We start from the raw sequence: 144,179 nt of genomic DNA, 5'->3' as shown, positions 1-144,179 counted from the left end.
GTAGTCCTAGTGGTAACTTTCAGAGTTATACTGACTTGTAGGGTTAGTAAACATACATTTTGGAATTAGAATTCTTGAGCATTCTAATTAAAAATTCTTAAATTGTCGTTCTTAGCTTCTTTGTGGGGAAAATGGTTCTAAGTACTTCAAAGGAAACGTTGTAATACAAGGATTTATAGCAGTGAGTTCTAGTACTTCTCCACTGTAGTTAAGTTATAGAAAAAATATGCAAGCAATTCATTCAGTGCCTTGTGCCTTAATCTGAGACACGGATAGTGCTCCATGGAGTTTATCTGCCTCATTTCACCCACCTTTTAAAGTTGAGGTGGCTGTTCTTGGAACTGTTTGCTTATTTTAAATTGTATGTTTGCATTACAAGTCAGGGCTGATAATTTTTTTTTTTCTTTTTGTGGGCATCAAGTTCTTAAGCTGTTTTTTAATAGAGAAAACTTCTGTTCCTTAAGATAACTGTAAGAATACTTGTGCATTTGTTTCAAATTCTTATTAAATGCATTATACTCTCCTGCATTCATCTTTGCAGCTTTTAATTTCTCACAGGAACAGGACTAAAAAAGTTTTGGATGGGAGGAGTGAAAAAAAAGAGCTGCAAGATAGAGTTGACAGTGTAATTGGATTTGAAGCAGCTATAGGCTGGGACTGTTACAACAGCTGATTTGATCCTTCTGAGTTTCAAGAGCTATTTATGGTAGATTAGCTGTATCAAAGCTCTACTGTTCCAACCATAAAAGGTTGGTCCTATGTGAAGTTGCCACACTGCATTTGGCTTAGTCCTCCGAGGTTGGAGAGCCTATAGCTTTTTATGTGGAGAAATCCAGTGATGGATGGAAATATTAAAGGCAAATCGAGGAATAACACTGTTCAGGACTTCAGATGGCAGCGAACTCTTAAAAGGAGATTTTCATTAATAAATTTTTTGCTCTAATATTTAGAATCAGCACTTGGATATAGCTCTTGCATATTTACTGCATTTGGTGAATGCATGCTTTTAGGAAAGCGCTGTTCTAAATTTATCTGACTTATCCGAATCATCTTGACTGCACATGTACTTGCCAGCCTTGCATGTTGATATTTGGTAACTTTTGTGAAGTTGCTTTTCTGTTTTCTTAGTCACTAAGTGTTAGGTCCTTTGAAAAGGAATCTTAGCTGAAGTGAGAAACTTCTCTAAAACAAGAATTATGAAATACCTGGCTAAAGAGAGCTTCAGGCGTTATCAGTAACTATTTTGAGAAGACTTTGACCCCTTCTGCTGCATCTATACCTTCTTTCTTTCCTCCCTTGTGTAAAGGCAGACAAGTGGATTTTTTTACAGGACTCTGAAGTAAGTAGCACCTCATTCGGAGAGCTTGCACGCAGTCGCTTGAGCCAGTTATTTGAGAATATTTGCAGCTTTGTCAGGTTGAAATGTGAGTGGGTTTATTCCAGCCTGTGCATGTCAGTCATTCAGCTTTCCTTAAGGCATTTTGTGTTTTTATTCTCGTGGTTTTGCTTAGAGGATGAGTTCATTCTGCTGTGAATGGAAAGTCCTGTCGCTGGTTGATTTGTCTGTGAGGTGTCTCTCTTTTCTTTTTCAGTTTTAGTATATTAACCTTATCCACAGTATGACCAGCAGCTATAAGAACAATTCTGTAAAACAAAAAAATTTCGGTTGTAGTTTTCTCTTGCGTTTAAGAAGTCCCTTAAACACATGTGAATACTGTTGCATTGGATAACTCTGTTGTATTTTGAGACTTGGAGTGTTCTGAAGAAAGCTTCCTCCAACTTCCCATTCTCTTTTTTTAAATGTTACCAGGACACCACAGGTGAAAGTTACTGGTATTGCTTTACCTTCCTCTCCTGTAGCAGTATCAGCTGTTAAAGGTGGGGAGCGTAAGGGGCAGGGGAGTGGAAAGGAAGGTTCCTTGCTTCAAGGATGTTCCAGGTATTGTATTTTAATCTCTAGAAACACAAGTGAAGTGTCCTTGCCAAGGAGATAAATCTTCTGTTCACTTTCAGGAACTAACAATTTAAGGCCGTCTTCCATTTTCTTTGGATTACAAATCTGTATTTTGCTGTCAAATAGATCTAGAGTTTTTATTCTGAATTATATAAACCTGTGTTTTAGCCTAGAGTATACCAGAAATCAGAACATGTCTGGAAAGTTACTGTTTCAAAACTACTTTATCTGTTTAGGGATAGGAATATTTTATTGGAATAAAACCCCCTACATATTTAATCTTTCTCACACAGACCTTGTTAGATACACACTTTAAATACTCACTTCTATCTGCATATTTTGTAAGAGACTGAATCCTTCTACCTGCAGAGACAGTAAGTGTTAGGAAGAAAACTGCCTCATCAATTTCCTCCTTCAGATAGCCTGTTAATTTTTGTCTTGGATTAACAGATGTATACTTCAGTTTGATACCTGACTTTAATTTAGTTTTTACATTGCTTCCAGTAAAATTAGTATTGCTAATAGGCATCTTTTTTCTGTATGATCTGATTTTTTTCATTATTATTTACTACTTGCATTTTAAAAAGCAAGTTGACATAAATTGCTCCACCATTTTAGTATGCTTGTGTTGTGCTCCTGTAAACCTGTTAGAAGATGTCAATGCCTTAAAAGCCTTAAAACAGACCACAAATACATCAGATATGGAAGTTAGGTACCCTAGAGTCTGCACAAGAGCAGGAAGATACTGTTAGAGCTCTTAACTTGAGTTTCAGGCTCCAATGCACTAAGAGTGTAATGCAGGAAACATTTTGATTGATAAGAAGTACCAATATCAGCTCCTCTTTGTGCAACAGATGCTTAAACTTGTTGGAATAGGTAAACTTTCTTCCTTGCTGTGTCTGAGGGATTAGTTAGTCAATTTAAGTGTTAACTCTATGTCTTTCAATTATGTTTTGTCTTGATTGCATTGCTAAATTATTCTTGGCAGTAATTTCCAGTGGGAAGGAGGATTTCAGATTTCTAGGAGCTTTATTCAGAAGGACTATAGCTTTATACTTGGCATTTTTTGTGCTAAATTCTTTATATTTGATAGTTTGTATGGGATAAAGGTAGTGGGGATAGGTAAGCAATTTTAATCTAGCTATGCCATTTTTGCTTTTTATAGAGAGAAAAGAGATGTTATAGTATACCTGTACACAGAGCTCCCCCAAAACTATGTAGCTGAGGAAAAGTGAAATGGCAGTACACACTTCTTTGCAGCGAGTCAAGGTGATGGAGTTGAGCCATTCGTGACCAAGACATTTCCAGACAGGTCGGAGGAGTCTTTCGCCAGTTTTCTGTGTGGAAAGTGTATGTCCATTATCCTGTAGGCATAGTAACACATGATGAGCTGAGGTTTCTCTCTTGTTTAGATTTATGTTGATGGAGTGGTATGAAAACTCTTTATAGTCTCAGTACATTTGTTTATGTAAAACATTATTAAGAATGTGTAAAATTTGTGGTTTATGGGCTAGGGTTTTTTTAAAATGCAACATTGTAATTTTTGTTGCTTAGAACATGTTCACAGGACTGACTCCTGGCTATGAAGCCTTTCATATAATGAACATAGGTGAAAACTACACAAGCCTATTTAGTTTAAATTAACATTGTCAGAGTTTGTGTTTGTTCCCTATGTCTTGGCTGTTGTACACAGCACTTTCACTACCAATTTAGAGACAAAAGCTCTGGGATAGTTTGCAGTAACAGGTTGGCTGAGATTATCCACTTTGCAGAGGCATCGTGGTTCGCAGTGTGTTTTCTTGCTGAATGCATAGGCTTCTGTTTCTCTACAGAGAAGCCTCTGTTTGGCATAGTGGAGAGGAATATTGTGCTCTCGAAGTAGGGGGCAAAATGGTCTCCACTAATTAATCCACCAGTTTTGCTACTTTCCCATCCAGACAGTTTAGAGTTAACAGGCATATTGGAAGGTCGTGATTTTTAATGAGCAAAACATGTCCTAGTTGGAATCTGCCTTAAGCAGATAAGAATGCATTGGGTAACTGGTGATAAAAATGTTTCTGATGTCACTTACTCACATGGTGGTTTGTTGAAGGCAGTCTTTCCGTAGACAGGGTAGAGCAATTATGCATTAAGTCTTTGCTTATTTATTTGGATTTAGTTGATGGAATGGTCTCTCTTTGTTCTGTCTGTAAAATCAGACTTCGAAGACCCAGATTAAAATAATTTAGATTTCTGGGGTTGTCTCTCTTCAGGTATACAAAAAAGCATTCTAATGAACTTGGACATGAAGCATCATGTGTCATAATACCTAATGCCAGGTACATTTCTAAAACAAGGTTTCATCAGACCATTACACAGGAAGTGTGTAATTTCCCAACAGAACTGAGCCATTTGACACCAAAAGCTGCCATGGTGCTACTAGTGGTCTGTTACAAAGGAACTGGATTCAGGTGTTTAGTCAAGAGATTGCATGCCAAAGTACTGTGAGAAGTTAATAATGCTTCCATGGAGTTAATGACTGCCAAATGTGCTCTTCATGACTTATACCTGTAAAACTCTCAGCAGTCAGCAAAGATCTGCAGGATTTCACTCTTGTTCCATCATATCAGCTTTAGATTTAGACAAAATTACTGTCTATTCTCCAAAATAAAACAAAGTTAGCGCTGTTTCCTATTAGGAGAGAGGAGCATGGATTAATGTTTTAAAACAGTTGCACTGAATGATCTAGGGAATATGCAAGTCATATGTGCTTCACATATGACATTTCAATCTTACCCTTTCTGATAAGGAGCCCAGTTAAAGCTCAGAGACAGCTAGAATAACTCTTCAACTCTTAGAAAATAATTGCCCTAGCTGTTTATATTAGAGTGAAAAATGGACAGTATTTCAATGTCCTTTTCCATTAAATGCCAACTGGCCTCAAAACCAAGGTGAGATCCTACTGGAAGCAATGTTTCAGGCAACTGTTGGCACTCCAGCAGTGACTTAGGGGTTCATAATGCTAACCCTGTAGCTTTAAGTTAGGTCTGGGTGTTGAGAGACCTGGATTCACTTGGCTTTGGTGTCAGTCATCATACCACCTGCCTGCCTTCAGTTTCCAATGAAAAAAGCTTGCCTGATTTCTTAACACAGGCAATTGGAGCTGAACAACTGAGGCAGTTGTTGCTCCAGCAGCATTGGATTTCAGTTTTTCTTCCTCTTCATTGTGAAGACAAGTAGCTATTTTTTGCAGTGAGTAAAGCTAACCTTGAATGATATATTTCTTGCTATAGTTAAACCATCCAGAGCATATAACTCATTTGAAAGAAACAGACTCAAGGATTCAATGTTGGTAATTCTAAACAATATAACATGATAAACTCTTCAAGTTGAGAGAAATGAAGCTTACTGCATGCCTTAAAAACCCTGACTAGAGTTAGTTTGTTTATATGAAAACTACTTCAAACAAAAACATATGCCATCTCACAGAGTTGCACTCAGTGAAACTGATGTGAATAGTACAAGCTGACTTTGAAAACATAGCTCGACCACCATCCTTTCATTCTGAGCAGATAAGGGTCATCTTTGTAAGCAAGGAATCTTTAGGTTCATAGCTGGAGGTTGTGTTTCAGAATGGGAAACTCAATTTTATAACTGTAAAATGAACTCAAGTCTTCAAAAGCTGCATTACAGTTACAGGTTTAAATACTGAATTCTCAGACTGAGGTTTCTCATGTTTTCTCACTTCCATTTCTTATTAAATTATCAGTGGGAAACATCAGTAGAAAACCCCTATATCTTACAAAATAGCACAGAATACATTTTGGTCGTAGAGCTCTACATACTAAGATATTCTGATTATCAGTTCACAGATTTCTAAAGGTATGCTACAAATGTAATTGTGGCAGATGCAATTTCGATACTGTCAAAATGCATGTGTTGGTTTATATGCGCAAATATTGGAGTTATGGATGTTTTGATCATTGCTTTGTTAGTATTTGGGCTGAGGTCAGTCCTACCACTCAGCTGTTTAAAACTGAAATGAGCGATTAACACAAAAATGTTCCTGTACCTCTGCAAAAAATAAACTTTCAGTCAACCTTAACCAACTGTAGTGAGAATGAACAAAACCATTACAGTTTGTTTGTTTGTTTTTTTTGTGGTCAGTTCTGCTTATATAACAATCATCTAGAATCGTGCTTCAACTGGTTACAGTTATTTTGTACCTGAAACACAAGTGAATCGCAACACTTCTGGAAGAAATGTATTCTGTTTGCAAAAGTTGTTCATATTTGGTGTGTGGTCAACTTTGGTTTGGGTTTTTTTTTTTTTCCTTGTTGAAATTTCTAGAAAGGATAAGAGTCTTTTGGCTTATTCAGAGCAAGAAAGACTAACTGCACTAACCTTGGTATGTAGGAATCTGCAACAACTCTTCGTCTGGCTACTGATTGCCATGTGTATTTGAAGAGTGACCTCTCCAGCCAGAGATCTCTCAGAGATGGAAATGGGATATTTAAGGTGTAGAAAACTTGGTTAGGTTAGGTTCTTTGAAAGAGTAGCAAAGAATTGGTTGTCTTGAAGTATCTCGGAGCTCAAAATAAGAGACTTGATTATATGCTCACACGTAGCATATTGTGCCAGATAAGAGAGAGATGTGTTCAGCTCGGAGGAGCTCTGGTAACTTAAAGAAATTTGAAAAGCTCCCATACATGCAAATGGTTGGCATTTCTATTCTGACCAGAGGCTGGAAGCCTTGGCTGATCAGTCATTAGATGAAGTCACAACCCTTTATGTGTAAGGGTTTTGTTTAGATGGGCACAGGAAAAATGATCCGTCCTGGCACTTACTCAGAGCTATAAAGGCTTAGTTTTTCCAGGGTTAATCATATTTCTGGCTATTCAGATTATGTATATTTATCGACTATAAGATTTGTAGTGATTGAGTCAAAGGAGAAACATAGCATCAACACACTCCAGTCCAACATTTTGTTCTCTGAGCTAGTAATGTGTGTCAGACATATTGACTAGGAGGATTTATAGTAATTACTAATTGCAGAAAAACATAACATCACCAATAAGACTTCGTGTTCTTCATAGCTGCCCTGCTGTAAGCAAGAGAGGTCAAGAGGAGCCTTGCTGTTCACTTGCTTGTAGGCTGGTGTTTAGGGCTGTCTCGAAGTGGGTTCAGGTATGAGGCTGCTGAGTTTCAAATTCAGGTCTCCCCATTTCTTTTGGAAATACCTAGGCAATTCAGACACCATTTGATGAGGCAGTCACATTCTTTCCTACTACTGTCAGGAGTGATGGTTGTTGTCAACCTACGTTAGACACTCAAGCCCACCTACTGGATTGTGTTCCTGCAACTGTTTAAGGCTGGGGATACCAAGTTCTTCTGACTGCTTTAGGCAATTGATGGTTTGGATTGGCAGATGGGAATAGTGGAAGCGGCAGGCTCACTTTAAAATACCAGTTTAGGAATCTCTCTCCCTCCTGTTCCCAGTTTGGTCCTGAACCACTCTCTTCATGTGTGTCCATTGGCAACATGGCTGCACAGATTGAGGGACTGCTCTGAGAACTTTTTTCTCCTTCCTCTCTAGCCCCATGGATTCCCCAGGCCTGCTGACCATGGCTATGCCAGTGTGGGTGCTGACTCAGTGGGGTGGGAGGAGGCGGGGTTTGAAAAGAGCAGGTGAGTAGGGAACACTGTTCTGGCTCTGGTTGGATGGCAGGAGAAGGGATGAAAACTGTGGGCCCTATAAGCTGTGAGGCACCTTGATGCTTTGTGTTGCTTTCATCACATCAGGTGGAATGTCAGCATTTAAATGTTTGTGACTTGAGGTCTATCATACCGTGTTCATGATAGCCTCAGTTTGCTTGATTTAGAGGCGTGAACGAAACATGTTACATCAGGAAGGACAATGTGTTGTGCTGATATTCTTATGCCAAAAAGAACTGTGGAAGTAATTGTCAGGAGAAAAAGTGACTCCATACACATTCTTCTTGGCAAACGCTTAAGATAAATCAAGAACTACTAGGCTTAGTCGCCCTGGCTTGTCTTCCTGGTGTCGCAAGCAGCCTTCCACAGCAGGCGACTTGCTCCCTATTGCAAGACTTTGGAGGGACAGAGAGAGAGAGGAGTGAAAGCAGGAGTTGAGAGTGATCGAGGATTAGGGACCAGGCTTCGAGACTGAAACCTAGAGCTAGTTTCAAGGAGAACCAAGGGAAGTACTTAGAGAAGAGGAGCTCTCTCATTCTTTTGTTTTTACTGTCTTGATTGGATAAATGGGCTAGTTTAAACAGGATCTTCGGGTCACGTCTCTGCTGGGAGCAGACAGGGTTGATATGCTGGGATAATAGTCTAAGATTTAATCTGAGTATTGCATCATGGGATTACACCCTAGGAGGTGTAAATGACTAGTTCTCAACATGACTTCACTTACATGTCGTGTACTCTGACACTGTCTCGTTCGGTACCTTGGGATATTTTACTCCTTGTTCGTATCTTTGATTCAGTGGCTGTGAAAAGCAACCTGCTGCTCTACTGCAGAATGTAATAAATGGTTTGAGTTGATATCAACTCTGGATTGATTATCACCAATATATTGCTTCTCTCTTTCAGCTTGTGCCAACTAGTTCACTTACCAAGTAGTTTTCTGGTGTTTGTGTTGCTTCTACAAACCTGTATTTTTGTTCCCCTATCACCAGGGGAGCAAAACGTAAGAGTGGCTGTTGCATCTTCCAAGACAGGTGGGCTGAAACGTAACCATGAAAACCAATGCAGCTGAGAATCATCCTTCTGCCCACAAAGGGATGCTTTACGGCAGCTCCTGCTGGGCAGACGTGTGTGAATCTTCTTGACACGGAGGAGTTATTTTGTCAGTTCACTGAGCATTAAGTGTATTCAGTAGAGTACAGTAAATACCAATGTAGTTGGTGGTACTGTTCCCATGGCCATCAAGCTGTACTCCCTGTGGGTGGTCTAGCAAGGCAGACAAGCTCTAAACATTTGGAAATATTTACATAATTCAGGACTCTGACCCTGGCCAACATGGCTGTATATCCTACGAGATTATCAGGTGCCAAAAAAAATTGGGCATTCAGCTTTATCCAGCCTATCATATTTTTCCTTGTAGCTAAAAGTCCTTCCTGCAACCACCTGTCGAGTGTTGTAGCTGTTTAGCTTTAAGGGTTGACAGCTAACCAAACCTGGTTTTGTTGCAGGCTAGAGGTTTAGCTTGCAAGTCACTAAAAATAAATAAATAAATTGGAAGGGGTGGGTGAAGAGGAGAGAGTAGAGTTTTGCAGGGCAGACTTGAGATTGTTTGGGTTTTTTTTCCTTCTTTTGGAGCTCTTAAAGCAAAAAAAATCTAGCTTTGAACTCAGGGCTTCTTAAATTAAATTATTTTAACCTTGTGTTGTTGTTTAAAATAATAATAATAACAAAAAACACATCCTGCTTCTAAAGGAGATCTCTTAAAAGTGGAAGGTCCCCCTTTCCCCCCTACTACAAAGGATCTATCCCTGTTAGGGCAAACAGGCAGCTTGTGACTTTGACAATAGGTCTTTGTGTTCTGAAGACATAGCATAAATCATTCCCTCCCCAAAGAAAGCTAGGAAAGAAAAAAAACAAGGCCAAATAGCCTGGTTTCACCACAGAAGCAAACCAGAAATACTGTAATTTAACCACAGTGATGTTGTGCCTGCTGTACCTTGACCAGCAGCAAGGACTGCCTGTAGTATAAAAGCTTTTCACTAGGTTTTGGTAAGAATTTACAATTCTATTCCCAAACGCTCTCTGGCCAAAGCTGTGGCCTGGGCGCTAGAGGAAACATCAAATGAAAAATTGCAAGTGATGATATTCTGTAAAGCCATTTTATTTATGGTACTTCAGACTTTCCGGACTGGCCAACGGGCCATTGTATCAGTCACAATTTTAGCCTTTCTGTTTTTAGAACAGGATCATGATTACATCCTTCAGGACTTGTGACCTTTCTTCACTGAGTTACTGGTCTCTAATTTCCCCTCCCTTTCCCTTCAAGGATTATACCCTTTTTTATTACCTAAGTTATTCTTTATCTGTATTTCTCTCCCCCTTCTCTCCTGCAAATTTTGAGTAGTCTACAGTTTTTATTTGGAGGCACATTTAAGTGTAGCATTTGCCAAATGGTACTGTTGGAAATGACTCCCAAATTGAGAGGTTTTCATTACTTTGTAAATATTTGAAGCAGAATGGAAAGCAGAAATTTTGAATTCTCCTTTATGAAAGATTAAACCTTTTACCATGTTTGTTTTGAAGTGGTGGTGGTGAGGGAGAAATCACATAATTGCATAAATTGTCCTAAGACAGTTGACAATGCCTTCAGAAAGATCTATTTAAATTCGTTTGTTAGGAAATGAAAACAGTAGCTCTGGTCTTTCTTGAGCTGCCTCTCTGATGACCAAGGAGAAGCATAACCAAGGAATAGATGAGAGAAATAACAAGTACTATTTGGCTTTCTCCTTTTGGTTTCCAGTTTGCATGAATATTAGGAGGAAGCTTCTAAATAACTGACTAAAAATACACCTGCTTAATACATTTAATGTAGCCTTAAATTTCACATGCCCGACAAGCTGTGCTCTTAACTTTTGTTACATGATTCAAGTTCACAAGGGCTTTTGATTTACCTGCACTGTGAACTTTTAGAGAGCTCTCCGTTCAGAGCTGGAGATGCTCTACATCTGAGGATGATTGTGTCACGTCTGTGAAATACAGTAGTGTCTAAGCCAGTGGTTTAAAACTGCAGCACTCAGTTCTGAAAAAAATAAACAACTGTCAAACAAATTATACATTTCAGTACAGAAGAACTGTTTATGCCTCTTAGTAATGGAATATTGTGTCACAACCTTTATTTAGCTGTTGCAGGGTGCCAGTTTCATCTGACTTGTAGCCCTTGCTGAAGCAAGCTGGCTGCGTGAAATAGTTGTCTCTACACATCTCATAAACCCTTTGTGGTTTGGGCGAATGTTCTCTCACACAGGAGCAGCCTTTGAAGGGCTGTTTGTCGCGTGCTTGGCTTTTAATTCCAGTGGTGTGGAGGAGGACAGAAACAGACGGAGAGAAGGGAGAGACAGGTTTTATAGGCTTGAACCGATGAGGCCTGTGAAGAAGCATCATGTCCAGGGGAAGGATTAATAGGTATCCTTAACAGTAGTGCTTGGATGTCTGCTGTGTCTAGTAATCTCTATGAAATGACGTAGATGATTGGACCAACTGCAGGCTTGATGCACTTTCTAACAGCACAAAATTGGCTCGTAATAAATATACTAAGGAAGCAGCAGGAATAAATGGAACCTGTCTGGGAGCTGACATGCCATTGGGTTTTCATAAATCCCTGGAAGTGTAAGCTAGCAAATGAATATTCATAAACCAGGCTATTAAAATTTTAAGAGAACCTTGAGGGTGTGATGATGTCAGACTCCAGAGTTAATTATAGAGATGGTAAAATTCTTGGCTAAATAGGCTGAACATGCTCTCACAATAGTTTTTACACAATACAACAATCAGAGGGAGCCACAGCACTGGATCTAGGTTCTGAATCTCTTAATATATTCCCTGAACTGAAAGTCTCCTAGTATAGAGAAGAGGAAGTATTTACATCCAGCTACTGCGTAAATAAATCAGCTTCAAGTAGTTGGGTTGCTGATCATTTCTTTTGTGCTTATTTTTGTTACTGAATTGGTCACAATTTCTGGCTTGCTTGCTGTAAGGGCTCTGCTGGGCTGGGAAGCATACGGTGGCTCTCTTGAAAATTGCTAATTTTAAAATACAGTCTGTAGTGTTCACTAGAGTTACTACGGGGGATACTAGTACTACAGTAAATTTACTTACTCAAGGTAGCAATCAGTTTTAAGACTATTGCTTTGTTTTAGGAGACTCTATTCCTCTCAAAGAGTTATAAAAAAAAATCTGGTATCTGTTTTCTAGGATAGCAGCATTTTATAATGCTTTCAGAATTACTGAGGAGTTGGAGAGAGCTACAGAGGTCACAGTTCTCGTCCCACTCGGCAGAAATTAATTGAAAAATCTCTTAACTTTTGTTGGTGGTCATTGTACTGTTATTTTTCTTCTTGCTTTTTTTCCACAACACATATTAAAATTTTAGAAGAAATGCTAATGTAAATCCCTCCTATGTATCCTTGTAGTGGTACGATGGGCAAAAATGCTGAACAAGATTCTAGCTACTCTGGAGTCAGGGTAGTTAATGTCCTAAATTTTAGGAACTTACCAAAATCAATGTTACTGTTCCACTTCAAAATAATGCATACTTCCTGTCTTAAATAGAGTGAAAAGGAAGAACATGTTACTGTGTTTCTTGAATCAAGATCTGTAACACAGGACCCTTTTAACAGCACAGCCTGTAGGAGGAAAAGGAACAAAATAATACTTGGAATTGTTTTTACATGTGGTGTAAAGTTAAAATCTAAACCAAATAAAACTAGTAATTTGTTTTAGTCAAGGAACTGAAACAGCTGATTGCTCCCTTTCTTTTGCCAGAGCAAGGGAAAGGAAACACTATAAAGATAGATGAACCAGTTCTTAACTCCCAGCAAAAAGCCTGAAAACAACTGCAAATCTCAAAATGTGCTAAATAGGATTCTGAAGGTTTGAGAAGATTTAGAAAATCGATCCAACTTGTTTTGAAATGGAAATATTTCTTCTTAAGACACAACTCTCCAGCAGTCATAAATCTAATAGAGATGCTATATGGCCATAAAAATGCAAAAAGTCTTCAATTTTAAAATATACTTTATCAGAAATAATGCTCCCAAGAGCTCTTGCCAGCCAGGGGGGAGTGCAATGAGAAATCACTAATGTCTAGCAAGACATGCTGCAATTCTGAGAGAAGGAAAATCACTTCTTAACCTCAGCTTTCAGCAGCCCTTGTTGTAGGGTGACTAAAGAGGCAGTATCTGCTTTTGGGTGTAAAACACAGGCTTGCTTTTTGACAGAGACCTTCGGAGTCCTGTGAGAGGAAAGCATATTTATCACTTACCTAATCTTGCAGTTTTTGTGATTAAGTAAGCACGAATTCTTCCACACTTATTGCTCAGTCTGGAGTCCTTTTACTACAAAAGGAACATGTGCCACAGAAACTGACTGTCGCCCACCCACCTCTTTGCGCTTTAAGCTTATTAAAAATGGTTAACTGTGTGGCTTCTCTACATGAGATCAAGCAGGAAAAATGAAAATATACATTTGCAAGTTGTGTTTCATGATGGAAAACAAATTTCAAGACTATTCTGGATGAGAGCCTTTTGAATGTAACTTGCGGGCAGGCAAAGTTGTGTTGATTGCATCCGTGCAGGAGACAGCAAGGCCACTTGCCATGGAGGAAGAACTGAACAGGTGCCAAACCTTCATCACAAGCCTGTCCTCTGGGAAGAGAAACCTTGTTTATTTGAAGTCCAGGCTTTTCCTTAGCAAATTAAGTTTTTTAGTAGGTATTTCCCCTTCTTATTCCCATAAATGCCTCATTTTTATGTTGCTATTGTACTTGGTTTTCTTGTCTCAATTGTTCAGACTTTCTAGATGGAGAATCTGCATTTTCATGCAGATGCAGACCATGTCTGGTTCAAGAGATATTTTTTTTTTAAGTACCCTTCCAAGGTGAGCAGTATCCACAGGCCTAAGGACTGATATAGTCAAATCAACCATCCATCCACGGATGGATGCAAATGATTTCTGTCATTGCAGCCAGGTATTTCTGTGAACACTGTGGTCTAGAAAGGTTGGAAATGAGAGACTGGCTTGGTGGTGATGGTCCACCTAGCACCAGTGCTAGGTATTTACAGTGAAGTGGATGTTTTTTCCCTAGCTGAACAGCACTGAGCCAATGCTCCAGGATTATATTAGGGTATAATCCAAGCTAAAGTTTGTGCAGAATGTAAAGTATAACTTCTGGAACAGAAGTTCTTTTTCCAAGGAAGATGAAAGTACCTTTAAATAGTTACCTCTTCTTTCTGTTTTGCTTTAATGCATTTTCATATGGTGCCTGTATCTGACTTTGGCAACATCTGAGAGGAAGAAGATGGGAAAGAAAACCTGAATGGAATTTGATCGAGTCTTTTTTTCCCAAAGAAAAGAGTAAAAAGAAAAATTGCTGAAGATATGGTGGCTTTCCTAGCTGAGAACATTTCTTGGTGTGAGAGAAAGGAGGGTGGAGAAAGGAAATGCAAACAGATCCTGATGTCGCATTTGAGGCCAGGTTATAACTTAAAATTCCTGGTGTCTCCTCACTTGATCTCCTCTGCCACTAGTCTTCCTGAGACTCCTGGTAGATAGGAGTCTCAGGAAGATGGCTGGCCTCAGGTTTTAGTTCCATTTATTTTTGTCAAAGTGAGCTGGCCGGCAGCTGTGTAAAAATAGTCTCTGCTCCCTGTCTGTGGGAAGAAGGGGGGTGTGATCTCAAGGAGCCATCTTTCAGGCATTGCAGTGAACAGACAAGCGATAACGCCAGCGTGTGAGCTGCGTCTTATTCCTGCGTCTTGGTACGTTGAGGGTGCCCGATACGAAGCTTTATGTCCAGTCATTTGCCAGCACTTCACTTAGCTGCCTGACCCCCCTCCTTCACAACCAGCACTGCCTGCGTGTTGAGTATGACTGTGGCCCCCTTTCTGGAGCCAGTCCTTGCTCGCAAGAGCAAATACATTGCAGTCCTGAAGATAGCACTGTGATACAGGCAATAAGTGTCCTAGAGAGTACAGCTGTGTGAGCTTCAAGCTTTGCAGAGTTTACATGGAGCTCGGGTCTCTGCCTAAATGCAGATACTAGAATTCTCTTCTTTCCTTTAATGTTTAATAAGCAATTACAAAGGGATTTGTTTGTTTGTTTGCTTTTTCAAACTGTAAAGTCTGCGTTTGTTTTTGTATAGGGACAGTTAGAGGAGCATATGGCTGTATTGATTGTGTAGAGCTGCCACTCATTTTGCCAAGTTGTTGTTAGTTTGCATGTGGCCAGGCAGCATTTGTGAAAAAGCCCTGCCCTGCCTGCTCCTGCATTGTTTCCAAATAAAGGCACGTCTGAAAGGGAAGTTAAGCCTCCAACTGCTGGACCTTAAAAAAAGGGACCTTTTACCCATGTATTGAAAAGAGGTGATTTATCCGCAATAAATTGTTCCTTCTCCATCCCCCCCTTCCCTTTCTCAAATTAAGTGAAAGAGTTGCTTTTAAATTTAAATTATGCAAAGATGTTGTTTTACACTCATGCTCTGTGGCAGACAGTTTAGGAACCTAATCTAGTCAGCCCTGAAGTCACCTCAAACTTACTAAAATGTCCAATTAATATATATATATATTTTTTTACATTTAGAGCGGTTAAAACAGAAAACAGTCATGTCCCTGAAAGGTATTTAATAAGTGAGCCTTTCCTTGCATATAAACTCTCATCTATGAGATGAGTGGAGAAGTTGAACAGCTACCTCTATAATGCAAGGTAGTAGTTTGAGTGAGTTGGTTTTTTTTTTTTTTTATTATTTCTTAAGCCAGAAGTACTCTTTGTCAGGGTTTAATACAAGTTTGAAGTGACAAAGTAGTGTTTTGCTGTGTATGGTCTAAGGACATATAGCTAACATGAGGTTGTTAAGAAGAGGTAATTTATTAGACCAGCTGGTATGGGAGGAAAAAATGAGACAAGCTTGCAGGCACACCAGCACTTCATCAGGTCTGAAATAGAAGCAGTAGATTTCAAGGTTAAACAGACGTTAGAAAAACTGCTCAGTTTAGTCAGACAGACATGCGTTGAACTGTTGAAGAAGAGCTTGCTGGTATGATATTCCTTCAGTGGAGGAGGGAGGGTGAGAAAATTGTTTTATTGGAGAAGGAAATAAGGAGTTTACAGCCTATTAAACAGGGGGAGGCTATAAAAGCAGTACCTGGTGGGCCCATGGCTGTTCTCAGTATCTGGGGGAATTAGGAAATTTTAGTTCTTTGTCTTCTCTTTGGAAGGTTTTATTTTTGTAGATTCTTTTGAGAATCAAGCTTGGAAGATCAGTCATTTGTAGACAGAGTCGGGTTTACGTAAAGGAACTTTATCAAGCAAATCTAGTTTCAGGCATTCTTTGTCAACTGGTTTCCATCCTTAGCTTACGCTGCTAGCTTAAGAAGTTACCTAGTAGTCAATTTGTAGTTGTAAAGATAATGACAGAAAAAAAACAACCAACAACAACTTTTTTATTCTTTTTTTAAAAAGCCCTAAGTATTTACTTCCAAAATCAGATCAAAACTATTATCAAAAGCCTTGAATGCTATTTTTTTTAAAAAATCTATAATTTTCCTCAAGCAGAAACAAAATTCAGAATTGAAATATTAAAAAACAGTTCAAGGCTTTGCAGAGCAACAGACGCTTCACTTGTGCTGCTTGTAGAGATGGCAATGTGCTGTTTTTAAGCTTTGAATTAGGATGTTTTATCAAAGTGATTGTTTCAAAATACATCTGATCATGCACTGTCAATGTATGTTGGACTGCACACTGTGGAGAGCAGAGGAAAACCATTTGATGCTCTGTTTCTAAAGCTTTTCACTATTTTTCTGTAGTGCTGTATCCTGAAGTGATTAATATTATAGTTAAAGCGTGTCAGATTAAACATATTAAAGTAGAAGTCAGTATCTTCTAACTTGTTTGTCTGACTTCTTAGTTCTTTTTAATGGGCTGTCTGTACAAATGCCCTCTAAATTAACCTCTGTATATTTTAACAGTTGCTTTTAAAGTTACAATATCTGGCTTTATCATGCAAAACTGACTTTCAGTAGCAGTTACAATTCTCAAAACGATGAATGCTGTTTGAGTGGTGTCAGGAGTCCCGGGAACAAGCTTGTTGTTTTTTGAGTCCCACTGCTGTGTGTTAAAGAGGGTAGAGCTATTTACTCAGCTGTGTCCTGTTAGTACCACAGGGGCTGGATAGGTAACCTTTGCATTTAACCCAAGCTCTGGGTAGGTGGAAGAGGTCAGAAAAAGCTTAATCTAATTTCAATAAATTACTTGCCAGGAAAGGGGTGTAGCTGTGCTAGCATTTGTCTTTCTCTGTCAGAAGACAGCTTCCTCCAATCTGCTGAAACAACAATTTGAAAAAAGTTGTCATGGATTGGGAGCAGTTTAGCAGCAAGTAGGCTATATTGAGGGAGCAACTGCAGCATCTTCTGTGATCCTTGATGTTGTAGGATGTGGTATATCTGTGTCTCAGCTTCCTTGAAGGCAGTTTTACAGAAACTGTCAAAGATTAAGGTAAGTTAAAATATCCCTTTCACATGTTGCTTCAGTCACATAAGTCTTCGGTCACGTGGCTAGCTTTGGAACCAAGGTTTTTGTGTTTTGCCCTCAGATTTTTCAATAAATTACCTATAATTAGTTGTGAATGCCCTCCACCACTACCACTTTAGTAGTAGTACCTCTGCTTTAGTAACCTGTCTTATGGGTCTCAGGAGATTTCTTGAAAACCTAAGCTGGACACCACATCACCCTAAGGCTGGTCTTGAGGTATTGAGTATGGCCTCTGTGTAGCAAGTTCATAGGGAAGCTAATATTAGAAGCTAGAACTAATATACTGGTTTAATATTTGACCAAAAAGGAGTAGCAGCACTGGACATTCAAATAATTTTTGGTGTGGAACAAGTTACAGAAAAACTGTAATCTCACTTAATGGAGTGTGGTGGCTCAGTTCTAACAGGTATGCGCTTTGTTTGGGTATTGGCTCTGCATTGTATAAGTAGCTTTTATTATGGCTAAGGTAGCCAGCATGCTCTATAAAGTTGGAATAAGAGTGTTTGTAGGACTTCATAGTGATGCCTTAATACTACCAGTGCTTGGAAAACGAGAGAATAAACTGGCATAATGATAGGATTAAAAATGAGGAGGGGAAAAAAGTTATTTGTAGCAGTTCCAGTAGATGGAGATAGGTATAACTATGTATTATTCAGACAGAATGAGACCCAAAATCTGTTCTGAGTTCTTCTTATCATCTTATTTTCCAAACCCTTTATCTTGGTAAAAGTAACTGAAAGGATGTTAAAGTCCTGCTGCAGTCTCTAAGCTTGAAAACTGAAGTATCCTGTATGGAGCTCACACTTATTTTCTTCACAATCTGAGATATTAAGGGAAAAGAAAAAATATTTCTATGAACAGGAGAAGTTAAACCTTTAGGTAAGGAAATAGAACTAAAATATAAGTTTTATTTTTCTGGGGGAATAAATTTGTTACAATATTTAACAATGCATATTACTGTATGTTCCTGTTAAGATATTTACCACAAAGTAGTAAATGTGGAACACCTTTAAGTGAAGTGCTTCACCCATTAGAAAAAAAGCACCACAACTAACAGTTTATCACTAACAAAGAGAAACAACTGCTTGACTTTTTAAGAAAAACAAGGAAGTGGTCTACAATGATGTAGATTTCTGGCATTCCTGGTGCTGATTCACCTTGGCATCCCTTAGTCTTCCTTCTCTTCCTTGCCTTGGTAAAGATAGGATAGGTGAATAAGACTTTCAAGAGCTGTGTGTTTATTCTAATAGAAAATTTTCTTATAGTAAATATATGGAAAAAAAATCTTTAAAAAAAACCCTAGCCAACCAAACTTTTTTTTCCTGTGAACACTTTGTAAAATCCAGTTTCTATGCAGATGTTTTTTACACACCTTCAGACCCTTGAAATATCAGAAACTGGATGCTCTCACACTGTTCCTCATAATGACTTGCAAGAAATACGGATAATTCTTGGCAAACAGAAAAGCTCCTAAAAAAGCAACTAGTTGAGAACTTACATATGCCAAACTGTTTAATAGAATAGTTTCACACATGCATGTGCATACCCTTGAGGGAAGAAAGTGAGAATTTGACTATAAAAATGACATCGTTTCCAAGTGAAGTCCCTATATAGTGTCATCTCTAGGAGCAATCCTCTAGTTTTGTTCAGCCGTCATTAAAGAGAATATTCTAGTGCTCCTGATCTCCTTGCATAGGATTCTGTTATTTTACTGCATATTGTGAACTAATGCAACTCCTGGACTTACTCCAGTCTGTGCTGTCTTGACATCTAGACTTTGGGTATAAGCTGCTGATTATGGTTTCAAACTTCCCAGAAAATGAAAATAAAGAGCTGAAGAAAATGCTGCAGCTTTTCACAGTGATCTCATGCACAGCCACATGCTGTCAGGATGTTTAAGTTTCTTGTACTGAGTTTTAGTGCAGGCATACTTTCCATGGGAGTTTAAAATACTGCTGTAGTTTGACTTGGAGCCATTGGCAAGCAGTATGCTTACAAGATAGTCTAAATGTCTTGAATTGTAGTCTTGGCTGAGCTCTTTTCTGTTTACTTGACTATTTAAGAACTTGATTTTTGAAGTCGAAGCAAGATATGTGTATGCTGAAGTGCAATACAAATTGTTAAATCATTTCTTTAGAGAAGCTGCTGAATTACCTAGCTCTTCTACTGCTTTATTGTATTCCATTTTCTCACTTTTAAAAATCAGGCCAGGTGTAGAGATGCAGTGAGGAAAACAGGCATCTTTCTTGGACTTCAAAATCCTTTGTGTGGAGTGTTGATATATAACTTAATAGTAAATGTGCCAGTAGTGCTGGTGTGGTGAAATAAAGTTCCCAAATGGCTCGCGGAGGCTTCCTACTGTAGGAAGAACTATTTTCATGCCATAGGAATACTTTTCAGCAGACTCTGTGAGCAGGGCGCTGTGCTGACAATAAACTAGGGGCATTTCAGTGATTTTCTTGCGTACCTGTACGTGGTCTGCTAAGGTGCTGGAGCTCATGTACAACTGCCGTTTATGGCTTGGATCATGAACTGTGGGTCCAGCCTTAGCTGTGGCCTGTGAGGATGGTGGGGCGTTTTAACAGTGAAGCTTCTCAGGGTCCATGCACCCCAAAATTACCCAAGGCTGTGACATCTCATTACTCCTGAGAACTGCAAGGTCCTTGATTTGGAGAAAGCGTGGGTGGTGAAGAGAAGTCTTGGCGGCAAAACTTGCCTCGTTTCCCTGCTGGGTTTTGCAGCCTGTCCTGAGCTCTGTCTTCATGCAGCAGCTGAACATGTTGCTGCCTCGTCTGATGTAGCTGAACATTTAGCTCAGTGCTAGACTGCGTTCACACGTGACAGGGCCCTGGCCCTAGTGACTGAGGATTTTGGAGCGCCACCTGGCACAGGGCTGTGTCCCACTGCGTCCTGCTGGCTAAGCAGCATTGTACTGTGCTTGTCTGTGATTTTGATGGTAATGCACTATTCCTCAGCAATGGTTTTGCCTCACTGTTAGACAAGTATATGTATATATAGGCAAGTATATATAGACAAAATATACTATAGGTATATTTTGAAAACCTGGGTTGTAAGGCCTGCCTTGCAAGGACCTAGTCCAGCACCTTTCTGTAGCTGGTTGTTAGTGTATTGCTAGAACAACCAATGACTATCAAGACATCTAGGGAGTCTTTCGTTCTTTCCAACTCTTACTTATTCAAACTGCCTGTCTTTTCTCTCTTTAAGGATGTCTCTTTTTTCCTTTACACATGCACAGTGCCTTCCTTCAAACAGCACAACGTTCCTTTGGTGCTATTCATGGGACAAGTAAGTTGACTGATGAAGGGAATTTACCTGCAAAGGAGAAGTGTCCAAGACTATCAGCATCCTTATGCTGTCACCCTCTGGTTGTTGGCCTGCTCCATAGAGTGCTGCTGAAGTTAGACTTCTGTGCTCTGGGTTGATTCAGCCCTCATGAATGCACAGTCTGCACGTTAGCTTCCCATGTGCAGATCTCACCTACTAAAGGGAAGGATAAGTATCAAGTCTGCTAGATTGGACAGCCCTTTACTGAAACTTCCTCGAGAAGGAAGCCAAAACCCTTCTTAAGAAGATGGCCTGGTTTGGGGAGGGGATGGAGTGGCTGAAGAGAGCCATTAGAGTGAGACTGGATTGCTGATGGGAGAGTCTGCAGTGGGAGCTGGAGGAGAGTCAGGGGAGAAGTAGAACTACATTTGGAAACACTGAAGAAAAGTGCGGTGGGATTACTCATAGGATGGAGTGCAGGAGGAAGGTGGAGGTATGCAGAGAGCAGCAGGAACAAAATCAGAGGAGAATCATAGAATCGTTAGGGAAGGATTGGTAAGGATGAGAACTAGAAGACTAAAATGAGTAGGGCTGGGAATGGCAGTTCCAGTTTCAGGAAGATTCATGAACTTTGGGGTAAGTACAGCTGAGCTCCCCTCATGTGGCAGTAAAAGCTGTGGTGTGGCAGAGCACTGCTTCCCAGTCATCACACAGGCATTGAGGTTGCACCAGCCTTGGTGGCTGTCCTCTGTACGGTCCTGAGGTGGCTCAGGGAGGTTGGACTATAACAGACCTCTTGGCTCCCCAAGCACCTGCCCTTGTTCTTTCATTTGTAGGCTGTTTTATCTGCTCATTGCATTTCATTTGAACAAAGTCACAATGCTTTGCTTTTGAGCTTGAACTGACCATCTGTATGCCCAGGGAAGAACACCTCCCTGTTACCTCACTGAAACCCCATCTGTCTTCTCAGTGAATCTGTGCCTGCAGCATGTAGTTGTTGATTATGTGGTAGACGTGTTTCCTCTTGGGGACTGGGGTGGCAGTTGCGTCTTGTAAGGTCACTAGAGGAAGTGACCTGTTTGGGGGAGTTTGTGCAGAAAAAATTCTTCAGCCTTGATTTAAAGTAGAGGTCTTATGTGAGCCTTACTCTGTTCTTTCAGTATCATCTTTGATATGCATAGATTTTGTTGAAATTACTTTTCTACCCTATTCTTGAAGAATTCAATGAGAACTTCACTCTCTAGCTCTGCATCAGTCAAGTATAACCGAGTCCAGTAACTGTGCTTTGCCCTGAGCAATGAAAAAGCCATGCTTCTTCATGAGGATGACTTCTGTAGCACTGAGGTGTCCTTTTGCATTTAATATATTCAGAATACAGATTAAAAATGTTAATTCTTTTTTCATTTTTTTTTCCATCTTTAGTACAGCGGAGGAGATACTGCTGGATTTCTAAACTGTCTCAAAAATTATTTCCTGAAGCCTGTCTTTTGAGATTTTTAATGTCTGTGAGCAAAGATGGAAAATAGGGAGTCTTAGGTGTGATAGTAGTTTTTCTGGATGTGCCCAAGTTTATTGAGATTCTGATTTTTAGCCAGGAGGAGAGACAGCGTTCCCCCTGGTACTTTGAGTTTGTCAGTGTGTATTCTGAGAGACTAGAAATGAATGGGTGAACCCATTTCCTCTAGCAAGTAGTGCAAGCACAATAGGTTTCCTCTTGTCGCAGCCTGGATGTTTGTGAAGTGTGACTGACTTCCATAGTTCAGGGCTATCCTGACTTTTTCAAAAAAACCTCTGTTAACAGGTATAATGCACACACCCCAGTCCATCTCATTCCTAGGGCGTTATTCAGTTTCCTACAGCATTCATTGTTGATATTACATAGTCATAAGAGCATACTGTGCTGCTGATCTAAGCAAATTGGACACAAAGCGAGTTAGCTTATTTTAGGACTCCTTGCTTGTAGTCGTGTCTGACTGGCCCTGTTTCGAATGTGTGTGCCCCATTTCTTTGTATTAGTGAAGAATATATTGGTGAGAATAGACTTTTAGCAGAAAATCAGCAATTCTGAGCCAAGATCTGTGTGTACATCTGGGCACAGCGTCAGCCCAAAATGACGACGGCTAAGCTTACAAACTGTCAGCATGATTCCCAGCTGCATTTTTAACGTGCACTATTTAAAGACTGAGTGGCCATATACACTATTGCTTTTAACTACAGTAGCGTGAACCTTGGGTTCATTGCAGGAACAGGACATAACTGTGGTAGCTTGGTTTCTTTCAGTGGGGTGATAATCATGGTTTAGTTTTACTCCCTGTGTGTTAGAGATTTTTCTAGCTGTGAGAATAATTTGGTAAATGTATTGTTACATCTGGTAGTACTAAGCAGGTATTTAAGCCTAACAGGGTGGTGGTGTTTTTCTAGTACTAAGTAGCTGCGATACCAAGTTTACAAAATGCAAAACCGAAAAGTTTCCAGGGCAATGGGCAGAATCCTCGGTTTGCTCTCGAGTGCTCTGCTGTAGCCCTGTGCTCTCTGTGCCTGTCCCTGCTGACCGGGGATGGGCTCTGCCAGCCCTCTGGCACTTCACTTGCTGGGGCTGCTTCATTCAAGGCAGCAAAGTGCTTAGAAGATTGGATGCCAATTTTAGAAATATCAGGGTACAAATAACATCTGAACTGCTCTGGTATTTTACTGTTCAGTGCCAGACATGGTGGGTATGAAGGACAGATATGCCTATACTGACCTGTAGGGAAAAAGCTGCTCTGAACAGCCCCTTGGAGTGGGCTCACAGCAGTGCTGCGGGAGGAGGTGACCTGTCCTGCTCTTTGTCTGCCAGCTCTGATCACAGAGCATTCTCATGGCTTTCCTTGCAGACTCTGTGCTTGGAAGGGGGATAGGATGGTGTCCAAATCTAGCATCTTGAAATTACCTTGGGAGAGGTATACAGGAAAAACTAGTCTGAATCACAAGAGAGGCAGTGAGCAGCAGAAGCAGGGTTTTTATTTTGCCAGATAGCTATTTTGGGGAGAGTAAATCATTACTTTTGAAGCCATCTGTCTGAATTGCAGTGAATCTCACTATAACTGATCAAAAGCGTTAAATAATTGAATAGTAGTGCTCAAATGAGTATCTGTACCTTGCTTTCATCTAGTTCACTTGGTTATAGTGTTTGACAAGTACCTGTCTGGAGCGGTGAAGGTGGCTGTTTAAACCCACACTGCTGGCCTACTTTCAAGCAATTCATGCAGTGAGAAACCTGATTATTTCCTCAGTCTAGTGGTCCTAAAACGTGCTGCAGTGACGACTGTACCCGCACTTGCTGCAGTGTCGCACTGCCTGCAATAAAACTGAAGGACATCTCCGTCTGTTGCGAGCTGTTGGCTGAGCTTAACCTTTCACGTAGGAGCAGGGAGAGCTCCTGACCAGCGCTGATCTGTTGAGGCTCCCATGGTTCTGCAAGGGCAGGGATGGCAGAGCGGTGCCACGGCAGTTAGGGAGGGCTGGCCGAGTCTCCTCTGCCTGCCGAAGGGGTAGTAGCTCCAGCCACTGCTGGCTTGCAAGGTAAACACTGGGTGACCTATAAGCCAGCCAGCCAGCTCGCGTGTGGCCTTATTAGGCAAGCTGCAGCGGCCGTGTCTGGGGACAGAACATGCTGGATGGCGAGAGCGTGCAGCCCGGAACGGATCCGGCCCAGATCCCGGGAGACACGACCCAGTACTGCGGCACTGACAGCGTGCTGCCAGGGAGCTGCTGCTATCTGAACACAGCTGTCAGAGACTGGACTCTGCTTGGCAAATATCAAGCATTATGCTAGAGATGGCTTAAAAAAAGAATAAATCCTTCCATGTGAATGTTAATAACTGTAGTTCTCTTTTCTGATGTGTTTTTCATGTGCTTGGTTATAACCTTAAGACACCAGTTCACAGTCATTCCATATACTGGAATGCTTTGCAGTGGGCTTTGCTGAGTGTGTTTTCATTGCTTGAGCTGCCTGCTTCCGAGACACATCTGAACTAAGAGGAATGATTTTTTCGTGTGTGTGTGAGACTTCAGGACTTGTTTCTCCTCTCTTCTTGCGCAGTCATATGCCCTTTATTGGAAGACTGACTGTTACTGGCTAAATGAATGATCCTGCTCCCAGGAAAAGGGGAATATTGGCACGCACTGCCTGTATGCAAACCAGGACTTGACTAGATTGCTTTGTACTTACCTCATAAAAACTGTTTTTCACATTGAAGAAGGCTTATAAAAAAAAAATCTGCGTTTTTCCCTCAGTAAAATCCGTATAGATTTAGACAAGTACAGTACAGGCAGGTGCTGTGCAAGCTTTCCCGTGCAGCTCTGGGAAAGCTCTTCAGATCTGACTTGTGATTATATTGCTATTAGTGATTGGTACCCTCCTGAGCACCCAGCACATTTGTGATTTTTGCAGGGGATCGGAGAGTTTGAGGGCAATAAAGAGTAAAGGCCATGGCTGCTATGAATTTAAACCTGCTCTCTAGAGAACAGGCTCCAGAACTGCAGCATCACTGTGCTAACCAGACTTTCTTTTCTCATAAATTTTGCTTAGCCATGCTGGATGCAAATTAAGCCTGGTACATGTGCTTATTCATAGGGATGTTATTTTCAGTGACAGTACTTGTAGTTGAGCTGTCCTCCCGTGACCATTCAGCTCTTGAATAAAGCACATGCTTTTTGTTTCTTTTACTAAATATTTAATTTTCTGAGAAAGCATTGCAACATGCTATAAACAGGATGGGAGCTGGGGTCATGGATTTGTTGTCTGCCTGAAGCTTGAAAATGACAGTTATATTTCAAGGTAAGTATGCAGGCATATGATGTGGCCTGTGAAATATCACATCGCAATGGTAAACAAAATTGGTGTTTTCCTTAGATGACTATCGAGAAGAGCTAAGTAACTGTTATAAATTCTTCCTTGTGGTATGCATGCCTCTCTGCTCCCTTATTGGGCTTTTACATGCGTGCGGAGAGGTGTTCAAGAGCAGCCTGGAGAAAGCTCAGTAGGCTTTTTGTGTCGCTTAACTGCATGAGGCCGCTTGCCACTCCAGGCGAGGAGGCAGCCTTGTGCTGCTTGTTTGGTATGCCAGTGGAAAGTTTTCCGGAGACTGAAGAGACTACAAGTGTCAGAAGATGGGTAAACCTGTCCTAGAAACCCTGGCAACTTGTTTGGAGGACAGGAGTTTTGCAGACAGTCTCTCCCAACAGTGGCTTATGCCCTCAGTTGTTGCAGCTGCAAAACGCTCATTCACTGTGCGAGTAAAGAAGCAACTGCTGCTTGTGTCATGACTTCAACAAAGGATGTCCACAGAGCCATGGCTAACCCTGTGCCTTCACATGCTGAACTGCAACTGCTTTGCAGAGAGACGTGGTGTGAAATGCTCTCAGATGTTGTTTTGCTGGGTAAAAACCCATCTTTCCATGGGCTTTTTAACCATTTAAATTGTACGTGCTGCTGGGACAGAAGTTCCTGCTTTATCTCTTGTTTCCAGCCGTTTTCCGCAGTCCATGCCTAACCCTGGCCATGAGCACACCTAAATACTCTATTATTGTTTCAGGCCCACAGACAAATAGGTCTAACTCAATTCTGATAATATGCCTCACTGATATATCTGATTACCATGTGTTGAGAGGGTTGTGTGGCCTTTGAACTTCCTTTAAGGAGCTAGTCTAGACTGATCCTTCTCCTAAAGAGGAAAACCTTGAAGATCTTCAGTTATGTTACAGTCTTGCCATATGATTTTGTGAACAGTGGTACAAGATGTAGGCATGTCGGGGGACATTACCTTCATGTTCCGCATTCTGAGAATGTGTTGCAAGATTGAAAGGTACCAAAATTTTCTTTCAGGCGATTTTGAGTGTTGAAACTAATGACTTGAGTGAGATTTCTTCAAATCTGAAATAGTAATCCAGAAACCAAAAGGTTTTTTAGTGTATGCATGGAAAAATACCTGTTCTCCTCCCTTTTCCCAGAGCACATCAGTACCTATTCAATACAAAAAGACCATCCATATTCTTTTAACACATCTATCATTTTGTCCTAAAAAACTGTGACCCCTTTATGATGTTTACTAATCAGCTTTTTTTGTCTCTTTGCACATAACCTGTTTTAAAGTACATCACACAGGCAACACAGTGCTGAAGTTTATCTGAAGACTTGTCCAAAACATAATCACTAGCCAAACAGTGGAAATCTTGTCAGGATCCTTATGCACAGTAGAATTGGAGTGGGGGGGGGGGGGGCGGGGCGGGCAAGAAAAGCAAAGTGGAAAGGATTAAACTTGCTTCCCACTGGAGGGATGATACCATGTCAGGAAACTTTATTCTGGTCTCTGCAAATGGCATCCAGTTAGGAAATGAGGTTTGAATGGAAAAGAGAAAATTGACTGATGTTGCCAACCCAGAATACATATTGTGTTTGCAAGCTAGGATGCTTGAACCTGGCTTGATATGATAACTTTTCTGTTAAGGGATTGTGCTACTGAGGTAATCTTCCATTAGATTTTTGATCTGTCCTTTCGCTTTGGCTAAATGATTTCTTGAACACCTTGGCAGAATTTCCTGGAGAGTAGGGGAAAGAGGAAATAAGAAAAGGGAGGTTCTTGTAGTGCCTTACCACTTACATTTGGAAACGCATGCCTACGCACCAAAACCTGATGGAGTGGCTTGGGGTGGGCAAATGGCCTAGAGCCTGGGAAGGGAGGTCAGGTTTAGCTCTCTCTTCTGATCTTCATTCCTGAGATAATCCACAGCATCTCAGATCTTGGCACAGTGCACTTTGACTTGCTATTCCAAGGAGCTTGTCCAGGAGCAGTTCAATGGAATAAAATTCATGAGCTCCTTTAGACCTCTACCCATGAAGTGCAGATGAAAATATTTCATCTTGTTTGTACAGTTCATCTCAGTTTTCCTCACTGCTCAGACTGCTGTTTACCTAACTAGCATAGTTGCTGAAAGTTCCTTTGCAGTCACTGTGGGTTTTCTTTCCTCTACGTTCTTGATTTTTTATTTTATTTTTATTTTATTTATTTTTAGGCTTTCTTCAAACAGCTGTCATGAGCTGCTTTGATCTTTTTGTTTTTATGATAACTGCAAGTCACAACAAAGTATCTAGTTCTCCTTATCACAGAGGAACACTTCTAAATATAAATTTGTAAGTGATCAAAATTCAGAAAGAAAAAGACTTGGTCTCAGTGAGACCTGATTCATAACTCTTCAGTGCTTTGGGGTTGGCAGCCCTGTAAGTTCGGAACAGCTTTGCAAGCCATTTAAACTCCAGCTTTGATTACAGTGATTAGTTTTGCCAGACAAAAGGAAGATATTTTCCTTCTCTTCCTGTGGGAAGCTTCAGAACAACATTTAGCGCCAGCTGGTCTTTCACAAGTAGTCTCAGATTTGAAATGTATGCATGCTTAACCTCTAGCTCTTTGCCCAGATGACTGCAAACTTAACTTCCAACTGGGCTGCCCCCTTTCTGACATCTGAACTGTTGTTCTCTTTTTGGTTACTTATGTTGGAGGCTGCTAACACTGAAGAATTAATGATGGCAAAGGAGGACAAGAACATGACTACCAATTTGTAACACAGCCTTGATAATGTAGTTTGGCTGAGCGTACTTCTAGGTCCTGAAGACTGGATCACTTTGAAGGACAAAATACTCTTCCTCTTTCCCTCATTAAGTATTTGGAGATGGATTTCTTTTCTTCTGGGAATGACTTGCTCTTAAGCCTGCTGTTTCCAAACAAACAAGCAGCAAAAAGCTAATTCTAAGAATTCCTTTTTTTATACCATTGCTTGACCCTGCTGACTTCCTGTTTTTATCAAGGTATCTTCTCTACTGCCAAAGCTGGTTAAGGGACAGCACAGAGACCTGACTTGCAATAGAATATCCCTTTTGATGGAAAGGAAGGAGGGAAGTTGTCAGGTACATACAGTTATATCTTCCCAATGATGTGTGAAGTGCATAGCGTTGGTGTAATAGCCAAGGCTCCAGCATCTCTTGGCTTTAAGAGTTTTAATATTGGAAGCAGTGTTGGCACATACCCCTTGCCTTGGAGTGACGCTGAACGAACTCTGAGGTCATAGATTCTGCACAGTAGCATGGTTTCAGTATTAATGGCAGTGACATTAATGTGAATTCATAGATACCATGCTTAGAGCCATGACTGGTGATCACCTTCCAACCTAACATGGAGAGCTTGAAGCCAGACTCTAGACTATGGCTGGGTAGTTTTGTGAAGACCTTGATACAGATGTTCCTTTTATTGGGTATTTTACTTTCATCTATAATAATTCTCTTTGCTCCCATGAGATGACCCCTGTATTCTTGATCTGACAGCTGTAAATAGTAGGGAAAGGAGTCCTACTTGTACCAGAGCTTCTCACAAATATTCCTTCCAAGGTGCAGTAGTCAGAGGTGTTGGAGAAACTGGCCTCTTTCTGTGTCCTGTGAGTAGAATTTGAACAGCACAAGCAATAACTTGTTTAAAATATGCACATTAGTGAAAGGCACTCGAGGTGGGGTTTTTTTTTTTGTCTGTCTGCAGCTCTGCGTGCTTTACCTTCTGCAACTTGTTCACCAGAAGGATGCTGAGGACAAAATGTTGGAGATGACAGTAGAAGAATGTGGGAGCCTGTCCCCTCCCTCTACAAATATGAACACACCTCTCCTCTGTCATACGGGACATTGCCAGACATGAGGATGACAATCAAACGAAGGTCACCGCCTTTGTTAGCCAGAACGGTTGATCCCTTTGCTGATCGTAAGATCTTGTGCCTTTTTCTTTGTTCTAGCACCTCCTGGAAAGCACACCCAGCAAAAATAAAAGGGAATATTTACTACCAGTTTAGTCATCTGACTGGATCACTAGGGAAGCAGGACCTAGCGGAGGTGCTGGAGAGAGAAACGGGTAGGACTGTCTCGGCAGCTGTGGGCTATTGCATCAGCTCAGCTGTCAAGTCTAACTTCTCCTTCAACCTTGCTAAAGACTGCAGCCATGAGATTTATCAAATGAGTGTTGTTTATCTGCACTTTATGAGAAACAGCTCCCTTACCGTCTACCAGATGAGTGAGTTACAGGTGCTTAAAAATGCTCTAGGTAATAATACCTCGATTCACAAGATCCGATAAGCAGCCTTCACATAAGCAGAGTTCGGAAAGAAGGGATCTTTTCAGAACTGGGCGTCTCTCTTATTGATATACCCACACAGATACTGGTCAGAACGTCCCCATTAGCTGTTACTAGCCGCTTCTTTGTTATTTCTGCACTATCTCATTTTTGTATTTTAAGCACACCTGCACTTATGTCTAGGCCATAAAGCAGACTTTCAGGCTAATGGCAAGTTTGGACCAGTGTCAACAGATTCCATTTTTTGTTACTGCTTTTGTTTGTACTGGGCTTGAACACACGTAGACCGTCACAGCTGGTCAAGAGAGCACAGCAGTGTTCGGTTTGAGTTTTATGGGTAGTGCTGTGAAGTGGTTAGAATTAAATGCAAAAGCCAGTAAGGTTACAGGCAAGGAAGAATGTTGTACGTACTAGCAAATATTTCTGAACTGAGGATATTACTTGGTGAGTCAGAGACTTCAAAGCCATGTTCCATGTGTTGGTGACTCTCGTTCCAGGGAGCTCTGGACTGTTGAAAGATCAGCTGATAAAGGGTGTTTTGGCTAAGGTGACTCCAACGTTATTCATGTTTTAAAATAAATAAATGAATACAAATTGCAGAGGTGTTAGACGAGATAGAGTGTATGTTCTTCTATCCATTGCAAGAACTTGTTAGCATGAAAAGCAGTGTTTTGGTGACCTAGACAGGTTAAATACAACTTCCTGGTGAGCCAACAGAAATTAATAGGTTTTTGATAGGTTATATTTTTTTGCTTGTGATTAAGCAGTCTCTTTCACAGCACTGTTGCTTGTATTTTGCCTGTACATAGAGGTTCCCAGCATGGATCAGGGTCCTGTCATATCAGTTACCATAAAAACAGGTAAGAAAAGCCAAGAACTTCAGTCCTGTGTTTCTAGGCTACCTTTTCATGGTCCTGACAACCCTAGCCTTGTGGTGAGTTTTCTACAGATACTAGTTGAAATATTTTTGAAGGGAAGAAGTGTGTTGGAGGGAAGCTAGTAGGCAGTTACTGCCTTTGGGTGGATGGGGTTAAGTGCATGGACCTGTTTCAATCACATACTTAATGCTTGTGTGTGAGTTAAATGATCAGGTAGGTCAGTGTGGAAGAATGAGCCAGGGTTATTGCACCGTTTTGAACAAATACTTCCAGACTTTTAAAAAGTACTATAAAGGCTTCCAACTCTTCAATCTAAAATCTGTTTAATAAAAAACATGGTAGCTAGACAGTACTTTTTCACAATTTTACACCTTCTGTCTCATATTAAAATATTTGGAGCTGTGGTGTCTGTTTTTAAATCCCCACCCCCACTAGTAAATTTGTTCATATGTTATCCATAAATCTTGTCTGTTTTAAGCATTCCAACTAATAGCTAGGCAAAACGTTTAGCATAATGATATGATTAACTGAGTCCATTTTTTTTTGGCAGCCTGGATGCTGTTTTTCTTAAGCAAGCATTGCAGTTTGTCCTGATTAGAGGGATGAAGGAATTATTCCTCCTCTTGGAGGTTTCTCTCTCTCTCTCTCTTTATTTTTTATTTTTTTTTAAACTATGAGGATTTAGGGGTTCTGCATTCATTTTGCAGGAATATAATGTGTGATTTGGCTGGATCTTTGAAGTGGTAATATTATAAATCTCCCAATCACTATTGCCCAATCTGTTTTAGCATTCATGTGCCTAATTTCTGTTTGTAATCTGATTACTGGCTTGAGCTGCTCCAGCTTGCAGCCTATTGCTGTGCATTTACTGTACTCCCTGGGACGCGATAGCCTGACAGCTCCAGTCCTGTGCTATGAAAAATCTCTACACGATATTGCTAAGACAGGCCTAGGGCTGTGGCTGGTTGAGAATTAGCTGCTATTGTAGTTTCTCTTTGCCGAATCCTTTGTTTGTGCAACCATGTTCAGAAATCCTTGGATCTCCAGCTATTTGGGAAATGTTAAATACTCTGAGGAGCAAGGTAAGAGTTCCAAGTCGATAGAAGAAAATGCAGTTCGTTTGTGTGTGTTTACTCTCTCTCGTATATATGCATGCGTGTGTAAATATTATTTGACTGGCTCTTCTGCAGCTACATTAGCTACTTTAGCAATCAGTATGCAGTTAGTCACCTCGGCTATTTCATTATTTCCTAAAGGACACTTTTGAAAGATCCGATTAGATGGATCTTTTAATTAGCTTAGCTTGCCACCGACTTAGGGCCTTTAAATATACTAAGTAACACTGGAAGGCTGCATCTACTTTTTTCTTTTTTAAATGCAACATTTTTCGTTTCCTATATGTTAAACTATGGATAGTGGTTTTATCTGTTAGTTTGTGCCTAAGAGGGAGGGGGAGTAGACTGAACAAATGGTTAAACTTGTGAGCAAGTTTGATTTACACTTCATTAAATATACTCTTAATATTAAGTACAAATATTTACAATTGTTTTAATATGGCTATGAGCATGTTCAGAATTTTCAGTGAAAGAAGGAACAAAATACTGTTGCAAAGATTTTCCTTTTGTGTATCAGATCCTGTGAGGGTGTTTTTTTTCTTTAAATTAACCATTGAATTAAGACTATATTAAACTGATGTTTCTCTTGTGAGCATATTTATTTTCTTTGAAGCAGAGTCGTTTTACTTTTTCTTCTGTGTTTGTATTTAATTTTAAGACTTCCATATTGTAGTAAGTTTGTTTTATTGGGCTTTAATCCTTCCACATGGGGTTTAATTTGAACAGGAGGAAACACATGCAATATCAAAACTGTGAACCAGAATATAATTGTCTGGCTGGGTTTTTTATGTTTGGGAGGGAGGAGAAAGAAGAGCTTGCCCTGTGAAATACAGCAAGGTTTTAAGATGTTTTTGAGGCATTATAGATGGTGGTATGTATGAATGTTGCTGAATGTACTTAATGGGTAGCAAGAATCAGACCGGCTTATGTGCCCCCTCTTAGCCTCCCTTCTCCCAGGGAAGCAATGAAAGCTACTTTCTTCCCTTCTCATATCCCCTCTCCAGTTTTGGCTAGGATAGGGAGAATTTCTCTGTGGTCTACTTGTGGTTTCATGGTGGACAGCTGTTTTTAATGCCAAAAACTATAGGATGGGTTGTATCCTGTTAGAACGGCTATAAATTTAAGATATGGCCTGGTTCTGATTAACTAAGCTGATACTGAGCTGGGCTTTTTAAGTTATTGCATACTCCTCTCATAGTAATGTAAATCTGGCCTTTTTAGAGGATACTTATGGCATGGAGCATTCGTTTTAGTGTTGTAGTGTAAAATATAATGATTTATATACCATTCATACTGTTTTTCTTATAGTACTGTTTTAATCTAACAAGATGTTTCTGTGTAATCTCTGTGCTTTATTCTCCTTTTACTTGGAAGGAGAAAATGAATGTTAACAAAAACAGGAAAAAGTTGCCTTTTAAAGTGGAAGAGTGCTGTTAGCAAAGCTACTTGAAATCTGCAGTGACTTGTTGCAGATGCCTCAAAAATGCCTTATTGCACGTTTTAAGCCTCTTTATCAAGCTTTTCTTCGTCTTTTGTTTTTGTTTGGTTTGGTTTTTTAAAATTTGTTTACCTGGAGGGCTGGCAGACAGAAGTGGAAGAGTGCAGGAGGGTGAACAGTTTTGAGAAGCACAGACAAAAGATACATTCTCTAAATTGAGACTCATGTTGTCAGCTATAATAAGTTTCATTAAACCCTTTCTGCAAAAATAAAATTTTAAAATATTTTGTGTAAACAAAAAATATTTTTTTTTGCCAGTTAGCTGCTCTTTGAAATAGTTAAATCTCAGTTCTGAGGTTGAGTAAAAGGGAAGTTGCTGCTTTTGAATCATTCTGAGGTCCAGGTTGTGTAATATTCAGGTCTGTCTTCGAAAAATAAAACAAACACTGCGTCAGTGACCCATTGTTTATTAATTTAGGGTCTTGGGGTAGTTGACTTAATACAGATGAAGACGGAAGACAATTTTGCCATTGGGAGTAAATTATTAGTAGCTTGATGTGTTTTTCAACAGCTGTCACACTCCAGGTGCTTCTTTGCTTCCTGGCTAGCAGTTCTCTAAGGTCTCTTAAGAGCATCCCCGTTGCTGAGTGGAGGGAGCTGGTACTTGGAGCACTGATCCTCCTTGCCATTGGTCATTGTTTAGACCCTCTGATGGTGCTTTTGCCTGCAGAAATGAGAAAGTTAAACCTAGGAGGGGAGAGAGGGGAGATTGCCCATTATTTGTTATGGTTCACAAAGGTTTGGGAACTAGTGGCTTTGTAGTACATACTTTTTGAATATAAGACTGCATCTGCGCTCGGTGTGAACACGTGTTCCTCTCTGAAAGTGAGCATGTTCTAAGGCTGCTCAGAAAAAAATGAGAGCTTCCAAACAGTAGACAACCTTCAGAAGTGCTTCTGTCATGGATGGTAAATACTGTTGTTGCAGCAGATCCTCAGCTGGGCATCTCCGACTTGTGCAGTGAATATGCAGTTTTTATAATACTGCTAGGTTGCAGCCAAAAAGGCTCTTGCTGCTTGCTGCATTTCTCATTTGCAGAGTGCTTCATAAACACGTCCACCATATGTTTTATAAGTTGGAAAACTGAGTCAAGGAGTTTAAAGTCTAGCCCCAGGCTACAGTGCTACACCATGAATACTGGGATTAGAACATGGCAGTTCCATAAAATGTTGTGCTTTGGATATGTTTACTGTCTGTACTCGTTTTTGCAAGGATTTGGTTTATGACCATCTTGGACATGCCAGCTTATGCTCATTGACTATAGGGAAGGCCTTTGTCTGGTCTTTTCAAGTGGAAAAGGACTGTGATTGAAAACTATAATCTAATTTCCTAAAAATTCCCTATTATTAAAGCATCTTCACTATGATGTGTTATTTTTTTTTCATTTCGCAGATTTTGACAAAGAAAACTCAGTCAGATTTAAACCTTCGCGATTGCTCCAAAGGAAGAGAGCGTTAAGGTAAGGTCAAGTTCTTGCCCAGTGAAGATGACTGGTTGCACGATTGTAACTTGCAGTCAGTGCTTGAATCTACGTTTATTCTTTTGTCAGGGAAAATGACTACTGGTCCTCTCGCAGGACCAAGCTTTAGCATAAAGCAGATGCTCTGAACAGGTATTGAAAATACCAACTGCCTCTTAAGTAATGTGAAAATGTATAGCTGGCATTGCTAAGGGAAGAGTCCCACTCTGCACTGAGCCTCCTGCCACAGCAATGCCCGTTTTTCCTTGCATGGCACGGAGGCAGTACAGATGTTTAGTGAACTGGCTTGGAAAACTGATGTCTGAAAAAGCAGGTGGCTGAAGTGGGTGAATTAATTATACAGCCGTGCAGAAAGCTTTGTCAGCACATGGGAGGGGGACACTGCAGAGATGAATAGAGAGGTGACGTTGCTGCTTCCTTGCAGGGCCGTGCTGCCTTGTGCAGCAATCTTCGGGCACGGCTCCACAACACTGAGTTAAGGGGATACAGTTTACAGTTAAGCAAGGTGATAGGTCACATTCCCTCTCTTCTTATCCTCACTGCTTTTTGATGTCCACCTTTGTGCTTGCTGGACTCATTCATAATGGCACGTAGAGGAGGTCAGGGAGTTGGGAACTGACTCTTGCTTGAGCAACCAGCTGTTCTGTTGGCTCAGCTGCACAGGAATCCACCAGCCTCAGGCACTCAGGCTTACATTTGCAAGCATCTTTTCAGTCCAATGCACACTTTCTGGAGCGCATCTGATTCCCTGTCATGTTGTTTCTTAGGTACTGTAGAGTGATGGAGGCAACAGGTGTTAACACAATGCATAGGTGTAACAGTGCATTGTGTTATGGAAGGCAAGTAGGGAAAGTAGAAATGAGAGCAGTAGAGAAGAATATTAATGTACAATGGACCTTTTACATATGAGTCCAGGAAGGAAATTCTCTTAGAAGTAGAGAAAGAGAAGAAAAATGAACGCCAAGCACCTAGCTGGCAGCTATACAAGTGGATTTTCACTCGTGTTTCAATCAGAAAATCTCAGTATATCCTATAGCTTTAATCCGGATGGCAAGGCGGTGTTACCAGTGGCATTTGGATCAAACTTTTGCTAGCTTTCAGGAATGTAACTAGGTTAGTGGGACAGCTATTTAGAAATTGTATGCTGCTGCTGCAGCAGCAGATGAAATTTTCAGCCTGGAATCCCTGATGTATAGAAGCAGCCCACACTTACTTTGAAAGCTATAAGAACAGTATAACTACTGAGACTGTCAAATAATCTACAAATGCCACGTTATACATGGTTTTTAAAGAAAAACTATTGAGGTTGTCAAATATTGTTGTCTGTGTTTTAATAGGAATCATATGAATTCCTGAACATTGAAGATTATAATGATTTTCTTGGGAGCCTGAGGCCAAACCACACACAAATTCTGTGTGAAACAAACTCGTTGGGACCTCATGCTGTTGATTGCATTCCGTGAACCATAATCACAGGCTATATTTCAGGCAAGCAAAGGAAGAAGTTCTGCTTTCAGTATCCAGATTTAATAGGGACTTCAAGAAGAAAGAATTCTTGCAAACTTCCGAATTGTTTGGGTTTTTTTTTTCATATAGAGAAGCTGAAGTATGCCTTAAATTATTTTAATAATGAATGTGCATAGCCTAGCTGTGAATTGTAGATACTCCTAGTCCTGCTGCTCGGAATCTGCACCTAGATTTATAGCATAACTTGAGAAATTAAGCAAGGGTGAGTAGACGCGGTTGTGATACTTGTAGAACAGGGTCGTGGATGAGTTTGAAGGTCCAATACACTTGGCAATCCAAGTCTGACTGTGTGATTTTGCTTAAGCAACTAAATTGTTGCTGCAACTGCTGCTTTAGCAGGGAAACTAATAAAGCAGGGAGCCATTTGGATAGAACCCTTTGAGGAAAAAGGAAATTTTTGTTGAGGAATTACCTAGGAGCATATTTTTTTAAAAACCCTATGAGTAGTGTCCTGACTCTTTTTTATTTCTCTTTTTTTTTTTTTTTTTTTTTTACTATTTGGATTTGCTTTAACATTGTTCCAACTCAATTTAGATTCCTAATGAATGTTCTTGTTGAATACTGTGACATGTCCTAAATATGCCTACTTTCATTTTTAGAACTAATTTTATGTATATATCTATAAATACCCAATTGTTTGGCTTGACTATATCATCTTCAGAACTGTGCTGTCTCTGAATTCTCTGTGCAAGTTAAAGCAATGTAATTGATACATCGGTTTAAAACATTTTGTGTTTCTAATGTGCAAATATTTAAAACAAGCAATGGCACCTGCAGCTTTGCAAGAGAGAGAGCAAAAACTCCTCCATTGTGGATAAAATAGTCGGTATATGAAAATAGTTAATTATTTAAAAATAAATAAACAGAAGTTGACAGTCAGTCCAGAGGGAAATGGAAAATGAGGGCATAAGGGAAACTGTGAAGGGACCTTCACAAAGCAGATAACCTGTGATGCCACATAGCCCTGCAAGGGTTAAGCTTAAGAAGTCTGGGGTTATTAAAAGTATTTTAATGAAATCTACTGGTGAGCAAAGGTTGGAAGCCACCCTCAATGCAAAGGAGGAGGGAGCTCACATACAGGAAGAACCAGATGACCTTGAGGAGTAATAGAAGAGGGATATAAAGTGATAATATTAAGTGCACAGTCGTGCATTGGAGGCTGATAAGTTTTTCTGTCACTTACAACTGATAAAAGCAAAGCCTTGACATATTAGTTTCTCATGCAGGGTGGAGCAACCAAAATGATGTAGTTGTAAAAAGGCAAATGTGTGGTACATCCCAACAGTTATCTGGCTAGTTGTATAATAATGCTTTCTCTATTAAAATTCCTATTTTTGTAAGACACTGCTAAGACCCAGGTCTGGAATCAAGACTGTCCAATTCTGAACACTGTATACAAAAAAGGCAACGTAAAACTGGAACAGGTAGAGAGTATTTTTACAGATAATCATAAAAACTGAGACCCTGTCTTGAGGAATCTGTGGAAAACTTCTGTCAAGAAACATAAGTAAGGTAACCAACAGCACTGGCACAAGAACAAATTGATGGAAACCTAGTGAAAAACATTTGGACTGGGTTTAGAGGGTCTCTGGCTTCAGAGTCCCTGGCACTCCCTGGAATTGGGAGGAAGGGGCAGGAGTGAACCTAACTAGTTTACAGTATTTAAGTGTGTTGAGGATTCACAAGCAATCCAATAGTACTATTCTTTTTAGAACGCCAGGCTAGTGCCAGTCCTACTAGGTATGATTTTATGGGAGTGCTGGTTGATGAGAAGCTCAACATGAGCCGGCAATGTGCACTGGCAGCCCAGAAAGCCAATCGTATCCTGGGCTGTATCAAAAGAAGTGTGGCCAGCAGGTCGAGGGAAGGTGATTCTGCCCCTCTACTCAGCTCTCGTGAGACCCCACCTGGAATACTGCGTTCAGCTCTGGAGTCCCCAACACAAGAAGGACATGGAGGTACTGGAGCGGGTCCAGAGGAGGGTCACAAAGATGATCCGAGGGCTGGAGCACCTCTGCTATGAAGACAGGCTGAGAGAGTTGGGGCTGTTCAGCCTGGAGAAGAGAAGGCTCTGGGGTGATCTTATAGCAGCTTTCCAGTACCTAAAGGGGGCCTACAGGAAAGCTGGAGAGGGACTTTTTACAAGGGCGTGTAGTGATAGGACAAGGGGCAATTGTTGAGGTCCCTTGCAACCCTAAACCGTTCTATGATTCTATGATTTTACTCTTGGAAATTCATGTGGGACTGAGGCCTAGTTGTGGAAGTTAGTGCACGGTTAATTTGAAGAAGGATTTTACTGTATGAGTGAATGCTTTTCTGTACAGAGTCCCATGTTTATGTAAACTTAAGGTGCTGCACTGCCACAAGCATTATGGAAGCAATTGGAGATGCTGCTAAATAAAGCCCAGTATTCAAAAGTCATGAGCTGGATCACTCAGCACTTTTGAGGGAAGTCTTAAATAATCAAATTGATTTGACAAAATAATTTTGGTTTTCTTTTATAGCCTTAGACCGGTATCGTTCACATTTTTCAAACTCAGCCTCAGCCAAAGGAGCAGAAACTGCTTTCAGATGGTAACTGTGAGTCTCTCCACCCTAGTGGTTCTCCAGAAGCTGTGTCTGCAAGAAATAACATATCTTGAAGCTAATAAGAATTGCAAGTGTTTGCAATGTGGGGTTAGGCATATAGAAACATGCAGTTAACTCTCTGAGTCTCTGCCCAGTCTCAGATGACACACACACCTGTTTGTTTGTAGCTGCTGTGTTACTATTTTATTTGGATTTTAATTCCGTTAAAGTGGTTTTTGCCCTGTAAGGATACACAGTTTTCTGTAATGGACAGCTTATTGCAACTCTTCGTCTTCTATTTGTGATTTTCTGTAGTGCTAACATTGCTTTTCTTGGCAGTACCTGGAATAATTTCTGTAAGTGCAGTTGTTGGAGATGATTTGCAGCAGGTGGCTTGGTGCCTGCATGTGACACAGCCAGTTTCTTTATTGCCATTTCAAGAGTTTTATTCTCTCCTCAATGTTTTCATACAAAGGAATGTTATTTATAAATTATAAAGAAGCAAATACTTCTTGGAGTTCATGTAAAATGTTATTAGTCATTATAGTTAAAACTTTTCAATGAGAAATAGTATTTTGGAATAGTAAGTAAGGAATTGTGGTGGTTTTTTTTTTACTATTTTTTTCCTTTTCTAAGCCAAATACCCTTGATTAAGGTATTCAATTCTTAAAAAGCCATTTAAAAACTGTCCTAAGGAAGGATTTTTCAACAGTAAGGCTGTGCAATTTGACTTATCAGAATGACAGAAAATCATATGGCACATCACTACAGGGCAAAACAAGAGCCTAGCATCACTGTGGGAATGTGTGTCTGTTACACCTTGTCTAAAAAAAGTTTACTAAAGGTTTTAATACTATGGTATAAGTTTTATTATGCCTGATTGGGAGAGTTTAGAAGTCATAACTGCAGAAGACAGCAGTTCTCTTTCTATTTTAAATAAGTGAAGAGAAAAATCTCACTTGATTTACCCACAAGGAGGAACACTTCCTCCAAAAACTCTGTAGACAGTTAGTATCTACTTTAGACCATTATGATACCTACATTTTACAGTTAAAATTTGTGTATTTGATGAACATATTTAAAGAAATATTTTTGTCTCATCTAAATGGGCTTTTTTTTGCTTTGAAAAGACAAGATGTAAAACTGAGTGATCTGCTGCTCGTAGTAGTGTATTATAAGCCGTGTAAGATCAGAGATCAGTGCAGTAACAGCAATAGGGCAGCTGTGCAGAAGGCTTCTAGGTGGAGTATACATACAGTACTGCATTTGATGAAATATGTTGTAGTATTTATGGGGAATCATTCAATACAGATTATTTCAAATGTAATTGCTAGTAGAGCATTTTGAAGGCAGTCTTTGGTCAGTAAATTAATGCAAAGATGTGTCACAGTCAGTTCCAAACAAGTTTGAAATTATGTTAGGTTTGGCTTTGTGAGTGTCTTGGGATTATTTCTTATTTTGTTCTTATGGAAAATATTTTCTTTGGTATCTCTGTTAGACTATTTTGCAGTAAATTGGTTACATCTTGGCTTTATTTGATTTGTAGCAGAAACATTCACGGTTCTGTTAACCAGATGTTGCTTTCAGTTTTCAGAAGGAGTTCTCATTTGAAGATAAAGAAGAACTTGCAAACAGCACAAAGGATATTGATGCTAATCTCTTAGCAGTACTTCCAAAAGGTAGGTAAGGGAGAAATATTATGAACACAAGTGGTACTCTAACAGCATGTGAAGTTTAGTCTATGCATATGCAAGGCACAGTTAAAATCACTTAGGCACAGATGTTTTGTAAAGGAGTTTTCTTTTCCCTGTGAAGAATGCATAGGGGATGAACCATAAGGCTCTTCTACAAGGCCCTGTTACATCCCTGCTTCATAAAGTTCAGCTTTGTTTACATAGTTTTCAGTTGGTTAAGAAGTAGTTGAAATTCAAAACTGCAGAGAGGTTTCTCTGTACAGCTATATTAATACTGAATTCAAAGGTATTAACTTGGCATTAGTCACAGCTCTTTCCAGTACCCTTTGGTGGTTGATAGAATCTCTGTGCTTGCATAACCAATTGACTACACACTGAATTTTAGTCTTGCATGGTAAAGGACCTGCACTACATACGGGTTTGAGGATCTCATTTTGGAGATCTCATTTTTTTTAAACTTCTGTCTTAGTCTGGATAACTTATGAAGAAAACATCAATTCCGTCTGTATCTTTTGACACTGTTGAGGTAGAGGTGAGAGTTAATTCTCTTGAATTATTTAGAGGAAATCAGAATCTGCCTGGAAATAGTTCTTGACCAGTAAAGGGTGACATTCAACTGAAAAACTATGTGTAACTGGCATAAAGATGTTCCCTTCACTCAGGTATCTTGTGAGTCTCAGAACTTTGATTAAAACTGTGTGTGTTCTGATGGTATTTTTACCCTTTTCAGACAAACTACAAGGCTAGATGCACTAATCCCAACATAAAGAAACCGGCTTGCTCTTTTAGTGTCATTTGTTGCAGAGTCCCTCATTATTCCATATACTTAGCCTTCCAGTCACGCTGGCCAACAAGTTAACTGTGAGAGCTTTCACTTGAGAAACCTTCTCTGAAAGTTGCTTCTCAGTGAACTAATTTCTATTCTAAGATGTCTCTATTTCCTAAGAAGTTATTCTTGTAATAAAGGCATCAGATTTAGTGTGTACCAGACTTAAGAAAAAGTCAACAGTGGGAGCCGATGGTTACATTATGAGGGGGCTACTTGAGGCCAAATGCTTTCTGAAAATCCAGGTTATTTGTCCGATCTAGGGCCCAACTTTGATCCAGATTTGCACATGTTGGAAAATCAGAGGAAGGTATTTAATTTTCAACTGATACAGACTGAACTGAGGTTCAAAGAGCCTAGCTGAAGCCTCACACATTGCTGCCTGCAGTTAAGCATTGAACATGTTAGTATGCTTCTGCTAGCATAAGCAGAAGATAAATGCTTCTCCAACCTGCTTTGTAGACCATCATCTTTCTGGGTGAGGAGAGGAGGAGGTAGGAATAAGACTGGTAGGCTTCGCTATTGTGTTAAATCATCCTCAAAATGAAGATGTATATACCTGCGTTACAATGATTATTTGCCATCTCTGAGAAGTCAAGCCTCTGGCAGGTAAACTTGAGATCCATGTCTATTCTGGCTTCACAAATATATTGCTTTCTACTAGGGACCTTTGGAAGGCTTCATTAGTTTTTACAACTTCTGTATTTTAAAAATAAAACTGTCACATGCCTGCAACTTTAACAACATGTATCACCTGTGCTGTTATCAAAGAAGGCGTTCAGCAAAAGCATATTTATATTCTGTAACAAATGTTTCTGAAAGATTTTTGAATTCTATAAGAAATCTCGCACTTAAATTTAAGGAGTTTTTTTAAACACTTAAATTTAAGGAGTTTTATAAGGTACACTCCAAATGTACTTTCATTTTTTATTCTGGGATGAGACATGGAACAATACTGCTTTTGCTAAATACTGTTGTTAAAAGGTAAAGTCTGCTCAGGAGCTCTATAGTTACTAAAATTAAGATGCCTCTTGACAGCCTACCATAGAAGATATCCTATCATAAGCATCGTGCTCAACGTCCTGAAAAAATGCTGAAGTTCAGGGCTGTTCCTGAATTGTGCCTGTTCTTCCTGTTGCCCTTAACTATACTGACCAACAATGCTTACAAAGTGTGTTGGCATGAAGTAACTTAGATAAGGAGCTTTTACTGTGAAATTAATTATTTTAAGCTTCTTAGTCCTTTCTTGTGTGCTGAATCAGATTTTTTGTGTAATTTCTAGGTAGAAGTGTTGTTATTCTTTAATGTTGTCATGGGTGTCTTTGAAATGTTTAGTTTCTGATGGTCATGTGGAAAAACATCCCATGAACAGATGGGAAATTGACACCAACATATTTAAATCTGCAAACTAAAAAAGAGAAACCCAGTCAACTAAGCTTACAATGACCAAGCAGTGCCCTTAAGAGCGAAATTTCTTCAACTGACTTTGATGTTTCGAAGTCAAATATTTTGTTCAGCGAAAAGAAATCACTAGAGTCGAAGACTTCCTGCATTTTATCTTCATTTTTTGCCTTTTTTTTGGTGCTTCTTTCTCCTGCCTCCCCAGATGAAGAATATTGCTGAAACCGTTTTCAGAAAAAAGCTCTGCAGGTGTTGGCCATCCTGGCTGAAATTACCGTCTGGCATCTCAAGTGTGGAAAAAGTGTAAGGCAGCATAGAGTAGTCCCATGCTATTTTTGTCCCCTCTTGTGTGAGGTGTTGGAGAGATGCTTCGTAAGGCCACTGCTCTTTTTAGGACTGCAAAGCGGTAGTAGAATCTGTGGAACTTCAGCAAGAGGGTGTTGAGCTACTGCTGCTGGGAGTTCTTTGGATGTTCCACATTTCTTATCAGCAGACGTCTTATAGTCAAGTTTCCTTTTTTGGGGGAAAAAAAACCCCTGTATGACTTCAGTATGTGAAGCTATGCTTTGGAGATTTACTAAAGCGGTGTACCTGTTCTCTGGTGATGGTTTTAGGGACTGTATAAATTGGTGACTAGGGAGAAAAATGATCAGGATTTGAATGGAATGTAGTTTTATTAACTGTGAGTTTGTGGAGGCCTTTGACCTGTCTGAAGTGGCAGAACAGTTATGCATTTTATTTTGACCATTTTATGTATGTATAGCCAACAATGGAACAGAAAAACTCTAGTAGCCAGAGGAACAAACTTAAACAGAAGTAGATTTGGCAGAGGTGAGACCAAAGTATTATGAGAAATCATTTCCTTTGCTGTGAGTGTGAGATGAAGGCTGGTTTCATATGGATAAGTTCTCTATTAGTACAGTTCCACTGCTAGCACAGCTTGAGTAGGTAGGGCAGCAGCGGGAACTGCTCATGCATTGAGAGAAAAGTCTAGAAAACACAACATAAGGGCTCATCTTGCTTTGGTGTTAGTTCAGGATGCAAATTGTGCATTACCCAAGTCCAGTTCCCATTCATCTCTAGAGATCTGTGCCTGGAGTCTGCTGACTTTTGGTGGCTATCTTGCACTGTCAACTTGGTCAACAGTGTAGGCTTCAATCTGCTTTGCTGCAGATGCTGAAGCTAGGCATGGAAGAGATGTCACTTGGGTTAGCACTGTTAAGTAGCTGCATGCTTAGCTACTTTGCATTGCTAGTTGCATCAAATGTGTAGTTATTAGATTTTATGCATGGTGTAATTACAATCTGAGCTAACCTGGCTTGAGAAATTGAAGCAGATAGCTTGAGTCTGCTTTCTGTAAAAATGTAGACTAAAGGAGTTGTTTTGGAGAGTGGCCCAGTTCGTTTCTTTCCCCTGTTAATCGCACATGCTTGGTAGGCACTCATCTGTAGCCTCAGACACTATATTCATACCTCATTCATTTGCTTCTCTGACTAGTCATGATCAGAATACATTCATTCCTGCTGATCCAAGACATTTTACCTGGAGTCCTAGTGACTTTTCAGCACGTAAGCTTGATATGACAGCTCATGACAATAGTATATATTTGTATCTATGAGGTGTGAGCACTGGTGTTATATCCAGGAAGCTTACTGTAGTCATGTCAACTAAGCTGAAACCCTGATTTAGCTGTGCATGTACATTCTTGCAGTAGAGGAAATGGAGAAAAGGTGCATCTGACCTTTAAAAGGGTGGTGTTTCAGTAGTGTTTATCTTCTAAGTATCTAGAGCGATGAAGTTTGGTAGGGAAAAAAAAGCGGATAGATTTGCTTCTGAGGTGGTGTGGAACAGTGTCTACTAGACACTTCTGACTCATCAGGCATTTCTGATGGCAATGTAGGGCTGATTTGACTTATTTAGCAGGCTGTAGACTTTAACTTCCTTTAACTTTTGATCCCCGGGTCAACAGGATCAGAACCCCAGAGGTGTGTTGCATCAAAATAGGCACACACTGCTTTTAGCACCACATCTTTGCCAAGACAATGATATGGGGGGGGTATCTGAGTAAGGGTTTGTTAGGCACCCCTGCACCCTCAGTTCACTGCATCCTTTGACAGCCTCGGTGGTTTCTCTTCTTGGTGATTAGAAGTCACACCACACTTGTTTATGTAGCACTCACTGCTCCAGCGTGGTTTGCAAACATTACTGATAACTGTGCACATATGTTTTTTATATATAGGAATTACTTCATCTGTCATGCCTCCTGTTGGTTCACTATTTGTGAACTGTGACAGCTGTCTACTAGCACATAACACCCACCAAACAGTTTAGGGGGAGAGAAGGAAAGGATATCCAATTAAAACTACAAGGGAAAATAAGCAAAGTAGAGTGTGATTAACCATGCAGGAGTATCATGAAGGTACATGATAATTTTCACTCCAACCATGAGTCACTGGGATTCTTGGGATTTGCTCAGTATAAGGGAATGAAGGAAAGTAAGGTATAAGGGACACTGTTTCTCTTTAAACAATGTCCCCAAGCTTTGCATAGACAGAGTGAGCACTAATTCCATACAATCTGGTTCTGAAAGTGGTTACTACAGCGTGTAAGCTTGACCTCGGCTAATCAGAATACCACTTGCCCAGTTTATACCAGATCTTGAAAACTGCTAGGATGCATAGCAGATTCTAGCTTAGCCTGGAAGTACCTGGAGGGGAGGACTCCTTGGTGTTTACACCTATGTGCCTAATACACTTTTGACAACACAAGCTTAATAAAAGGAAAACAAAAGGAAAATGTTTGTTCCCCAACAAAAGCCATTTCAAACCTCTTAACTTGTCTGTTCCTTCTTATTCTAAATCATTTTAGCAAGTTTCTGTGAGTTTCTGAAACTTAGTAGCTTATAACTGTATAATCTTTTGTTGTCTCAGTTTCAGAATTAAGAAAACTGTTTGAACCAAACAACCAAGATTTTTTGGAAATGAAAAGGTAAAAAAAAAAAAAAGTCTTTGGCCTGTATAACAAAACACACAGCTTGTTTTGTTACCTCCTCTCTTAGCAACTCTCCCCTCAGATCTTCAAAGATGTCAGATTTCACATTTCTCATATCTTTTTCAGAAAAGAAAGAATAGCTAGACGCTTAGAGGGAATTGAAAATGACACCCAACCTATGCTTCTACAAAACTGTCCAGGATCAGTCACACACCGTTTACTAGAGGAAGATACACCAAGATACATGCGTGCAACTGACCCATACAGTCCCCACTTAGGTAAGTAGTATGTATCAGTCAATCTTGCATTGCTGAATTACTTCCTGTTTACTACCCTATCATTTGTGCCGTACATGGAGAAGAGTTTTATAGAAGAGCTGTGGTCAGGGTTTTTTTTTTACTTGCCTTTTAATTCTCCAGTTGTCTTACTTGAACAAGATTGATCGTCCATATTGTTTTAAAACGACAATAATTTGATATGAGACTCTTACAGAATTCTAACTAATACGCATTTCTTAATCATTTATATGGGCTTTTGGAAACATAAGTGCAAACATGTGATGTGTCTGTGCAGTCACTAGTACACTTTGATTTCTAAGAAAATGAGAAGCTTTTAGTTCACTCGATGTGAATGGTGGGTAGGATATTCGAAGTTGTGGGATGGACTTGCTCATATATGTTGCACTTTTGACAGGAAGATCAAATGAAGAGGAGGAAACTTCAGATTCTTCTGTAGAAAAACAAGCCAGATCATCCAGATACCGAGCAGAAATCACAGGAGGTAATACAGAGCCCTTGTATAGTACAGGAAACATGGATGTCCAGGAACTAGAGTCAAAAGCAGAAAGAATAGCTAGGTACAAGGCAGAGAGGCGGCGCCAGCTGGCAGAAAAATATGGATTATCTCTTGATTCTGATTTGGATTCTGACTACTCATCCAGATATACACGAGCAAGGAAAGATCCTGACAGCATGGAAAGAAAGGGAGTGAAAAGTGAAAGGCAAGATGATGAAAACAAGGACTGTGGCTCCCTGTATTTGTCCAGGACTGAGATGAAGGAGTCAAAGAGTGTGATTTCTGAATCCAAAGAGTACTCCGCCCATGAAAAAGATGGTGTTCCAGATAAAGAAGACCTCTCAAATGAAAAAAGTGATAGAAAAGTGGATGATGAGAGTGCCATTAGACAGGCTTCAGACCCTTCAGCAACCTTGGATAGTTCTCTCTCCCTTTCACTTTCTGGACGAGAATCTTCCTCCTGTAACGAAGTGCCAATATCACCAAAACAAACCCCCAGAGAGTCCCTTTCTTCACCAAAGCGGGCAGCCTCACCAATCCGTTTGCAGAATGACCAACCCTTGCACAGTAACATCAGACAAAGGTAAGCAAGATTTTTATTGTTTGTATGGTAGATTCCTTTATCTCAATCACTTTCTGCATCAGTGTCTACAGTATTTATGAGAATGTGTTTATTACCTTTGAAGATAGTATTTAGTGGCTTTGGATGTCTCAGGCTGGATTGGTTGTGTTTTTGAATCACAGTGAGTTTCTGATACAAGAGAGTGGGTATCTATTTCTGTGATAGATATGTCCTTGGTTTCACTTTGTATTTATAGAATTTATGCTAAAATTAGGCTCTTTAGGGGGAAGTGGATTAAATGATGTCTAAGATATTTACGCAAACTAGAAATTGAAGCAGTTATGGTTCCAAATCTGCCTTCCCCCTCCCCCCCCCCCCCCCCCATATCCTGTTAGAGCAAGCCTTTAATTTTTTTCATCTATATCTTGTAATTGTTTGGGTGTGGGTTTCCAAGTAAAGGCAAATTGTTTCTCAGTGAAGATTTGAATAGCTTCATGACAGCTTCTGACAAAATAAAACAGGTTTCAGAGTTAAAAACTGAAAAAATGTCTTGGGTCAGTGGAAATAACAGTTGATTTGTTTTCCTGCTGTGAAAGTGTCAGAACCCTTTTGAACTATGATAGTTAATCTTTCAGATAATATCAGGGGCAGAGGGGAGAGTTAAACTTCCATGCTGAATTTGGAAAATGTAGCCTCCCTTATGGTATGCTGAATTACTTCAGATTTGACAAATTTACTCCAGTAACAGGGTAACTAGATTCTTCCAGAATGGAAAAAAAAATTGTTTTCACTAATTTCACATTGTGCTTTCATACTGTAGTGCAAAAATGGACTGTCAAACAGTTATGGTGACTGAAAACAATGTGACTAAGAATTTTTTTAAAAGTATGTTTTTCTTTAAGTGTGATTCGTTCATTTCTAGGTAGGTGGATAAATGGAAGATAATAACTGTAAATACTCAAGTTAAAATGTTGCAGCTAAAAATGATATAAATTGTAATGAGAACTTGATTGTAAACACATTTGCATCACGCTGAGCAGTGCTGACTGTTTCTAAAAAACAGAAATGAACTGGCATAAACTGAACTATTTTTTGTAGTAGGTTCAGAAACAAGCTACCTTGACTAGACTTCTTTTTCCTTACCATCAAAATCACAAAACTTCATTCTTATTTGTTGTGGCCTTTCTTATTAACTCATATAAGCATACCTTAAAGTTTGAATGAGGAAGCAATCTTTCATGTCAAAGATTAACCATCTGGCAGATTGATTGAGTCATCTTTTTACAGTGCTTGTAAACTGCTCAGATGTGCTTAGCCTTCTTTTTTGTTTCACTTTATTGCATAGGACACACCAGTAATAGTCTCTTAATACTATTTCATAGTTTTTCATTATTCAGGTGGCTTATAATCCTGCACACCACCTTTTGCATGGTTACGTGGCTATATGAGCTATCATTGGACTCTCTCAATTAAGCCAAAGTTTTAAAGGAATATTGTCATTTCAAAAAAAGCCATCAGAGGGAGCGTAAGTCAACATACTTTTTTTTTTTTTTTTTTTTTATGGTTAGGGTTGGAAGGGACCTCAAAGATCATCTAGTTCCAACCCACCTGCCATGGGCAGGGAAACCCTCCACTACACCAGGTTGCCCAAAGTCTCATCTTAGTACTTAGGAAGTACTATCTTATATTTAGTTTATGTTTTAAGCTTACAGTTCCGCTACTACAGTGAGGAAAACAGTCATTTCAGGGTCATCCATATGACTTAAGACCAGAGTTGTATTACAACTCCTTGAGCTGACTAGGTTATTCCAGGCTCAAAAATACTTGTGTCTTAAGCAGTCTCAAATACTACAAAATATTATCCCTTATCTTCTAAATGGTCAATTTGAGATAAATCTCTTGACTAATCCAATTACTGATAGGAAGGGATATTGGAGCAATGGAACTTTGGCAGATTGTTTTCTTTGTTTTATAAGGTGAAGGAAGGGACAAAGTTTTCAGCCTTAGGAAAGCAAAAAAAAAATAGCCCTTCAAACTTTCTAGCCAAGAATGTGTCTGCTGCTGTGTAAAAAGGGGTTTTATTTTCTTTACTCTCATAAAGCAATCCTAGTCCCTGTTTCTGTGAGGGGAAACCAATGAGACACTGAACAAAGAAATGCCTTCTAGGCTGTTATTTCTTCCAACTCAGGAGAAGCTGTGCTGCACTCAGCATCGGTGGGATGGCAGTTGCCCTGGTGAAACAGCATGCTGGCTATCAAACAGCATGCTGGCTATCGAGAGAGACCTGAATCCACTCATTCACAGATTGGCCTTTAATATGAAGCAAACAGATCTCCTTATAAAGCTCTTTCCTTTTTAGCTGTTTAACAAGTGTGGTTTTTCTAATGCGGCTCTATTCAGACTAAGCAGACTGAAGGCAATATCAAATCATTCACAAATTCCAACTGTTTCTTTTTAAAGCCGCCACTTCTGGCGTTACCTTTTTTTTTTTTTGGTAAGAAAAGATGCTGCAAAAGTTAGGCAGAAGAGAAATAATTAAGGAAACTGTTTTTAATGGGGGCATACTTTTTCATTTGTTAAAAGTTACATGTGCCTATGAGATTTAGTGCTGTGTGAAACACTGTAAGGGATCAGCCGTGTTTGGCAAGCACTAGACACAAGCCCCTTCTGCAAGGTCTTCCTTTTTTCGCTACTTAGTTGTTCTCCATTTCCAGATAATGAAATGGTAAGATCCATTTTCGGGTCGGTTCTGATGTTAGGGCAGTTCCAGAGTTTAAACTCCATCCACATTATATATAGAGGTTGCAAAATTGTTTTTGTTTATTGTTAAATTTGTTTATTATTAAAAATTTAAATTTGCTGAGTTCAAATTGAAAAATAAAATTGGCTGCTGAAGTGACTGATTAAATCTAAATTCAAAACATGGCTTGTGTTCTTCTGACTGCTCTCTTCAAAGATGAATGATCAAGTACAAGTAATTGCTGCTTGGGCCATGCCCACTGTAAAGGTGTGCCAAAGTACACATTAAGAGACAAGAAGGAAGTTTGCTTGCTTCAAAGCATTTCTGTCTACCTGGTCAGCTCCTGTGAAAGGCTTTTTGCCTCCTGTTTGGTCAGTTCTTTTAGGAACTAAAAAACATTTGGAAAAACAAAAGGTGTTTTAACAGTTGATGTTTGACTTTTTTCTAAGCTTATTTGGATAAGGGGACTACTGTAGGTGAGTTCTCAAATGTGAACTTATTTACAGTAAATGCACTATTATCTTAAGAACAGTCGTTGATTTGACCCATTTCAACTATTTTTATTAGAAGACCAGCTAAGAAAAATTTAAGTAGATGCCTCTACTGCAATGTGAGGAATTCTTTCAGCTGTAGCTATAGGTAGTGGAAAGCAGCCTGGCTGCTTGTCACCTCCAAGGAGTGAGTTTGTAAATGTTAGTCTGACCGGTCAGTCTGTGCTTGCAAAGTTAAAAGTATTTGATGTGGTCTACTGTTACTGAGGGACTGTAGATGAAGGTGAGTATTAGGAAAATATTTGAGAAACGGTACATAGGTAGTCTAGGTAGCCTGCAGATACCCTTTCCTGTAGGGCTTTTAAAAGTTTGCAGTGCTCTAGTTTCTTTTTATGCTTTCAGCTCCAAAATGAAAACAGAATCAAGACAAGATCAAGTTGGGGGTTACTTTGTTTTCTAAGCTTTTCCTTTTCCCTGTCACCCAGAGACATAGCATGTTTTACTTGAGCTAACTGGGTTTGCATTTCTGAAGCTTTTGTGATACAGGACTACCAAGAGGAGAGAGGGTTTCCAGCTGCACTTGATAATTTCTTAGGAAGTATGATATAGCCACCTGAACTTCTAACTTCATTAAATTCTTATTACCACTTCCTTTTGGACTCAACCAAGTCCAAATCTTTGCCACTTTAAACCACAAATTAAAGGAATAATTTTAGCAACTTTTCCAGGTGTCCTTTCATAAACTCTTCAAACTGACCTGCAATGGCAAATGACAAAAATAAGATTGTGTAGTTGCTTTAACTTCTCAAATTATGGACAATGAACACTCAGTAAAGTTACCTTTGCAGAATATTTAACATTCAGAACACCTTTTAGATGTTTGTGGAATTAATATGATAGTTTGTTTCACAGTTTATCACCTTTCAATTTGACTAATGTGCTGGGTTTTTATTTTCGTGAATAGTCCTCTGTAATGAGTAATTAGAAAACAAAAAAAGTGGTGGGGAGGGAAGATTGGGAGAAACAACGGGAGCATGTGTTGAGATCTCAAAAATTACCTGAAGTTCTGTTTTCTGTAGTAGTGCAGGGAAAGCAAAACCTGAATGGTTTCTTCAGAAAGATTCAGAAGGGGACACACCCTCACTTATCAGCTGGCCCTCCAGGTATCATAAAACGTGGTTTTGTGGCTAACAATCAGACTACAAACCTCCCCTTTCTTTCCCTTTACTCTGTCTTCATTTAACACTCACCTCTAATTTTTCTTTAACAGCAGCAAGTTGGAAAGTGTTGCTTCTTGCAGATAAACAGCTGTTGAAACTTTCCTGAAGCATCTGCTTTTGTTGTAACTTATGACCAACTGGTATTTTGATGAAGAAGTACAAATGTCCCTAGCTTCTTCCACAGCTACTATCATTCTGGCCTCCACTAATTTTTATCACTTCTTATTTTATCCCACTTTGTACTCTGCAAACCAGCAGATTTTTATACCACACACCAATCCATCTAAGCGTTCCCTACAACTAATTCCTTGAATTCCAAAGGATATAGTACAAGACAAGTAAAAAACTTATATTGAAAAGTAAAGCAAGATCTTGATCAGAGCTACAAGCAGCTGCTTTCTCCCAGTTTGGTAACACATACAGTAGCCCACCATGAAAAGCATTGCAGGAAGACTCTTCTCTGTGTTCCTGATTAAAGTAATTCTTATAACCCAGTACTAACATCAGTGTGATGTTCTGGAGAATGCTTGGCACATGTAGTTTAACGAAACACTTTCTCAGCCTGAACACTCTTTCTGTGCTTAAGTAACTTTGAAAAGTTTCCGTGATAAGCGCACCAATCCTCAGAGAAAAGAAACACCAAAATATTAGAAAGGTTGGTGTTTCAGATAACTTCAGATATTCTGAATTATTCTCTCAGCCAATCCTTTTCTCTTTTTTTTTTCCTAAATCTTGCTTTATTTTAATAATATGAACTCCTAAAAGCCTGTTGGTAGCAAGCCTGGAATTGCACATACTTTGAACTGGATTACTTACCTTCAAATAAAGAGCTAGTCTCCTCTTGTACTTGAGTTTCTCTCCTTCCTTAGAATTAAAATCCTTTTTTATACCAATTTGGGAGGGGAGGAAGTACAGGGCTTTCACTTTTAGTACTGTGTATGCGATATTTACAAACGCTTGCCCTGTAAGCTGTCTGAGCGCTCAGTGTGACTGTAAAATTGCTGGAGAGCTCACCTGCAGTTGTAGTCATAGAGCAGAGGCTGCCTCCGGCTGCACGTGCTTGCCTTCCCTTAGTGGTGTTGCATTAAGCGTCCAAAGGAAGAACATGACTGTTTTGCATGGATGTTACACAAGTCTAGAGGTGTTCCTAGAAATGACACTAAAGTAATGTAACTTTTAGGAATGTTCCCAAAAGTTTTGCATGTTAGAATGTAATTAAATGTTTTAAAACAGAATGCCTGTTCTGGGTTTTGTTTTGTTTTTAAAAAAATCCTTTTCTCCCCCGCAAGCCCTCTGAAGACCTAAAGCTATGCCATAGTTTCACTTTGGGCTTTAAGGCTTGCACTTTCAACATTTTTTTCTCACTTACTGAAACAAGTTAGACTACATGTAACATTTTAGATGTCTTGTATGATACACAAAAGCACAAGTGAAAAAGCGTCTGGCAAAATGTCTGAAGGGCTAGGTGGAGATAACGTGTATTTTCATCCCTTTCCCTAGTGCAGCAGCATCTTGATATGATGTAAGCTGCCCAGTGTTTAGACATCTTCAGAAACCTGGCCGCATACATGATTGCCAATGGAATTTGCAATTTCAGGCTGAACCCAACACTTTGATAATATAAAAAGCGGTTTTGATCATCTTGTTTGTTTGAGACTATAGGTATGTGCTGTTTGACAAATGAAGTTGTGACCTCATGGGAACATGCTGTACGTTTTCAGAGCTTGCTCAGTTACCTTCTCAGAAGTCATGCATGCTCAAGGGCCTGTGAATCACTTGAATGTTTTCGAGCAATGTTATTGCTAAGATTCGGGGTGGGGGAGGAAGGGTTGCATCATAAGTGCATCATAAGATTGCTTTCTTTTATGCATTGATTGCTTTTTATTTTAATACAACGTTGCTGTCTGTACCCACAGTAGGTGTCTGTTCCTTTCCAGATTGGGTATTGCTGTTCACAGCTTTAATCCTTTTTCTTTCTTAAAGAGTAAAAGTTAGAGAGAAACTGGTGAAAGAGGAAAGTGCTCGTGGAAGCCCTGAACTTGTCACAGACACAGTATCTCAGAGAAAATCCCATCCAGTGCCAGCCCACTACATGCCTCTTCAGATAGAAACGTCTGCCTTTGATAGGGTCATAAATCAGCCTGTCAGTTCAGTCCGCCAACCAATTCATGGCTATATTCAGCCTGCTGGCATTGCTCACACGGCTCAGCTGATGGCAACAGAAGAACCAGCAAATGTCTCTGTTGGCAGCCTCCGCCTACCAGACAACGTTAACCTCTTAACAAAACCGTCAGCAACCACTGCATCAGAGAGTGAAAAGAAAGAGACACTTGGTCATGGAGCAAAGCCTGATGAAGGAGATTCCTTGGAGGGTGAACAGGCTTCTAAAGGCAGAAGACCAATTTTGCCATCTGAGATTCGCAAGCAAGGGAAGAACCATGAAGGCCTCTTTGGAGGAGAGTTGGATACCCCCGTGGGGAGTTCCTCTTTCACAAGCAAGCTGAAAGTTAACTCAGAAGTTCAGAGAGAGCTGGAGTGCAATAAGAGGCAGGCTCCTGAGCAGCAGATTAAGGCCCCTGAGAACATAGAAAGGAGTGAAGCTGTTATGTACATACAGAGTGGATCTGTATCGCAGCCTGCCAAGGCAAAAGCTCCTGTTTGGAAAGTGTCAACAACAAAGCATAAAGTCCTGACTCGCTCAATGTCTGACTATACTGTGGCTCCTAAGCTAGAAGCTTTTAAAAGTAAGGAGGGCACGGAAGCAAATGCATCAAATGGTGAGATTGGCATGGTTGACACAAAAATCTCTGTTGCCCAGCTCCGTAATGTCTTTCTGGAGACTGCTAATGCCAACAAGAAAATGGAACTGTAGGTGACATTTCAGATGTATTTTCGTGTGAAACTTGCACGTCCTTGGCAAAAATTACACACACTCAACGGCAGTTTTGTTCGGCACTTAAAGCACACAGCTTAGCTCTCACCAGTGTGTACTGGAGGCTGAGATGGTTTGAATCTCGCTTTTGTGCTTCTGCTTGCTAGTGCAAGTTGTGATGTGGGGTAGCTGGAATGTGTACGTCTGTGCATGTTACCAGAGGAGCATGCAGAGTGATCTCTAGTGAATTGTTGAGAAGCTTACATCTGTGCTTTACTTCTCTCTTCTATTTTCTTTTCTATGCGCTTTCTATCGTGATTTAAAAGCGAATCTCGGTTTGAGATGTCAACGGCAGGTAGCACTTTGTCTGCCAATGGTGACCGTGAAAGAGGGCCACGAAGGCCGAGGCGCTATTTTTCTCCTGGTGAAAATAGAAAGACTTCTGAGAGATTTAAAACTCAACCTATAACTTCAGCAGAACGAAAGGAGACAGATAGGTAGGCACGTACGTAGCTCTGCGTAGCATTCTGGTACAGGTAGACATGAACAAGCTTGTGAAGAGACTTTGTTCGTTTATTAGCACAAATGTTTTGCAAGGTTATTGTTTCTTTTTAAAAACAATCAAGTATTTGTTATAGCTTCTTATAAAATAAAAGCCAAAACACCACCGACAGAACTAATTGGTTGCAAATCTCCCCCATGTAAAATGGTGAACAGTGAATCATCATAAAGTATTATAGCTGTCTGATTCTGTCTAATGATGAATGCCTTTGTTTTTATATAAAGAGTTTCCTTACCATCTACTTTGCTTTATCATTTACTTTTTTTGCAAACAACCAAAGCTATATATTTTATGTTAAAAGAGCTGGCAGCAAATCTTAAACTTTTATCTTCTGCAAGATGAATTGGAAATTGTTTTCCTTTACTGTATTTAAGTTTGGCTGCAACTGCTTGCCTTTCTGCCTTAATAAAGGATGTAAAGTGGAAACTATTGAAACTTGAAAAGTAGATAAAGTTTTCCCACTCTTAAGACTTTTGAGGTCCTGCTACTTCAGATGGGTTATTTAATTTAGTTTTTGATGTCTTGTTTCCATTTAACTTCTTTCTGTTTGGTAATTTTTCACTAGGTCGATTTTGAGTGCAGAAGTACCAACTGCTGAAGGTATGTTACTATATTACTTTCTAAGACAGAAATGGGAGCGAATGTGTCTTGTTTTGTTCTGTTTTACCTGGAGAACTGTTTGATAATGCAAACAAAGTCCACTTGAAAATAACTATCATTACCTACTTATACTGTGTTTGAAGTACCACTTTCCTTGGGCCATGTCTACTACACACTTGATTTTAAATTCATTTAGGTCTAAAAGTCTGTCTGTGGATACTGAACTTCGTATGTGAGGCAAGGGAGGGAATGGCTTGACACTTTTCAACATAGGGTTTTTGTGGGTTTTTTATTCCTCTGATTTAGACAATAAATAAGATAATTGATGAGGGGAAAATAAATACACGTTTTAATCAGTGGTCTAAGACTAATAACTTAAAAAGCCTTTACTGTAGTGTGAAACTGATGTCGGTAACGTGTTTTCTAGCTAAGGAACTTGCAAGATGCTCGTTATTAAATTATGTAATTCAGTCTGCCATCTTGCTTCTCTTTCCCTCTTGTCACTCTTAGCAAGTCTGGCACAAATTAAGTACGCAATCTCATGAGTAGCTAAATTTAGATGTAATGCCTTATGCTATTTGAAAGCTGATGTTCTCTGCAGCTTTTAGATGCTGGCTCATGGATCTGGAGGGCGCTGATTTCAGCTCCTAAGGATACCAGTTGAGCCTCTGAAAAATGAGGACACAAAGTGGCAATCAGAATGACCAGCTTCCAGGAGACACCATCTTGTGTGGTCAACTAGTAGAAAACAGATGTTCTATTACAGCAGGATGAATACTGACCCTTAAGACAGTCTTTCAGTTTAATTATTTTTTTAGTCCATCTATTATCATGGACTGATATAATAAGTTTGGTCATTCATAAAAGGCTGTTTGAATGACTTGAGAACACATGTCCTGAAGACAAGTCTTCTGTTCTCTAATCCTGTTAAGAATTTTCCCTCTGATGCAGTACACATAAATACAAGTAATATTTACAAAATTTGGTTAATGGTAAGTCTCTTGTTAAAAGGGAGCAACAGCCAGCTTATTTGCTGGTGGTGCTTCTTGTTTTAGTAAAACATAATTTTTGAGGAGTTTAGAAATCATTTAGTCAAAAACCACTTTGCACTTAATATGAGCTTGATTCCTTACTTTCAGCCTCTTTTTTTTCCCCCCACTTTGTGTAGATGAAGAAAAATTGGATGACCGAGCCAAACTAAGTGTAGCTGCAAAGAGACTGCTTTTTAGAGTAAGTATTACATTTTCTTAATAAAAGACTGAGTTAAACAGTTTGTATAGAAGATGCTGAAGAACCCAAATTGCATTTGAATGAAGTGTAATGCAGTTAACCAAGTCCAAGCTACATAACGTTTTTTCACTTCATCTTGCCTACCTACACAGTAAACCTATTGCTCTAAAGACTTCTCTAAGAACTTCATTTGAAGAGATGTATAGTTAGTTTTAACTCTGTGATGTCTACTGTGCAATTACATCCTGCTTCTAATTCAGAGATGAGCATTTGGGAAATTTACTACTTTGCATGCAAGAAAGCTAAGAAGAAAGTACTGGTTTAGAACTTTTCTTCCATGGTTTTAATTACGACGTATGTCCTCTTAGGAAATGGAAAAATCATTTGAAATGAAAAATATTCCTAAACCACCTACAAGAAGTTCAGCAGTAGAGAGAAGACTGCGGCGTTTGCAGGACAGATCTCACACACAACCAATTACCAGTGAGGAAGTGGTCATTGCAGCTACGTAAGTCTTGTACATATGTTGGCTCTAACTTTGAAGCGAGGAAAATATTTATTGTTAAGGGCCAACTTCCTTGAGAACCACAGGGGAAACTATTGAAATTGCATTTTAGAAGTAGAGGGACTAGAAAACATAACTTGCATGGACTGTCATATGGCAGAAAGCTTACGAACCTGTAGATTAGGTAAACGAGATTAATCTTAGCATTTGTCTGTAACTCAAATGAAAAAGATACTTTGCACTGAGGGAGATCTGCACAATTTCTTATGGAATGTATTTGTATTGGGGAAAACCTTTTACACTGGATTCTCAAATGTACTTTTGGAAATGCATTTCTTGCACTCTGGTTATACATCAGGAAATTTTCCTGAAGAAAGGAAAGTCACTTTTGGGGAAAATTAAATAAAGGTGAACGGACGTTCACCTAATGATCTACTGAAAGATAGCTTATGTTATGGATAATAAGTAACTTCAAGAGACAACCTGTTTGCTCCTCTAGGTTTTCAGTTCTTTCAAAGTATTTGAAGTTATCTTGCAAAGGCCACAGCAGATAACTCAGTTAATTAAAAATCATTGCTATTTGTTTTTTTTCTGTTTTGTTTTGGTCTTTTCTGTAGTTAACACTTAATGTATTGCTTTTCTTAATGCTTTTTTCTTCTCTCTCCTTGTGAATTTTCCCTCCTTGGCAATTCTTTAAAGTGAATCTACCCCTGCTTCACGTTCTGTGAATACCCACACAGTAGTGACAAGAGTACCTAGTCCCACTGTAGTTAAGAGCACTGTACAACCTATCAGGTACTGGGGGGGATAAACATGCATGTTACATGGAGCACAAAATACCTCAATAGCAGATGCATCTTTAAAGTCTTGAATGCCTTTTCAATGTGTCAAGTCAATGCTCATTTCAAGAATATTTAGAACATTCATCAGCTTCATTTATATTTGCATGATAAAACAATGCAGCATTTTTTTGTCAAGTGTCTGTTTTCAGGACCTTTCTAACCACACTTACCTGTTCTAGAAGCATATTCTCCTTTGTGAAAGAAACGAATTTGCATGTGAGCAAACCTAGCAGAACCTTCTTTGCTCTTGTACTTTTTTTTGAACAGTTATCTTGAGATGAAAATACCAAAGGTGGATGCTTGATTTCACAAGCAGTACATATCCTCTTTGTCTGTCTCTACATATATATTTTTTTTTTAGCTTGCAAAATTAAAGGAAAGATAAGAAATTGCACCACCTATAGGTAAAGTTGCAGAATACCGTTTGCCTGTTCTGAATGAGAGAATTTTAGCAAAGACCACGACAGGGCCGGGGGGGGGAAGACAATACTACTAATTCCATACATGTGACTGAATCTAGCTAGAGGTGAATAAAATATGTTATTGTAGAGACAAATGCAATTACAGCTTTTATGAATGAATGTGTCTGCCTTCAGCATTGGTCAAACAATCTTCAAAATTAATGAAATATGTTTCAGAACTATTCTTTTGGTTGAGTTACCCCGGGTGACTCAAAATAAAAGTCTGAATTCTGCTCCACTTCAAATTATGAGGCATTACAATTTATGCTAACCTAAAAGCAGCACTAACTTGGAGTTTAAATCCATCTTTGAAATGTTTTTATCATATCTACTCCACAAGCAATTTCTAATAAAATTGAATTTTACATAAATTGCACTGTAGGACCCGTGTTTGTTCTACAGCAGGCATCTTAAATGTCTCTCCATAGCTCTATATTCTGTATAGAGATTGGTCTAAGAAGTCTCTCTTCAATCTTGAGTTCCCCTTTTAAAAATTTGTTGTGTCCTAATCAAATGAATTTGTGAATGAAAATTTAACTTTTTTTAAATCTTCAGCTGTTGAATTAGAATTCATCATGCCAATGTTGAACCACTGCATAACCACTTAGGCTGCTATATGACATTGGCTATTGTGCTTCATGTGCAGTTCTTCTGCTTCTGTTAGGTTGAGATTTAAAATTTCATATCAGCTTCTTCAAAACTCATTTCCAGTTCTGTTCTTCAGCTTGCAGGCATCAGCACACCACAAAATTTTAGCTAAGGAGGAGATAAGAGCAGCCAAAGAGGCGATGGGGCAAGATCAGTCTGATGAACCAGATTCTTCCACCTTAAGTTTGGCAGAAAAGATGGCTTTGTTTAACAAACTGTCTCAACCAGTATCCAGGGCCATTTCCACAAGGAGTCGAGGAGATATTAGGCACAGGAGAATGAATGCTCGTTACCAGACTCAGCCAGTCACTCTTGGAGAAGTTGAGCAGGTAAGTGCAATCTTAGCTCTTTTTCATCTGTTTCTGCTTATTGGAGAAAACAGCTTCAGTGTAAGGTGCCATAACAGCTGGCCTTTTCTTTGCTCTGAGCTACACACTGGGGTCATGACATACTCACAGGAAAAAGCTTGTCAGGAAGCAGTCTTCTGACATTGAGGAACAACATCCTCTAAAATGTTCAACTTCATTGGTGTGATTTTCTTTTTAGAGTAATTCAGGAGTATATAATTTTCTGGATTAGTGCATCATGTACCTTTCACAGTGTCTGTCTTTTCCGGTAGAATATTGCATGTCTTCTAGAAGTAAATTCCTGACCAAAGGGGTAGAAACCATGACATATGTCATTGTGCTCTAGATATATTTTCAGAGACTCTTTCCTGAAAGCACTTTTCTATTATTAGTTTGGACATATTCTGTCATTTTGCTCTGGGAGGGGGCATTGATTTTTTTTTTTTTATATATATTTTTCCCTAAAAGCAGAATACTTTTGGAATTCAGAAAGCCATGATCAAAATGAAATTATTTAATACGTGCAGTGGAAATGAGCTTCCTGTTCTGGAATCCTTCATATAATTGGAACTGCAAAGGAATGTTTTTTTAGTGAAGTTTGAGTGTAAGGTGGCCCAGCAGTGGTCTTTCAGAGCTGATGTTCACAATAGCAGAAACATCAGTCCCTTAGTGTTACAGCTTTAAGATAAATCACTTTAACAATGAAGCATAGCTCCTACATGTGTCATATTTCTAGGGATTTGGATCAATTTGTGTTAGAAAGTTCCTACCCTTCTCTTTTCTATATGCTTCATTCATGATTATACATTTTCCATATTATAATAATAGAATAGTGAGAAGGCAGGATTTCTCTAACTGTATTGGTGCAAAGCTGTACAGATATATAATTGTACTTTATGCCTACTCTACTTAGGCCTGCAGTAGTAGCAAGTATTTGGCAAATTTATTTTAGCAAGATTTCCAGACCTTACGTAGTCCTCTTTCCATTAATTTTCCACATGCCAACTGCTGTCACAACCTGGACTTTTTAATGATTGTGTCACTAACTTATTTGGGGTCCAGGAAGGTGATCAAGCTGAAGCAGATGGAAAGGAAGCCAATGACAGTCACATTAGTTTGTCATACTTTTACAGAACAAACTTGCTCTTCTATAAGGAAATGCGGAGGAAGCATGTTTTGTCATCTCTTTCTGAATCTAGCAAAAGAAACCAGAGTTGACTCTGTACCAAGTTCAATGGGAGTGTGTTTTCAAGAAGACTTTCTATAGTGAACTGTTCATTTGGAGTGTTGGGATGTTTTGAGATGCAGTTACAGGTTTTTTAGGAAGAAACAAAAGAAAGATGTCAAAATAGATAACGAGAGGTTGTGTTGCAAATGTAAATATATTGTATTTAAAGCTGAAATCCATTTCCTGATCTCTGAATTTCTAATTCTGATAGATGCAATGGAAAAAGAATAAACTGGTAACTATTTTCCTAATCTTTCTTTGGAGTCTTTGAGCTAGTGTAGTAGTCTTTGCTCTGCTTTCTGATTTGTTTAATGAATGACTGTATTGTCCATTCTTTATGGAATTTGCATGTGCATTTTAAGTTTTCAGTTGGTTTCCTCCTACTGGTGTGATTTCTGTCTGTTCCTTTTGCATGCTGTTTACTAGCCTGCAGTTTAAGAAAACAACAAAAAAAGCCAAACACAAAAAAACTCTTCCTGATGTGTACGAAGGAATGTTTGTCAGTCTTTTTCATAGCTTTTGTCTCCTTTGGAGAAGACAAAAACAAGCTCTGCATTTCAGGAAAATTTTGCATCTGAACTGTCTTTAGGAAAACCTCGTAAAATTATTATGTGAGAAGAGTAGAAAAGATAATTGTTCCACTGTAGAGGCCAGCAAAGCAAATTTGGAGGGTTTTTCAATATACTTGTTAGATTCAAATACTTTGCTCAGATATGTACATGACAGATGATGTTTGATATTTGAAAAAGTCTTAGACTAACAGTCCTGTGTGAAGGTGATTTCTGTGGCAGAAGTGTCAGGAAGGTCTGCCCTATGTAGGATAGCACGGAGCAGAGTCTCTGGCGCTGAGCTAGCTCCAGAGCTGGAAGCTGCGTAAGCATATCAGAGCAGAGCTGTGCCAAAGCTTATTAGCCCTGCTGAATTAGCCTGGGTACATGGCATGTCGTCCAGTGACTGGAACCTGAACTAATTTCTTTCCTCAGTGCTGCTCAGTACCACATCAGAATGAAACTTTTCATGGAGCCCTGACACAGCATCATGTTGCATGCTACACATGAACCCTCTCTTACTAAAGATGTTGCTGTTCACATGCAGTCATTTCTTCCCTGGGTGGAATAATCCATCTGCAGCCAAATTATGGGGGCATTGTTGCCCTCCTTATCTGTTCCTAGTCTCTCCTTATCTGTTTCTAGTCTATATTTATAGAGCACTATATTCATACGGAAGCACACCTCTGAAGAACTGATGTGATTAGACTGTTCAGGAATTGATGATTTCAGAGCTTTTAAGTCCTTTTCTTTGGGGTTTTTTTTTTGTTCGTAGATACAAAACGAAAGTGGAAAAATTACTCCTCTGTCAACAGCAGTTGCAACATCGGTTTCAACAATGGCATCTGCCCTTTCTCCGCTGTACGCTGGAGACCTGCACGCGAAACCAGCTAGTGATGGAGGTGTGAGCACTGCCACTAAAGCTGATTCCAGAGTCCACTGTTCAGCAGAAAACTCGGACTCTTCAGGAAAACACACACAGAAGTCAGAACAGTGGCAGCCCTCAGTGGAACCACTAGAAAGCAACAGAGGATCAAAGAAGCATGAAGATGAGAGAAAGAGGTTTCTAGCACATGAAGCTAATGAAATTACAAAGTACAGCTCCTTTGAGGAACCTGCTGTTCCTGAAAAAACAGGAGACTACCATAAAGAGACAACATACGGCTTCCTGAGGAAGGACAGTATGGAACTGTTTAGTTCACAAGCACTTTTTCAGCCTTTTGAACAGAAGGAAATTGATACTCGCGTGCAAGGTAAATGGGAAGTCAAAGAAGGCCAGTACATTAAAGAAAAGAGGGATTTGGAAAGTGTTACGAAAAGCAAGACTTTGCAAAGAGGTGCAGTATATACTTGCTTTTGGCATAGTCTTGTTCTGCAAACAATGATGTTTCTCTAGTTTTAAACATCTCAAGCATTATCAAGGCTGGTTATTTTTCCCTTTTTTTTTTAACACTGCTTAAAGGTGGAGAAATACCTGTGAAATCTTATGTTTTACAAATACAATTTTCTCTTTGTTATTCTTTCAGTTCTTCAGCCTTTAAAGACAGCTCCATTTCAGATTTTCTTACTTTGAAAGAAATGTTATTATATGCTGAAGTTAAGATTTATCCTTTCCTCTTTTGCCCTCGCCCCTGCCCTCCAAAATGCTGAACAAGCTAAACTTGCTGCTCTGAGTCAAGTGTCTGCTCTTAATTGTTGTCTTCTTGTGCATATATAGTTATGTATTAACTACATATGTGCATATATAGCTAGTAGTGGATAATTTTCAGATAACTAGTTTTGCAAAACTTTATATTTGATCACCACACTGAAGAGAAAATAAAAGTAATTTTCAGAGCAGTTACATTTCTATATACAAAGCATAATTCAGACTTAATAAGTAAACTCACCCATCTTTAAATAAAGTGCTTTGAAAATAATCAGTCTATTTGGTCGTTGCATAAAGCCTTCTATTCTGTTGAATTTAGAAGAATGTTGAATTAGTTTTCTGTTTTATTATGATTGGGTATAGGACCATAGTACCCTGTATTGCTAGAAGCACTTTTGTCTTCATCCTGTGAAGTTAATTTATTTTGAATTTAATGGTCTTTGAGCAGATGTAGAGAGGAATGTATAGTTCTGCCTGTATTCCTCAAAAGCAATGTCCATTCTGTCCAATTAACTTTTGGTGACTGCAGGGAGACAGAGACTGGGATAAAATAGGAGCAGTCGTGTATCAGAGGGGTGTTGTGCTTGTAAAATTTCAAAAACAAAAATGAAGATGACTTACATTTCCTTGAAGATAACTGTAATGGTGCTTTTATCTTTCAAGGCGGTTTTTCCTGTGGTTTAATTGCTGCTAGAAAAAAAAAAAAAAACACAAAACCAAAAAAAGCCCCCAACACCCTCCTAGAAAGTAATACCTTTATTAAGCTAGTAAATGTTCTCCTGGTATGCTACTTGTGCATTAAACTGCTTTACCAATAAGTTAATTTCTTACTTAAATTTTGTCTGCTTCTCTTCTCCTACTCTTTGTTCCCCTCTCACTTTCATCTGTCCATTTGTTTTCCTGTTGTATTGATGACAGGAGCAGCAGTTTGAGCCTCATTCATATGAATATCAGAATTGTATATTGAACATGATATTCTGTGGCTTCATGTGAACTTTAGTCACAAATGGCCAGTCTATGCAGCAGATGATATTGCACGATTAGTCTTTGTGCTCTAAGTCAGCCAGAAACTTTTTCTCTGTTAGGATAGCATACGATTTGAATGTTAACCAACAAATTAGCTGCTTCAGTGTTAGTAACGTAAAATATGTTTGACAACAGCACTAACTCTAATTCAGCACTTCTCTTCTGAATGGGCAGATCACGGTGAACCTACTTCTGAACTCACCAGCACATCAGCAATGAAGACAGTTTCACAAACTGCAACTGCAGCATCCTGTAGACTGCAGGAGCTCTCCGAACAACTGGAAGGCAGATTTAGTAAGAATTCCTGTGAGATCTTTTCCCTTGGAGAGAGCAAAGCACAAATAACTGAGGATGTCCTTGATAATTCCAGCAAAACAATGTCAATTAAGGAAAGGTACTTAAATTTCACTTTTTTAAAATTATATCTATAAATACAGTTATTAGACTGATGGTATAAAAAGAAGCTTTAAGCTTGTTTCTGAAAATGCTAAGCAGTGATTATTGAGCTTTATTACATGTCAAATACTAACAGCAGAAACATGCAGCTAATCTGCCTGACATACTTATAAAGCAGATGGTGGTGAATGAGAATTACTGTTCAAGAAAATGTGATAGTCTGATTTTGAAAGAGCCACCTGAATAATCAATAAGTAGTTCAGAAAATGAAAGCTGTAAAAATATGTGTTCTAGTTAGATTTGTACTGATGATACTGATATACTTCCCCAGGTCCTCCTTTCAATTACAACGTGTATAATGGGATTTTTTTTTTTTCTAATAGCTATTTTTTTGTTGGTCTATGGGAGTAGTCTCTTTTAAATGAGTTGACTACAGGGAGTCAGGGGTAGTCTCTGAGATGTTTCCTTCTCTACTTCAGAAATACATGGTTGCCATTTTGACTTCTGAGAACTTACTATAGAGATTTTAAAAGGGCAATAAGTTGGACAGGTTTGTGGGAGTATTTTTTCCAACCCAAGATCATTCTGATCTGAAATGAAATGTTAAGTGTTCTGCACTTGTGCGAACAGTGTGACTTCATGGCTAGCTCCAATAGCTGCTGTAGTACATGTAAAAGTCACTCTAATTTAGTTAAAACTTTGAGAGTATAAACTCAGCCCCACACCATACAAGGATCTGGTAGCAGTCCAGTGAGTAAAATTACAGTTGTTTGCTTAGGGTTGACAAACAGGCCTATTTTTACTTCAGTTTTCTACAGTGAAAGCAGAACCAATAAATAAAAAATACCTGCTTCATTAAACTTTCACTGCGTAAAAGTATTCTCACCCTTCATGAGATGGGCGTGATATTAGGAGCTGCACACCATTTTTAGTTTGTTTTTTTTTTAAACATGATTCCAAAGTGTACTACTTAAATTTCGGTATTTTTAGGACATGTGTGAGTCATCCTTGTTTGTAGAGCATCCCCACTCCTTGTTATCCCCTTAACATGAAGAGGGGGTGCAAGGGCAGCTACAACAGCTGTGCAGTCTTAGTCCCCCTTCTGAAGGATGTATTTACCTTTTTCAAGTTACTGTTGTTGTTTTGTTTAAAGCAACCTTCATCCTGCCCATCCCCCTTCTGCAAATATGTCAACTGTCTGGACAGATAAGGTTTAAGACCAGTAACTTCTGTTTTATAGGTGGTAAATTATCTACTTTTACTGATCTTGGTGGGGAAAAAGAGATTGGAGGGAAGGGAAGATCCAAGTATTAGCAGCTGTTTCAGTCCTAAATTTAATACTTCACTGGAGTTGATCTCTTGAGGAACTGATGTTTAAAGACTGTCAGTCACACTCACAATCTGGAATCGCTTTCATTAGGCCTCCGAGACTGTCTAGTCAGTTCTGAAGCTGACAAAAGAAAATACCTGCCATCTTGTCAGGAATTTGTATATTCATATTCCACAAACATCTGTAAATGGCAAAGCTGGTATCAAAATGGTTTAGCCTTCCAAAATACCACAGTAGTCTACTTCTTGGCCCAGAATTAAAAACACTACAACTAGACATTTTCTTTTGCTTGGCTGTAGCTGATGCCGAGTATTCATAAACCTCAAAGAACATTTTTGCTAAATATTAACTATTACACTTTGCATTTTTTTTTTCCTTTTACATTCACTAACTTCATCTTCCCATCCAGTGCATTTCTCTGGCTGTGTCAGACATTCTTTCACCTTATGGAAGAACAGCTTTTCCACAGATGTAGTGATATTTGGGCAGGATGCTTGCATGCTGGTCTGGAGGAAAGTGATTTTCCACAAAAACTTACTTCACTGAACTAACATTATCCTTGTGGAGTGAGTGCATACCTGGCATTTTCAGAATTACCTACATTATATGGAAGAATGAAAATAATGATTTTTCAAGGAAGATACGACACCTATCCTCTCTTCTTATGCAAACGTGCAGTTTAGAGGTGAGATGGAGCAAAGGCTCACGTCTTTGAGTAGTTTGGGCTGTGTTTTGTTTTAGGCAGCCAGGGCCAATTCACTGATGTGTTATATATGAGTGGCGGAAACCTTTTTTCAATTTTCTTGCCTTCAGGAAGAGGAATGTCTTGGAGGACTTTGAATGAAGCATCAGTTGCATATAACTACCTGTCTTTATGCATTCATGGAGACAAAAGTTGCTGGAAGGCCACCCTATCAGTTCCACTTTAGAAGTCAGCTGCACACTGCAATGACTGTTTTAAAAAAACTACAGATAATTGTAATTTCTGGTGGACTTCTTACCACCATTCATTCCTTCTCCAGAAGAGTCCAGCCTAAACTTAATTTTCAACCTTTCTTGATATATGGACACGAGAGCATGCAATCTTATGCAGACTAGTCCCCACTATAGTGAATTTTTGCATTCTTTAACAGTCCACTTTCTTTTTGTAGTTACTTATCTCATATTGGCATCCAGGATTTATGATTTAGCTATAAAGAACTGGTCAAGTACAGCCAACGGAGTGCACGTGAAAGCCCAGCCTGTGTCCAGTTTAACCTGTTTCAAGGATAACACTAATAGCTAAGATACTAAAATATTGCCACAGAAGAAAGATGTGTCATTGTCGTGGGTTAGGCTAAACCCCCCCCCCACAACTGGTCACTCCCCCTCCCCCACCCTCAGGAATGAGGGAGAGAATTAAAGGAGAAACGGGAAACCCGTGAGTTGAGATAAGAACAATTTAATACAGATGATTTAATACACAGTGTAGATGCTCACCACCCCCTCGTATGCGAAGCCCGTCTTGTCCCGAAGCTGACAAACGTGAGGCCCCGAAATAGAGAGGGGCAGAGAGAGAGAGAGAGTACTCCGAGAGTGGGAGTACTGGGAGAGAGAGAAAAAAAAGGCAATAGAGCAAATGCGCAGCAAGCACAAAAGAGCAAAAGCGGCGAAAGAGCCAAAGCGCAAAAGCCCTTCTGTCCGGCTGACCCTCACTTTTATACTGGGCATGACGCTGCATGATATGGAATACTAATTGGCTGGTTTGGCCCTCAATCTTAAGTTCCACCACAAATCACAAGGGGAATCGTGTCCCCCTTGTCCCAACTATGCTCTCCCCTTATCCCGCCGTGCTTCTGCACTCCGGCACACTGAAAAGTCCTTGGAGTTTCACGTCCAACCACAAAGATCAACTTGCTATCAGCATTCTTCTCAGAGCGAGCCTCTGAGTAAAACCAAAACATGGAGCTCTTCTAGCTGTTAAAAAGAAGAGCTAACTGTCCCAGCTAAAACTGAGACAGTCATTTTTGGCATTTTTTGCCAGGACTTTTGCTAAGGCCTTTCATACAGCACTCCTTGTTTAGGCAAAACGATCATTCAAATCTTATTTCTATATCCCTTCAGTATTAATCCAGCATTTTGCCTTCACGTATGAAAGCTTCTGTTTTGAACCCATCCTGACACCTCTGGCATGATGATCATTCTATCTTGATGGCAGATGTTCTATCTCAGTAGAAGGTGAAAGAAGGATGCAGAGAAAGATGGACAGATATATAAAAAGCTTTTTTTCTTTCAAGAAAAGAGTGAAACTGATATTTTTCAAATTGGAAAAGGAACTTCTGGAGGCAAAAGCAGTACGAATGCAACTATGAAAGTGAATAATGAATGTCTATTCATTATTTATCAAAAGTGGAAAACTAGAAGCATGCGATGAAACTAGTAGGCAGCAGGTCTTAAACATATCCAAGGGTTAGACCCAAGAATTGCCTTATTTTTGCAGACTTTCCAAAGAATCAACTGCTCTCTGCTTTGAGTTAAGCTACTGAGCTGGTAGACTTGCTTCTGTGAACTAATTCAGTAGTTCTTGCATCTTTATTCATGCAGAACGGTGCCCTCCAATTGTTGTTGAGTCAGGGCAGTCTGAATTTATTGCTGTTTCCATTGTTCAAAACAAATACGTGGCTTTAGGTTTTACACAGCCGTGAAGTTTTCAATGGCATACTGGGCCTACATATTTCTTTGAGCAATGAAATCATGATTTAAAACAGACAAATATGTGTTTTCACTCTAGGAATGAGTTGTTTCATTACATATACAAGTGAAGAGTGGAGGGCTGGTATGAATCCATCCCTTATGACAAAGGAGAATACAAAGAATCCAGAGACAAAGAAGCATTCTTGGAATTATAGATTTTTCTCTTCCTGATCAACCAAGCTGTTTGGGGCAAAGATCTAGGGCAAACACACTGCAGTAAGGTCAGGTTAAAAAAAACAGATTTTTTTTTTTTTCTGCCTGCTATACTGAGCAGCTACAGACATTTTTAAAAACAAACTCATCTTAGGCCAAAGCTGACCAAAATGCCTTCCAGCTTCAATTATTGCGGATCATTTCTAAGCAAAGCTGACCTGAGAGAACATAAGTACTGAAGATAATTCAACTGCATGGTGGCAATTCAGTCCCATCTTGATCTCCTCCACAGTTTCACACATGCATGGATGCACTCCAGAAGATTAGTTCTGGGCAGTGAAATCTTGTATACGTTCTGGAAAAAATGACCATGGCCTCAAGTCCTTATTGTGAGTCCTTCTCACCCCTACTCATCCCGTGCTGTGAGGTATGAAGCAACCAGGCAGTGTGAAGCCTGCCAGCACTGCCTGCCTGGGCAGGAAGACAGAAAATAACTGCTTTCTTGATTACTAACATTCTTACTGCCATTGTATTCTGTGGATTTACTGTTTTCTGCATTCTCAGTTTTTCTCAAATGACTGCCCTAGGACCAATTGATCATCCTTGAATAGGTCAGTAGGATGGTTGCACTCCCTGGATTTTTGCAGGAATCAGCTGCCTGGAATTATGGCTTCTGGCTAGGCCTATTCAGTCCTACCCCTTCCTTCTCCTCAGAGTTTCAGGAGAAGACTTGCTGTGAGGGCAACAGCAATCACATCTCTGAAAAGGAATCTTGGTATCTTATGGTCAAAATAGGTTTCCAATACTTTAAGTACCGAACCTGTTCAAATATTAATAGGGTTAAGGGTTTATATATCCTTACTGAAATGCCCTAGATTAAAGGAAGCTATGTGTGAAACTTCTCAACTAAAAAAATTATTTAGTGGACTAATGCAACTGTTTGCACAAGTACTGCAGATAGACATTTTATGGTGTACTGAGAATGATTTCTGAAAGCTAGAAAATTCATACAAAGATTAATTTCTGAGGAAGGTAAGCTGAAGATCGTGCCTGTGTAGACCTCAGATTCCTAACTGACTTCCACTACCCTCTAAACTAATCACCTCATGTGTGGATGGACAAATAAGTTCTATTTCTAGCAAAATAAACCTACACACAGTCCTCACCAGAGCCAGTCAGTGACCTTTTGTGCTATACTCAGAATTTTGCTCAAGATCAGGAAATAGCACTTTTACAAGATTCCACTTAGCTGAGATTAATGGTAATCCACATTTTACGTATAAGACATGCTTTAAACGAAGTTGAATCTTGCCGATAAATTTCACAGCTATAGTATAGTTAGCATCCAGTTACTAGTGCATTGGTACTACTACTGATTGGTGTCACAGCAATGCCTGAGCTAAGCAGGGAGATACTAAGTAGTCCCTAGGAGTGTGGTAGTAGCCTCAGTCACTGGAGTTGTAGTGAAAGCAGTAACTGCAGAGTTGTCATTTTATGTGTCCTATGAGAGCTAATTGATTGGGTGCCTGCTGAATAAACCTCTTTCTCCTTAGATTTTAAAGGGACGTTTTTTTAGAGTCTTTTTTTAATGAGCACAATAAAGACCAAGGTAGGATTCATCTTGCTAACTTTGGACGTCTACAGCATAGCATCCATAGCCGGAGCTAGTTGTTCTCTGTGCCTTATTGAGAGAAGGGAGGGGAAAAAAGCAGTGATTAATCTAACCTATTTGTATGTCTACTTAGGATGATCTGCGTTGTACCTTGGGTCTCCCTTGACTGTATTAGTAATTTCCACTGACTATACAAATCAGCTGGAGTGCCCTGTCTCAAATTTAGAAGTCTCTGTTTCTACAGATGATTCCCATTCAACACGTCAGTAAAGGCTTGATGTTCGCTTGCAAGCTTTGTATATGTGTATGAAATCTAAATAACTATAGTTAATGTTAGAAAACTTAATTTCAAATTCTCTTGAATGCAGCATTAGTGAAACAATAAAGGTAGCTTTTGAGGACAACAGGAAGTACGGTGTTTAAAGCTACCTGCTGGCATGGTTTTTCTTCTAGGTTGGCATTGCTGAAGAAAGTGGTGAAGAAGATTGGAAGAGCAGGCTTGGCAAAAGCAGGAGTATGCAAAAGTGTCTGTCACTGATCGTAGTGCGCAGATGCAAGAAGTTGAGCAGCTGTTGAAGAAGGTAACTCTATCCTTGTTTGGAAAAAAACATCTTGCTTGAAATGCTTCAGCTTTTTGAAGATGCATCCAACTAGACAGGCATGCCTAATATTAGCTACTAGCTCCTGCTATTCCTCTTGTTGTCAGGATTGTTTAAAAACTACTGCCACCATGAGAGCGCTTTAAACAAGAATGTCTTCACTCTCTTGGGACATATAATATTGATTACAGTGTCTTTAGATCAGCAGATTATGAACTAGTAAGTGAGCCTGTAAGGCTTCTGGAACACTTACAGGTATAATGATTTAAGCCTTTTTTTTATCCCCTAATGAAATTGGCTAAAGACTTAAGTTCAAGTGTTTTCTTTAGTATGCGTGAGCTTGTAAAAATTTCAGATTCCTAAAGCTGTGTTGTCTCTGCATATACAGTTTTTTGAGCAGTGATTCTTTGGATCCTAGAAACACTGAGGAAATGCAGGTACTAGAGCATTCATGAGCTATTTGTGGATAGCCAAAACCATCTGGACAAGGACTTTATCTAGCTTGTCAGAGTTAGTGTATAGAGTGGGAAATGGGTAGAAAGATGTAAATGAAAGAGAAGTCCACACTGTTAGCACATTCTGGCGATGTCTATACATGAGTAAGTTGTGTTGCCCAGCAGGAGTGGATCTGTTAAGCAGAGTCATTACTGATGAGGACCTGCTACCCATTGCTATACTTACTTGTTTGGCTTCAGTGAAGTTCTACTTTAGGCTAAATTTATTCTGCTTTGTGGCCTGACTGCCTGTTAGCAGCCATGGAGTTACATGAGAATCCAGAAGTGCTTTTCAGGGCTGAGTTCCATCCAAAAGTCTGTGTGTTCTACAGTGTGAACCAAAGCACAGAAAGCAAGAGTGACTGGGAGATTTACTTCAAAATGGGCTGCTGCTTCAAACTACTGAACTAGTGTAGACCTACTTCCCTTCTGAGTCTCATATTTTGAAAATGACAGCGTCAGATAAAATAGGCTGTTTCAAAAGCCTTTAATTTTTGAAGGAGTGTTTTCGCAGAGGACAAGTGAAGATAAAATTTGTGTTACAAATTTTATTAGTGAGAACAGTAATCTTTGGATCCAATTATTTAATTGTGAAAATGCTGCTTCTATTAAATAGTATAGGCAAAAAGTAACAAACATCTCCTATTCCATCAGTATATTACAAGTAAGGAGTTGCTATACAGGCTGTCATTATTGAGGATAAATATGTGCCTGAACATTTGACTCATCAAGGGTTGCATGTTAACTGGACAGAAAAACAAGAAAGCTGATGTATTGCTGTTTGGTTTATGGGTTTTGTTTTAGTTTTGCCCTGTGGACTTGCTCAAAAATCCAGTTGCTCCTTCGAAAGATGTCCTGAAGCAAAAATAGTTTCAACAAGGAAGGCAAAATTGTGGTCACATTTCTAACAGGCTAGTCTCCAAAATGACAACTGTCGAGATCATATAACAAATGTACTCCAGCTAAAGACAAGAGGTTGAGAAAAAGCTTTAAGCAGCTGCCAAGATTAAGGCAGAATCAAAACCTTTGTTCTCTCTTCCCTCGCCAGCACCCATATCCTCCCTGCTGTGTTGCCATGTGTAGGCACTTCACTCAGCATAGCACAAGTTAGGCTTTTAAAGCAAGTAAGCAAGCATGAATGCTGGAAGGGTACAAGCTTTGATGTGACAATGCCTAGCAGTGGGAGTTTCTGTGGCACTGGGTCACCCACTCTATTGGTTCATGTTAGCTCTTGGCTATTTAGAGGGTAAATCAAAGGATTTGCATGTCTGCCAATGGGTGAATCTTAGATGTGTAAGAAAAAATGTTAGTCTTATAGATACCCAACTCCCTGAACTATACTAGTATCTGTGATGCTGATTCATCCTGTGATACATGATAAATAATGTAAACCTTCACTAAGTTGACCACGGCTGCTTACAACACACTATGTCAGCTGCCCCTTAAATCGGGAAATACTATTATTGGTAATTAATCATGTGATGGCTATTATCCCTTGAGGACCATGAAGTAGTGTGCCACTGAAGTCTCTATTTGTAGAAGAGCTTGTGAGACTACAATTTGCTTAAGAATCTCAGTGCTTTCTGTTGCTGGATTACAAGAAAAATGCGGGAATGGTATTGATTCCTGTGTTTTGAGCCAGTTAAAATACCGGTTTCCACACATGGCAGTCACGCATCGACAGCAAGGGTGTGTAATCTTCTGTCATGTCCTGGCTGGTTCAAATAATGCGTGAAGTTTTTAGTTGCAGTATGTCACTCCTGTTAACCTTTTTAGGTTTTATTTTCTATGTGCATGTCTCTTAAAAGGTTATCTGACTTGTCCTGAGATTTGATTATTGAAGTGTAGCTGTATATAATAGAAGTTGTTAGGGTAAACTGAGATTTCTTATAAACAACCAAAGTTGAAAGACTCATACTCTTAATAAAATAGTTACACTAAATAGTGCTGTTTGATCATTTCTAGTCAAAACGCTTCTGCACAGTTGTCTGCCTGGTGAGATATTTCTCCAAATGTGTTGTAGTCATTTATATGTAGGCTAAACAGTAGAAAAACCATAAAATTCATGGAAAAGCTGACAGAACAACCTCAAAGGTGTGTGTGGGGCAGGGATGGGGGGAAGGAATAAAGAATTAACTGAAGGAGATGCAGATGAAGGGGAAAGTTGAGATTTACTTGCAGGTCCAGCAATCTGTTTTGATGATTGCTGCACATAGAAGGAACATTTGTTGGAAGCTATGAGACTTCTATATACTGTAAAGCATACTTGGACAATTCAAAGAATAGCTCTAACATCAAGGGAACAACTGCACACTGAGGAATGTCTTACTGGCAAAAAAAAAAAGTCTTTTTTATTTGAGAAAAATATTTTGGATTTAGTATGTTTGTATTCATCATCTTAGGTTGGATGGAAGACTTCCAGTTTGTTGGGCTTTTTCATGGGTAGAAAAATTAATGAACTTTAAAATCTTTCCCTAGTATCAAAATAGCAAGATTTACTGGAATGAAAATTCCTGTTTTATAGTCAGACGTTTGTAACTGAGTCCCTGATTAATGTGATTACCAGCTGCATTGCCGTCGCATTAAAGCAGTGAATGACATTTGAAATGCACTTAATTCTTACAGCAAGTTCAAATTGCAGCTCAACGCTGGTGTAAAGGCTAAGGCTGAACAGTCAGTTCAAAATTACTCAGAGATGAAGTGTGTAAAATATTAAAGAGGGTAAGCCCTTAAAAAGTCACTTTTAGGCAAAATATTAGTTTCTTACTGTGGTAATAGTTTATCCATTTCATATATGGCATTTGCCAAGTGCTTGTATCCAGTTCTAATCAAAGCTGAAACTCTAATGATTAGGCTTCATTTTGAGCCACTCTAACGAGCTGCATTTACCCATATTCCACATTTGCTTTAACCTATAGAAAGGAAAAAGAATTATAGATGATAAAGCCATGTCTAATCAGCTTTGGGTAAGCCCAGCTCTGAGGCAGGAGTTATTTGTAGGCTTTGTTTAGAATGGTGAACTCACCTTCGCTGAGTGCTATGGGCTTCACAATTCCCTCCAGATGGCTCTTGAGTATCCCAGTTTTAGTAAGCATTCTTTCCTTTCATCCAGAAAATAGATGACTTCTTATTTAACAGGGTCTGATTAAACTTGCAGCGGAATTATTCACATTGTGGTTGACATCGTTCATCAATTTAATGGTGCATGAAAACAGGGACATAAAAATTGTCAGCATATGAAAAGTGTATCTTCTGGCTGTGCTGTTTCATTCTGTGTTGAGTTGTAGTGATATTATTACTAACTTGTTTAATTCCTGCATGGATGGCTTTGGTAAACATGCCATTGTATTATGACAATATTTTGATCTCTGGCTTTCCAATAGGAAAAACATTTCTAAAGACTAAGAGATTCAGAATTACTTCATTTTAAGAAATTAGAGGAAGATTAGTTATTTCCCCATCTCCATTTCTGATAGTCCAGTTCTTTTCTAATTCCTTTGCTCTTCTGTTCTTGTCATAGGAACCTGTATATGCTTCTACTTACTCTCCTGTTATACCCGCTCTCCATAAATTTCATCCTTTTCTGCCTATTAATCAGGTGAGCAAAAGTCTGCACAGTTTAAATGCTTGACGATTTCAAGTAAGCACATTTTGACTTTTTTTTAGGTAGGAAATAAAAATCCTCTTAACTGATTAACCAGCTTAGTAAATGCTGCTTTAAAGAAACATAGTATTATGCCACTATGCTCTGTACTCTTCTTCAATAGAGATTCTGCTAGTGTTTATCTTACATTTGCTTTTCTGAAAATTCTGTATCTGTTAGACTATATAGGTGAGAAAATAAATTGAAGGCGATGCATTCATTGTAACACTGAAAACTTGCAAGTTGTTAAAAGGGTATATAAAAGGAGCAATATGTAACTGAGTAGCGTTTGTTTTGGAATAAAATGCTGTGTACCCTGACTTCTCTGTAAGTAATGTGGTTTTATGTAAGACATAAAATCATCTAATTTATTGACTGTAAGAAACAAACTGCCTTTGTTCAGAGGTGACTTTCCTATAGTGCTTTTCCCTAGTCCCTGTCTAAAGGATTTTTTGCCTTGACACATCCTGCTTCTATTCTCTGACTGTCCCATCTCCTGCTTTCTCTCTTTTCGTCCTTTAAGGGTCTGTAGTACTAGTTTGAAAGAATCGAGCTCTGTGATTTCTAATGAATGTCATCCTTGGAGATGGAAGGTGAAATGCTGTACAAGCTTCCTATTTAATTATTGGAGGGAGGAGTGAGACAGAAAATTACATTCAGATCTAAGATTCCCAAACCAAGTTGTGGCAACAGAGTTAACTTTGTGTTTGCTTTGGAATAGAGTTCTGCTGCTGTTCCAGTAAATGTTAGAGAAGCTTCATGTGAAGTGCTCCTCAGAATCATGTCCATACCTCTACAGTTCCATCATAAACAATTTGAAGAACTTACTTATGAAGAATTAATAGATAATGAGAAATGCAAACTTTCTTCAGCGAGAGCTACATTAAAAAGTTGTCTTTGAACAGAATTAGAGTAGTGGATCTCAATCTGAGCAAACAGTACCCGTTTCACATGATTAGAGGCGAAAAAAACAAAGGCGGGGTGGGCAAATAAAGTTGAAGAAAAACATGAGAAAACAAGGAGAGTTCACTGGGAGATCTCAGTAGATCTATGCAAATCTAATTCTGCTGAATTACAACTCGTTGTCCTTTGCCTCTCAACTCAGATCTGTGGTTGTAGTACTACAAGGAATCCATTGGGTTCTTCATTCCTGCACAAAATACAGTATATATCACATGTGAGGAGTGTTCTGGCCAGCATGCGTGATGGCAGTGAATCCAAGGGGCAGGTATTCACTGCTAGAGCAGAGGATGATGGTTATGGCAGAGGCTACTGGAACTATGATAAAAATTTGACTACTGATGTTTGCTGTTTCCACATTTACTTTCATAGCTGGTTTTTGAGGATGATATTTAACTCTGATTTTTTTTTTTATTAAAAATTACATTTCAGGCTAGTAACTGAAATGTGTTGGTGTTACCTCTTCTCTGTAAGCTCTGGATTTAATATAGCTTTATTACTATTTACTTCAGATAACCTATTTGTTTTGCTGTGTCAGAGTTCACCAGCTCTGTGTATCTAGAAAGTAAGTACATAATCTAAATTAATAACATAATATCCCTCCAGTACTGAGGGGAGGTCCTTCAATCCGTGAAGGAGGTTCTTCATCCCATCTATCTTAAATGGGGAACACCCACAAAGCATTCATCTTTCCACTGACTGTGGTGATCTACATCTTGCCCTTTTAGAAAGTGTCAAGGTGCATACAGATTTGTTTGGTTTTTTTTCTGGTACAATGAATCATTTTGTTGCTTGCACCAAGCACGAGTTGAGTATGTTCTGTTTTGCTCAAACCACTTTTGAACACAAAGACGTGCATTTGCATTTGAGATTTCTCTTTATAACAAGGTCCATATAAATTTGCAGAGGAAAACAATGCAGGAACTTTTCCATACCTATATAGCTGTTGGTTTCTTCTTGTGCTGCTTTTTTTTTTTTTTTTTTTTTTTGGTCTTAGGAGCATAAACCAGAGAAGTTACTTGTACTAAAAAGCAAACAGATACTTTTTTAGATTCTTATTTTATGTAATTATAACATTGGTTTTAATGGATACCTCTTTTCAAAAATTGGGTTATGTTCATTCTTGGTTTGGACCTCCCCTAGGTAGGGGCAGTCTTGATCTTCAAAATAGAAAACCATGAATTCTCTTATTTCTTGCATCAAAAAAAAAATCCCAAAACAAAACTGCAAAGAACAAGCCAGAATGCTAACAGACCACTCTCCCTTGTGTTCTTGTGACCTAAAGGAGATGCTGCTTGGACTGGAAAATTGTAGGGAGCAAAATATAGCATTGCCCAGATGAGGGCCCTTCCTTAGCGTGAACTGACACTCAAAAGCAGTAGAGTGCCTGTGCATACCCTTGGGAAATGGGGTTACAGTGCTCAAAAGGATCAGTATCATCATCCAACCTAGCCAAGCAGTGAGAGAAAAGCAATCCGCGTTTCTCTATAACTCCTTCTCAGACTTAAAACAGATCTTTGAGAAAAATATGCAGTCTTTATTCTAAATTGTCAAAAGACAGAATATTCACTGCAATACGAAGTAATTTTTCATGTGTAATTACTCTCGCTGGGTAAAACTTAACTCTTAACCCTCTCTTCAGTAAAAATAAATACTCATCTGATTTAACCTGAAGTAGATTTTTTTTTTTCAAATCTTGAAAAAATATTTTAACCCTTTCCTGAAACCTTTCAAAATTGTCAGAATCCTGGATAGAAGTGTAGAGACTGGGAATGGATGAGCTATTGAAGTACAGATTATCTGTTCAGAACAACTGTTCCATGGGAATTTGTCTCATGTTTTTCTGTTTGCCTAATTGGCTGGTTTTTGCTTGTTTCCCTTTTCAAATAACATTTCTCTTAAAGCCTTGTTTACCAGATTTTTCTGATAACCTTGGTTTACCATCTATATGATTATATCTTCTTTACCATCTATATGATTATATCTTCTTTATCTTCATCACTCTTTTGTATGTTGGTGTCATGCTGACAGTCTTCTCAGCAGAACTGTATCTTTTTTCCACATGTATGAAAACACATTAATTAAGTTCAGATGAATCAGATCACTGCATGGCTCTTTTCTATTTAGAAATAATTTTTCAGTCGGTTAACTAGTTCGCAGCCTGCAAGCTGCACTGATATTTTTGTATTTCTCAAAAAAACCTCAGAATGTCATCTGTGATTAAGTTAAATATGTTAAAGAAATCAGAGGTAACTGAGTTAACATATTTAATCATACTTGATCTCATCAAACTTACCATTTTGATTAAACCTGTTTTCCATAATGGCATGTGGAATGGCATTAATTACGTGCCTGTGCTTTGATTCTTTGTTGATTGTCTTACAGCAGTCTTCCCATGAGTGTCTGGAACAACATACAGCTTGTGCGACCGGTACCTACATGCTTAGCTCCACTTCCAAGTATTGTCCCCCCGAGCTTTCATCAGTCCTATACATTTTCCCATTTTCAAAGGCTTTTTTTAAAAAAATCACTGCATGTTTGGTGCATCTCTTACTCCAGTTATTTCATGTTGTTGGATGCCAGTTTGTCTGATCCTTTTTCTGTTTCACTTCATTTTAGAAATTATCATTTGTCTGAAACAAGATACTGGTGAACACATTGATATATTTTTCATGACAAATTAGGATTATTTCATTTAATGTAACAGCCTTCTTCATTTAAGGGAAAAATAGCATTGGAGCTGTTGTATTCCTAAGCTTTATTTATTCCTGACACTAAAAATAATTCTTGTTTTGGCTTTTCATTGAGGTCTTTAGCTCCCCTTATCAACATGTCACACTTATAAATTTGAGATTTATTCTTCTTTCGTATCTTATTTTTTTTTTATTTCTTGGAAATAAAATTTGCACTTAAAAGCTTGTTGAGTTTTACCTTTCTTGCCATATTTTCTTGCAACCAGAATGTGTTTTGACCAACTCATTATCCCCTAAATGCTGTTGTTTGGCAGTTGTGAAGGCTTTCTGAACTACTCTCAATTACCAGGTGTATTTGTTCTGAAATGTCTTTTGACAGTTGCATTGGCTCATGTTAGTTTTCCAGCTATAGAACATTATTCTTTCTTTTGAGCATCACATATACTTTGTTTTTCACCAGGACTGTCATAGCAAATTAAATGGGTTAGGAGTTGCTTGGCATCTATTCAGCTTACCCTCTTTTTTTTTTTGGTTAATTTGTTTATTAATAGAAGGAGGTGGGAGTCTTCATGCATTAGAAAGAGATCTAATATGGAATTGCTCTGAGTTTTGTAACATATACACATTCAGTCTGATTTTTTTTTTTATAGGAACTCCAAGGATGTTTTGCCCAATGTAGCAGCTTGAAATTTTCAATTTAAAAAAAAATAATGTTTGTTTCTACTGTTACACAGCTACTTACTCACTTTTGTTCTTTGGCAAGGCTCCAGAATTACTTATGATCTTTCTTACAATTTACATGTATAGTGATTAACACATACACATTCCAGGTCTGTGTCTTCAGAATTTCCAGTAGCTCTGCAGATTCTGGAGCTTCAAGTATTTTGCTGGAGATAAAATTCAAAATTAAGCCCCTTCTCACTTAAAAAAAAAAAAAAAAAAAAAAAAAAAAAACATATGAAAGAATCCATATGGCTTAACTTCTTCCTGCCTCTCCCTCACTTCCCCTCATATCAAATCGAAGTTAGCATCCTCACTAAGTTAAATGTATTTGGTTTGTGTATGAAATTTCGCTTGTGGTTTCATTAGGCATATATTAATTTTCTGCCAAGATCTCCTTTAGTATGCTGCTCTGGGTTTTTTTCTACCAGCTGTTCATCCTAGAGGTGCCTGTGCTTCAGACATTGGAATGGATGGAGATTGAGGGAAGTCAACAGAGATTACTTCCAGTGTTTTTATTTAAAGCATTCAGATGCTTTTACAGAAGAGGAAGCAGTATTGAATAGACTTGCATCTTGTTATTTCTATTAAATGTTTCAGAGTTCTAGGGAAAAATCGGAAGTTTTTATCTTGATTATCATGACTTGTAGTGCCACTGTCTGGCGGCTCAGCTATCTTTCCTGATAAATTGAGAGCAAGCATTACTGCAGAAGGCTGCAGAGGTACATGGAACCAGAGGAAGGAGTGGAGGGCTCTCCTGTCCTAGTCCTTGCACAAGCCACTTCTTGTCTTTACTCTTCTGGCTGATGGATACTGTTCCTGGTAAATGCTGAAAGCTACGAAATCTCTATTTCAGTGTGTCCTCTGCAGTCACAAGAGGTTTTTATGCAAAGTGACTGATTTATTTAGTCTGTTTGATTTTAAACAAAGAAATAAACAAGACTATCTGTGTTTATCTCTTCCTTGTATCTTGGAATAGAGAAGAGTGTTTAGTTTATGTTCACAAGCTTTTGCGTCCTTTTTCATTTCCTCTCTGTGGTTGTATGAGCTACAACTGTGATAAAGCTTGAGACTTCCATGTATTTTTCAATTCTAGTAGCTAGGTTGTGAAGAAAAATGCCAACTGGCACACGACTTGGAAGTAATTCTAGAATTGACAGTCCTGTGCACTAAAAATACTTTTACACTTGATTTCTATGCAGTATAATCCCTGAAATGTTGCTACTTTTTTAAGATAAGTGCATGGAAACAGTATTTCTTTGGCCTGACCTAGCTACAGCAGAATATGTAAATTCATTTTCTTTCCTATGTAATGTATTGTCATTAATCCTTTGTGCTATACTTAGTGCCCCTAGCTGCACTTAATCACTCAAGCTGTTGGCTGCTACCCTCTAAAGCAAGCAAAGAAAGCTGAGGGTGACTTAAAAAAAAAAAAAAAAAAAGAGGGGGGGAGATGATCACGGTTGTTGGAAAATATATTCAGTAGAGCAAACTGACATAGGAACTAGAGTGAGCAGCCTCTGGAGAGATAAGTCTGCTAATCCTGCCTGGAGAATTGAGTTACTGTAAGAGAATGATTCAGAAATCACAAACTGAAGTCACACTTCTTCATTGTTATTCCCTGTGCCACCTGCAGGTTTGCACACTTGAAAACATCTGCGGAAAGTCAGTTTAGTGATCTCACTAGTGTAGCAAGTCATTCTTCAAAAGAACAAGGTCTGGAAAATTATGTCATACACAGAGTAAATGGTTTGCTTTGCTTAGAGAGATGCCATTTACCTTAGCTAGTAGTTGCAAGAAAGGTCAAAGTGCATAGATGAAAACCTTATCTTCACAGTGTAATGGGACAGCAAGACAATGAAGCTTCTCAGGGTCAGGGTCACTAAGCTGTGTCTGTGACTTTCCTTTAGTAGCTTGTTCTCCTGTTCTCTTCCCTCTACAGGTAGCAGTTGAAATATTTGGCCAGTCCTTTGCTATATCCTGGTCAGTTTATCTATTTTTTTTTTTTAAAACATCTCTTTCTCTTTTCCCCAAAACCAGCAGAGAATGGCAGATAACCAGGAGAGTCAGATGACTATTGAAGAAAGGAAGCATCTGATTACAGCTCGAGAAGAAGCCTGGAAGTCCAAGGGTAAAGGAGCAGCCAATGACTCCACACAGTTCACTGTAGCTGGCCGAATGGTAAAAAAAGGTCAGTGATGAAATAATCCTAATATAAATAAACCACTGCTTATCCATCTAGTCAAAATAAGGTCAAGCTAAAGCTATGTAGGAACAGCATCCATGTTTAGCAAGAGGAGGACTGTTTATCTTCAACTGAATATCATGTAATGAGACTGTTCACTCTAGGTTCTTGTGGCTGTTGATATTGATCCATTTGGTTCTGCAGTGTTGTACCACCATCCAGTTATTACTCGGCTCTGTCTGACTGGTGTTAGTCAATCAGTTGAACGGTCATATGTTTTGTTTGTCCTTCTAATACAACCCAAAGGGCACAGTTGGATTATTCTTTCTTATTTATTCTTCCTTTGAAAACCCAGGTGCACTGTCTAGAGAAAAGTTGTGAAATCTAGTTGTTTCTATTCCTGGCTCTTTCCCCACTTCTAGGATCACTGGGAATATTTAGCAAACACGTGTTGTTTTTATGGATGCTGTTTTGGACAACAACTTGAAGTGTTGTGTTTCGCTGAAAAAATCACTAACAGATTTCTGTATAGAACCAGGGAGTAGAAAAGACGAAGGAGCGATGTTGACCGTTTTGGGATCTCTTGAATTCAGTCACTGTTTCCAGATGCAATCATTTTTCTGAAGCAGACAGGAGTTTCTCAAGGGCGTATTTCTACCAGAAATACAGCTGTTCATGCACTGAGTCTGGGACAACGATAGCTTTGGGAAGAAAGCACCTAAACTGATATCTTGTGGTTAAGGAACACTAAATTTTGTTTTGTTACTAGAACTTGGTTATTAAACACAATGATGAACCTTGAGTTAAATGACAACCACTAATAAAAAAATCATTGTGGGGTGAGGGCAATATTGCAACAAGAAGTAACGCAATTTGCAATCCAAGTCACATTCTTTTGGCAAATAAACAGATACACAGTAGTAGGAATTACATCTATTAGTAACATATTTTAGCTGCTGCTTATATTGTTTTGCTGCTAGAAACACCAGTGGGTCAGTATTTAAAGATTAACCTGTTTTGGAGGGTCACCAAGAAAGTGTTCAGTTGTCCGCTGAACTGTCCAGATTGCTTTTTGAGTTTTGGGGTTTTTTTTGCCAAATAGATTGGCCTTTAGAAAGGAGTAGAAGGTGATAGCATTTGTTCTTCTTAATGGGAAAAGAAAAATACCTTGAAAGGATCTCTTTAGGTGCTGTGTTCATTCTTTTGGAGAAGCAAGGTAATCCAGTGACAGCAGAATCAATAAAAGTAGCCCAAGTGGGATTTTATTCAGATGTGTGCTATTTTCGTTTGCCTAAAAGAATAAATTATCATGATGAGTTTTTAATTCAAGAGATGATGAGGAAGCAATGCAAAATTAAATCCTTATTATACGCATGTGTGCAGATGCTGTATTTTAATTGCTGTAAATTTTTCAGTCCGAATTGGAAGGTGAACCTTTACTAGCATCTGAAGCAGTTCTCAAGGTGGTCATGTGGATTAAGTCCTGGGAGAGCTGCTTAAGACCTGTGTCCTCTCAAATACATCTTGATGAAGGCTTTACTGGTTAACTTAAAACCTGCTGGAATTTTGAATCGCTTAGTTAACAAGGAGAAAAAAAGTTTATGGAAAAGCTACTCGATTATATTCTGAATCTGTCTTAGTGTTTGACAATTATGACTTGCTAGGAGTCGCAGTAAAGGTACTGGAAACGTGGTTAGTCTATATTATCCCAGCACAATATCAGTTTAATCTGATCAAAATAACTGAAGTCTTAAACTTATGTGGCTCAGTAATTAGTAAGATATGGCTAAGTGGAAAATGGATATTAGAGGAAAGTTTGAATGTGAGTTTCCCCATTTGCCAAAAGTCTAGGCACCAAGAGGTAATAGATGTAATTCTTTGCTTCAGTATGCTTTTTTACTTAATAAAACCCACAAAACCTGTAGAGTGCTATTTCTCTTTCTGGAGCAATGTAGACTAACATGAAAAGTACTAAACAAAAATCATCTTATTTTATCCACTGGATCCAGAATGAATTGCTTTATGATAGTTACTGAAAAGGAGGGAGGAGTGTACAACAAAAGAAAGTAGTGCTTGATTTGGTGGGGACTCGGACTTCATTTCTGCTTCCATTTCCACATGTTCTTAAAAACACAGCAGTGCCCAAGAATTACTGCTTAATCCAGGGGACAGCATTCACAAGTCAGATGCATCCTGCTATGTATATTAGTAGACATAGGTCTAAATTAAAAAAACGAAGGTGAGAGAGAGATGGTTGTGAAGGAACCAAGCAAGATCTTGGTAGTTTCCCTTCTAACCGTATATTTTTGTTCAGAACAGTTGCATGTTTTTAAAATGTGGCTTGTGGTAGAACTGGAGTCCAGAATGTAGACCAAGTGAACTGCTGCTGCCTTGAAAACAAGCAAAATGAATGTATTCTAGAGAAAGCATGTATCTTGTGTTAGCTTGCTTCAGACACTTGGAAACAAAGCTTTGTTCTTGTGAATGGGACAGTTTCTGAGGCTGCTGTTGATTTAAGGAGCAGGCAGGGCAGTACACTCTGCCATCCCTAATACAGCAGTTGTGGAGCCTGGGGAAGTGTGAGGGACTGTAGGAAGTGGCCAGGCTCATCTGCTTTCCCTGAGTAGCCTCCCCTGTCATCATTGTTGTAAACACGGGCTGGCCCAGGACTACATTTCCTTTGTTTTTTGTTTTTATGCAGGCCTGGCTTCTCCAAGTGCGCTAACGCCAGTAGCATCTCCTTTCAGTAACCGACAGAAGTCCACCACTCCAGTTACAAAGCCCTTGGAAGGTAAGGAATAAAAATGGCTGAAATACATTCAGGCTTTTTTTATGTCCTGTCAATTAACAAGTTCTACTTTCTGATTTGCTTAGAAATTGAAGCCAGGCCTGATATGCAATTAGAATCAGATATGAAGCTTGACAAGTTGGAGTCGTTCTTGGGAAGACTGAATAACAAAGGTTGGTAGAGTTATCAAAGGTGGCAATGTATCCACTCTCCAACTTCAGTAAATCACTTAAAGTGCCTCTTAGTTAAAATATCTGGTAACAGAAACTGAATGTTTCCTTATTCAGACTGCACTTACTGATCGCAGAGTTTTTTTGTGATTCAGTCTTTGCTAAATTTTAACAAAAAAGCCTTATACTGTTGTATTACAAATGTACAATAGAATAAACCACAAGTGTCAAAATAACTTTATTCTTTCTCTTCACATGATGTACACATTCTTCTTCAGAGCAAGATTTCTTAAAACTACACAACCAGTCTGAACCATATTGCCGTATACAGTGAAACAGCTTTAAATGTAGTTTAATCCTGCTAAAATCAAGATAGAACACTAAGCTGCTCCCAAGCGCAATTCATTCACCTTCCTGCTTTTTTGAAAACTGACTCTCTGAGGCAACTCATATAGCTTCCTTTTACAGCTTGTTGTCTACTTGTAAATCTGTCTAGAGTTCTCTGGTGTTTCCATCTCATGTATCTATCTTCCACTTGTAAGACAAAAATCCTGTTGTAATTTGTGGAGTGTCAAATACCGTAAACAAATGTATTCACATTTCAGCAGAGGAGACACTAGCATAGGATAATGATTGTGCCATATTCACTAGTCTGAATTAGTGACTTTTCCACTTGTAGTTCTAGTGGGTTTTTTCAAAGGAAGGAATTGTGTGATTGGAGGCCAGATGGAATATACAAGACTGTAAAATACTTATATCGTCCTACCAAAACAACTCATTTTTGATAGTGCCTAACTTTTTATTCATCCATATTTTTCCAACCATGTAATAAAGATTGTTGCATGTGAATAGCAGGTATACTCTGCTTCTATAATTATTTTCCAACAGACTTCTCTCCTTCAAATTCCATCAATTTAAAAAAAAAACAAACACACAACAAAAAAACAAAACAACACCACCCTCTCAAATAAACCCTACCCCAACAACTACCAAACAAGCCATGTTTACCTGTTCTAGAGCTAGAAACTCTAGTATGATCATTTATTGGGTAAGGTGGTTTTTTTTTCTGCAGTTGCTGGGATGCAGGAGACAGTGCTGACAGTTACAGGAAAATCTGTGAAAGAGGTGATGAAGCTGGATGATGATGAAACATTTTCCAAATTTTATCGCCGTGTGGATTTCCCTTCCTCCTCAGTGCCTTTGGACCTCGATGAGGACTTCGATGCCATCTTTGATTCTTATGCACCAAAGTAAGAACTGTTGTGGGTTTTTATTCTCATTGTTATGAATGCAGACGTAGGGATGGTGGTCAACATGTTCAGCTTTAAGTCATCTTGTAGGTATTTTAGCACTAAGCATATCCATTTCTTCTACACGTTTCTGAAATCACTCTTCTGCCTGAATCAAGGAACTGATCCTGATTTCCTAACAAATGTCACACCCATTATCAAAGCAAATCTCTTGTCATTAGATGATTCTGGCTAGGAAAATTAACTGATGATTATAAACCCTGCTTCTTTCTCAGGTTAATATCTTCTGTAGCAGAGCACAAACGTGCAGTTAGGCCTACGCGCAGAGTCCAGTCCTCAAGAAACCCCCTGAAAATGCTGGCAGCAAGAGAAGATATTCTTCATGAATATACTGAACAGCGACTGAATGTTGCCTTCATGGAATCAAAGAGAATGAAAGTAGAAAAAAGTAAGCTAACAGGATGATTTATACAAGACACTGTCTTGCTGTTTTAATTAAAAACAAAACACAACACAGAAACCACAGCCGAAGGACTGGAACATATTCTCTGAGAGGCAATAAATTGATTCAGTTATAAGGTTGATTGTAGGCTCTCTAGAAGGTCTGGAGAGAAGGGCATGTGTGACTTCCTTAGAAAAAGCTACCTACAGCCACCTCCTGTGCGTGGGTGTAATTATTTATTTTTAGCACAGTTGGTTTGTGCAGAGAGAGAGGGTGCCACTGCACCTACAGGGTGAGGACAGGAGATCCAGGAAAGCAGATCTATCGTTATGTTATGCTGGTGAGAACAGATAAAATTTGTTTAGGTACACTGGCCTCAATTTTGGGTCCTAGTTATCTCTCAGAAACTGGAATTAATCTTGACTCTCGAAGATTAATTTCCATGAAGGATCAGTGCTCTGTGGCAAGGCTTTGTGTTTTACTTGTGACGTTGCTTTCTCCTGACAACCAGACGGACAACAAAATACATTATTGTAAAATTTATTCAAAGGTTTGTCAAGCCCCTTTGCCATTTTGAGTACAAGTTTTCCTTATTACATTTGAATAAAGAGGGATCATCTTTAAACATTGCCTGTACTGATGAAAACACTAATTATATGTATAATGCTTTGTTGCCGTTTGATGAGAAGCATTTCCCTGAGTTATAAATTTATAAAGTGCTTTGTCTTTGGTTGAGAAGTAAGAAGTAGCCAAGAATTTAGGCTTTAAGTTTACACTAAAACATGACTCAGACTTTGAAATGTAAATGGCTGTTGCATCACCCTGGCTGAGACAAATTTGAAGGAAATTTCAGTTACTTAACCTTGACTATTCTGCTTTTACCAGTAATCAGTTATAAGGCGTTGAAGATCTACATAGTACTTCACAAAACAGAGTAAGACATGTTTCCCAGGAAAGTTGGTATTTCTGCCAAATAACATGATTCTAACACTGACAGTTTACTCTTGGATGACGTCTGGAAATTTAGGTACTACTAAACCCACAAAGCTTTTGGGCTAGCAGTTAATCTGACTTCAACCTGGTTTTGCTGTCGCTATTGAGAAGGAGAAAAACTGGACATAATGAAGGAAAATAATTTTTTAATGCAACAACTCTTTTTTTTATAATTTTGTCCCTTTTTTTTCCTCTTTTTTTTTTCCCTGTGTGTTCTTTCTCCAACTTCTTTTTATGCACAAGTGTCTGCAAACTCAAATTTCTCAGAAGTAGCACTTGCTGGCTTGGCAAGCAAAGAGAACTTCAGCAATGTTAGCCTGCGGAGTGTTAATCTAACAGAGCAAAACTCTAACAACAGCGCCGTGCCATACAAGAAGCTAATGCTGCTGCAAATTAAAGGTATGCTGGAAATACTTTTACTTTCCGTACATAATATGCTGATTGTAGCATATAGGAATTACTACCACAGTAGGAGGCTTAGCTTGTTCTAGATCTCCAGCTCAAGATGGATGTCCAAAACCTAAAAGAATAAGTGACAGCTGTGTGACAAATGCAAAACCTTACAAATAGGTTTGCATTGTGGCCACTGGTGTGTGTTTTCCAAGGAGAAAACAGAGTATTTCAGGAATTCTGGCCATCTCCTGTGGAAATTTTTGAACCGTCCCATTCTTCCAGTGCTTAGTATAACTTGGAAGCGACAGGACAGTGTTCTTGCTCCCCTTTCCTTTGCAGTGCAGAGTAACATATCTGATTCTGCAAAATAATAGCTACTTTTTTTTTGGCAAAGTAAAATTCTTGAAACTTTTTACTGCCTACAGAAACTGTGCCATAGAGTGACTTAAGCAAATGTAAAGGATTCTGGAATTTGGCTGTTGACTGCCATTTACTTAATTATTCTTTCCAGAAGGACACAAAGTTGTTACAGAGAGAGCAGGAAATAATAGAAGTATTGGTTGATAGGAGGCAACTTTTTTTTTACTACCTGTGAGTAAACCCTTTTTCCACAGTAGCAGTATTTTAATTCTTCAACAGCCTGTTTCCATATATTTTGCTAAATGTGCTGGGATTGTTTGTATTTCATTCAAAACAATTTAGATCTTGGCATTTGATAGCAGTAGTCAAAGGAATATAATTAGCTTTGTTTTATCTTTAGGAAGAAGACATGTTCAAACGAGATTAGTTGAACCAAGGGCCTCGTCACTGAACAGTGGAGACTGTTTCCTGTTGTTAACTCCACATTTCTGTTTCTTATGGGTAGGAGAGTTTGCAAATGTCATAGAGAAAGCAAAGGTTAGTACTAGTTGGGTTTTTTTATTATTTATTTTTAGAACTGTCACAGCATATGTCTCTTTGATGTAATTGAGCCTTGGTGCCAGTTGTCTCAAGAAGTGGGATGTAACTGATAGTCAGTGACAGGTAGATATGCAAGATTCCTGTAAATATGTTTTAGCCTGTGCACTGAATGAAAGCTGACATAGGAGTGTGTAGGTTGTGAAGGTGCAAGAGAAAAGAGGATATCCTCAGGAAACAGATTGGCACTCAAACAAAAATAGTCTGAATTGCAGGATGTCCTTTTTGTTCCCATGTTCGTTAAGATCAAGTCTTGTTCTAAGGCAAATGAAAGAATGGATGTATTTTGGTAACATTTTCTCTAGTGTTTGTTTATTTAGTGCAACAAATAATAACCATTTCTCCTGCTATTTACGCTATTATATCCTATCTACTTTTGCCTTCTCCCTGAACAAGATATGCACAAGTATTCCAAAGACTTAAGCAATCCTGTTCAGGTAACTGTTGCTCTCTTAGGCTTCAGAACTTGCAACTTTAATTCAGACAAAGAGGGAACTTGGCTGTAGAGCATCTTATATACAGACTATAGAAGAAGGAATAAATACCCATACCCATGCAGCCAAAGACTTCTGGAAACTCCTTGGTGGACAGACAAATTACCAGTGTAAGCATTCTTACATTTACAGTGTCTGATGTTTTATCACAGTAAAATAGTTGAGTCAGTTCTCTTTCGTAAAGATAGTTGGATGTTAAATTTTTTTTTCATTATTTTTGACAACTTTTGGCTTAAGCTGCTGGAAGTCCTGAAGAAGATGAAATGTATGAATCTGCAATAATAGAAACAAATTGCATTTACCGCCTCGTAGAAGATAAGCTCATTCCTGAGGATGACTACTGGGGAAAGGTGCCAAAATGTACCCTGCTACAACCAAAAGAGGTATCGTGCCACTTACTGCTCCTGTGGTAAGTGCAGGAACATTCAGCTGATAACAGCTTTCAGTAACTGCAAAAGCTTATGGAGAGGCTCACTGAAAATTGAGTCCTCTGTGTTTCTGAAAAGCTTCTGAACACTTTGCTGTCTAGAGTGTGCTGCAGGTCTCAAGAAATTAGATCATGTTGTCTTTAAAGTGATACACTATTTTAGGAAGTGTAAATCTTTTTGTCAACAGTGACTCACTCCAAAGTCTTGAAGTGCAGAACAAGTAGCACCTCGGAAAAACAAAACAAAATAAAAACCTCTTTTCCCTTTCAAGCATTTTTTATTTCTATCCTTAGGAGACTTTTCCCTTTCAAACAACCATTTCACCATTTCTAAGTAGGAACGAGAGCAGATTTCCAAAATGAAGACATGATATGTTTTCTTGAAAGTGTTCAAGTTGCTGCCTGTTTACTGAGCCAGTTACCCACACTGTTTTGTCAGCCTGCCCTGGCTGCAGGATGAAGCATAGGCCTAAACGTCAGTGAAAGCTTCTGTAGCTGGACAGCAGTCATGCAACAGAATCAGGTTTTTAGTAATCAGTCACTAGCCAACAAAAGGCTAGTGACTTGGCTACCTCCTAAAGATACGCCTCGTAGCATTCCCCATACTTGCTTCCAGTCATCGTTGACAATTAGATGTCACAGAGCAGACCACTGCCCTGGCCGTACTTGCATTGCAGTGCTAGTTGTTAGTGTCATTGCAGAAATTCAGATATTTGGAGGAGTTTGTGTTCAACGCACTGTCAGCTTGCAGCACTAGGAAGCTGGAGGATCAGGGTATCACCTAGCCTAATGGTAAGTTGTTTTTTTGTTTTGGTTTTAGGTGCTGGTATTTGATTTTGGCAGTGAAGTATATGTATGGCATGGAAAGGAAGTTACTTTAGCACAAAGAAAAGTGGCATTCCAGCTGGCAAAACACTTGTGGAATGGTACCTTTGACTACTCCAATTGTGACATAAATCCTCTGGACCCAGGGGAATGCAATCCCCTCATACCCAGGTATCAAAACTCAAGTTTAGTCTCATTGCAGAAACTTAGTTTTCTTGCCCTTATTTCACAGTGTTTAATTTGATTCCATTTCTTTTCTTCCCTTGTGCAGAAAGGGACAAGGACGCCCAGACTGGGCTGTGTTTGGCAGACTCACAGAACATAACGAGACCATACTGTTCAAAGAAAAATTTCTTGATTGGACAGAGCTGAAGAAACTCAATGAGAAGAATTCTAGTGAATCGCTTCACCAGAAGGTGCATATAATAAGCATGCTAGGTATTTCAAACTAGATGATCTAGCTGGGATGGAAGCCAGGGAAGCTTATGCTCAAGGATCCAGAGCACTTTTTTTATCTTGTGGGCTTTGACTTAGGGGTCAGAACATCACCACCTAAAGTGAGCCCACAGAGCTGCTTTATATTGGTGCCAAGCAGCTCCATGAATACTTACAAGATGACTTTGACAAGACATAAAATGATCACAAGATATTAAAGTACTGAAATATGCAGGAGTCAAACTTTGGAACTGTGGGGTAAGAAATAAAAAAAGCTATGCTAAAAGAGCTCTCTTCTGTGTTTTTTGACAGGAAGAATCCAGATCTGACTCTAAACCATATGATGTCATGCTAATGGTAGCTGTGCCCCAGATAACTGTAGGCACAGTCTTGGATGGAATGAATATTGGCCGGGGCTACGGACTTGTAGAAGGAGAAGATGGGAGGCAGTTTGAAATTATCACTGCATCTGTGGATGTCTGGCACATCCTGGAATTTGATTATAGTAGACTGCCTAAGCAGAGCATAGGGCAGTTCCATGAGGGAGACACATATGTGGTGAAGTGGAAGTACATGGTGAGCACTACAGGTTAGTGAACAGTTCCATTTCATCCTGCTGAAACATGGAGAAGTGCAGCTGAAACCTCTGCTGTTAGTGGTGAGATCCAGACCTAGACTTCCTTGGATGTGAAGCTGTTTTATAGGTTAGAAATGCTAATTTAGCCTTCCTAGATCATTAAGAAGTAGAGCTTATTATTGTATTTTGTTTAAAAGAAAGCATTAAAAAAAGCTCTAGTTTTTTTGACACATCAAATATAATACTGTCCATTTCTGCTTTTACCCAACAGTAGTGTTGTATGTGCTTACAGGACAGGACGTTAAGCCAGAATTGTTCCCACAGTTTAACGCCAAAATAACTAGGCAGCTCTGCTAATGACAGTGGTCTGAATGTCTTGCAAGAGAGGTAGGCTTAGCAACAAGGAAAGCCTTTGCTGCGTAATGGAGAGCAGTAACAATGGCAGGAAAGGCCCTTGCCAGCTCATTGGTCTTGCTGTCCTCTTTGCTGTTTCTGGAAACCTTTTGCTATGGGTTTCAGTCTCAAATGGAAAACTTTAGCAGTGTTCTGACAAAGAGCCTGAGAGCAGCAGGTAAATGTTAAGAATCAGTCAGCTCGGTGTGCTTGTTGGAACTCTTCCTTCTGGCACTAAACTAAGAATAGGTGGCTTGTGTGGTAGGTAAAATAGCAATAGTCTAAAAATTATTGTTCCAAAGAGGAAAATGTTAAAATTCGTTGAAAACAGTGTAACAGCTATACAGCTTCAGGCTTTTAGTCAAAAAATGTAGGTAGGTCTTACTCAGGATCGTTGAGTACAGGTACCGGCAAATCCAAGAAAAATATAAAAGCTTGTAAGTCTTGGGAGAAGTGGGTAACACTACTGAACTGTAAACAGACTCCTAATCCAAATGGATGAAAATATATTCCATCACTTCGAAACAGAATAAATTTTTATGTAGGAGGCAGTACTTTTATGGGCTGAATGTACAGATAAGAGTGAAAACCATAAATTTTAGAAGTGACTAGTGGTTTGAGTATTCTCAACTTGAAAAAAAACAGGATGTTTTCTCCTCAGTATTTCAGTTGTATGCTGCTCAGCACTGCCGAAATCAGGCAGAGGTTTTAATATTTTTTAAGAATCTTGTTTAAGACTCTCGGGTTGTTTTTTTTTAATCGTTGATTTAATTATATCTGTTTATTCAGTATTCACTGGAAAGAGTAGAATATTCCATAACTGGTGGTATTGTTGAACTTCACTTGCTGTAAACATGATTTGCTTATCATAACAACTAAATACTGATCCTTTAAAAAAAAAAGGGCTTGCTGCTTTCCAGACCAACATGAAATACTAAGTTAATTTTTAAAAATAAATAAATAAAGCTTACCTAATCCTAACTTTTTTTTATGACTACAAAATACTGCTTTGGTGTTCTTTTGTTCTGTAGTCTTCCTTTATAATATCACTTTACCAAGAAAGATTTTCCTTTTATGCCTGTAGCTTTCTCAACTGTTGCTGTTTCCAGTATTGCTCAGCAGCCAGCTACTCTCCTGCTGCCAAAGAACAGTGTGTAATGTGGAAAATGAGCCATAATGCACTCTTCTGGTAACATGACTGGACATACCATTTCACATGCAAATCGGCTCAAATGATGTCAGTTATTTTTCTCCAGATAGTACCAGTTCTTTCTACATCTCTTTCTCTGGCCAACACAGGCATTTCTGCATATGGGCCTGCATCCACCTGATGAGACAAGGTTGACTTTGCACGGGGATATACTGGCTTGGAGACCTAATGCTCCTCCAATTGGATGTTTTATCTTTCCTGTTCTGGATGGGATAATGCTGAGCTGGCAGATGAAATTAAACCACGTGCTGTTTAAACCTATAGCTGGAGTACTTTCTTCAGCGTGTGCTTTCTGTTTTGCAGTTGGAAGCAGGCAAAAAGGAGAGCAACAAGTAAGAGCTGTTGGAAAAGAGAAATGTGTCTATTTCTTTTGGCAAGGAAGGCACTCCACAGTGAGTGAGAAAGGGACATCAGCACTGATGACAGTGGAACTCGATGAAGAGAGAGGAGCACAGGTGAGCTTCCTGCAGACCTAGGTGTCAGTCCTGGTAAGACTTGCCTGCCCAAGTAGCCACTAACAGTAAATGTGGGAGATCTTTTTTGCATCCTCTTTCTTTAAAAGTCGTCTTGCCAGTACAAGTAGCCAGCCCTCAAAATTACTTTTGGCTTTATTCCAACTTCCAGAGACACATAAACTCCTTTATGGATTGTCATTCCCTAGTCCCATTTCTAAAGATGATATTTCTGAGAACGGCTGAAGAAGAATGCCTTCTCTCCTTGCAGGAATAGATGAACCACAGTTTAACAAATTTGTTCCTTCCCTTCCATACATGTTCAGATAACAGGACTGTCTTCCTAGTGCTGAGAAGCATTTTCTGCCAGGCCACAGCTTGAAAATACATTTGAAACTGTCAATTTGTTTACTTTGTAATTACAGAGTAGATTGCCTTATTTTGCAGAGATTCTAGCAGCTGCAGATTCAGCTAGTTTGAAACTCAAAGAGAGGACAGGCTAGCTTGCTTTGTCTTTGCTAGGCAGTTAGGCTTTGTTGTGGCTTGACTTTTACCAGCACACAAGAAGGAGGGGTTAAAGTTAGTTTCTGTACCTTGATAATGCTGTAATTGTTTTTTTAACAGCAGCATAGACATAACCAGTAAGACAGGAGTTCATAGAGGAGATACAGAAATACACTTGATCCAGAGTGGGAGATTCTGTGCAGCATAGCTGATTTAACAATTGGCTATATCATTTTCATAATCAAAATGCAATGCTTAGTGAGCAAAAAACATGCATGTTGTCATTTAATCAATTTTACAGCAAACTTTAAACCTACTTAAGTTACTAAATTATTTCCATAGTAGTTTCAAAGAACATGAGGCAAGATGGCCCTGTCCTGTAAAGAATTCAAATAATAGTTAGTTTAAACTAATTTAAATTAAAGTTTTGTTAGTATTCCTTATCCACTGAAACTCTTGCTTGTTGGATTCCAGCTGGAGGTTCCTTCTAATATGCAGGTCACGTATGAAACGCATTGCATGCTGGTATATGTGATAATTTAAACAATAGTCAGCAGTTGTAAAGTACAAGAAAAACTATCTTAGTGGGTGGCCATAACCGTATAATTTTTAATAATCCATAGAGACTACTTTTCCTGAGTCTGTATACTTGCTTCATTTTTTTTAATGAAGACTGGTGCTTTCAATTTCCAGGTACAAGTGCTTCAAGGGAAAGAACCGCCATGCTTCCTGCAGTGCTTCCAAGGAGGGATGATTGTGCATGCTGGAAGAAGGGAAGAGGAAGAAGAAAATGCACAAAGTAAATTACTGTTAGTTAAGAGCTTCTGTCCCAAAAATCCTTTTTTACCTGTTGTGAAGGGCGTTGAACTCAGTCTCAACTACCATACTCTGTAGAAAAGGGAAACAAATGCCATGGAACCCATGGGACAGCTTTGCCATGCTTTGTTTCAAAGTAGTTTGTTTCTTTTTTGAGCATAGAATGGATTTTGTACCCCTAGAGCAAGCTGATTTTATTGTATTGATATGCATATAAATTGTTCTAGTTGTTTAATTAAGCAAAGTGCCCGTTTTCTTTAAAATATATTCTTTTCTACATAGTCAGTGCAAAAGAGCATTTTTATGAGCAGTTCTCCTGCTCCAGGGAGAACTCTAAGCTTTTGTTACCCATTCATTACTTTTTGCAACACATTCCTTGAAATCTGCACTTGAGCCAGGAGAATTTCAATGCAGGTAGGTGTAACTTGCACATGTTCCAGTTTACATCTGAACGTGACCTCCTGTGCCTAAGGTGCACAGAGGAAGAGGAACTGAATAGAAGGACTACTGTATTTGCTTCCCTTTTCTTCACCTGTATGAAACAAAGCAGAAACTTGACTCTTCTGCTCTGTTAAACTCTTCAGCTCTGAGTAGAGCAGACCTGACTCTTCCAGTCGCTCTCATAGCAAGGTTTCGTAAGGCGTTTTTTCTGCAACAGGGTTTTCTAAGTAGTGTTAGCTAAACCTGATGCTTAGCTAGTTTAATCTGTGACAATATAGGCATGCAATATGTGAAATTCATCTGGTATAAGAACAGCTGTTCCAGAGCAGAGGTCTTGAATTTTCAATCCCATGTGACTGTATAATACTGCTGCACTGTTCCTGTCTGCTCCAGGTGACTGGAGGCTATATTGCGTGCGAGGAGAAGTTCCCAATGAAGGAAACTTACTTGAAGTAGCATGTCACTGCAGCAGCCTGCGTTCCCGGACATCCATGATTGTCCTCAATATAAATAAAGCTCTTATCTACCTGTGGCATGGCTGCAAAGCACAATCTCACACCAAGGATGTAGGAAGAACAGCAGCCAATAAAATAAAAGAACAGTGAGTGTCTGACCTATATTTTGGAGATCTTTATACAGGCTACCCATTTACTTAAAATAGTCTGCCTTAAAGAAAAGTTGAAATAAATGAAGCTGTCCTCTGAGTACAACTGCAGTATGTGCATGCTTGGTAAGGAGGAGGAATGACAAGTAGTTGATTTGGTGGAGCGGGGAAAACACATGTTCTGTAATAACTTTCACTTAAGGTCAAATGCACTTATTCTTCCTACTGTACCAGTTACAGTTGCAAAAAAACAGTCGTCTTCCATTTGGAGGGAGATGCTCTGTATCTGAAGAGCAAACTAAAACCCAGTTGGTAGGAGGATTAGAATCAAGCCTTGTGAATAAGGAAGAGGAAATTAATTTGGGAAAGCATGCGAGGAGGACAGCAATAGTTAAAAGAACAAGCAGTGAGAATCCCTACTGAGAGCTCACACGAGCATCTCCTCCACTCTGGGTATGTGATCAGAAGTACTAAGAGAATGGTTGCTGAAATTCTGTATCTTGTTTATTGGTAATTTTTTTCATCGTTTTCAAAAAGCCTATGTTGACGTAAAGTGTGCAACAAGCCTGTAGGGTCCTTTTGATTTCTAATAATGCAAGTGGCCAGCAGGTTTGTGTTAGCTGTCTTCAGGGCAGGAAAGTTGGGTTCACTCTCTTTCTTTGTGTTTCGTAGATGTCCACTGGAGGCAGGGCTGCACAGCAGCAGCAAGGTGACAATACATGAATGCGACGAAGGGTCAGAGCCCTTGGGATTCTGGGATGCATTAGGAAGAAGAGATCGAAAAGCCTATGATTGCATGTTGCAAGGTAGACCCACGTTCCAGGATCTGGCACACACATTTTACTGGTCTACAGCATTTTGAGATTTAATGTAAAGCTTTTGAAGAACTTCTTGGTAGTTGAGATGATCCCTTCAGAGAGATGCTTCCAAAAATCTACTCAGTTAAATGGTACTGTTCTAGAAGGAAAGTGCTGGAAAACAAAGTGTTTAATTTTTTTCTCTCCCCCTTCTGCAGCCCCAACCAACAGTTAATGCTGTTGCAAACACGTTTTGCTTCTCTTCTGAAGGGATCAGGGGGTGGTTCTGCATGCATTCTTGTCCAGGCTTTGGTTTGAACCTGCCAAGAAAGGTAGCAGGGGAATTGATTTACCAAGTGGAAAATTTTTCAGCTAAAAAGTAAATTCTGAGATGGGCTTGCTTCACTTAAGCTGCAAAACAGCCAGTTATGAAATGGCTGATAGTAACTAGCCAGGATCAGATTCAAACTGATGGCAGCCAGCCCTTTAGCTCAAGTTATTCACAGCTGTTGCTAGTTCCCCAAGACATCTAATCGTCTTTCTTGATTTTTCAAAAACTAGAGAATTTACAGTGACTCTAAAAGGTTTTGGTTGGTTGGTTGGTTGGTTTGTTTTTACATTAATCTCTGGCATTTTCTGTTGGAAATCTTCTTAATTTTTGTTCTTTAAAGATCCTGGAAAGTTTAATTTCACCCCCCGCCTGTTCAGCCTCAGTAGTTCATCAGGAGAATTCTCGGCCACCGAGTACGTTTATCCTTCAAGAGACCCTGCTGTCATCAATTCCATGCCATTCTTGCAAGAGGATCTCTACACTGCCCCACAGCCAGGTATATGCTTTAGAATACTGAAGTAACAAGAAAACAGATAACTGTATCCTGCATTGGGCAGTAATTCAGTAACTGTAATTACTTTTAACTTGATTTATCCCAAGAAAATGTGTGCATGTGATGCTTATAGATCATTAAGTAATAACAGTAATTTTTCCATGATAAAGATGCCGAGAACTAATCAAATGCACATGTATCCCAAAAGCGTGCTATAAAAATACGTTGTGTGTATCAGAGAATCTGAGTTGAGCTGAGGTTCAGTTGGATGAACAACAAAAGGGGTTGGTACGTTTTGAAATGATCCTGTCCTGATGCTGATAAGCATGTAAGACTGGGGTTGTGTAGGGGATTCTGAGAACTAGTAAGTGGCTGATGATGGATTTGTTACTTTTTGGCTGCGTAGCACTGTTCCTTGTTGACAATCACCATGAAGTGTACCTGTGGCAAGGCTGGTGGCCTGTGGAAAACAAAATCGCTGGATCAGCTCGAATCCGGTGGGCTACAGACAGAAAGTCTGCAATGGAGACAGTGCTCCGGTACTGCAAAGGTAACACATTGCTGTGCCTGGCTGTTCTGAGTGTGTTGTACCTTTGCATGCCTTACTGTCCCAAGCTGAAAGGTACTCAAGTGCTCCCCCAATCTTATCAATAAATATCAATATATTTGAAGATACATTCTCCACTCTTTCTTAGCAAACCATTTCTCTAGTAACAGTGTTGTTCCCAAATTGCCAAGATACTCTGCTGAATCGGTTCTCAGAGGAAAGGCTTTCTTTGTCTTCTGTGCTCTCACTGTGGGAGAATAGTTCCAACATCAGATCCCTAAAAATTAATTCTGAGAACACAACCTCTTAAACCTGAATGTTTTCCGACTAGCTCCTTTTGGATTTCATAAGCTTCTGTGTATTAAAAGACTGAATGAAGATACTGTTTGCTGATGTAACTGAGTTTTGATGTAGTGGAGGAGGTGGAAAGACTTTGAAGATCAAGAACAAGTCTCACATGGAAACAGGTGGCCATTGGAAATGCTGGAACACAGAGCTGAGGCTCTGTGCTCATTTCTATAAGACAGAGTTATTGCCAGTCAGTGGGCGGTGATTCAAGCTGCAATTGATGATCTCATTAGAGTACACTGACTAGATTATTTTCTGCACTAGCAGAGTTTCCTTGAGACACCATAATACTTTCCTCTCACTTCATCTAAGGTTATGTGAGGCTGGGAACAGACCTTGCATCTTCTGATGGAAGATGGATAGAGAAAGGTGTGGGGTTACCATCCAGGCGAGTGGGCATAAGTAACAGCCGAGCAGTTTCCCACTGTGAATAAGTCACTAGGGCTTAATTAGTGCAAACTATGTCCTCTTGCAAGGAAAGCCTGATCACTTACAGACCTTGAGACCTTATGATGCCACTGATTTCTTCTGTAGCTAATAAACTTTACAACTTGTGACACAGCTGATGGTAACTGTCATCTTCTCCCATAGAAGTTTGTATATTTGAAGAGGAAAAGCAATATCCTTGTTGGATTCCACCCTTATGAAGATAAGCCAGTCTCTCCTTCCCAATCTGCAGGTGGAAGCAGAGTAGGAGCAAGCGTTGTGTTTCTACTCAGTTGTCTTGTGTCACTGGGGGAAGGTGGTAACACCTGACAGGAGACAGCTGAAAACCAGTACTGGAGACACTGAAACGCGACCTTTATTGGACTGCGTTATTGCTCTGCATGTTTCATTCTCTGGTGTCCCTGGCACTGCCCTGCCAAACAGTAGCATTTGTTTAGGAATGGGCTGCTAAAGACAGGGCAGTAATTGGAAGAGTCTTTGGCAGTGACTGCTGAATTCCTAAAGAAGAGGCCAGTTACTTGTTCTCCACGACCCCTACCTACAGTTTTTGTAAGTCAGAAGGAGTGATAAGATGCATTTCTTCGAACTCATTTCATACAACGTGCTACACAGCAGAAGTGAATGTCAGCGTAGAGGAACAAAGCCCCATGCAATGAAGCGCCCAGAGTTGCTCAGCAGGCTAGTGAGGGAGATGGAAGTAAGATCCCAGACTAAGGGTTCCTGATGCAGTGCTGTAATCTTCTGGTAATGAAAATCATGTTTTCTGGCCCCAGCAGAGATGGTATCAGATACGCATGCTGAGGTTTGGATACTTTTCCAGATTTCTTGAACTTCATCAAGTTCAATGATGGGAAAAGAGATTAATACCTTCTGCACTGGATTGAATTTGCTGCATCTGAGTTTGATGAGTGACTCCTCAGGGGTCTGAAGTTTAGCATATGTATCATAGAACAAGAGGTTTTGCCTAGTGCTCACTTTACCTCTGGCCGTGACTTTGCAGCAGTTGTGGCTTTTCTGCTCTTCTCAAGAGCTTTGGACTGTGTGGTCGAATAGATAAAGAGCAAGTTTGTTACTGTTAAAGACCAATTCTACTTGTACTGTTTCTATGCTAAAGCTGATGTGAACTTCTTTAGCAGTTTTTTACTGTTCAAACTATGCTTGTTCTAGTGGTGTATCACTTTCATGATATGGGATTCAGTCAACCACTTCAAAATTTCATTGCATCAAGCTGTCAGAGCTGACTAGCTCTTACGTGTTGTTACTTATCAAGGTGGAGAAATTGAATTTCAGGCGATACCAATGCTGCTGCTGCTGCAATTATTTTGACTACAAGAATATAGTCGAGTGATCAGAAGCATTAAAACACTTTTCACTATTTTTCTCTCTCCATTTCTTTCCTCATCTATGTCCCTCTTCCTCACCCCTCCTTTTCTTTCTTTATTCCTTTTCCTGGCTTGCAGTGTTTAACTACGTAATGGTATGAAAGAGATTGATAAGCAACTCTGGACATCCCTTGAATATACCTAACAGTTCTCCTTGTGCATAAATCTTATTTAACTTGTCAAAATGTCTTGCAAGTTTTTCTGTGGTTTTATCTGCTAAATCCGCAGTCTGGAGAGCTGATATGCAGACTGCTAGAAGAGGGAAGAATCTGGTTTGCCCTTCAGTGACTCTTAGTGAGGAGATCAGCTTGTGCTCAGGGCAGAGTTCATGCAATGAAAATGCTTCTCCACTTCCATACAAAGTCTTCTTACCTATACTGGAACATTAGCAAATACCACTCTCCTTTTATTTTTTTAATAATTTTTTATCTCCTTTATTTTTTTAATTCTTGGCAGAATTACTGAGAGTGGAGCAGCGCGACTAGAGCAGATTCATGCATTTTTTTTAAACGCAAAGTTTTTAAGTGCTTGTTGAGTCGTTCATGGTAGAATGAACACATGAACCACAGTGAAAATATGTGAAAGAGAAGGCTTAAAATCAAGTAATCAAATGATAAATCTCCTGTCTAAATTGTATAGTCAAAGCACTCACGTTCTAATATGTTTGTTAGACTACTCCACAGAGCTTTTATCTCTAGTATTCCGTTTCATGTGAATATAATCACTCTAATCAGTTTGCTCCCAACATCTGATGTAAAGCCAAACCTGTAATGTTCAGGTTTTGCAAACCTAATGAAACAACAGTGTCCAGCCAGGCTTTCTGTTTGCATCCAGCACAGGTGTTGCATCAGTTCCCTGGAGTGCTCCTCGGCAGTGGGGAGGAGGGGACTGTGTTCCTTTAGATATTCCTGCCTGGCAGCCCCCACAGGGGCTACAGTAAAAAACAGGGTCTTCTGTAAGGGATTTATACATTCTGGAGGAAATCTTAATGCTTTAAAGATGCTCTGAGATTTGAATGAGGGAGTAACAGAATTTTGCAAGCAGCAGTTTATAGGGAAGCTGCAGCCCTCAAGTGAGGTGGTGTCATGTTGCTCTGTTAGTTTCACCTGAATTTGGACTTTGCAACATCTTAAGCTTTTCCATTGCCTACCTGGAAGAAAGATTTGATTAGACTGAGTTGTTGGAATCCAAGTAAGATGAAGGTATAATATTTTAAAATGATAGCTCCTCCCAGTCCCTGACTGCCTGTCTACCTCTTTCCAACAACACTTGGAGTTTAGCAGTGCTTTTGAATCCTTAGGCAATTGAATCACCCAACCAATAGGGTCTGTTTCCACCAGTACTTGGCATAGTGACTTTAACAACTTAATCCGATACAGCATCACTCCTAGGCAAAGTTATGTCCATGTCCTATATAATGTGCACACATACATATTTTGAAGAAGCAGGCTTCTCTTTGAAAATCATCAGTAATTACCATCCAGCTATTGCAATACCACTGTTAACTTCCAGATAACCATTCCTTTGAATTTGTAATAACAAAATGATTGTGTTAGACCTCAGTATACCAACTTAAGAACAGTTTGAACATTCTCACTTAGGCCTCCAAGTTTAAGCTTTATTTGCTGCTGGCAGGACGCTTCTGCCGAGCATACCAGAAGGTTTCATTTACCTGAATTTGGCTAATTTCAGACCATCACTCTCTGCTTACTCTATTCTAACTCTGGTTTTGTAAGATAAGAAATACACTGGGTTAGGAATCCCCATGGGGGATTTTCAGTATACATGGTATCTTTGTGGACAGATACAGTAAAAGGCAGACTTAAGAGTACTGAAAAACATGTTAAAAGGTGCCATGCTACATTAAAAAAAAATCCTGGTAAAATTTATTCCTACTGCCTTAAATTACTTCAGCTTTTCAGGAAAGAATCAATTAAACACGCTTACGAGGTAGCTTTGGATAGTGAGTGACATTGCAAAATATGGTACCATTTGTAATTTCTCTCTTTTTTTTTTTATATTTTGACTGTTTTTAGGAAAAAATGTAAAGAAGCCCCCAAAATCCTATCTAATTCATGCTGGCTTAGAGCCTCTGACCTTCACTAATATGTTCCCAAGTTGGGAACACAGGGAAGACATCGCAGAGATCACAGAAATGGTAATCACTTCATTGCACAGACTGTTTCCTATTCCTAGTAATTGTGTCTTGTGTTGTCAGTAACATTGTTCGTTTGTGCTGTCAAACCCTAAAATTCAGAGGATGAACTTACAAAGTACAGTTCAGGAGTCTGCACAGAAGTAGAATAACATGGCTAAATGCTGACTGGGAGTGTGGGTATCAGAGGCATTCCTGGTTGTTTTATCATGTAACTTCTCGTATTCTTTTTTGTTAAAAACAGGAGGAAGGTGTTATCTGAATAATCTCGTAGAAAGAGATGTGCTAGAGTTTAGCAACTGTTTCAATCGTATAAAACACGCAGCACCATGCAGTTGTGATCTGTCTCCGGGCTTGAAGTGCAGGGGAGCAAAATGCCCCACAAAGGATCAGCTGGCTCCAAGAGCTCCAGGATTGACTCCCCACCTGGGAAGTGGAGTCACAGCTGAATTACATGTGACCGCTTTAAAAGCCTTCACTAAAGGGCCATCTCAAGGCAAATGACATTTTCTGCTTTGTAAGTCTTCTGCAGCCACCCTTAGTGGAAAATGCTGGCTTCATGACTAAACACAAAAGTCAGCCTTAAACTGAGATTCCGCAAGTACAGAATGTCCTTCTGCTAAGTGCAGACCTTTTGTTAGCTGTGAAGTTGCTGTAGGTCCACCTGTGGACCTGGATGTATAGCTTTGTGCCCCGTGGTCCAGGCAGTGCAGGTTGATCCCAGGCCACCCGCAGACTGCAACAGGAGCAGTTGATGGTTTCAGCATTGTGATCCTCTTCTCTGTTTTCCTTTTCTCCCTGCAGGATGCTGACGTTTCTAATCAGATAATCCTTGTAGAGGACGTGCTGGCCAAGCTGTGTAAAACAGTGTATCCACTAGCAGATCTCTTGGCTAGGCCTCTACCTGAGGGAGTTGATCCACTGAAGCTTGAAATCTATCTTTCAGATGAGGACTTCGAGGTATGGAGAGACTGGGTGCACCGTTACTCTCTGCATGCGTGTCTAAGCATGCTGTGAAGTCATTTGACAGTTTCACTACTTACAAGTGTTTTTACTAATGGCTTATCCTCTCCTTTTAAATGCAGGTTGCATTAGAAATGACGAGAGAAGAGTACAATGCACTGCCATCTTGGAAGCAGGTTAATCTGAAGAAGGCAAAAGGACTTTTCTAAGTTGTGTTTATTGGAGTGAGCACTAAAGGGATGTCTGTTCTCACTTTCTATGTCCTTTAGAAGAATTGTGTCCCACATTTGCAAAATAAATAATCTGAAGTTATTAGTGACTACCTATCTGGAGGTGTGTAATATTCTAAAAGGCCAAGAGAACCCTTTGGAAATGGAATTAAATTTCGACTCCTAAAGGTAAAGTGTTTAAGCTCTGCTCTCCTATGCACTTAAACAGTAGTTCCTTGAGCTACTGCAGCAGGTGTCCTTTGGCTATACACAATACTTGCCATTTTTGGTTTTGAAGAAGTTCTCTTTGTAAAGTGTTATTTTGTTAGTTTGTGGATTACAAAGAATTTATATTTATATAAACACATAGAACAAGTATGTATTTAACAATGCAATATATATTCACTTTCAAGACTTTCATGTCAAAACTACAGAAAAGTAGCTGGACAACAGTTGCTTGTACTGAATTAGCTATACCACCAGTATGTATCCCTTGCGCATTCTGAAAAGTTTCTCTTTGCAATAGGTAATGAATTGTTCCCAGTGCTGCTTCAGGTGCTAAACTGAACAAAGCATTTGTATTTATAGCATGGGTTTCTTGAGAAACTATGCGAATCAACCTTTATACTTTATTATCCAAAAATGTATAGTGCCTTGTTTTTTGTGTACAGTTTATATACAAAAAAAAAAAGAGATTGGTCTGCATTTTGAAGATGGCTTAGAACGGTCTCCTATGTTACTTTTGTAATAGTAGAAATAAAAACATCTCAGTTTCTAATACTTGTTGTAAACATTAAACATGTCTTTTGTGATATAAGAACTGAAAGAAAAAGCTTCCGAATAAACTCTTAGCGATGCTCTGACTTGTCATTATTTTGTACTGTAATCTGTACTAAGTCATTGGAATCTTCCATAACATGGTATTTTATCAAAATATTTTAACCTTAGATATCTGCAGGTGTTGTACAGAGTTATAATTTGAGAAGCAAATTATGTAGAATGAAAATCAATGTATGAGATGAAAGAAGGTTGTGCTACACTTCATTGCTGAACATTGGAACAATCACACAAATCCTGTATCCTTCGGGTTGCACTGTTTTATCCATGAAACCAAAATTATTATGCTGTTTTTCAGATCTTTTCAATCTTTGTGTAATTGGGAGTAAAACTTGAACTAAAAATGAGTATGGCATCGTGTCCATTCTTTCAATAGGCACTGGAGTCAAAATCATTTTCGTTCAGCTAATTAGGACATTGAATGGAGTAATGGAGTAAAAATTTGGTATTGTTTGAAATGTTTTTCAGGCATTTGGCAGGTCTGTTAAAAACTTGTGTGGTTTCCCTCTGGTAGCCTAGTGGGTTTCACATTTTCATTCCTGCCAAGCATAAGTTTCCTTCTGCTGTGCAGCCATTCAGAGCTCCTCCTGCCTACGTAAAAAGCGATCACCCGCAGTGGTGTCTGTTGCTGCTCTTGTCATTCTCCTAGGCCCAGGGAAATGAAGTAGGATCTTTGAATGTGAGAGATGTAGATTTCATCAAGATCTGCAGTAAATATTGCTCCATAGTTAAAATTAGTATTGTTTTGACAGATCAGTAAGTTGTAAGCTAGCCTTTAAGTAAATAAACCAAAAGTCTAGAAATACACAAGTACTATTCACTTGACCTGAGATATTACAGGTGAATTTTCAGCACTAGTGTATTTCCTTTCATTATGGGTTTCTATCAAGAACTGAAACTAAAAAACCCAAGAAAAAGGTAGCCACAGTATTCAGAGCCATTTTTACATAGCCTCCAGCAGAAAGCAAGATGTTCAGAGGAGGAAGATGTGTCTTCTGCATGAGGGATGCTCTTAGTCTGAAAATGCAGGGCTTCATAGTGACAAGTTTATTTTTCGAGCACTGAGAGGTTTCCAAAGTCAATGCTGTATTCATCTAAGTATTTTTGCACCCATATATTTTCCTCTTTCACCCTCTGTGGTGATAAAATCAAGCAGGAATTAAGTTTTGTTTATTCATGTTTAATCTGTACCCCGGGGGGGTAGCAGGTTCCTCTGTTTTGATTTTTCTCTCCAACAGAGAGCTGATTTGCATAGTGTGATTGACCTTGTTTTTCCCTGTGGCAGGGTAGTATCATTTGATTTTGCTTTTGCTTTTTGAAAACACTGTCAGTCCTCCAAGTGCTGCTGAAGGGCAACATCCACCCACCCTTAAAGCCTTTAGAATCTCAGCTAAAAGACAAGACAAGCTGGCTCGGGGACCTGCAGGCAGTGAAACACAAATCAGTGCTGTCAGCTCTTAGAGTTAACCGTAATTTTTACAGAATTTGATATCTCATGTCTCAGTTCCAGGAACCAGGACACAGAACTCAACTTCCTACTTAAGTGCTTTGCTCCTAACACTGCCTAGGAAAACTTCAAGGTTTTGCAGAAAATAAATTATTTTTATTGTCCTTAATTATACTTGGTATTTATCGAACTGCTTTCCTGAATGTGAAGCTGATAACAGAAAGCCAGGTCAGTGTAAGGCCTCAGACAGAAGTGTGAGTGATGCTTTAATTTTCTGCTACCTTTCCTCTCCCCTGTGGGGATGCCATTTATGGTTGGTGTCACGTTTTGAGGTCAAAAGACCAGTCTATTAGCTCCCAAGTCAGGTGAGACCCTTGGGTCCGACTCCCCCTGCCTTCTCTTGGCAGCTCAGTGAGTCGGAGGGTGATTCGTCTGGCTTATTGTGGGATCCGTCACTAATAGACGAACAGGAGGTAATTTGGCCAGTATACCAGCTCCCAAGTCAGACGAGACCCTTGAAATGGGGAGTAGAGTGGTACGGAGGTATCACGGCTCATCCCGAGGCGCCTGGTAAAGATAACCATAAGAATGCCATCGAGGGAAGTGAATCACAACTGCTGCCTCAGCAGTGATGGTGAAATTGTGTCCTTCAGCTACTAAGTCACACCTCCACCCGCCTCCGAGCTGCGACCACCCCTCAAACGAGCAATTTATACCAATCCTAATTTGTGAACACCCCTCACGAGAGAAATTTTCACCAATCCTAATAAAAGTTATGTATGACTAGAGTCACTCGAGCTCCACCTAAAAGATATGAAAAAAGTATAAAATAGCACAAACAAAGAGGATGTTAGGGAGAAGCCCCCCCCATCGGAACATCTGGGATCAGTCGATGGGCTGAACCTCTCTTCTCCCCCCCATAGGGACGCCTATTGGGTAAGAACTCTGTGTTATGTGCACTTACTTAATTACTTACTAACATCTTGCTAGCTATTTAATATTATCACTGATCAGTAATTGTTTTATATTATCACTGCAGTATTTCAATTAAAGTTGCTTTTGTAGTCAGTCACTATCACCGGCTATCCTCGAACCTGTATTCTGTCACAAATAAAATATATATGCATGTTTCCGGAAACTTTTGAATTATTATAAGGAGTTGGCCCATAGTACTACTAGTGACGATCCCTAATAAGTGGGCGAATCACCCTCCGATTCACTGAGCTGCCAAGAGAAGGCAGGGGGAGTCCGACCCAAGGGTCTCGCCTGACTTGGGAGCTGATAGACTGGTCTTTTGACCTCAAAACGTGACAGTTGGAAACTGGAAAGGGCCATTAGTACCTTCTTGAACTGTTTTTACAGACCTGCATGGGAAATACAGCTGAAACAGGTTTTGTCTGGATATGGGGAGGGGGGTATTTTTTTTGTTTGCTTGTTTCAAATAGACCCCCAAGAATACACTTAACGTCTAGGGTGAATTCAAAGGCAAAGCTCTGGTACAGGGACTCTGTATGTGAAAAAGACAGTACCTTGAACATGGCATTCTGCTTTTCTGTCAATCTTGCAGCTTCCAGGCCTTGAGCTGTGATTCTTATCTCCTGTAGTTTTAAACTGCTCAATCCTGACTCTTAAAAATACTGCTCTTTGCAGGAATGTTTGTGTAACCACACATAAGGATTTGTTAGTGAAATGAGCTGGAAACTTGAATACGCAAGTATGCCAGAACAGCAAATAAAACATTATGTCTGAAAAATCTGCAGTCAGTGTTTCTGCCAGAAGAGAAGGGAAAATGGAAGGTAGATATGGGGACAAAACGCAAAACTAATCTAATGCAGTTTGAGGAGAGCTTGTTTCTGTCCACTGCTGTCCCACCAGTCTCCCAAACGGGTATTTAGCTGAGCAGGAGTTGTGGACCCATGTGCGCAACTGGTGAAAGCTGATTCTGAGCTTCCCTGAAAGGCTGTGGTGCTGTCGATGGAGGCAGGGGCAGGCTGCTGCGGTGGAGTCCGAATGCTGCAGAGCCCTCTGTGTTAGAGGCTTTGGCTGGTGAGACGTGTTCCCCACCCAGCAGTATTAATCCCACTTGACTGGAGTGGCAGGAAGAATAATTTTTGACCAGTCTCTGCTACTAACTCTCGGTCTAAATTTCCCTTTTGGATCAAGTAGCAGATGAGCAGAAATTGCTTAAATAATAATATTCTCCAAAGTGCCTGCTTTCCACATCCCCTTGTGTGGAATCGTAGAATCATAGAATGGTTAGGGCTGGAAGGGACCTTCAAAGGTCATCTAGTCCAACCCCCCTGCAAGGAACAGGGATATCTCCAACCAGATCAGGTTGCTCAGGGCCTCGTCCAACCTGGCCTTGAACGTCTCCAGGGATGGAGCATCCACCACCTCTCTGGGCAACCTGTTCCAGTGTTCTACAACTCTCATGGTAAAAAATTTTTTCCTAATATCCAATCTGAATCTACCTCCCTCTATTTTAAAACCATTACCCCTTGTCCTATCACAACAGGCCCTCCTGAACAGCCTCTCCCCATCTTTCTTGTAGGCCCCCTTGAGCTACTGGAAGACCGCTATAAGGTCACCCCGGAGCCTCCTCTTCTCCAGGCTGAACAGCCCCAACTCTTTCAGCCTGTCTTCAGAGGAAAGGTGCTCCAGCCCTCTTATCATCTTCATGGCCCTCCTCTGGACCCTCTCCAACTGGTCCATGTCCTTCTTATGTTGGGGGCTCCAGAACTGGACGCAGTACTCCAGGTGAGGTCTCACGAGGGCAGAGTAGAGGGGAGAATCACCTCCCTCGACCTGCTGGCCACGGTCCTCTTGATGCAGCCCAGGACGCGGTTGGCCTTCTGGGCCGCAAGAGCACATTGCCGGCTCATATTGAGCTTCTCGTCCACCAGTACTCCCAAGTCCTTCTCCTCAGGGCTGCTCTCGATCCATTCACCACCCAGTCTGTATTTGTGCCTGGGATTGCCACGAACCAGATGTAGGACCTTGCATTTGGCCTGGTTGAACTTCATGAGGTTGACACGGGCCTACCTCTCCAGCCTGTCGAGGTCCCTCTGGATGGCATCCCTCCCTTCCAGCGTGTCGACGGCACCACACAGCTTGGTGTCATCGGCGAACTTGCTGAGGGTGCACTCCATGCCACTGTCCACGTCACCGACAAAGATGTTGAAGAGGGCCGGGCCCAACACGGACCCCTGAGGGACGCCACTCGTGACCGGTCTCCACTTGGACATCAAGCCATTGACCACTACTCTCTGAGTGCGGCCATTGAGCCAATTCCTTATCCACCGAGTGGTCCATCCATCAAAGATGGAAACCAAAGTAGGTTTGCAATGGTAGGTCACTGCTGCCCAGAAGGAGGATAAAGCAGCTTGTATGCCCAGGCTGCCGCTCAGACTCGTGAGGCCTGTGTTCACCTGACTCGCTCTCCCAGTATTATGCTGAGAGCCGACAGCTGATGCTGCAGGGATCACCTCACCCTTTTGGGCCCAGGGTGAGGATCATGCTCAGCCAGTCAGTCCTGGCTCTGGGGACACATGGTTCCCTTTGCTTTTCACGGGGCAAGAGCGTGGGGTTGATCATACAAGCCCGAGGTGCTGCCATGGGTAGATGAACACTTCTAACCTTCCTGCTGAGACCGGACATGTGAATCAACCTCTGATGGGGATGAGGAGGTTGAGGTGCAGTGCTTGAAATGCCAGGTTGGTTCTCCCTCCTCTGCTCTCATATTTACATGCCCTGTAAGGTGAATGCTGATTCTATGTTGTTTTCCTGTGATTTGATCAGTGGAGTAAGACAAGCACCTGGAAGAGCAGCTAATTGTGAGTAACTCCTTTTTCCGCTGCTCTCCTGGTGAGTTAGCAGCTAAAACTGCCTGAAGAACAGTCTGGAGACTCAGTGCAGTTTCCTCATTCACACTGGCTCTGTGGCTAAGTTCTGTTAAAACCTGTGACTGGGGCAGCATTAGTTTTTCTCTATCTAATCCAACTATCCTGGTCCTACAATAATAATACAAAAAAAGAGCTAAAATATTTTAATAATATTTTTCCCTCCACGTTAAGCCTTAGCATGAGTGCTGCACTGGTGTCGTGCTAGCAGTATTTTTCTGAGCACTGACTTCTGAACTTGGAGGTGAACAAGCGCAAAACCTCTCCACAGCAGAGGCATGGCCCGAATACCCGAGCACTGAGTTATGGCCAAACCCAGAAGGACAAGGACGGAGCAGCAGCTCTTCCTGCTGGTGGGCAGGAGGGCAACCCCAGGGACTGTCTTGGTCAGCCACTGCCCTGCCTGTGAGGGAATCCGCTGCTCACACACGTGGTACCTGCCCACGGGGTGATACCGCTCCTCTCCAAAACCAGTGTCTCTTGGGTTTAGCAAAGGTGCTGGCTGCAAGGCATCCCACTTGTTCTGCGATGTGCAGGTGGACTTAAAGTCTCTGTTTGGCAGCCCTGGGACCTGCTCTGTATCAGGAATGTTGCATGGGGGATTTTCCAGTTTGGTTTTGTGAGACTTGGGGTAGATGAGAGGACTATGCAGCCAAGTGGCAGTATTTCACCAGCTGTGCAGCTGGCAGCCCTGTCTCATGAGAAGGACAGCCCTCCTCCATGTTCCCCTATGCTCTGGGGTGGTCGAGAGCAGCGTTGACTGGGAGCCAGTCAAGTGGAGATCATTCCTAGAGCTGGAGAGTCACTAGAGGAGCAACCCCGACTCGCTGGTAAAGCTGCACGCTCTGGAGCTGAAGCAAAGCCAATCTTTATCTCTGGCTCATGCTTCTCCTGAAGTGCAGCATGTTTCAGAGGAATGGTGAGAAAGAGGGAGCACCACATGCTGTGTGCACACCATCATCTTTCCTGCAGCTGGGTTGCTTTGCCTTTGGGTGCTCCCTGCCCTTTTTATTCCACGGGGAATCGGTGCAATATGCCCAAGTGCCAAGGCAGCAGGCACATGAGATCAGCAGCACGGACTGCATCTTAACACTCTTTCATGCCAAATCTTGTGCTCTCCATAAGGATGTGCAGCCCAAGGGGCAAAGATGGCCCCATCCTCTTTCTACAGCCACAGTCATAAGGGCAGCCCCATGACTCGAGGTCCACGTGCAGTCCTGATGCACTGACAAAGCAGAAAGCACCAGTTGCTCTCTTGGCAAGACCAGAGAGTGCCACTTGCACAAAGCTTCATAAATCTCCCCTGCTCAGTGTAGCCCCTTAGACTAGCACAGGAATGTATTTTGACAGCCAGGACCAGACTCTGGACAAACTTTTTACATTCTGCTGCTAAAAGATACAATATCTACGCAAAAGAAGCAGCTTTGTTTTCTGCTCTCATCACAATAAGGAGCTGGGGTATTTGAAGCAAACTTTCCTTTATCTTTTCAAATAGAAGGCAGAGAGAGTTGTAGAGATTGATGGTAAAAGCTACAGAATGTGCATCTGAGGTCGCTGGCTCTGCTACACCTGCCTGCATGCACACGGACCAGGCCTTGTGCCAGCAAACCCATGCAGCCATGCAGTTCTACGCTTGTCGCCTTACCAATACAACCAAGCTAGAAGCGGCCTTGAGGAACTATCTAGCCCGGCTGCCTACACCACGGTTGCAAACAGCACCTAAACCACCCCAAACTCTTGCTCTCTTCTCTGCAGGGACCATGGAAATATTCACCACGATACCAAACCAGAGAAAAGTCTTAGAGCACATGCTCTGATGGAAGAGCAGGAGAGGCAGAAGAAAGCAGTCTGTAGTGTCCCCATTTTCCATATTATTAGCTGATACCTGTTCAGCTTCAATTTTAAACTTCCTTAAAGGGTGGTGTTTGCTCAGCCTTCCCCTCTGCAGCCTGTGTGTTCCAGGCTGTGCTCACCAGCACGTTCATTTTCCAGTGGCAATTGCTGAGCCATTGGTGCTGTGGTAGCAGCACTCTGACATTTAATGCTTTTAATTTAGAAATATGCTGTATAAACCAGTAACTGTTTACATGTGGGGCTATTAACTGTCTTTATGTGGCCAGTAAATATATAGTAGCCTCGATATGATCACTACTCTTGGTAATAGCAACTTGCTGTGAAGAAAGACCTCTGCTTCCTAGCTCCAGAAATTAGATGCTGTATATAATAATGTTGTTGAAGTGGTAACACTTTATTATAAAGTGCCTCTGTTTGTTCACTCTACACTTTATAAATTGCTCATGACTTATAGCCAGAAAACTAACTGATTTGGCTTGGTTTATTTATGGGGGCCCAGGCAATATTTTATCATTTCACTTCTATAGCTTTTTTTGAACTTAAGTCATTTATGTAAGGAGTTTCCAAGTAAAATCTCAGCTAGTTCTAATGCTTTTCCTTTTTTCAGCTCTGACTGCTACTTTCATTTCACTGAAGTCTTACAATTTAAATATGGGGTTGGCTTTTTTTTTAAACAATTCTAACTTGTATTTCAGGAATATGATTGCTAGTGCCTTACTGCACAGTTGGGGGAGGGTATTTTTTCCCCTCCTTTCCAAGTGGTTTCTTAGTGATCTGAGAAAGATGATTCTGTTTCAGAAAAGATTTTCAAAATTTGGCTGCAGACCAGAAGCAGAACTGTGCTCCACTGTACCACACCACACCACACCAGTGGAATAAATACTAAGGAACGTAGCACACTTCACAAAACGAAAACTACCAGAAATTGTTTGAGGTTTGGACTTTATCCGGAAGCCTCTGGTTTACTTTAGTATCAAAATTTCTGGCAAAACAGACTTAATTTTTGAAATGCTTTTTGATTTAGATAAAACCATGCGTTCTGCCAACACATGACTGCTGGATGAGAGAAACTCACAAGACGGACTTTGCAGAAGCAGATGCACAACTCAAGGCTGGCAGTAATGTGAAGCATGGAAGGACTGAACAAAATTACACAGGGCAGCAACAGGAACAAACTTTGAAAGCCCCAAGTCTGAGCAGTAGAGGGACAAGTTGGAATTCTTCAGGAATGATCTGTGAAGATGAGATCCTCTGGAACCACCAGTGGTCTTGGTACCACTCTGGACAGAGTAGATACCACAGAAGAAGATCTACAGTTTGTCCTTAAAATATGTACAAAGACTCCATAAGGTGAGGTTTACGAGGAGCCCGTATTGGTTGGACAAATAAGATACCACCTATCCAACATACTTCACTTGTTGACGTTCAGAGACCGTAAGACCAAATGATAGAATAATATGTGTGTTTACATCCAAGGTTCTTACTGCAGCTTCCTCATTTCTGATGACACAGAACTGGCAGTGGTCTGTGAGAGCCTGGTAGCAGCAGATTTGCTTCCAGGTGTGTCCCTAGAACGAGATGGCCCTTATCAGACCCGAGTGTGAAAGTGGAGCTTCTGGAAACATACTTGCGCATGCAGTCTCCTCATTCTGTCCCCTGAAGGATCTCTTATGGGTTTGTTTCTTCCTCAGTGATATACACCAAACCTTTCCCTTTCTTGGCCAAACTCATTAAGAAAAGTTAGAAAACCCTTAAAGCAGCATTTTCCAAAGAGGAGGCTGAGCCATGTGTGGGGAGGCAGGCGGAGGATGTTTGCGAATGACAAGGTGCTCCTGCTAGATGGGATGATTGAGCCTTCTTGGAAGGGATGAGGAAAAACCGTTGGAAAAATGCCAGCACAGAGTGATTAAAATGTATTTTCATTTTGTATTAAGAAGTGGCTGCGGGCGGCGGGCCCGCGGCGCCGGGAATTCACTGCTGGGCGGGCGATAAGCCGCGGCCACCGGCGCAGGCGGCGGCAGGAGGCGGAGCGGGAGCGCGGGGCCGCCAGCACGGCTGCCGGCACGCCGCTTTGAGCTCCTTCCTCACCGGCGCTGGTTCGGCCGCCGCGGGCCGGTGTCACCTGCCGGTCCCCGGTGCCTCGGGCCGGGGCGGCCCGCAGGACACCCCCGCAGCCGGGGCCGCCGGCCCGGGGGCGCCGCGCCTCGCCTCGCCCTGCAGCCGGGCGCCCGGCGGAGCCTTCCCGGGCCTCCCCGCAGCCCCCGCCGCGGCCGCCTCCCTCCCGCCGCACCTCGGGGATGAACCCCCGCGCCCGCCCGCGCTGCCGCGGCGCCCAGCCCGCTCCCTCCCCGCCGGCCTCGGGGGGCCGCCGCCATGGAGTCCCGCCGCCGGCAGGTGGCACCGCCGCCGCGCCGCCCGCGGGGCCCGGGCTGCCTGCGGAGCGCGGCCGCCGGCCCGGCGGGCCCGGGGCAGCGCTGCCGGCTCGGGCTGCCCGCGGGGCCGCGCGGGGTGCCCTCGCTGCAGGCGTTCGCTGTACTCGGTCCATGCCGGCGGGGACGGGCAGTCCCAGTTACTGGTTGCCCCAGCGGAGGCGGTGACGCTTCACTCTACGGCTTCGGAGGAGTTTATTGTGATCGGGGACGTTAAACTCTGCCCCGAGGAGGGGCCTGCGGCAGGGCCGCACACCAGGCAGCAGGCTGGGCTGCCCCACGGGCAGGCTCGGCATCGGCGTACTGGAGGAAGAGCCCAGGAAACGATCCCGGGGCTGCCAGCTGCTGCTGCCGTCCCACGGGGTCCAGCTCCCGCACCGCCGCATCGCTGCTGGCGCTGGGCCTCGGTGCCGGGCTCGCACCCTGGGCTGGCGGGGTTACGGCAGGGTGCCACGGCCCGACGCTGGCGTGGATGACACTATGGAATCGCGTTACCGCGGTGCACGAGCCTCTCATCAAAAGCCTTCAGCAGCCGCATTCCCCCTCTGACATCCCACCGGGGGTGTTAGAGCTGTCCTGACCCAACTCGCTTCCCACGCAGGCGGTGCTGAGCCCAGCTGGGGACAGTAGCTGTGGATGACACGAACCACACCTCCTCCACCCAGAAGCACATGGAAAGGACAAAACCATCCTTTGGCTATGAGAACAGGAATGTCTCCTCGGGAACCATGACCCAGGGGACAGAGGACTGGGGAGAGGGCTGCCCTCCATGCTGACACTGCGCTTCATCAGGGGCAGTCTTGAGGCCAAACGTTTTCCCTGCCAGCTGATTATCTGGTAGGTGGTCTAAGCAATCTAGTGTGGAGGTCCTGTCCCCTGCAGCAGCTCAGGGAATGACTCCCTGGCAGACGTTCCCTGGCTTGGTTTTTCAGCATTCCCTGCCCTGAGATAGGCATGGGGAGCATGGCTGCCCTTTCCCTCTCTCATGGAACCCAGGGGTCTGGGCTGGCTGGACTGCGGCTGTGCACAGAGCACACCCTGAATGCCAGACGGTAGGGAATTTGTGCTGGCTGTGTGTCAGTGGGTATGGATAAGGTAGATCCACATTGTCCTCCTCCACTCCATCGGCCATAACGCACACACGTGTCTGGTGGCTCACTCTTCCCTACTCCAGCAAAATAATTGGCACATTGACTAAAGGAGCAGTGTCTCGCAGCTGGCACAGATCAGCCACAGCTCACTGGCCCCAGCCACTTCACTTTGAATTCGCTCACTTGCTGCCATCTCTTCCTTCCCCCCTTTTCTTCCAGAGCTGCACAAAGAGAGCTGGCAGGGCTGCCTGCCAGCCCGGCGGGCACCACTCACCTTGTCAAGCAGGGCCCCCTCCATGCCTGCTCCGTGCCGTCCCCCCAGCTGCTTCACCCCCCATCACTGTTGTATTTGCTTGCTTTTGAAATTGGCAGGAGATCCTCATCAGCTACGCTCAGATGATGAAAAGAGAGGGAGAAGCACCTGCTGGCATTTGGGGCTTGGGTTTAGAGCAGCACTTATGCTGAATGCATACACCCTTATTTGGGTGCTTGGGGACAGCAGCGTTGGAGAGGGGCTTTTCTTCCACTACTGAAATATTCAGCCAGATCACAGCGCAGCAGTTTGCAGAGAAACCACCTTCCTCACCCCTCCTCCCAAACTATTATTTTTAAGCACTTCATGTGCCGAATACTCAAGCATTTTTTACCTTGCAATGGGAACACTGTTAAGAATGGCCAAATGGACAAACCATTAGCAGCCTCTTGCCCTGTTAACGCTAGCGACACTACGTGTTGTCACCTGCATACATCATGTCTCTTCAAAGCATTTTGATACCACAACAATTTCAACCTGTAAGACATACTTTCTTACCTAGGAGGAGACAGTCAGTGTCTGACATCAAGTGAGAAGTGAAGGACATTTGTCCATGACATGAGAACTAATAGAGTGAGGGTAAACTCCCTGTGCCGGATGGTTGTCGGCAGTTTGCTCATTTCCAAGGCATAGAGCCAAACAAGTGACCAAAACCAGGCTTGGACTTTCTTCTCTCTCACTTGCTATGACTTTTTCATAAGGTTTATTACTGTATATACAGAAACGGGAGGGAGGTGAGTCTTGCACATTTGGCCTGAAGCAAGTAGTGGTTACGAGCCCCATACGCTCCGAATCAGGGAGCAGCCCAGGGCTGTCTGTGCACAGAGCACTGGTAACAACACGAGGTGCAGCCCGGTGCCACACAGACGTAGCAGTGAGTCTGACAGCAATGCTGATGCATTCACCTGGCGTTGCACCTGAGCTAATAAGCCCTGGGTTTGTTAGCTTGGGCACAGCACTGGGCTGACATCAGGGGACCTGCACTGGCCCCTAGCCCAACTGACAGGGATGTCTCTGGGCTGTTTCCCTCAATTCTGGTGGTGAGTAAGCACAGACAACTTGAGGGCCAGGACAGCTACATCGTTCAAAGACTCCCTCACTTTTTGTAGCACTTACTGAAGCTGAATCCCCAATAGTTCCTCAGGTTTTACTCCTGCCTACAAGAGGAGATGGCCAGGACTGAGTAAGCTAAGGAAAGACATGGAGGCATCTATAAACGGTTTGTCACTGTGACCACTGCAATGCCGTGCCTGCCCGCTCTTCCTTTCGTCCATTTTCAGCCTTCAGACTGGCAGAGCATCTTGCACCTGAATCCGTCTCACGGCTCCACACAGGGGCTAGGAGGAGATTTGAGGAAGCACTCACCACCACTCAGATGTGTAGTCAACAGAGCTCTGCTGGGTTCTGGGGTCGGAATCACCTCCAAAAGTAAGCAGGTATGTCAAGTCAGGTGAATTGTATCCAGAAGGTTTTTCCCCTCTCCTTACTGACTGTAAAGCAATGCAGGGTGTTTGGCTCCACTATAGAGTGAGGAGAGAGGAATCCCACTGCTGGAGTCTGGAGATGTTTAAGCTTTCTCAGTAAGCCAGGGCTGTGTGCAGGAGGTCTGCCCTGAGCCCTTGCCATTGCAGCAGGACTCCTCCTGCCTAGATACCTTTCTGCCTGGAGCTGTGCTGGAGCTCAGGGTGCTCCTGCTCTCCCTGAGGGACTCCAAGGCGCAGGGGTCTCCACTAATCATCTCGGCACAAGGCACACCAGACCTGGCTGCTGTTAGGCTGATGGAGGCAGCACTAGCTTGTATTTATCCCTTAACACTCTAATTGGAGCTGTAGAGAGATTTGAGGTTGAAGTCTGACCTGAGGGGCTGCAGAGCCTTTACCTTCCAGGTCATCTTCCTGACCATCCGATGTGAGCCTACTGGGGCAAGGGAGAGTGGAGAGGACCTTGGGCAGGTGACTCTTGAGTCTTCTACCGGCACTTCAGTGCTGGCTATTAAGGGTCTGGAGACCACATCACATCGGCCGCTCCATGGAGCTGACCCTTCCTGCCCAGGTGTTGGACAGCTCCACAGGTTGAGTCCGACTTAGTAAATATTCATTTCCAGAATCATTTGCAGTCTACTGAAATTTAAGCCATTTCCTGCTAAAAAGCCATTTTTCTAAAAGCTGAAGGCAGTGAAGTCAGGAATGCTCACTTACTTTGCATCAGCAGACATGATGCCTCAGTCATCGAGTGAGAAAATAGCCCAGGGAAGTGAGAGGTGCAATGATGAAACGCCACGAACAGCTGCTGAAAGTGTTTGTGAACCCGGAGTAACTTTGCATAAAGCACCACAACAGAAATAAAGCCCAGTTTGATTAAATGGTTGGATTCAGGAAAGCAGGTCACCTCCTGGAAAGTGGCTTATGTAGGTGTGAGGCGATTCAGGCTGTTTCTGAAAAGGGAAAATATGCAACAGCCTGCTGGCTAAAGCACAGGCCACCCCATTCCCAAGTAAGGCCACAGACTTCCAGTGACCCTTGTCATCGCCCCTCCAGTCCCTGTGCTCTCGGAGAGTACTAACGTCCCTCTGCCTCATCTCTGCCTCCGATGCCAGAACACACACACACACGCACAAGTGCACACACATGCATGCAAACAATTCCAAAATTGCTGAAATTCATTCCCTACACAAAAGCAATTTCAAAGGTGAAATTCAAAGGTGGTGAACCTTTCTGCTCTCCGTCAAATAACACCCAGAGCTCCATTCTTTAGGTAGCACGATGGCCAAAATCACCAATGGAAACTATAAGCACTTGGCATCTGAAAATCAGGACACGTTCATTTTTGTGTCTAACCTCGAATAACTGCTTGGAACTAATACCTGATGGTCTCCCCTGAGGACCCAGGGGCACCTTGGAGGTCACTGTAGGAGTTGAAAACCTTCAAGCCCCTGTGACCACGTGGATCAGTTGGTGGCTGCTACCAAGCCTGCCCCTGTAACCAGGTAGGCTGGAAAAAGAAAAGCCATTTCGAACTCAGTTTGTTGCTGTGACTTGTGAGAGGTGGGATCTCATGGCCTGGGTGATTTCTTTGCAAAATGGCTGGCAGGGAGCCTGGATACACATCCTGGCTCATCTCTGCTTTCTCTCTAATTTGGCCCAAGCAGTCGAAAGCAAATGAGGGAGGATGTAGGAATAATATGGGGAAAGCTGGAGAGGTTAGAAATAATAGAGCAGGAAACAACCAAATTAGATAGCGCCTGGGAAAACTGAAGTTAATACATTTGGGAGAAATAATCTAAAATGCTGCTCATCAATAGCAGAGAGAAACCTGGAAAGCAGACAACTGACAGCAGCAACGTGGGACAGGACAAGCCTGTGTGTTTTGGGGCTGCCCACCCAGGTATCTCATGGCAGAGTGAGGATGTGCTGGGGCTGCACCTGGGCTGTTGCAATGGGAGCTGTGCACCTCAGGCCCCGGGTGATGCAGACAGACTGGAGGGCTTTCAAAGAGCACCACCACAGAGGAGACGTGGGAGGGAATGGGTGAATGAGGAAAGCCTGAAAGAATTCAGCATAAACAACTTTTCCAAATGATGACTAAAGGAGGAGGATATGATAACCCTCTGCAAGTATTTGAAGGCTATAAACACCAAGGGTGGCTCATTTGGGATAAGATTAGATGCAATGGGATGAATTTACGGACAGGAAAAAATGTGTTTTACACGAGGTCACAGGTACGAAGCAGCAGAAGGCAGCAGAGTTTCCCAAAGTAGGGCTGGAAGTCCCCTTGGCATATACAAAACTGCTCCAGGTATGAAATGAAAACACAGGTATAAAAAGAAAATAAGGCCATGTGCTGTCAGAGCATCATGTGCTGCATTCTTCCTGGAAATGAAATTCAAATTAAGTCAGGGTGATAGTGACAAAATGTTTCTCCTATCCCATGGCAGCTGATTGCACTGTAGGGAATGAGGTGAAGAGGCCTTGCACATTTCAAGAAGGAACTTCCATACTGGGATCAGTGGCATAAAAATTGAGCTTACAATCTTCTTCCTGCAGAGAGCAAGGTGTGGTTGGACCCCTTCTTATCCATGGAGAGAAAGGGATCCTTATACTGAAGCTTTTCCTGGCATGGTTGGACTGTTTTAGAGAGGCAGGAGACACATGCACCTCTCAATAGAGATGTCCATCCTACATTGGTCAGCCCACCTTGCACGCTGCTGTCAGGTGTAAGATGTTGTAGCACTGCAAGGCCCTTCTGGCCAGCACAGCTAACAAAAAGAGAAAGAAGAAAAAGGAAAAAAAACATTTCAGAGAGATTTTCTTCATCTTACAAACGGTGAGGTGGCTCATGAGAAGAGCGTAGGTCCCTTCACCTCCCACTTGAATGGATACTGGAGGTGAAGTCACACCTCCTGCCTTTCAACACCTGTCTTGGATGTCCTGGGTCACCCTGTGGGTGTCATTTGTGGTCCCATGACCACACAGGCAACTCAGGTGCTCAACTTCAGGTGCCCCGAGCTGTACGGCAGCATGACTAACAAATATAGCACAAATGTCTACTGCATTTATTTGTTTTCTGAATAAAACCAGTGGCCAGGCACTCTGTGATTTAAATAAAGCAAATACTTTTGTTAGGAAAAGACATTCTGAGACAGTCAAACAAATCTAGAAATAATTTTTCCATACCACATTGTGGGAGGGTTTTTTTGGCCAGGTACCCAGTGGCCAAGCTGTAATTACTTCCTGGGGTCGCAGCTACAGTCAAACCGGGGAAGGGGCGCTCCTGTTCCATCGCTGAGTTTTCTTCACAGTGGAAGTGAGGTGCAATTTTTTGCCTTATGTTTTATTCAGACCTTTTCGGAGGCTCTGGCTTTTACAGGCATTTTTGAGGAAAAAATCAAGACTTGGATGCAATCCTATCACCTGCTGACAGCTCTCTCCACTCCAGTTGGTATAAAGCTAGGCAGAAAAGGGTTTTTCCCCCCTCCTCCCTCTCTCTCTTCCTCTCCCACTCCCCTAAATGTGTGTAATCTATAGAGGCCAGGGTATTCAGTGCTGCTCAGATCCCGTACTGTGTCTCATTAAAATGTCAGACTCACCACTGCAGACCCAGGGCACTCATTCCTATTGACATCAATGGACAATGAAGTCGGTGGGAGTTGGGGAAGTAGAAAAAGCCCACAACTTTCTTTATGCTGAGATTAGTGATCAGAGTAGCTTTAAATTACATTAAACTCCTCTCATGTCATTAAGCAGAGTTGTCAGGCTGTCCGGTCTGACACAAACATTTCAGTAAATTTTCCCTTCTTGTGTGACTCGGGTGAGAAACATGTGTCTGACGCTCGCCCGTGCTCCACTGACGGGCTGTGCCAAGGCTGTCTTGTCCCTGCTCATCAGCAGTACACGAGGAAAATGGATTTTATTGCTGTGTTTCCAGCTTTTATAATGCATCACACAAACCGTTTAATAAGTACGGAGTAAAGTGGAAAATAAATCATTCTGAGAGAAGCCCGAGGTGATCTGAAAGCCAAGCACAAAGCTGTCACTCCACTTCTCTGGGACAAAACCCTTCCATCCCTTATATTCAGACTACAGAATGGAGTTAGCAGCTACTACAAACTCAGTTGTTCTTTACATAATTGCTTCCAAAACTTATCTAACACATTTCTTAAGGGGAAAACAAGACTGCTCACAGAAATAATGCAGAACCTGAAAATAAGCATTGACCAGAGCTAAAATTTCAGTTTGGAAAACTGATCCATTGCTGTCTGTCACCTCCCTCACATTTAAAAGGATCTTTGTACTTTCAAGTTCAGACAAATACATGCCTTTCCCATAGATGAGACTTCTATATTCCCAAATATGTCTAGTAATGTTTCCAGTTTAATTCTGGAAATGATTTTGAAGAGGACTGTCTCTCCTCTAATAAACTGATATAATGGAAGCTCATTAAACATAATCAAAAGGTTTCTCATGTAATAAATTATTGTAATATTTTATCATGTATGAAAGCTTAGGTGATTCTCAGCACTGCTAAACCTCCCGTTTGCGAGCTACTCTTCCAGGATGTTACTGAGGAGTTATTTTTCCCTGGGTTTTCCCCAAAGAAAAACAAAGAGTTAATGCTTCTGCATCAGTTCTAATTTTCTGCTGCACCAGACGTTTTTTAGGGAAGCTGAGGGGACCTGGCAGCAGCCACGACGGCTTGGTGCACGACACCCTGAGGTTTGGTCCCGGAGCGAGGTGGCAGCGGGCAGCGGCGTTGCTCCACCACGGGCATGGGCACTGGTGCCGCGGCCAATTTTCAAGTCAGTGCTAAAAGGGGCCAGTGCCTGCGTGGCGCAAGGCATTTAATTAGCATGTTAAATACTCACATGTGTGTGTCAAAACAGTGCCAGCCAAGCAGGAAAGCAGCGTAACTCACAGTTTGAAGGAAATAATCATATTTGCAAACATTGGGGTTTTTTTGTTCCCCTACGTCAATTGTTGCCTTTCGAATAGTAAAAGGGAATCTTTTTTTTTGGAAGCAGAACGTACATTGAAGTTCCTTATTAAATCAGCTGGCTGAACTGCAACTGCTGAAGGCAACGGTGAGAACTCGCCAGCTTCTTTTGAAAAGCATCCTCTTGTTCTGGGCATGGTTTAGGCTATGTGAGATTATTACAGATGCTGGACTCCCCCCCAGAGGGTAGGGCACGCACATTGGCGTGCATCGTTACCCATTTCTGGGACACTGAAAGGCTGACAGAACAAGTTATCTTGCTCCACCTGGAACCAAGTGAAAAGGAGATTTCTTTCTCTTTGATTCCTCAGTGTCTTGGCCAGATGAACTTGGAAACTCAACCTGCCAAATTCACATAGTTTGAGAGGGTTCAGATTAAACCTATGGGACCTTACTGTGCTTTCCAGAGCTTTCTCCTCACATTCTTCCTCTAGCAATCCCTTCCAGCTCCATCAGCCCAAGGGCCTGACACAAAAAATCCTAAAGAAAATGCCTCAGTCCCAGTTCTTTAGCTGCCACCTGGCACGAAGCTGGCCCAGCACACACATGCTCATTTCTCCCATTTGGGCCATCTTCACTGGAGGGCCAAGTGGCAGTGGTCCCACTGCAGCCTCTGTTGCCTTTCAAACCTTTGTACCTGAGACATAAAGTGCCCACACCTCAAAAACCCAAACAAATAAAACACAACAAAAAAAAGCCAAACCCTTTAGCTCCCCACCAAATTCTATTTTAGAGACAGTATGAGTTGTATTAAGTGTAAAGAGTAGCATCAACATTCAAATTACAAATCTCTGAATTGCAAATTGCTGCTCCCATGGCCTCGCTCCAGTTAGAGAATTGCTGGGCAGGTGGAGCAGGAGTGCAGCCTCACTGGCGGGTGCTCCGAGGGCCCACGGGGAGGGAGCTAATGCTCCTTTGGGCATTACGTCCTGCCCTGCTCCCTTCCCCATGAGCCAGGCAGCAAAACGAAACGCTGCTGCCAGAGAAGAGGAGCTTGTAGTGACAGGACAAGGAGCAACAGTTTCAAATAGAAAGAGGGTAGGTTTAGACTGGACTTAAGGATGAAACTTTCTACAGTGAGGGTGGTGAGGCACTGGAACAGGTTATCCAGAGAAGTTGTGGATGCTCCATCCCTGGAAGTTTTCAAGGTCAGGTTAGATGAGGCTTTAAGCAACTTGATCTAGTGCAAGATGTTCCTGCCCATGGCAGTGGGGTTGAGCTAGGTGATCTTCAAAGGTCCCTTCCAACCCAAACCATGCTATGATTCTAAGAGCCACCTGCAGCAGAGTGCCAGTGAGGGGGGAGCTAAGAATTCTGGGCACATTTCAGGACCAGGCCAGGCATAGAGACAAGCTGCTGCAAGGCGGCCTTGACCAGGAGTGTTTTGGTCATTGAGTACTGGTCACTTGGACTCAGTACACTCTGAAAACATATTAGATGACAAAGTCCTGGCCACTGGGAGCTGATGAAAATGAGAAGGCACTTGGGGAAGTCTGGGAGCAGCAAGAAAACAGGAGGTTGGAGACAAAACTGCAATTTTTAAATCCCTTTCTTCTCTAGAGTTTCACAGTCTACTAGGTTTGGCCTAAGCTTGCATGAAAGATCTGGTGTGTTTCCTGTTACACGTGAAAAATGACATACGCACCAGTAACATCAATATTATTATAATTTTTTAAAATTGGACTTCACACATAATTTTTACTAAAAATATGTATTTTGAGATTTATAGTTCATCTCAGCCTGGCTTTCCTCATTGAGAGTGACTGGAGTTTCGGGAAGAGTGAGGAGATACTGCATTTCCCAGGCAATGCCCATTGCTGCCCAGAGCTGAGTCAGTAGTGCCAACGTGCCACCTGCATCTTTAATAATGTCAAACGGCTTCAAAACACTGACATCTGCTCATGAAGTTTGCGGTTTAAGTGATTTCTCAGATACACAAGTCAACACTCTCTACCTGGAACCTTACTTGGAAAATGTTTGACATTTCTATAGCAGGCATTTACTAACTAAGGAAAAAATTGTCCAGAGAAAAGAAGGGCTTTGCTGCTCAGCCAATTCTTATGCACACTGCAAGTGAGCTCCCCTGTCCTCTCTTTTCTCTACGTTGTCATGTTCCTGCAAGAGAGAGATGCACTACAGCCATCAATCTGCTTGTGAGCTTTTCCCTTCCCGCAGGAACTCTGCTTCGGTGCTCATACACAGACACATTTTGTTTTATTTGCGTTTGACAACTCACTAACAGAACACCCATAAGACTGGTGGGTTTTTTTTCATTATTGAACTAGGGATACTTATAATTGCTCAATAATGTAACAAATCTCATAAGGCGATTTCAGTTTTCACCCAAATACCAAAATCTCTGGCAGAAGTTCAGTATTTCTTACAATTTAAGCAGGTCTTTTTAAAGCCCAACTGTATTTTAAAATGTCTCGTCTTTTTTTGATAGCTTTGTGTACATAATGTAAGGATTGGGCCATATAATCAAATAAAGACTTGGATAAAATCCAGCCCACATCGGCTGCTATTACAGGAACAAATCAAACAGGGTTGTTTTTTTTTCCCCTTTACTCAAAACTGGAGTTTACCAGGGCTGGAGCTGCGTTGGCTGCCAGCAAGCCGGAGGTTAACGCCGGCATGTCGAATCTGCGGTTGGGTTCATCTTTTACCGCCAGGTGTATTGGCCAGGAACAGCGTGTGTGTTGCAGTCGTACATGCGTACATACATGGAGAGAGGAGCCCAACAGCACGATGGCTGTGCACGGCCGTACACCGAAAATACCCCAAACCCGCCCCGTACACCAAAACAGGGCTGTTTGATGCTGAGGTGGTTGCAAAGGCAGGCTGGAGTCAGCGCCCTGATCGCTCAGCAACTCCAGAGGTGTTCAGCATCTTGCCGAATCAAGCCGTTGTACTGGAGTAAATCACAGCAGCTGGTCTGGGGGAAACTCCCGTCGCTGCTCTCCCCACTGCAGCTTTACCAGCCCCCAGCTCTGCTCCAGCCCCATACATCAGCACCAGGGAGCAGAGCCTGATGACACAGCATGGTCCAAACACATATTTCTTCCTTATAAAACCACAGAACAAGACATTTGGCTTCTGTTACCAGAGGCCTGGGGTATAATTAATCCACCCTGTCCTACATTTTTAATTACATCTCCACTCAAGTATCCGAGTCTTTCACAACCCCAATATTTGTAAGATGCAGGAAAAATATTACAGCCTTGTTTTCACAAGGAGAGAGGCTGCGGCATGGAGACTCAGAGTAAGTAGGGCAAACTTCAGATAAAACCTGGAGCACGACTGAGAACAGAACCCAGATGTACCCAGGGCTCATGCTTTGCTTTAAATACAGCACTAGGATCCCTCTTGTTCATGATGCCAGTATAATGGTATTTCCTCTCTTGGAATGGTGCGTTCAGCTTTGGCCAGCACCTCTCTCTTTCTCTCTCTCTCTCTGAAAAGTCAGAGGGAGAGAGGGAGAAAAAGGCCAGAGAAGCACAAACGAAACCATTTTTGTTGTGCAGAGGATCTCCATACAAGGCGAGGAAGAGGCACAGGAGCATGTGGAGGACCACAAGGTGCCCTGCGCCCGGAGGAGCTGTGGGCAGACCGGCAAGCTGGGGGCACAGGGCTGGACTTCAGCCAGTCGCAGGGTACCAGGGCTCAGTGACAGGGAATTCGGGCTCAGCCCTGGAGCTGCTTCTGGTTTCCTCCATGTCCTGGATTAAGCCGTTTAACACTTTGAGGTTTATCTACCCCACAGCATTGGTTGCTCCAAAGGCATTCTTAGGCTCCTCGTATACCGGCACTTTGTGCAGAGTATCATGGGCATGATGCATGTGCTGTGAAGCGCTGCCTCAGTACTGCATACAAAGTTCCTGGCAGAAGTAAGCCCTTAGTCAAGAAGAGCAAAGCTCAGCTTCATCAAACCTGAAGACCCTCAGATACACCACGGTGGCAGAAATGCAAAGTATTCTTTTTTCAAGCTTTTATTTTTCCAGCATGATCTGTCTCAAGTCTTCCCACACTTAACTATGTAATGGTATAGTTACGCAAAGGAAAAGAAAAAAATCTTCAGAAGACTTGAAAAATAGACAAGAAAATAAGTTACTGCGGCCAAAATAGACTCTTCAGTGTGTCAGGGAAACACCTCCCGGAAGGATTTGAAAAAATCTTCTTTCTTTAACAGAGATTTTGACATGGTATAATTACTTTGTGGAGCTCTTCCAGTTTTTCCTTGCAACCTACAGAAAGGGCATCCTGTTTAACAAAAATCTTGATTGTTAGAAAGTTACATGGCTCAATATTAGAGTTGGGAAGATGCAGTTTTACTGAGGACACTGTTTTTGACTCCAGGCCTGTGTCAGAGCCACAGAAATGCAGGTACCACACATATTGTGCTGTAAAGCAGCTGAGCAAAGCTCACAGCCCAGGCTTGGAGGATGAAGATTGCCTCAACAGCATGGGAGAGGACCTGGTGGGCCCCCTCGGCCAAACTGACTGCAGGGCTGTGTCCTCCAGCCAGTGGTGAGCCTGGGGAGGAGCAGGCAGCATGCTGCCCATGCCGTGGCTGATTTATGAACAGTCCACCTGACACCCTCCTCTTCCTCCTACCCACCTTGCAAAGTTTTGTGACCACTGCCTTCAGCCACACATGAGGAATTAAATGAAGAAGCCATAGATGATGTCCCGACGGAGGCTCTGCCGTGCTCCGTGCAGAGCTGTCAGAGAGACCATGGTGAGATGCTGGCATTGTGGAAAATGTAGGCACATGTACAGGCATCAGTGAAGATGTGCTGTGGTCATCAATAAGATCGAGCTGCCAAGGACCGTTCCCAGCATCCCCAGGGGGTTGCAGACACACGTACCAAACCAGATGCTGACACAGTCAGCATTATTGCTCGCGCAGGCATGCCTGCCTGTGCCAGTCCTGCCAGGCTGCTGAGCTGTTGGGCCACAGAGGAGGACAGAAATGAAGTGCTACATGAAGTCTGGGCCCCCAAAAGGAGTGGCTCTTTAGGGCACTCCTCCCAAACACAGACAGAACCATAATCCCCTAGTTTCCAGGTACTTTTTCTAGGCAGATCTCTTAGTGTTCCTGTGCCACCCCAGGAGAGTCTAATGAACCTGGCAGTAGGGACAGTCGTTGGACAGGCAGGTTGAGTACTTCAGGTGCGAGGCCATTGGGCAGAGATGGTTCAGTGTTTGGGCTGTCAGCCCTTGCCCCTACGCTTGGAGATGAGGGAGGCCAGGAGAGCTCAGAGCTGCATCAGAGCCTAGGGCTGCTTCAGCTCTGTCATCCCAAACACCGCAAATGCCAAAGGCATCCTCTCCTACACTGCATCCAGATTCTTTACCACTTCTGGAGGCCGAGGTGACTTTGCCTTCCTGACACCACTTCCTTTGACTTGGAACTTCATCTCTGAGAAGTCCTGCCTTCCATCTAGACATACACAGTGGTCTTAGCAATTTGTTCTCCTTAAGGGCTGCAGCCCTCTGTGAGAAAATATCTTTTCCCACATCTGCAGGTCTTGTACTCACTTTTGTACTCACACTGTACTCACTTTGAAATCTGAGATATACTTACAGTTCTGCTCCGTTGCTTTGTGCACATGTTAATGTTGATGTGGGATTTCCATGCAACTTGAGACAGAAATTTCCTTTGGTAACCACATCCATGACCTGCTTGAACCCTGTAACTTAGGATCCCTTGGCAGCCTCTATCACCCATTTTTAGATTGCCCAGCTCTCTCCTCTACCATTTATCCTCTCATGTTCAAGAAGAACCTCCTATAAACATTTGCCAATTATCTCTAAAAAAATTCTCTTCTTCCATGATGTGCATGAAAATCTTTCTAAAGACAAGTGTTTGCTGTTTATGATGCTAACACTGTCTTGGTGTTCCCTCAGCTCTGGGCTTGCCTGTACCGTAAACCGTCTGGGCAGGACCAATGCTTGTCCTTTTTCTGGTGCAAGGGGATGATGGTCGAGGATGACTGATATTCTGTGAGACAATAATAAAAGCAGTAAACAATCAGACTAATGCAGGGGAAAGTACTTACTGGGACACTGGTAGGAGAGATCAAGCAATTCCTCTAAAAAGCAACTTATTCCAAATATCATCTTCCTTCACCCAAATCAAGCCATCAGGACCTATGCTGGTTTGGCTGACTATGTTTGCCCTCATCAGAACCTGCTTCCTCACCAACTCTTCAGCTTCTGATACTCTTCACTTTGATAGCCTGCAAACATAAATCAATTAGAAATAAAATTTAATTTACAACATCAAAAACAGTCACATTTGGAAACAGTCTAATTCCCTGATGCTCAAAAGCACATCACATTATACTTTATCAGCCATCACATTTTTAATGATGTCAGACATTTGTCATAAAATCACCATTAAATTGGTATCTAATGGCTTCTAATAAATGTCAAAATGAACTTGCAGATGCCTATTTGAAATATATTAGAAGCCATTAAACAGCAATTAAAAGGAAGTTTCACAAATAATATTTTATATTAAATATGTCGCAGAGCCATGCAAGGAAGGGAGTGTGACATTTTGAGGAACCTCTGAAAACGCTCCCTCGTGCCACTTATTTCTGCGACGATGGACTGCATACCTCCCTGGAGAGCAGCCCATGCTTCCTGAGAGCCCTCCCTGCAGGATGAGGCCCCGGCCACTGGTGCTGTGGATGCTGTAAGCCACTGCTTTAAGGCCCAGCATGGACGGCATGTGGGGTAAGGGCATTATTCCCCTCTCCCTCATCCTCTTCTGCTCCAGAGGCAGAAAGATGGCCCAGACCATTCCCCAGCATTACCCTCCAGGCTGCCAGGAGAAGCTGAGGCAGGTGCAGACATGGGGTGAGAGGGGAGTGCTGCCAGTAGAGAAAAGATAGCGACATTTGCTGGTGTTTAGAGGTAACAGGCATGGGAAGATCTTTTTGGGAAGATGAGTGGAGAAGGGAATATGAACAACCACTCTTTCTCTGCAAATATGACGTAAATGAGAAAGAGAGGTACAAAGTTGGGCAGATGGACAACCTGAGGCTACCTGGTACTGAAGTCTGCATTTACACAAAACCCTGAAGTGGGCACAGTTTACTACTGACTTAAAGAAGAGAGCTCACACTGCTGGCACTACCCTCCCTACCACCCTCTTCTCCAGTCCACATATTAACAAACCTCACCCTGTGTGGTTGGTGCAGTCTGGTAGGAACACATCTCGGGCTCCCTCAGGAGGGTACTGAAGACCATCCTTGCCTTCTGGCTCAAAGCTCTCCAGAAGCAGTCGTGCGCTGAAAGCCATTGATGGTCCATGTTATGCCCATGAGTCATAGAATCATAGAATTGTTTGAGTTGGAAGGAACATCAAAGATCATCTAGTTCCAATTCCCTACCATGGGCAGGGACACCTTCCACTAGATCAGGTTGCTCAAAGTCTCATCCAACCTGGCCTTGAACACTCCCAGTGATGAGGTAGCCACAGCTTCTCTGGGCAACCTATTCCAGTGTTTCACTACCCACAGAGTGAAGAATTTCTTCCTTATATCCAATCTAAATCTCCCCTCTTTCAGTTTAAAGCCATTGCCCCCTGTCCTATCACTACATGCCCTTGTAAAAAGTCCCTCTCCAGCTTTCTTGTAGGTCCCCTTCAGGTACTGGAAGGCTGCTAGAAGGTCTGGCCAGAGCCTTTTCTTCTCCAGGCAGAACAGCCCCAACTCTCTCAGCCTGTCTTCATAGGAGAGGTGCTCCAGCCCTTGGATCATCTTCATAGTCCTTCTCTGGACCTGATCCAACAGGTCCGTGTCCTTCTTCTGTCTGGGTCCCCACAGCTGAACGCAAGACTCCAGGTGGGGTCTCACAAGAGCACAGTAGAGGGGAAGAATCATCTCCCTCAACCCGCTGGCCACACTTCTTTGGATGCAGCCCAGGATACGTTTGGCTTTCTGGGCTGCAACTGCACATTGTTGGCTCATGTTGAGCTTCTCATCAACCAACACCCGAAGTCCTTCTCCTCAGGGCTGCTCTCAATTCATTCTCTTCCCAGTCTTTACTTGTGCTTGGGATTGCCCTGACCCACATGCAGGACCTTGCACTTGGCCTTGTTGAACTTCACGAGGTTCGCACAGGCCCACCTCTCCAGCCTGTCAAGGTCCCTCTGGATGGCACCATGATCCTTCTGTTCTGGAGCTGGTGTTTAAAAGGTGCGTCTTGTGGACATGTTACACATATATATATGATTTATATAAATTATACATCATCTCATTAAAAATATGCCCAGGCATGATGCCCCGGGTCTCTCTTGCAACACAAAGCTTACTTTCATCTGCTATACCTTGAAAATATCTGACAAACATTTAACTTTCAAACATTAACAAGAATTTAATAGTATTCACATGCCTATATCAGTCCAGCCACTGCTTAGAAATAGTTAAGAAGAAGAACTTAATCCCAGCTTGCTCCATTCTAATGTCAGGTTCCCTTAAAAGAGCAGCTTGCTTTCTTCCCTTGTTGTTTTTTTTCATATTAGCCCTCACAAACAGGAGGAAGGGAGGGATGGGACTAAATGTGACCATTAATCCTGCTGGGGCTCAGGCCAGTGCGGTGAGAATTAGGTAAGCGGGAGGCTGCGGAGCCCGATGGGGACAGCACGTTCCGGCGTGGCTGGGAGAGCAACAAATCAGCGCCTTACACAAGTAGGTATCAGCAGCCAGTAACAGATCCATTGTGTCAGTACACAAGTATGTTGTTATGCTCCACCTTCCACCCTATTTGTTTCTTACAGTACTATGGCTACTTTCCTCTCCCATTTACGTAGCTGAAAATTGGTCCTGACACAGAAAAATGAGAAAAAAATCCCATTCCCCTCACTGTCCCCGTCGCTTGAGCTGTAAAGGACCTGTTTATACAACTGTGGAAGAGGATATGTATTTGCATATTAAATGGGATCAAGAAAATATGTAACATATGCTGCAAACAGAACTAATGTCTAAACACACATGTAAACCTGTGCTAACGGGTCCTGCCAAAATATTTTAACCATCTGTTTTTACTTAGCTGTTTTTGAACAAATTATGTTTATTATGTTAATTTATTTTACTGTCAACAACACCAAATGACAGAGTTGCCGTTAAACAACATCATTATATATTACATTCTGGCATAATACCAGCAGTTTTTTTTAATGTGACAGGAATAAATGCATATTAAAATGTCAATTTGTTTAAAATCTAGTTCGGGATGATAAATACGTCTGCACAAAATCATCGTGTTCCAACAGACAAGGTTTGCACGGAGACTACTTAAAGATAAGGCACTTCGACAGGACTTGGAGAAAGGCTGGAGCGCAGCAGTCCTGCCTGGGCTCCTGGCTCCAGCTTTGAGGTCAATCCCAAGAGGAGGGGAAGGAGCAAAGGGGAGGCTAATTCACATTTTAAGAAGTTGTTATTAAACTTCCCACAGCTCTGCCTTCGTTTGCGGCATCCAGGAAATCTCTCTTGGATGGAGAAAAACTGAAATGGAGATCAACCATGAAGTAATATTGATCTTCATCCCAGGACCACATCCTACTCCCCACATGCTGTTTGTGTCTGGCCAGGAGTCTCTGTCCCCAGGCTCTGCCCTTGGGCTGATGCAGGGCAGGGGCACCGAGCGCCACAGGCAGCTGCTACAACAATGCATCTTGCATGTGAGGACAGTGAGGGATGCTCTGGAGGCCCCAGCATCCTCTCAAAAATCCCCCAGCAAATAAGTTGTGTGGTATCTTCTGGATCAGCTCCTCTCTCTTGCTCAAAGAATTCTCTGCTTGTTTCTCAAAAGTAAATCTTTTGTTTCAGCAGGATTGTTTTGCTAATCTCCCTAAGAAGAAAGATCTCATCTCTGGAAAGAGAGGGTCCATGAGTGGCTTCCTAGCCTTCCTGGCTGCCCCTCTTCACCATCCACAAGTGCTGCCCAGGCAAAATCATTCCTTTTCTGATTTCCAAAGTCAGTACCTGTTCTCCTAAATCAATCTGCTTCTCCTAGTCTTCTTCCCATGTAGATAGTTGCTCATGCCTTCACTAATGAATACAACTTTTTCTCCAAATCAGTGGTGCTAAACTGCATCTTCTTCTCCCAGGCAAAAACTGTGATCTTCTCCTCTGGACACATTTCCCTTCCAGTACTATTCATGGGATGGTGTAGGCTGCTTTTGTTGCCAGGTGGTAGAAACACAGCGACTGGGACATGGCAGGACAAGCCATGGCATTTTCCCTGATGGTTTTGTATAGACCTTGGTAAGACAGGAGGAGAGGGCGAAATGAGCCTGAAGTCTTCAGGAATGCTGAAGAACCAGAATGGAACGAGATGAAAGTGAAACAAGTGGAAAAGCCCAAGATGAGACCACGAGTGCAAGGAGTGCTCTCTGCCTGTCATGAACCACCACACTTCCAACAGTTGACTCTGGGAGCTGAAGGAGCTCGTGACGTAGCAGACAGTGGCAATGTGATATATTACAGGATATGGTGCAACATAAAATACCATCAGACCACGGTCCTGCAAAGACCCATGCATATGTGAAACAGTGCACATGGACAGTCCTGCTGAAGTCTGAGGAATTACTGCGGCACAGATGTTCCAACACATGCACAAAACCTTGCAGAGCCAGAGCCCAGGAGAGGTATGGTCAAGGAGGAGCTCTCCCACCCTGAGAAATCCTACCGCAGTGTAACACTGCCTCTGATATTAAATCAATTAGCTGAGGAGCAACCAGTGAGGAAACATGATATTGCTTTGTGAGGATTAAGGAGCAGGCATCTTGGGACAAGATTTTGTTTAAGACAAGGAACAGGCTCCTTTTGATTAACCTCAGCCTTTTGAGAAGTATAGCAAAGAAATACTGTGCACATAAATATTTTGATATCTCGCTAACAAATATTATAAGCCATGCCACCTTTGTTTAAATGCCCTTCCCCGTCATGACAAGGGCTGTTCACGCAGGATGATAAAGGAATCATTGTTTATAGCGTCCATTATAGCACTAGACTTTGTCAAGTGCAGCGACATGTGAGAGGCAATGCCACGCAGTGCAAAGCTTGGGGGAATTTCCCCTCTCTAAATTCTGGCTTTATGAAGAGAAAGGTTACATGGTTTATATTTCAGGAGTTGAAGTCCTGAGAAAATAAACCTCAGTCCAAGTACTTGCCCAGCATACAACAGATATTCCATAAAATGTATGGGCTGATTTCACGCATATGGCTGCTCATTTTACAAGGGGATGATTAAGATGGTCATGGTTATGTTGGCTTTTAGTCTGCAAATGCCTCAGCTGTTCTGGATTCATTTAAAATCATAATGTACCTCTGTGTGCAAAACGTGAGCAGCCAGCACTCCTCCGCTCTCGCCATCCTGCAGCTCCAGCCCTTTGCTTTTGACAGTGTTTCCAACATGGTTCATTAGTCGCTATTGACTTACGCAGTCCATCTCTTTCTTCTTGCAGCCTGCCCTCTCCCTCTGCTCTAGCACCAAAGAGACCCGTGGAGTGGGCAGGGCTGCCTTTGGGAAGACATGAATTTTTATTGCAGTTTTCTGGCTTCCACCCCCCTTCTTGCTGCCTTTTTTGCTCTTTGATACCTCCCGACCGGCATTTTGCAGCCTGCCTCCCGAGGGACATCAGCCCGCCCTGCCCCAGCCTTCCAGGCAGAGCGTACCGAGCTGCTCCGCCAGTGCTTTTGGAGGAGTGATGTGTTGAGAAGAGGTGTTACTAGCGGAAGTGCACATCAAAAGTGCTTTTCCCCCCGCAAGACTGAGACTTCAGCACTTGCACCTCAACCCGAAAGAGAAACACATCTGGCACCATCGGGAGAACCAGTCTTTTACCCCGGGAATGGAGAAGGCTTGTGCAGCGTGTGTTGGGTGGTGCAGCATTGTGAGCTATCCTTCCTGACGTACCCCATCCCCTCCCCAGGAGTCACGCAGAGAGTGATTAAAACGGCAGGCTGTGACTCAAAGAACATAACCACTTTTTTTCCTGTTTTAATCTGATCATCGCGGGCTTTTCATGCACACTCTATTTGATACTTCCTGCTTCAGAGGGTTTTCTTGTTGCAGCTGCCCAGCATCCCTTCCCCTCACCCTCCTCCACATCTTTTCCTGCACTTGGTTTGTCTCTTCACTGTACAAAGGAAAGGCATTTATTGCCTCATTCACATTAAGTGATTATCGTGTAACAGAAATAAACTGCTTGTTCCTATGTAATCACAGATCGCTTTGCAGAACACGGGTTTCAAACAGCAGAGGTAGAAGTCTGCAATGTTTTCCTCTGAAGCAATCTTTGTTTCTTAAAAAAAACCCAACAAAACAAACCCTAAAACCCTTAAGTCAGTATCTTCCAGCAACTGCAGCTGATTTCCTGTGTAAACTAAAACCATGTGATATTCCATAAATGCTTCCAGCTCTAAATTACAGGAAATGAAAACCATCGTGGAAAAGGAAAGCTTTGGACTAAATTCCCAGATCAGATATCATTGTAACTCCATTTCAGTCTGATTATGATTTGGATGCTTTCGAACATACCTGTTAGTAATTAAAGGGGCTGATAACAGCTGATAGAGCACAATGTCACCCAGGGCCCTGCTGCAGGACAGAGACATCTTCCACACCCAGGGCAATGCCTCAGAGGTGCCACAGCTGAAATCATGAGCTGAGGTTGATTGCTGGAAGCATTTTTATGTAGCCTTCGTGAAGGTCAGGCTCTGAACTTTCAACTGAATTAAATTGTGTGTGCCATACACAGTCACGGTTTGCAATTAGCTGGCCACACACCCACATCTGCACGTGTACATGCTGTTTCACCATCAAGGGCTTAATGGCTGTGCAGCTCTTCATTGCTCAGTAACATTTTTTCACAATAAGAAGGAGATAGTTGTACAAGGGAATACGAGATGGTTCTGGTACAGAGCATATACATTACAAAACCACAGGAAAAGAGAGGAACTGATCTCACCATATCCCACCTGAATTTCGGATATACACTTGGTCCTTTGGGAGTGGTGCTGTCTACTGCTACTTAGAGCCTGAGGGCTGCTCTAATCCCATGGAGAGCTGTGGAAGAGATTTAAGCCATGTTTGCATGCTACTGTGGTATGCACCACGCAGTTTGAATGTACAGGAGAACTCCATGTTTCCCCCATAGGTCCCTTGACAGAGAGCACCCACAGCCTCTTATTGCTGCGATGAACGCACCGCATACTTATCAGCCCTCCGCCGTCCAGGTGGATTCTCTGTATCTCTGACTTGCTGGCAAGTCCAGTGGCTAAGCTGAGATTTATGGATGCTCGTCCCAATGTTCTCATCCCGTAAATGACTGCAGAAAGGAGATTCTCATTCCTGTGACCAGCACATTCTCTTCATTTCTGCAGAGTATCTGTGTCCTTCAAGGACACTAAATCAGCCTGGCACTGCTAAGAGATAGGAATTTCAATTAAACAAATTAATTGTAATGCTCTTATACCATTTGTTAATTGATATACTAGGACATTTTTTAGTTTGTTCAGCCAAAATGATGATAATTTTCCTTTTGAACCAATGCAGTGAATAATTATCAGACTGAAAAGAAATTGAGGCAAAGTACCCATTTTAAGAGCAGTTCTTGTGTACCCTATCATTCATTTCTTATTTCAAACGTCACAGGAGCAAAGCGTCACTCATGCTATGGCAGGGAGCCTTTCTGGGTGTCAGACCAATGCCTGCACGCCACAGTCACCCTTTCAGATGTTTTAACCATTGCTGTCACTTCTTTATAGGTAAAACGTTTGGGGAAGTCCCTAGAGCCTTTGGATGTTAAATTCTAAGCTGTCCTGTTCCTGGTATTATAAAAGCATTTCTATAAACAAGAGGATCTCAGCCATCAATATATTATTCACATTTAGGCCTGCATTGATTTCTGTCTTGTTACCAGAATGAAGCAGATGCTCCAATGGGGCAGAGGGTCACACGTCCAATGCCAAAGGAACCAAGATAATTTGCACAAATTGAGGACTTCAGCCAATACTTTTTATAAGCTGTTCTTGCCGAATGTCCCAAATGAGAGGCTTCAGTGCCAGCAAAATCATTAAAGTGAACAGCTTTGCATTGCTCCCTACCCAGCAGACATGTCTGTTAGGGTAGGTCATTAGTTATTCCTGAGGTTGTTAGGTTATCGCATTGAATCTTAATCCATCTAATTCATCCCAGCACACTCCCATTTGTTTCTAGCGCTTGGCTTTTAAAGCACCGTTAAATCATGTCAAAGGCCTTCTCTGCACCTGTCAACAAAGCTGCATGCGTTCCCTCATTTTCTTTGCCAGGTGGATTCTATTTAGTATATTCCTGGAGAAGACAGCTCATTGCAAATCCCATTTCTCCTTCTCCTATTTCTCCTTCCCAAGCACACTTCCTCACGTGCACTGGGGGATTTTAACTTTAAGATATCCAGCTCAGCCTGGGCTCAAGTCAATCAGTGCTGTCCTGAACAGATGCTGGCGGGTTTCCATTGCCTCGAGCTAGCCTGGATGTCCCACTTTTTCTTGCTGACATAAGAAGTTATCAGGGGGAAGAAAGAGGAAACTATTTTTCTTTGATAGGGTAATGCAAAAATAAAGAAATCCCAGCAAAACCTGCCCTTCTTGTGCACAAACCCCTTTGGTTAAAAATTCTTAGCAGGATACTAAAAATAGAGAAACTCTACTGAGATCAGTGCACAGCTTTAAACCAAACACATAAATTAGTAAAGAAATGGCATTCTCAGTCCTAGATAGCTTGTAGTGAATTAGACCAAGGCTTTTACAGAACAAAGAAACCTAAAAAAAAACCCTAATCTCACTTTGAAGGCAAAGCCTCTGATCACTCCACCTGCCACTTCTCTCTGTGCCAAGAAAAACTCGAGTATACACCAAAAATACTGAAGGAGAGTTGAGTGTTGCATTAAATTTATGTACCACTAGAGACCAGGGTTGAATGTGCTGACTGAACTTATTCTAATAACTTAGATGGGAAAAATCCATACTGCAAATCACCTTACTTAGGTTGGTTTAACGAGAACTATTTACCCAAGAAAGAAAAAACCCTGAGTGCTGATTGCTTTCTTTCTCACCCAAGAAGCAAGAAATACACACGGCCAGAGCCTGATATTTTTTTCTAGCTGCAAAATACAACAGCAGAGGAAGGGGAGTAGTTTGATAGACCAGGTAAAGGATTTTCCACAAAAAAACAAGTGGAATTTGTAGAGAGCTTGTGTTTGTGCATGTGTCATTGATTAAATGTTTACAATTGGTACAAGATTTGAAGGCACACAGGGAACCAGGACATGCTGGGCTTGTGCTAATGTTGCTTTAGTCATCAGTCATCACGGTGAACCTTAGAGAGTGCGTTGGATCTTGTATTTCTGAGTCCATGTCATTGGGCCAAAATTCCGTGCTCTTGGGCCATACTGTGCCTGTTACCTTACCTTACGGCAAATGCTTGTTTGCCATCAGTCACCTCATGGAGATGCTTACACTGTGGATCTTGGTTCAGGGGAGTGGGCAAGGGGCGTAGGCTGGAGATGGATTAAGTACAAAAACGGAGGGAGTAAATTTAATGTCAATGACAGAAATGTTGCCATTAGCAGGACCATATTTTGCTGCATTCGTTGGCAGTGATTATAGGGCAAAAGTCACCTCCAATCTAAAATATATTAGCTAAAGAGAGCAGATCCCTAATCTCACATGGCCAGGCCGTGTCCTCACACTGTGTCCAGTGAGAACCACGCATGAAGGTCTGGTCTGAACTGTGTGTGGGAATGAGGAGTTAGGGATCACTTTTGGGAGGACCTGAGGAATGTGGGGAAGGGGCAGGGGGAAGGGGCTAAAGCTAGAGCAGGACCCTGGGGAGGCTCAGCACCAAAGACAGGGAAATCTCTTTTAATTAAAAATTCAGGACTTCAAAACCTTGCTGGGTAGCCAGAGTGTCTGAGGGTGGCCTTTGCAGCCATGGTCTGTAGCAGCTTGTTCGGTGCCTGTGCCCATGGAGGGGTCTCTGCTGAAATTGCCAGGGAGGTTTCCAATTAGCACCAATTGAGGCAAATTATTTGGGGGTTTTAATCAGGCAGACACGCCTCCCCTGGGAAGCAGCATGAGAATATCCAGCTCACATTGCACAAGTCACCAAAAAAACATTAAACTTACAGTAACTGTTCTCAGTCACTACCAACCCATACTAGATTTGAACCATCCCCCGAAAGGCGAAAGGTTAATGTGAGCTAATTTCTTTTATTCCTTGTAGTAATGTTAGGAAGAAGCTCAGTTAACATTTTGGGGACTGCTGACTTACTGCCTGGTGTTCATTTGGCTGATCCTACGGGCTGCAATCATGATAGTGTAGTTTCCCAAGAGAGCAAATAAAATCCAAGGGGTACATTTTTCTTTTCAGCACTTGCTTGCTGTAACACTGAACCCTTCATTAAAAATGTGATAAGCCATGCAATATATTTTCCTGTATATTATAGCCTTTAGTCTTTAATGTTAATGACAGAAATGTTGCCATTAGCAGGATCGTATTTTGCTCCGCACTTTAGACATTCTTTTGTAACCATGTTTTCCTGTCCTCTTTCAGGCAGATGGTAACTATTTCAACTTGAATTCCTTTTTATAGTAACATAAAGAGAATTTGAAAAAAACAAACTAAGCTATAATATAACTAAAATAGAAAAACTTATGGCTGTGGAATGTCAAATACTTTTTTCCTAGCCATGATCACCCTTTGATTTCACTGTTACTAGGTGTGTGCCTCGAAACCGAAGTCAGTTTTGTAAATACTGCTGACGAAGAGAAATCAATCCACCTCAATCCCCAAGTCACGCTGACTTGACTTGTGCACACCTCTTAGAGGACAAATTATTGGCTGATCAATTGGAAAATTTGCGTGTTTATGAAGTATGTAAAAGCCATATTTTAGAGTAGAGCTTGGACCAACATTTAATAATAAGGCTGGTAAAGAAGGATTTCTTGAAGTCTAATCCCAGCTACATGTTTCTCAGTGTCCTTTACACAATTCTGCAACTTCCCTTGTAGCTTTGACCTTTCTACCTGTTAAATGCAGATAATAGCACTGACGCCTGTATGACACACCAGCTTTGCAAGGAGTCATTAAATGTGTTGCATCTACTTACAAGGTTAGCATCACATTTCAAATACATTTACAACCAACACCCAAAAAATGCTATGGGATTAACCACAGCTCTTCTCAAGGTAGGAAAACAGTCATGAAGAATTATGTTCAAACTGAGATGGAGACAAGGAAGTGGAGGCACGAGGAACATCTCTCTTTTTATGCGCAGGGTGCTGAGCATAGCTGGGTCCAGTCTGCTGCATGTGATTGCTGTGCCCATAAGGACATGGGAAGAATGAGGAAAGATTTCAGTCCTCACCTTGAGCCAGAGAGGATTACCTTTAAAAATAATCTTTCAAGCATGAGGCTTGGAGGTGTGTGATACACTCTCACCACCTCCAGCCCCTTCCTGCAGGCAGTTCCTCAGTCCTTGGCAGTGGCTGAGGGGTAACTGGGGCACCAAAGTGTGCACTGGCCAGGAGGCGCCCATGGGCTTGAATAGCCAGTCTGAGGGACGGCCAGGGAAGTGGTGTTCACAGCTTATTAGCTTCCTGGAGGTGTCAGAGCAGGGACAGATTTTAAGGAAGAAGATGGATGTTTGGGTATTATGGCCTCCAATGGTTCCTGTTCCTTCATTAAGGCTAAGGAAGAGGATGGGGCACCCATACGATGACAGACAGTAGTGACACTATTGCAGACAAAGACAGGTGATACATTGCTGATAGTGGAGCAGAGAGGAAGAAGTCTGCTCCTGCAGCGGCCCTGCTTTTTCTTCTCTGGACACTGGCCCCGTTGGCTGAGACATCTCCTCATCATGCTGATCTGCAGGAGGAGGTCAAGCACAGGTCCTCCTGCTTTGAATCATAACAGGCAGGGGAGTTGGAACTAGGTGATCTTTAAGGTCCCTTCCAACTGAAACCATTCCATGACTGTCTGACTACTGGGACAGCCTTAACTAGCCATTCACTGGGAAGATGCTTTCATTAAAGCCTCTATGTGCCTGACCCAGTAAATCAGCATAGTTTCAATCTTCTGTTTTCATTAACAGCTCTGTATTATAGGGTTAACATCATAAATCTTATCTGCCACTGAGACTCTGTTGTGATTGATAGTGACAATGTTTTTCTGTTACTCGCACTTGCAGCTGCTGTCAGTGTATTCCCTGCTCCCGCGTTTGCAGGACGTTGTATTTTACACCAGATATTGGCACCTTTTTCTGGATTTAAGCAGAATATTCCTTGCAACTGTAATGCAATAGTATTAAAATTTAGGTGGTGATCCATATCTAGCAGAGCAAACACTAAATCAGCAATGGGCTTAATTAGCAAAAGGTGAGAAACTTTTGCCCTCCAAAGAGCTGCAGGGCTCTTGCTTGGGAAGGGAGAGAGGCACACGGACCCTCCTTGTCCTCATCAGTTTTGTTACGATTTATTTTGTTACATAAAGTTCCTGTCTGGGGGATTTTATCTGTATATTTCCCTGTAAATCAGTATGCACTTTAGCATGCTCAGTAAATAATAACAATAAATATTAATTACAGGCAGTTCTGGTTTTATCACACCATACCTGTCAAAAGCGCAAACTTTACCTCATCCTTTACTACGATATTATAAAATAATTACTCAGTTTTCTAATCTTTTACCAGACAGCTGAATATAAATAATCACCCATTTTTGTTTCTTGGACTCTCAACAGCTTTATCTCTGCTACTAATGTCTTCTTATGTGTCCAGAGGGAATAAAGCAGAAGAAAGAAGGTAATGATTTAGTCAAAGACAATCGAAACAGTAGTTTTGCTGTGCAGACATAAACAGAGTTATTGGTTCTCTCAGGATTCCTTTTTGAGAACCATAAAAAACCACCACACTTTAGAAATAAGAGTTAATACACATTTTCAAGGAGCATTTTTCTATTCAAGGAAAGGACTGAAGTCTAATACGTTATTGGTTGAATCTGAAAACATTTATGATATTGTGAAGACAAGCTTTTTGTTACACATTTTATCTTCACTTCTTCATTTATTCCTTACAGTAAAATCAAATAATCAGTAATAGCCTGGTATTTTGCTGGTGTAAAATGGAACCTAAACCATGCATGAAAGTGGAAAATTGTTCAGGTAAAGTGTGAACCTTTAGTGATTGAACCTTAACTCAGTGATGGACTTCAGGAGGTACCAAATGGACGTTTTATGTTACTCCGAGGTCTCTTTCTCTCATTTTAAAATGCTACAGGCATAAACAAGTACAGAGAAGTCTTCACGCCATTGGCATTGTTGGACAGTAGCATTTTCAAAATGAATTTCCCACAAGTTTTCTTTTCCACTTGGGAGAAAATGGTACGATCAAACCTATTATATGAAGGATATCAGCTGCTACAAATGAGGTATCTGCTTACTGTCCAGCAGCAAAATTATGTGCGTTACTGAGACAATTTATTTCAAGACTCCTTTCTCACTTTTTAATGGTGTTAACTGGAAATTACTGGGGAACTTCCAAGTGTAAATTTGTTCTGAATTGCTGGAGACTAACCAAATGAAAGGCAAATCTAGAGAAAAAATAGTATAAGCAGCTTACAGGCTTATAACTATAGATGAAAGATTATAGTCTGCATGGGAGTTTTGCAGGCAACTCAGGCAAAGGTGTTCAATGTCACTAACCAGTTTGTCGCTTTCCATCACAAAAAATGTGTATTTTAGGATGAAAAACCTCAGCAAATAAAGATAGCAATGTTACAAGCTGCTGGAGTACCTCATGTTCTTTTAACCCTGTACCACTTTGCAAGTACTTTTTAGTTTGTTTTCTGAAAGATAGATAAATGCAGATTGTGCTACTTAATAGCATTAAGAATATCAGCCTGCTCTGCTGGCTGGATCTGGATCAAACAGTGGAGATCAAAAGGAATATAAATGTACCTGATATTCCAGCATATCCAGAAATAAACTGCATGCGATAGAAGGACTAAAGAGAAGCATAATATGTGTTGAGTATTTTTATTTCCGATGTTCCTTCACAGTTACTGGATTAACTCACCCATCATCCATTCTTTACTCATTCAGATCTTGATTCTTTTATCCTCCGCTGGCAAATTGAAGGTCTGCCTCGTGGTCAGAGGTCACTGAATTAATCACTTTAAACAAGAGCTTTGCTGAGGTTTCAGAATTTCTAGTGTGACCTATTTCTCTTTTCTGTTTTCCACAGCTTTCCCAGCTTTTCCCCTGTTGTTTATAAAGGAAAAATCAGTGGAGTAAGATGAAGAGTCAAAAAGTGTCAGGAAATGAATGGTCTTGTGGCCTAGCTTACAGGAAAGTGAGTGGCTCGTATTCCCAAGCCAGGAGGGCTGGCTTGGTTGCCGGAATCTCTGTGGTGCAGGATCTGGCCTTGGCAGTAGCAGCAGGTAGTGATGCAGGCTCTGTGGCAAAGCCCTGGGTGACAAGTTTTCTCCTAATGTTAACATTGACTTCCACCCTTTAGTCCCAGCACCTATAGAGAGAAGAGCCCTACCCAGTTACACGGTTTCAACCAACTGGAAGTGCAACATTCTTAATCTTACTCCCAATATAGTTTTGAAATTAACATTATACAAGCATCAGGGTTGCTTAAGATCTGGTGGTTTTCTTTGTTAGGTACCAATAATGGGCTCTGCAGGGAGCAAATCACCAAAATAAAAGAAATCCTTGGCCCAAAACATTTTGGAAACTTGAACAGTGACCAGACAAGATGAATCAAGAGGAATGTATGCCTGCTGTGCTACAGAAATTGAGCCATGGGGACTGCACTGGCACAGTGGTACTGTTTGGAGAGGGGTCTAGTCTCTTCAGTGCAGGCGCTGCAGCAGCAGCGTGCGTGCACAGGGATGAGCATGAGCTAGACTGTCACCAGGCTCTTCTGTACAGCAAAAATGTGTCCCCTTTCATGCACTGTACGTATAATCTCTTAGTTAAGCAGTAACTCTGGTGACAAAAATTGCCATCCTGCATGTCTACACTGTAAATAGTGTTCTCAATACGAAAGTGCTGCCTGCACCTTATCTAGAGACCAACCAAAAGCAGAGTACAGATCTGTATCTATTTTGGCAGATTTATGTCACATGGACAAGAATAAGTCAACTGGAAGAAAACCATACTATTGGGCTTTTTCTTGGGTTGATTTTCCAGCCGAATCCAAGTCCTCAATGCAACCGCCAAAGAGAGATGTGCATGGGCAGGGTGGAAGGAGATGGCTAGCAAGGGTCCTAGGGGATGCATGGGCAGGACTGCCCTTGGATACCAAAATACTCCTACTTTCTCATTTATTGACTTGTCCTTTGGTCCAGAGGCTTCCCCCTTTGCAGCCATCTTCTCTCTTGTAACATAGCGGTGGCCAATTTCCATGTGCATTAATATTCCAGGGGCATCACGGGAGCAGCAAATCCTTTGAAGAGTAGAGAAGCTCTTTCTAGCTATTTCCCTTTGGAGCGGATTCCAACGCAAATCTGCAGCTGAACAACTGTCTAGTGACTAACGCAACAATTGTGCCTTGACCAGATGCAATACCGCACTCAGGACTTTTGTATATACTCAATTCCAACTGAACCAAATAGGATTTAAAGAAAGTGCTGTAAGATTTAGTGAAATGAGGGCTGTGGCTTGGAGCCAGGGCCCAAGCATATTTTCCCTCATTTTATGGATTATTCAGATACAGGGAAATGTACTAAAAAATCCCAGCATTTCTCACTCATACGCACAGGGGAGTCAATGTCAATGGGAAGAAAAGGGCACTGCCTGCCCGGCCCCTGCCCCATCGCACCGTCTCACCCGCCAGCATTGCACTCAGGCACTCTGCAAGCATTAACTGCCTTTAACTGGATTACTCTATTTTCTATTCCTTCGATCTTCAGCACACCTTGAAAGATTGCATTTAAAATGTAAAGTAAAAAAAGAACTAATTCCATTAACTCAAAATAGGTCTCTAATTGACCTCTTAATACAGTGTATTTAACATGACACCGCACCATTTTCATATGTAAAGGGGATGATTCTTAATAATTCAGTGCTTCTATTTTCATTCTATAGAATACATCTTCCAAGGGATTTGGGAGAAAATTGTGAATTCCTATCATTTATCACTCCGCCACAGAAGTGAAACTGCAGCTGCCACCGACATGAAACAGTACGTTTTACACCTGCCTCCCTGTGCTTTGCTCTTGCAGTATTGGACTCCAAAAATTTTATACTTTTCATATTAATAAACATACTGGAAATGCGGATGTGAGCATACTTTTTCTTAATCTTTTCAATAATAGGAGGGAAAAGGTGCAGTCAATCAGCCTTTCCCATCGCAGGATTCAGCTCAGACTCACAGCTGTTCTGAGGAAAAAAATGTACGCAGAGCAGAATTAGTTCATTTAATTCA

General features: G+C 41.2%; 1 protein-coding gene across 1 annotated transcript; it reads left to right on the top strand.

The window, feature by feature from the left end:
- The first annotated feature begins 40,350 nt into the window (after positions 1-40,350).
- SVIL (supervillin) lies at positions 40,351-103,355 on the top strand. The gene is given in 41 exon segments (XM_086614852.1): positions 40,351-40,403; positions 45,576-45,633; positions 45,763-45,914; positions 46,330-47,014; positions 51,304-51,387; positions 53,428-54,312; positions 54,643-54,813; positions 55,444-55,478; positions 56,647-56,708; positions 57,077-57,216; positions 57,913-58,008; positions 59,241-59,493; positions 60,951-60,974; positions 62,063-62,540; positions 64,136-64,355; positions 65,348-65,354; positions 70,639-70,684; positions 70,687-70,766; positions 74,799-74,875; positions 75,445-75,514; positions 81,335-81,485; positions 84,181-84,270; positions 84,354-84,440; positions 85,510-85,687; positions 85,963-86,135; positions 87,366-87,521; positions 88,276-88,412; positions 88,929-89,076; positions 89,204-89,349; positions 90,214-90,389; positions 90,490-90,634; positions 90,966-91,242; positions 93,137-93,288; positions 94,483-94,588; positions 95,440-95,647; positions 96,323-96,456; positions 97,119-97,274; positions 97,678-97,821; positions 102,032-102,153; positions 102,955-103,110; positions 103,236-103,355. Coding segments are annotated over 40 exon segments (6,702 nt in total). The 5' UTR covers positions 40,351-40,403; positions 45,576-45,625; the 3' UTR covers positions 103,323-103,355.
- The last annotated feature ends 40,824 nt before the right edge of the window (positions 103,356-144,179 follow it).

This window comes from Tauraco erythrolophus, chromosome 7 (genome assembly GCF_009769465.1).
Source record: "Tauraco erythrolophus isolate bTauEry1 chromosome 7, bTauEry1.pri, whole genome shotgun sequence".
In the NCBI taxonomy this organism is placed as follows: domain Eukaryota; kingdom Metazoa; phylum Chordata; class Aves; order Musophagiformes; family Musophagidae; genus Tauraco; species Tauraco erythrolophus.
The sequence above is the reverse complement of the archived record's forward strand: the minus strand, read 5'-3'. Positions and strand labels throughout refer to the sequence as shown.